Consider the following 136,080-nt stretch of genomic DNA (forward strand, 5'->3'; position numbering starts at 1 on the left):
GATGTCGATTTTATTTTCGAAGGCATGACGTATAAAATATGTATTTCTAATATTTACTCCATGTAGGCATAGATATATCCATATAAAAATGAACATTTATTTTTCAGTCCTTTCAGAGATGTTTCAGAACATAGACATGAATATAACCATAAACATCCTCCAATAACTGTATATTACACCAGGTTTTACCCGTTTTAGGGCAATTGTTCCATAGTAATTGTTATAAGCTAGTCATTGCACGTCAGCGAACGATATTGCGTTATTTACATTTTTTCATTCAAGTTCCATGTCAATTGTCGTCGAACTTTCAAACCAAAGAATTTTATTGTTCCTCAGATCTAGAACTTCATATACGGTACATGTACGCTATGGCGTGATAAACAAATTCCCATTCTTCTCAATTTTCGTCGAATTTTCAGAGCAACGAATTTCGTTTTTTTTTTTAAATCTAGAGATTCATATACTCGTCATAAATTATAATCGAAAACTTGGCAAACACATCCCCATTTACTCCATTTCAGGTTCCATCGCGATTTTCATCAATTTTTTTTAATCATGTATTTTTTTTTTTACTTTTCTCCAAAGTTCGCATTTATATCCTCTATGAGTATGCGACGAAATGGACAACTGATTGTCGTTTCTCGAGTGATTTTCATGATACATTTTATTTGTTCTATGACATTCTCATCGGTTTATTTCTTATCCGTCTAATGTCTATTCGTCCAATTTCCAACTCATCTACTATCATTTGGTCTACCATCAGATCGTCGACTTACCACATGGTCTACTCTCATTTAGTCTAATGCCATTCCGTCTAATAACATGTTGGTCCCTTAGCCATTTAGTCCATATACCATTTGGTCTAATGAAGCTATAGTGTTAATTGTGTAAAATTAATGAAAAAGAAAATGGGTATTAGACCAACTGGTTATTAAATAAAATGGTAAGAGAAGAACTGGTGATTAGACGAAGTGATGATGGGACCACATATTTGTTAGACGAAATGTTGATGGACGGAATGGCATTAGACAAGACGAGTTTGCAGAGGACGAATTGACAATTTACCCTGTCGTCAGATATTAAAGGGGTAAATCACAATTACGATAGCTTTGTTTTAATAGAAGCAGCAAATAAGAGAAAATAGTGAAGGTTTGAGGAATATCCATTAAAGAATACTTTGTGAATTTCTGAAGTTTATGAATGAAGTCGAGAAAATGACAATTTTTTTTAGTGCGCATCACTCGATATGGATAAGCATTTCGTCTGTGACGTCACGAATTCAAAGCTTGAAAGAATTATGCCTTTATTTCATTTATTCATTAAAGAAAAGTCTATTTATCTCATTTTTCGCGCTTTTTTTTATCCGTTTTATTGTCAGGGTGAAATTCTCAAAATATTTGTGAAAATTGAACAATAGTCCTTTGTAATGAAGTTTGTGTAATTCGATGATCTGATAATTCTCAAGAATCTTGCCACTTTTGCTCAAATTATAGTACCAATCACCTACATAGCACTAGACTAGTTTTATTTCGTTTATAATTTTCACCAGTAAAGTACTCCAACCTTTACTGTCAGTAAACATGATAAAAAATACATATACTAAAATCTTGTCAATTATTCATTCACAACCAAAATTACAAAACAACTCTGCAGGAGTCCACAGTATAATCGAGAGACGCCGCATGCCTCGTGGTATACACGCGCATGTACATATGTATTAGGCCTACGTGATAAACACACAGTTCAGTTTTTAAACGAGAATAGCAAAGCCCGTGTAAAAGAAAATGACTACATGATTATGATGAGGGTGTTTGTTTTAGAACCCCCCCCCCCCCCCTTCATTTGTGATAAAACAAATGTGTTGAATTTCCTACATATACAGTATTGTCACTGTTCGTCTATAGGTTTCCTCTTCTTCTCCTCCTCTTCCTTCTTCTTTTTCTTTATTTTTTTTCTTCTTCTTCTTCATCATCATCATCATAATAATAATCATCATCATCTAATCTCTCATCTTTCTTATCTCCGTCACTGTTTCCAGATACGGTAATCTCATTATTTAAATCAAAATTGAAACTGATGGATCTCATCATTCGAAATATCAATTATTGATTGATCAACCAGGGCAGATATTCATAGAGAAGGCATGGCCTATAGAGCTTTGCTCCAACTATGGAAAGCCAAATGTCATTTCAATTCCGTAAATAACAGTAAAACCGTTGTGTAAACTTTTTATACAACGTTGTTTACGATATGAAACTTATAGTATTAATATAAACAGTTTCGACGAGTGTATCAAATCTTTAACAACAACGTTTGACTTCTAATAATTAATTTTCAATACATTGAGAGTGGTAGTTTACACTGTTAAACAACTAATGTAAGGTTAAGCAGTGGTTAATAAAGTTTTAAGCAGCCTTTTTTTACTTTGTAGTATGGTAGATATTCTAATAATTAGTATCACCAGTCTGTTATGCTCTTTCAAAAAAGTGGTATACACTGAACATCCATTGTCATTTACAACATTAATTAATTTGCTGTCAAATGAAAAATAGAAGTTCATCTTCGTCCGTCTGTGAAGTGCTTTAGTAAATGACGAAAATGTTTCATTGTTTCATATATAATTACACAAAGTTTAATTCCATCTCGAAATGCCTATAATTAAATTCGGAGAAATGTGACTCGAATTACTTAAGTATCAAGTAGAGAATACAGAAAATATCCCCAATTGGTGATGCTGAAAAAATGTCTCTGCCGGGAATCGAACCCGGGGCCCCAGCTTTGAACGACAGTGCCTTAACCACTAGACCACAGAGACGGGTTAGTGGCTAGGGCGACCCCGATCAATTTCCTTTGTCGGGTGAAGGTGGGTTTTGAACAATAACAAGCCGCCATGCCTCAGCTGGATCAAAGCTATTGCTTTGATACAGTACACGTATGGGAGAAGGTATACAAAATGTGTGAAGTAATACATGTACTACAGCTATGACAACTCTTTTATTTAAATATTGTGTGAAAGAAATGGATGAAGAGAACAATGGTAGGCGTAGCTTAAATCAAGGTTCCCCAGAGCTATCTACCATTTGGAAAAATTGGTGATGCAGAAAAATGTCTCTGCCGGGATTGAACCCGGGCCTCCAGCTTTGAACGCCGGTGCCTTAACCAGTAGACCACAGAGACCTTGATCAGGGTCGCCCTAGCCACTAACCCGTCTCTGTGGTCTTGTGGTTAAGGCACCGGCGTTCAAAGCTGGGGGCCCTGGTTCGATCCCCGGCAGAGACATTTTTTCGGCATCACCAATTTTTCCACATGGTAGATAGCTCTGGGGAACCTTGATTTAAGCTACGCCTACCATTGTTCTCTTCATCAATTTCTTTCATACTATATAATATATATATATATATATATATATATATATATATATATAACGATTGATCAAACGGGCAGTATTTCTGATGTTTACATAACTATATATAACGATTAAGACGCGTGTTGGATACAGAAGTGTCGAGGAGTACACCTTGACAATGCAAATGCATTGAGTTCCAACAATTTTCAAATTTTCTTAGTAACAACACGTCTTCTTCGTGTATACACGATAAAAGAGCAATGACAAAATATCAAATAAGTGATGCTTTCATAATTATGGAGGCCATGGTTATCTGAAGGCTGCAGGTCTAGACAAAAAATATATGGTAAACGCGATAGCCTGGAAACAAGCTTAAGTGATGTAATTACGACATAATAATTTCTTCTACCAATAGTGACATTTATTATTATCTCATTTACGCTTGTATGTTTTACGGTCCATTACATTTACCATTTATGTCTAGACAACCTGCGTGTTACCATGGCCACCAAAATAATGTAAGTATCAATATTTTGTCATTGCTCGTTTGATCCCGGAAGAAGACGTGGCGTTACGTCGAAAAATTGCAATTGATTGGCATAAACTTCGTTGGAACTTAATGCATATTCGTGTGTGTGTATATATATATATATATATATATATATATATATATATATATATATATACATACATTATATCATCTTTTATTATTGCACTTGGTCACTGTAGGGAAAGCGGGGCACAATTTTAATTTTGTCTGCACTACATGTTCGACATTGATTAAATCTTTTAGATTTACAGAAACACAAAATGCAGACTTTCGGATACAAATTTTTACTTTACGAATGACATACAAACATTTACATTATTTGGAATTAACGGTGAAGTTCTGGTTGCCTTCGACTTTTCTGTGTATAGGGCTGTTGCAAATCTTTCAGTCGAATGTACAAATTAACATTGCATGAATATTTCCAGGAATACCACACACCGTATATGTTGCAATGAAAACAAATTAAATTCAGACTATCAATTATCATGAAATCGAATGGAAAAATATAAACCTATTACGAGACGGTTTCTATGATAATGTGGACGGGTTTGCTCCTTCAATATGTTCAAGGGCATGCGAGCTAAATCGATAAACTAGCAAAATATCGTTTCTTCCTATAGTATTCCAAAATGAATATATTTCCCTTGAAATAATCATGATAGAAGTTTGGCGGTAATAAAGCTGAAATTAAAGTATAAAATTATAAATTTTCATTACACCCCCCATCCCTACTCCGTATGCGTATATGCATTTCCATAAGTGTCCACTCCCCCTTCCAGACTTGAAGGGGGAATATTAATATACTGTTAGAAAATGAATGTTCAACTTTCACCGAAATTACAAGTTCCTTTTATTTTTATAATTTAATGTGTTGATTTTTAGTAGATTTTGGATGTTTTTTATGTCTCCAAATTTGCAGCTTGAGTTGATTTATTTCACGCATTTGCAGTTTCATGTCCTGAAAAATCGACAGAGAATTTCCTTGCTGTGAAAGTGGATAGTTCTCTCTGCGTTTTTACGTTCAGCAAACTCTTGCCAATGAAGCCCAACGACGTGTTGCTGCTTCTGCGTAGCGTTCTTTTGCCGTCAAAGCGGGTTGTCTGTCCGCTGATGTACCGCAGACACGGCGATGAAACAACGTTAAACAGAAAGAAAATAAGTCATTCGGTAAATCACAATCGTTTTGTTCGACCAGGGGCCAGTTGCATTACTATCATGGTTAACATTGTACCGTCCAAACGTATCGTGGTACTTTCGTCCCTGAAATCCTGGATTCTTATTGGCTGTTTGCATTGTAAACATGGCCGTTACTGTTCGACGACAAAGTTACTATGATAGGTAGTTTTCGCAACACTAATCAGACGCTTTCTGGAACGTAGATAATCTATTGTCAAAAGCCCTTTATGACAAAGTAGTCTTTGTCGAAAATCTGTGAATCAAAACAACAGCGTCGTTCGTGACTGAACAAACGGCATATTTGCAATTTTCCGTCAGCTTAGGATTTTATGAAGATCAGCTTTCCCGGATCACGAATTTTTGGCAAAGACCTCTCAGCTATTCATTGTGATTTGACGGGCGTTTTTCAATAGATTTACTATGTTTTGGAATCCGTCCCTTTTGCCATTGCGGAAACTCGCTCCTAGCTTTTAAGCAACGGGGCTCCTGGTACAGGTTTAGATGATGTTAGTGACTGCATCATCAAAATTGATTAATTCTTAACAGTTCCCATCAGGCCCTGCATATCATAATATTATCATCCTTCTCCGTTCCCACACGCCTGACATGAAGGCAGAAGGTCCTATTTTTAAAGTCTTTGGTATGACTCGGCCTGGGATCGAACCCAAAACCTACTACTGTTCATGAGACGTACGTTCGCCCACTGAGCCACTTACCGTGCCCAGTCCATCGCGAATTCTGCTGCTAAAGCAATTCATATTTCTTGAGATTTTCTCTTTGGATAATGTCCTCGCAGTAATGGAAGACTTTCTTGATATTCTCGGTATCCACTGCGCATGTGTAGTGGGGATAACAACACTTCCGGAACTTGATGGCTGTGTTTTGAACCGTACTTAATTCCTGAAAAGGGGGAATGTAGAATAATGATAACAAATTAAAGTGTGGTATAAACACACCTATGTTATTTAGTAAACTTGCATATCATTTTATACAGGAACGTTAAGAGAGTCAGTGGCGTACCGTGGGTCACGGCATTGGGGGGGCACCAGCAAAAAATTTGAGTCACTTCGTAAGCGCGCGAAGCGCGCCCAGTTGCCAGGTATACTGACCTAACAGAGACATTTCAAGGACAGTGCCATTTAACGGATAGGTATCTCACCGGTCAAATAATGCGAGCGCGAAGCGCGAGCTTAAAAGTTTTGATATTCAGACCTAAATAGGGACATTATAATCAGTCTTTTGTAATCATGATACGTACCTGTCTCGCTAAATAATGCGAGCGCGAAGCGCGAGCTGAAATTTTTTAAATATTGACTCTCCAAACAGGAAGATTTTAAGGACTATATTTTAGGAATCCATTAAGAGTATACACATCTCACCATAGTCATCTAATGCGAGTGCCCATAAGCGCTTGCTTATTTTGTTAGAATTACATCTAAACATGCACATAAAGCACTTGTAATCATGATTAACATACCCATCTCACTAATCAAATCTTGCGAGCGCGAAGCGCGAGCTGAAAATTTAGGAAATTCAGACCTGAGAGCATGGAGAGCAGACATATTTCACAAAGCCACTACTGCGAACGTAAGCACGGACAGGAAATGTTTTATATTAAGACCTTAAATGGGGCCATCACTTTTAAGTAGTCATGAAAAAGAAGCATACTATTGTACATAAAACAATAATAACTCGAAGTGCGAGGAAATACATTTGGCAGTTTGGTGTATATTGACTTGAAAACGGGAGGTTTTATAGTATAACAGGATTATATATCTCGGTAAACAGACAATGCGAGCACCAGGAACAATGAAGACATAGGCCCTATGCAAATTATGTTTCATAAAGTTATGAAAAGAAATGTTTCTTATGTAATATAACATAACATAATTATGATATAATATAACATTATAATGAACAATAATGTCTTCTTTTCCACTACGTTTCTCTTCCTTTCTTCCTCCTTTTCTCCTTCCCCCTTTTCTCCTCCCCCCCCCCTTTTTTTGGTCAGCCCATGGGGGGGCACGTGCCCCCCATGCCCCCCGTAGTTACGCCACTGAAAAGAGTAAAAATTTCGAAATTAAAACACTGAAACTCTGATTTATTATCGGTAGACCTGAGAGCCGTCTTACAAAGCGCTGCGATTGTTCTTCTCGCCTTTAAATGGAAATCCATCGTTTTCATATATCATTTTTACAACAGGAAATTTGTACAGTCTCCTTATTAGAGAATCACACTGAATCTTCAAGAGAGCGATGAATGTATGATTATACATCATAATAATTTATCAAAAAAATATTTTGAACAAACATGCATTTTAGATATTGACGTTGCTGGCCATCCATAGTTGTGATTGATCGGATCAATCGTAACTCTTTGTAAGACATGGCCCTGTAGCTCAACTGTGAGAGGGGGATGGATTCCTTTAGAATTCTCACAAAGTTGGTCCACGGAGATATCGCTTCATCGGAATATACATTTTCTTTGTGATAAACTTAAACTTCATGTGTATTCTATTTCATACCAAGGGCGTAGGCTGGTTTGAGCATGGGAAGGTACACATCCTGGAAAGGTGGAACTGAAATGGTATTGAGGGGTGCACATCTTGGGAGGTGGAACTAAAGTTTGGAAAATCAGCTGTCGAAAGCAGAAGAAAGGGTGCAAATGTTCGTTTTGCTTGCCAGTGTGGGAACTCCTCTGCCTCAGCGGGAGAGTGCACGTGAACTCAGTACACCCCCAGCCTACTCCCTTGCATACCTCCATTATATTTGTTCATTTCTTTCATGATTTTTTTATAATTATGATGAACTTAATCCTCAAGTCTGTTCTTCTTCATATCTCTCTAAAATCTAAATATATTCAGCAAATCTAGTGATTTTCCCCAAGAATGAGATATTAGTGTACTTACTGTGAATTTATCTTTAATGAAGCTTTTGGCTTTGAAGAACTCACGACTTTGAATCATGCCTAGTTCAGGAAAAGCTACAAAAAATGAGGAAAAATTAACCATTAATAAGCAAGCAAGCTTTGCCCTGTATTGGCAAACGTGTATTTAGTTCAACCACAGTCCATGGTTCAACGTACTATCTAATTACTTAGGGTTCCAAAATTGTGTTTGTTTATTCTATGTCGTTTCTTTTTAATTCAAACGTTTTTACTCATAATGTTCATTTAAGCTCGGTTGACACTTGCACGCATTGTGGTTCCGGGTGTGGTTCCCGTATAGTTTGCACATGGACACGCACTCATGCGGGCCAATGCGCGAGCTATGCGTGCCAGCAGCGGATAGGTGCGTGGCAGTGCGTGAAAATTTTGGCACGCATTACAAATTAGTGAACTGTTCGTGATGTATGCCCAACCTAGTCGTGCCACTACGTACCACTGCGTGGCATCGAAATAGAAATTTCGTGGCACATAAAATAGTAGGTACACCCCCGGGGTAGTGGCACGCAATTTACGACTAGTTCACGACAGGATCGCGGCATACTTTGCGCATAGGCTAAGCATCAGCATGCATATTTCACGCATAATTCACAAATGATGTGCCCGAAATTGTGAGTGCAGACCACGTGATCAGTTTAAGTCGTCCTAATCAACAAACGTAGAAGTGTCAACACCAGAACGTAGGAATATTTAAATTTGCGCTAGACACATCAGAGAGTAGGGTGTCGAGAACATTTGATGAAAGCGCGTCGGGACAGTGCGTAAACTATGCGCGAACTATGTGCAAACAATGCGTAAACATGTCGTGGACGTGTCGTGACAATACATGAACTGATAGAGCCAAGTCGTGCCATAAAGTGTCCCGCACTGGCACGCATCAATGCGGGGCAATGTGGGCACCACAATGTGTGCAAGTGTCAACCGGGCATATTTTCTGTATAATATATATTTTTTTCACCGACTGCGGGAAGGGTATTAGTGACAATAAGACAATTTGCTGATAAATGGAAAATGGTGAAGTTGCTCTCCACACTTGTCACTAATCGTCATCACATTAATGAATTCATACTTGAGAAAAGCCATAACTGTCTTACATCTTGTCCGATTTCTTTCAAACATTCACCATGATGTATTCCTCATTTTCTCACACATTTAAATCTCATGAATGTGTGATTCCCTCATTTCCCTGTGTAACTGAGGCTGATCCTTGCACGACTTTTGGCCACGATTTTGTCGTGGCAAGTCCTGCCATTTTGGGGCACGAACTGGGAGGCTCCCGCACTTTTTACGACTTGTTCAGGCATAGTTCACGAATGCGTGCCCGTCAGTGTCCACATTGACACGATCTGGGACGACGAGTTCACGCATAGTTTGCGTATAGTTTACGCACTTCCCGCATTGGCACGACGAATTTGCGAAATTCTGACGGTGTCGTGCTGAACTATTCGTGAACACGACGTGAGCTGTTCGTGAACTATTCATGACAGTCGTGGCATGGCGCGCACTGCCACGCATCCTCCCGCATCGTCCCGACGAGTTCACGAAGAGTTTGCGCATAGTTCACGACCCGGTCGCTAAATTTTGTCGAGACCAAATTTTGAACATTGTGAGGAGCATCAAATTCTATTTTGCAAAACGATGTGAAAAGGTCTATAATACTGCAACATCATAAAATTTCTAGTTAAAAATTATATAAAATCTGAAAAGAAATGTAAAGGAACATCAGGGGAAAATATTTTACTGGAAATATCGGCATTATTCAAGGGAGGAATGATAATTATATGTCATGTAGGTGTACTGCTTTATGCATTCAGCATATCTTTATGGAATGTATATGATTGTGTCTTGCTCGTGCGCTGCGCAAAGAATGCTGGGATATGTTTGTGAAGTAAAAAAAAATAATATGTTTATTGTTTAATGTCGCCATATCATGGTAGATCTAGATTTAGTTTGGTTACACGATTGCAATGAAGATCGCCAACAAAGATAAGAGCAAGTAGGAAAGTGTATTATTATTATTGCTTGGAAACAAGTCCCGACATTTGGCTGGAATGTAATGCCGCATTTTACTAATTTGTCAGCAATCTCTTCAAGAATCTTTTGGCGCATTGGTTTGGTTTGGTTTTAGTTACCGTACACAAATCACAACAAACTTGTAAGATTAAATATAAGATACTAAAAAAATGAATAATAAATACGGATGGATCATTCTATTCAGAGCCATTGATAGAATAGCTCTGTTCTTATACATTACAACAACCGGGTAGTCATTTTATAGGATTCTGTATGATCTCAGTTTGAACTGTTTAAAGGTAAACGTTCCAGGGATTTAAGAGGGCGCTGTTGGACGGTTTGTTAGGTGTTGTACTCGCATCCATCTTTATTGCGAAGATCATCGACGTCATTTACATGTAGCTGTCAATCGTCAGCCAGACGCGCGGCACATGCACACATACACAATACATATACGCTGCGCTGATTATGGCTATATACATCGACGCTGGCACAAACATCGGCTGACGTCACTTCCCTCAGCACAAAGAGGCGGAGCCAACCAGCCATGATCTTATGAAGAGCAGCAAAAACATACGGGGACCGAGAATCGTCAGAATTCGGGCATTCGGAACATGGCGTCTGCGTATAAAGTGTCGTACAACGTTGGTATCAATGGGCAGCTGGCGCCATCTGCATGGCATATATTATGTCCGATAGCGCCCTCGTGAAAACCGGGAACGTATACCTTTAATTGGCCTTTATCGTTAAGTACATACCTGATTCTTTTCTCCTCTGTCTCTCCTGCATGGACTGCGTCACAAAACAGCAACACTGCTCTTCTGCGGGCTCGATCGTGGCTATTATGAGACAAAAATACAAAGTGAATGAAAGACATTTCAGTTTTCGTTTACAAGTTTTCTAAGTATGAGTCGATGATTATATTATAATACATGATGATGATGATGAACAGCATTGTTTTGTATAGCGTTATTTATCTGTTGAGGAAAAAACAAATCACAGTCGTCGGCTCCCAAATATGTCACACATTATTTACAAAGTTGATGGAAAAGATGCAATGAATCTTCATTTTAGATTTGAAGGTCTCAATGTTGTTACAATTACGAGGTTGGATTGGTAGATAATTCCTAAGTCGAAGAGCAACCGACGAAAAAGCTTTATCCCTGTACATGGCATGTATGGGCACTTAAAGAATTAGGCAAGCAGAACGAAGTCCTAGCCGCAGCTGACATGTGCTACTAATAATGATGAATATGATGATAATGATAATAATAATACTTAGGATGATGAAGATGACTATGCTGATGATAATAATAACAATAATGTTAATAATTTCCATAATGAATATAGGTGAATAAATAAAAATAAAATTAATATTTCAACATGTCCTGTGGGGGGAAAAATCCATAGACTTACGTGGGGGTGTATATTCGTCATATTCGGGAAAGTAGTGACTCATTTTCGTTCTTCCACTCCGGATCTTGTCTGCTAAGATATCTTGTTTATTCAAGAAGACGATGACAGACGTTTCTTTCAAAAACCTGAAACAAACAATTATAAAAATCAATGAATTAGAAGAACTATTTTAAAATAAACCATGCTTTTACGGCGGGGTATAACAGGTTTGCCTACGACGGCCTAACCAGCAAATTTGGGGTTTCAATATTCGAGTCATAATGAAGCAAATGCTCCATGACTTCAAATTTTCCATTAGCTTTAAACACTGTACGTAAGATCATAGTTCTTTATATAATGTATTCTTAAATTAATTGATGTTGTATTGAATACATAACAAAGCAAATGTTCTCTGTCTGATGAAAAAATTCTCTCAGGGCAATTTACTTTACGACAGTCCTAACGTAAATCTTAAACACTGTATACATTAACATCAGTCTGTGATCTTACTTGGACAAGATTCTGGTCTACTTTTTCATTAACCTTCGGATATGTTAATTCAGACACATTCATGTTTCGATTTCCTCATAAAATCATTTCAATCGAGACTCTTTATTAGTCAATTCATTCGTCTTTTTGTGACAGAGGTACCAAATTATCGGCTTTGTTTATTTTTTTTCAAATTGTCCTCAGTCATTATATCTACCATGGGTACGTTCTTCTAAGGCTTCTTAGGTCATTGGGCTATCATGATGTAATTCAGACGCCATTTTGTATTTAAAAAAGGGGGGGCTAAAAATAAATTATTTTTGGCATGCATTTATTGTGGGATATTCTAAATGCGGAAATACTGTTTTGAGGAAGATCGTCCTCTGATGGCTAATGTTGGAGCCAACGTTACGGAATTTTAGGTCATACACTACTTATTATGTCTCTATATATAGGTTCATGTGTTAAAAATGAGATTTAATAGAATTCGATATAAAACGTGTTAATAATCGTTCATTTCCTGAGAATTTAAGATATTTTATTCAGCGTTTTTCTTGGTAGGGGTCTGAAATCCAGAATACTATGAAACTTTTACGAATTTACTCTTTTAATCAGAGGGACGTGGGTTCGATTTCAAACCATGCTGTTTTTCCTTCAACGAGAAATTTAACCACAGTATACTCCACTGAACCCAGATGGGGTGAATGGGTACCCGGTAGGATGAATTCTTTGAATCCAGCAAGCGCCTTCGGCCGTGAACTTAGCCGAGAAATATAAAGTGCGCCATTGAATAGGCAACTAGATAAATTGGCGCCTCATAAATGCCATTAACTTGGATGCATGCAGCAAGTGGGGATAGGTATTCCTGGGCAACTAATATAGTCCCCATATAAGATACTAAAAAGGATCTAATGACACTGCTTAAAATGGACCTATCTGAAGCGATGATAGTCCCACTTCATGTCAATGTGATAAAAAGTATTCAGATGCGCATCATTGATTTTATGTGAAATTATTTCTTGGCATGATGTCAATATGGGGAACCCCCGAAATGACGGGAACTAATTAGTGATGTGCGGTCATAACTGTCTCTCAAATGGAATATCTAAAATTTCAGTAACATAGGCTTTTTCGGTGATTTTAATATGATAGCTGAGTGACCAAAACATATCTATACGTGTTTGGTGCTTATTTACCTGTTCTTCCATAATCTTTCGTAGAGGGAAAGAGATTCTGCTAGTCTGTTCTTGGAGTCGTCTTCTCGAAGTGAAAGATCAAACCCACTACAGGCAACCACGAAGATTAAGGCAGTTATATCTTAGGGATTAAACAAAAACAACATAATCATGGGAATTACATTGATATACAAAGCTTTTACTCGGTGGTGACAATTGAGTGCTTGGGATGATAATGCTATAACAATTTTTTTATCTTCGATTTAAAAAAATTGAATTTCATAGCCTGATATTCGTCAACCTTTCCCTTTAGAATTTGAAGACTTTGTTGGGGTTTTTTTCTTGGACGTGCCCAAAAGTTAGACAGTAAAGTAATCAAGAGGATTTCTTTAACGAGGAACTTGTTACAAAGTACAATTTAAATTTCGTTATGAATGGAAAAAGGAGTATCATCTTTTCTATAACTACACTGAACGCCCGACAGTGGAGGCAAAGTGTAACTATAGACGAGTTACCTGAAAAACATTGAATCCACTTTTTCCGCTCGTCTCTCTGTCCGCCAACATCTAACATGCTGTCGATAAAAAGAAAATTGATATAATTAAAGCGTGAAATGAGTAGGTAGATTTTTTCACTTAGATTACGATGAATGTGTATAAATATCTCCACAGAAGGTAAATAAGGGGGTTTGTAGTGGGTACAAGGTTATTGAGAAAATTGGTATGCATATTTTATTGTTTGCATGCTTGATAGTCCAGGGGGTCCGTTGCAGAAAGAGTTGTAATCAATCGCAACTCTAATAATCATGCGGAACTTGACTTTCAACCAATCAACAGCGCGCATTTTGGACTTGCGATTGATTTTTTGGCTTAAGTTTAAACGCGACTCTTTCTGCAACGGGCCCCAGTTCACCAAGCCTTAAAACCAAGGTATATCATTGTGGACGTGTAATAATACTACCTGACACTGACTGCCCCCTCCCCCCCCCCCCCCCCCGTGTTAGTGAGAGAGAGAAACAGAGTGAAACAAAGAAAGAGGAAAGACAAGTACAAAAGAAGAGCTTTAGGCGTGTAACTTCCCCCTCCCCCTCCCCCTCCCTCCCCCATCCCATCAGAATACCCTTGCGTCGCCCTTTCTCGTTGTTTTACCAACTTTGGGGCTTGTTGTTAAAAAATGACAATCAATCTCCAGCAACTCTCATAAAAGGAATTGTCTTGGAAAGGCCCTGAAAAAAAAATTCTTACTGAAATGTGACGTTATTGATGTCAAACCACGTTTCCACTACTCCCGTTGTCATCTTTCTTGTCCTGACTATGTCCTTAACAAAAAATGAAACAAAAACAAAACATTGATAATATCGATAAAACATTGCGTGGATTGTTAAAGGTGTTGTTTAACTTTGTGAGCAGCCGATTTAAAAAATTCTCAAACCAAGATGAAACATGTGTACAAGTGCATGTATTAGAACTAATAAACCCTGAAAACAACCATTATTGAGAATGAAAAGCTAAAACTACAAGGCAAACCCCGATTTTGTAAATAGGTGTCTTTTAGACGCCTAAATAGTAAACATAAGTGTATGGGATGAAATTAAGATGGTGTTTCCGGTCACTTTATATTTCAATTTTTGACGCACCATATAATTATTTTCGAATGCAATTTTTTCTGGGCTTCATTTTTGTAACATATCACACACACATAGGTGACAAGTGTGACTTTCTAGCTCAGATTTTTTACAAGTCAAACCAATGTTAACCAATCACTTTATACTCAGGAAGAAAATAACTCACATCTTGCTTACGTTTCATAGTTGTTTTTGGTAAATTTCTATGCGAGTAAACATTTTCCTCCAGAATCCTTTTGCACATACTTTTATTGACACATATAGGCCCGTATTCTGAAGTCAAGTTTAAATTAAACCCTGGTTTAAAGTTGTGGTTTAACTGTGGAGAGCCAATTGGGGCACAAATCCCTAACAGTAACATCTTATTTACTAACTCATATGACACCTAAATTGTTCATAATTGTTTGAGAATGATAAATGAAATATTTGTAAGTATTTTCTTCATTATGAAAGCAAAGTAGTAAACAAAGAAAATATAAAATAGAAGCAATTTTTTTTATTTGTTGGCTCCCCATAATTTAAGCACAGAATTAGGTCTTAGTCATGTTAGTTAAACCCGACTTCAGAGTACGGGCAATAGGCACTGACTTTGTGAGGTCATTTCATCGGATTCTCTACTAATTAATTTTGAAGTTGTTAGCACAACTATCATTTATCCTTAAACCTAGCACTCCATAGAACTGGGGACTAATATTATTATTATTTAGTCTCGAGTAAACCATAGATTTATTATGAGCATAGGAATAACGCATATTGCTGAAAGCTGTGTACTTGTGTCCTTGGTAGTATAGTGGTAAGTATCTCCGCCTGTCACGCGGAAGACCAGGGTTCGATTCCCCGCCAAGGAGCAAAATGTCGGGTGTGAAATGTCGAGACTGACGTCATAAGCGATGATTTCGAAGCGAAATACAAGTTTGGCCAGTGAGGGCGTTGTCAAAGCGTGCTGCTAAAAATTCTGAGTTTGGAGTTGATTTGTTGCCCGACGATGCCATTGATTTTGGTTAAAAATTGCATACAAGCCCAATGATGTGAGTACACGAGCATTTAATCTTGAAGTTAAATAGTTTAATTATCTATAAAACTGATTCAGTTGTAATTTCATGGGATTTAAGTATGATTATTTGAAGTGCCAAATTACTGTATCGTGAGTTTCAATATGTGAATGAAAGTGTATGTGAAAGTGCACGCTATATGTGTTACATAATGGATAGTGAATCGGGTACGTGGGCACTTACATGTACGTTAATGTGTCGTAGGGTGCGCTATTCCTTATTGTATGACAACAACAAGTACATGTAGGGTTTTTTAATTACAAGAAAATGTGACTATGAGTTCTTTGTTTACAGTTAATATACATGTATTCAGGGCTATGACTAAAACAAAGGCCTGTATAAGTTTGGAGTACATTTATGGTAATTAGTGTAGTTCATGTGAGACAAAAGGGGAAATGTCAGACAAGGTTGAGATATTTCAAAGCTGGTAGCTAGAGGCTTATGAGAATGCCTGGAGTATAGGTTGACTTAATCGAAGAAGGTTGTGAGAATACAGCTGATGTAAGCGTAGGCTATATTGAAAGAATGACACTTGATACAACAAAATATTAGTATTTCAAGCAAGATAGATATTTATTGCATGATGATATTTAATTGCATATAAAAGGAAAAGAAATTATTCATGATTCATGTGAGAAAATCTATCTGTTACAAGACATGTTGACTTAACAAGTGTTTATTGTTTATATTAAATTGCAGACTGAACCTGCACAGTTGCACGGTACTGTACATGGACTTGGCTAGTTCTGTCGTCGATGGTGTCAGGGGTTGTACGTCACATTCAAGTTCAGTATCAGCTTGAAGGTTATAGAAGATAACGCAGTCACCATGAGTGAGGTCCAGCCGGATGATTCGGTGAGCCAAGCAGGGCAAGGCTCCGCCACAACTACCAGTAGTTCATCCAAGGTGAAAGCTATGGCAAAGAAAGCAGCCCTTTTGGCTGAAATGGAGGCTCTTAGACTTAGACAAGAGTTGGAACTTGAAGAGCTTAAGCTTAAGCAAAGGAAAGATGACTTGGAAATACAGACAAGGCTTAAGGTGATGGAGGCTGAAGGACGAGTTTACAGTCAGTTCGAGAATGGCTCTAAGATTAGCAGTCATGTGATAGCCTTCAAGACTCAGTCTGCTGATTCGGACAAATGTAAAGCCACTCAGGCTAAGAGTGATGTCGCCAAGGATGTTGGTGGAGATGAAAGCACGTTGCCTTATAAGCTTGAACAGTCTCCTAAGATGATGAATGATCCTGTTGGGATGACAGCTTCTACGCCCAAGGAGACATCTCCATCAAAGAGTCAGCTTGACATGGAGATACTAAGACACTTGCAGATGGGTCAAGCAAGCCAGCAGCAGCTTCTAGCATCCATCAACTCACCCAATGCTGAATTGATGAAGTTTAATGGTGATCCACTGAAGTATTATGAGTTTGTACAGTCATTCGACTGTATGATAGGCGATACCTTGTTGTCGAGCAGCGGTAAGCTAATGAGGCTGTACAGTTGTTGCGAGGGCGCAGCAAGGAAGGTTATACAGTGCTGTATGATGATGGTACCAGACCAAGGTTATGTCCGGGCTAGAGAACTTCTGGATGAGAGGTTTGGAGATAGTTTTAAGATAGGAGAAGCCTGGCTGAGGCGAGTGACAGAAGGCCCAATAATTACAAGTAACTGTAAGCAGTTGAGAGAGTTCGCTGATGAATTGCAGTCGTGCACTGAGACACGAAGAGTGCTAGGTATTATTCAAGAGATGAGTTCTCAGAGAGAGCTGCTGAAGGTAATCGAGAGGCTATCCTATGCCTTGAGGACTAGGTGGGTAAGAGAAGTGAAACATATAAGAGACTTGGGAAGACCACCAAACATTTGTGATGTTGTTGCATATGTTGTTGCATATGTTAAGAATGCTGCAGATGAGATGAGTGATCCTGTCTATGGAACATTGCTTCAAGGATCGAAGGAAGGTCGTAACTTCAAAGCCAAAGAAAAGTCTTCTTCATCCTTTCATCGCCAGCAAGCTCCAAAGTCTAACTTCTCAACTTCTCTCAGCTCATCAAAATGTATGATCTGTGGTGATAATCATGGATTGTTCAGCTGCCCACAGTTTAAGACAATGAATCCTGAGCAACGATTTCAATATGCTCGAGACCAGAGGTTGTGTTTCAACTGTCTTCAGCCAGGGCACATGTCATCCAAGTGCTCATTGAACCGGACCTGTTCTGTCAAGGGCTGTAAGATGAAGCACACCAAGTTTCTTCATACTGGGAAGCAGCTGGTATCTAGTGAAGGAAGGTCTAGAGAAGGCAAGAATTCTTCCAAGAAGACAGAGAAAGATAGTTCTCATTCAGCAACTCAAACAGAAGACTGTGTGCCTGGTGAATCTTTGTCATCACATACAAGCAGTGAAGTCAGAGGGGCCGGAGGATTTCGAGTGGCTCTTCCTATTGTGCCTGTCAAGGTACGAGCTACAGATGGAGACATAATCGTAGAGACATTTGCACTCCTGGACTCTGGCTCGACCACTTCCTTTTGTCTGAAGGAGTTACAAGAGGTGCTTCAAGCTAAAGGCAGAAGTAAGATTCTATCTGTATCTACCCTACAGAACAGAAACAGCCAGATGAGATGTGATGCAGTGAATCTGAAAGTCATGGGATATGCTTCGGATACAGAGTTAGACGTGAGGGTATTTACTCGTCCTGACTTGAACATTAGCATCTCTAATATGGCGACAGAGGCCGACATATCCAATAGTTCACACTTGAAGGATCTTGCCTTTCCAGAGATAAGTAAAAGCCAGGTCACAATGATAATTGGGCAAGATGTACCTCAGGCGTTGATGCCGCTTGAAGTCAGAGCAGGTAAGCCTGGTGAGGTTTACGCAGTTCGAACCATTCTGGGATGGACTCTAAATGGACCGCTCAGAGAGAGAGGAGCTCGAAGTAATGCAAGAATCCATGTATCTTCAAACTATGTCTCTGATCAATTTGGACTGGAACTAGAAGATCAAGTCAAGAGTTTTTGGAAACTTGAGGGAATGGAGTATCTCCACGATGATAGCAGAGGCATGTCTGTGAACGATCAGATGGTACTCGAGCTCTGGAAGGAAGGGATATCCATGGACATGGGTCATTACCAATTGCCTATTCCCTTTCGGGATGAGAATTTGCAGTTGCCTGAGAATCTTTTCTTGGCAGAACGACGCCTTGAGTCACTGAGAAAGAAACTGAAGAGAGACGATTACCTACTCAGCAAGTATAAGGAAGGAATGTCCAGCCTTCTTGAGAAGGGGTATGCTGAGAAGGTGGATACCACTGTAAGAGCTCAGACTGAGGAAAAGCAGAATGTATGGTACCTTCCTCACCATCCTGTGGTCAACCCCAAGAAGCCGGGTAAGGTACGGATTGTCTATGATTGTGCTGCGAAGTCAAACCAGGTATCACTGAATGACGTTGTGCACCAAGGCCCAGATCTGACAAACAAGTTGACAGGGGTACTGTTAAGGTTTAGAAAGGATCCAATTGCCTTAACAGCTGACATTGAGGCAATGTTCCATCAGGTTCGAGTTCCCCCTTCTGAGAGAGACGTTCTACGATTCCTGTGGTGGCCGTCAGGAGATATGTCAGTAGAGCCACCTGTATACCGCATGTGCGTACATTTGTTTGGAGGGACATGGAGTCCTAGTGCCTGCAGTTTTGCCCTTCGTCAGACGGCGATTGATAATCAACAAGACTTTGGGCCCGAAACGATAGAGACTGTTCTTCAACATTTTTATGTTGACGATTGCCTTGTATCGACAGAGACTGAGGAGAGAGCTATTAAGTTAGCAGTTGAACTTCGAGAACTACTTAGCAGAGGGGGATTCAATCTCACTAAGTGGATGAGTAATAGCCCAGCTGTTGTTGAGTCTATACCAGTAGATGAGAGGGCTAAGGAGTTGTGTGGAGTGGATTTAAATTATGATGCTCTCCCAATTGATCGTGCTCTAGGCATAACTTGGAATGTCGAAACAGATTGTTTTGGGTACAAGATCTTACCTAAGTGCAAGCCCTTCACAAGACGAGGATTACTAAGTGTCGTCTCATCAACTTACGATCCATTGGGATTTGCAAGTCCATTTCTAGTAAGAGGAAAACTAATTCTGCAAGAACTTTGTCGGAAAGAGTTAGCCTGGGATGATCCAATTCCTGTAGTCGACAAAGAGAAGTGGCTTATCTGGCTCAATGAATTAGCAGACATAGAACAGTTCACAGTAAACAGGTGCATTAGACCCCATGGATTTGCAGATCCAGTCAAGTATGATTTGCATCATTTCTCTGATGCATCTGAAGGAGCATATGGGGCAGCATCTTATCTGATATCTAAGACTGGAAATAATCAGATGCACAGTGAGCTCTTGATGGCAAAATCTCATCTTGCTCCAATCAAGAAGTCAACAATCCCACGTCTTGAGCTGTCTGCTGCAGCAATAAGTGTGAAGCTAGATGCCTTTCTTAGACGAGAACTTAATGTACCAGTGGATAGTTCTCACTTCTGGACGGACAGTACCATTGTCTTAGGGTACATCGGAAACAAAGAGAAACGATTCCGGACCTTTGTTGCCAATAGAGTAGCAGCAATTAGGAGCTACTCTAATCCAGAGCAATGGCACTTTGTGGACTCCAAATCTAATCCAGCCGATGATGTGTCAAGGGGACTGTCAGCGAAGGATCTTCTAGCTAGTGAGAGATGGGTACATGGTCCTGATTTCTTAGTGCAAGGGAAGGAGAACTGGCCCACAAGTCCAATAGAAGCGGGAAACCTGTTAGACAATGATCCAGAGGTCAAATTGGTCAAAGATGCCAGTACCTTCGGCACAGCAGTAGATGAACGACGACTCATGGATAGAATGATTGCCCACTACTCATCATGGTACAGGCTAAAGAGGGCAGTCTGTTGGGTGATCAAGTTTCTGAAGTGGCTTAAAGCTAAGGGAAAGCTTCCCAAACCTGACAAGGGAGGTGAATCCAGTAGGATAACACTAGATGAGATGAACTATGCAGAGCAGAAAATCCTGCAGTATGAACAGTCACGTTTCTTCGAGGAAGAAATTGATCTACTAACTGCTCAAGATAGTGTAAAGAAATCTAGCAGCATCTACAAGCTAGATCCAAAATTGGTAGGATGCCTGATCCGGGTTGGAGGAAGGTTGAGCAGGTCTGCGTTGCCATTGGAAGCAAAGCATCCTATCGTGCTTCCCAAGGAAAGCCCTGTGTCTCTATTGATATTGAGAGAGATACATGAGAAATGTGGACACAGTGGAAGAAACTACATTCTGTCGACACTACGTGAGAAGTACTGGTTGCCTGGTGCAGGAGCTAAAATCAGAAGGATGATAGGGAAATGTGTGTCTTGCAGACGGCAAAGAGCAAAGGTTCTACAGCAAAAAATGGCTGATCTGCCCAAGGACAGAGTGACGCCTGATGACCCACCATTTTCTAAAGTAGGCATGGACTTCTTTGGGCCTATTGAAGTTAAAAGAGGAAGGAGTATGGTCAAGCGTTACGGAGTGATTTTCACATGCCTAGCCATTCGAGCTGTTCATATTGAAATGGCTTCATCTTTGGACACTGATTCATGTATTGATGCAATACGACGCTTTATAGCTCGAAGAGGCAATGTGAGAGAGATAAGATCAGATAATGGAACCAATCTCGTTGGTGCTGAAAGGGAACTAAGACGAGAGATAGAAGGGTGGAATCAAGCCAAGCTAGATGAAGAGCTACTCCAGAGAAACATTAAGTGGTCATTCAATCCACCTGGAGCGTCACACTTTGGTGGAATCTGGGAGAGACAAATTGGCACAGTGAGGAAATTGATCCTTGCCTTGATGAAGCAGCAAACACTATCAGATGAAAGTTTGAGTACACTACTCTGTGAAGTCGAAAGTATCATCAACAACAGGCCTATTACCAGACTTTCTGATGACGCGAATGATGTAGAAGCCTTGACGCCAAATCACCTGCTTCTGCTCAATAGAAGACCTCAACTTCCTCCAGCATTGACTGATAAGACTGACGTGTATGCGAAAAGAAGGTGGCGTCATGTGCAATACATGGCAGACCTTTTTTGGCGACGCTGGCTGAAGGAGTATTTGCCACAACTGCAGGAGAGGGAAAAATGGGTGTCATCGCATCGCAATGTGAAAGTTGGTGACCTTGTGCTGGTTGTGGACCAGAATCTGCCGCGTAATCTGTGGCTGTTGGGTAGAGTGCTCAAAACCATGCCCGACAGAGAAGGTCTTGTCCGTAGCGCAGAGATCAAAACGAGGAATAGTGTTCTTGTTAGGCCAATCGCAAAGCTGTGTTTAATTTTAGAAGCAGATGTGTGAAATTCTTTGGATAAACAAAACAAAACACAGCTTCATATTTCAGTGCTAGGAAGTTACCAATTATTGTTCTATTCTATTTGTGATAGAATACATACCAAAAAATACCCTTTTTGTGCAAAGCCATTTTGATTATGTTTAGTTTTACAACAAATATTTGTGATAAAATAACATTCAACCCACTTGTGAGACCCTATCGCGTTGTGAGTTACAAAAGCAAAGGGAACAGAGGATGTGTCGCGTTGAGATAAACATAGTCGCGTGCTACAAGATGAACACAATTGCCTTCTAATACAACATGAACATAGTCGCGATTTAAGACAATATGAATATATTCGTGTACGAAGAAGAGACAAGCAAGTTGGACAATTTTGTTAAAGGACTTATCGAATATCGATGCAAGCGATTGAGATAAATTTAATATCCAAGATGGACGCTTTCGAGCCAGTGATGCACTGCATTTGAAGAAGGACATTTAAGAACATTTAATATTTCATATTGAATGAGTATATGTTGGTTGACTATGGTAATGGTTTTGTTTTTATAAGACCTTTATCTCAAAAAAAAATTAATACAGTTTACCAAAATCCCAAGGTTATTGGCAAAAGGATGCCTTTTTGGTTCATGTAGTATCTATTTTGAGTGCATAAGTTTTGGAAAATATTACAATATCCAAAGTTAAACATGTGAAAGAATGTGTAGTGAAGGAAAACTTTTTCAATATTTTTCTGAACTTTGAGTGTTTTCTTTAACATTTTATAAGGCAATTGTTGAAAATGCTTTTTATTTTTCAACTAGAGAAATTAGCAAAATTAAACAGAATTTGCTTGATAAACGATTAAGTACCATTAAAGAATATGGGAAAATTGAAATGGAACAAGTGTAACAAGAGTTGTATGAGGTACTAATAATGGAGTTGTTATCTATATTTTACTTCCTGGTCAATGAGATTATTCATGCATATGGAAATTGCTTGGTTGCCATGGTTAAACTTTGTTAAATTGTTTGACACTGGTTTAATAACAAGGTCATTCGTGAATATAAGTTGTCACATAGAAGTTAAACATTTGGATTTAGGGTTATCATATTTATTGAAGAGTTTGCTATACCATTTTTTAAAATTTGGTGATGTTTTTCTAAAGTGTTAATTGGTGTTTGATGTGTCAAACTGAACAAACTTAAACGAAGTTATTGTGATGTAATATTTCATTATAGATATCTTGAGAGTTTATTACATATTACTACAGAGTAGACGTTCTTACCTGCACTGAGGCTTTATGAACCTTTGTTCCAATTGAAAATGCTTTTATAATTAATAAGACTATATTGAAGGTTTACAGATTGTATGAGAATTTACCATACAGTTCCAGAAGTATTATGCTGAAATGATTATTTTTCTTTATGCAGATGAGATCTGATTTATTTGTAGCAACATTAGTATACAATTCAGCTTAAGTGAACTTAAGGAGTTAATAAGTAGTGGTACATATATGTTTTGTAATTTCGGTTAAATGCTCAGTAAAGCTTCGCATTTAAAGGGGCCGGAATGTCGGGTGTGAAATGTCGAGACTGACGTCATAAGCGATGATTTCGAAGCGAAATACAAGTTTGGCCAGTGAGGGCGTTGTCAAAGCGTGCTGCTAAAAATTCTGAGTTTGGAGTTGATTTGTTGCCCGACGATGCCATTGATTTTGGTTAAAAATTGCATACAAGCCCAATGATGTGAGTACACGAGCATTTAATCTTGAAGTTAAATAGTTTAATTATCTATAAAACTGATTCAGTTGTAATTTCATGGGATTTAAGTATGATTATTTGAAGTGCCAAATTACTGTATCGTGAGTTTCAATATGTGAATGAAAGTGTATGTGAAAGTGCACGCTATATGTGTTACATAATGGATAGTGAATCGGGTACGTGGGCACTTACATGTACGTTAATGTGTCGTAGGGTGCGCTATTCCTTATTGTATGACAACAACAAGTACTTGTAGGGTTTTTTAATTACAAGAAAATGTGACTATGAGTTCTTTGTTTACAGTTAATATACATGTATTCAGGGCTATGACTAAAACAAAGGCCTGTATAAGTTTGGAGTACATTTATGGTAATTAGTGTAGTTCATGTGAGACAAAAGGGGAAATGTCAGACAAGGTTGAGATATTTCAAAGCTGGTAGCTAGAGGCTTATGAGAATGCCTTGAGTATAGGTTGACTTAATCGAAGAAGGTTGTGAGAATACAGCTGATGTATTAAAGCGTAGGCTATATTGAAAGAATGACACTTGATACAACAAAATATTAGTATTTCAAGCAAGATAGATATTTATTGCATGATGATATTTAATTGCATATAAAAGGAAAAGAAATTATTCATGATTCATGTGAGAAAATCTATCTGTTACAAGACATGTTGACTTAACAAGTGTTTATTGTTTATATTAAATTGCAGACTGAACCTGCACAGTTGCACGGTACTGTACATGGACTTGGCTAGTTCTGTCGTCGATGGTGTCAGGGGTTGTACGTCACACTATACAATTGCAAATGAGCTGGTCTGGTCGCTAGTCGCACTCCTCTCAGAGTGAAACGAGAGACCAGTCCTGATGGAATGAGATTTCGGTCTTTTAAAAGTGATGTTTGCCTTTTTGGAGTGAAAGTGTGCATTTTTTTCACAGTATCACTCCAAAAATGGTGAGGGTTCGCTCTTGAAGGATCGTTGTCTCGTTCCATCAGGGTCGTGTGGTCTAGTTGTCAGAGCATTGGACTCATAATCGCAAGGTTGTGAGTTCGAATCCCCCTCTGCCATTGCCTCCACATTGATACAATGGCCCGAGAGTAATAATAATAATATAGGATATTTATATTGCGCACATATCCACCTTGTTAGGTGCTCAAGGCGCTCCTATATTACCCGGCTAAGCTAGGCGTTCATAGCGCACACAGCTTCTTAAGGAATTACTTCCTAGCGGTACCCATTTACCTCACCTGGGTTGAGTGCAGCATAATATCTGTCGTCTTTAAGTTCAGCCACTATAACTGATTAAACTTGAAGTAAAATGTTTCCGAGGTAATTGGTTATAAACCAGCTTGGCGTTTACCAGCAAAGAGCTGACCTGACGAGAGAGTTACCATAAACAGAACAGAACCAGAAAGATCCCTCATCTAACTCTGAGAGGATTTTGATTATGGACAAGATCAGCTCCTTTGCATTTAGAGAGTATATCTTCCAGTCACACTGGAGAGATCGAGTCCAGACCGATCAAAGCTATATTACGTTATTACCAATGACATATACCATCGGTCGGTTTAGAGTCGGTTATGTTGATGAGACTGGAAAACCGGGTCTAGTCACATCCGTGAAACCGACTCAAGATCGATCAAAGCTATTACGTTATTACCAATGACATAACATCGGTCGGTTTAGAGTCGGTTATGTTGGGGTGACCGAAAAAAATTGTGCTGCAGTCACACCGCCGAAGCCGACTCCAGACCGATCAAAGCTATTACGTTATTACCAATGACATACCTTTGGTCGGTTTGGAGTCGGTTATGTTGATGAGACCGGAAAACTGTGCTGCAGTCACATCCGCAATACCGACTCCAGACCGATCAAAGCTATTATGTTATTACCAATGACATACAATCGATCGATTTGGACTCGGTTATGTTGGGGTGACCGAGAAATTGTGCTGCAGTCACACTGCCGAAACCGACTCCATGGCCCATCTTACAGTGGAGGTCCCGTGGCCGAGTGGTCTAAGGCGCCTGGCTATACATGAAAGAGTCCGGGGTTCGATCCCCGGCCGCGGCACCTATGCCCATGAGCAAGGCATTTAATCTACAATGCTCTTTTATCCTGCTTTCAAATAAATGGAAATGATGTATGCATTATTGGTAACTAGGTGTGAAATTGTTTTTTTTTAATCTTACAAAGAGTTACGATCGATCCAATCAATCGCAACTCTATGGAAATCCATTTCTACAGGAAATATGCCAAATGTTCTTTGTAAACAAAGGAGAACACACCAAACTGTCAAGAAATCAATGAAATTATGGATAAACCTTCATATCTAGAAAAAAATGAGCAAACATATAGACTTTGCTGGCTTTCCATAGTTGCGATTGATCAGATCAATCGCAAGTCTTTGTAAGACGGGGCGCAGACCTATCAGAACTATTACGTTATTACTAATGTCATACTATCGGACGGTTTGGAGACGGTTTCGTTGGTAGGACTGTAGCATAACTAGACAACAACTTACCTGATCTGAGGGGATGAAATCCGGTTCCATGATTTCTTCAATTTTGTCTAGAAAACTGAAAAAAAATATATAAAGAATGTGCATTCATGAAGTTACTTCCAGACTGTTATCCATAATAGTAAGTCATAGTTATCGAAATTTTTTATCTACTATTCTTGCCCAAAAATAGTTTTTAATATATAATTTTTATTAAGTTATTGGAAATAATATTATACGAATGAATGCAGAAGAAAACAGTAAAATCAAATCAAAATAGTATACGATGATATTCAAGATTCTATGAACCAAATCAAAACTTTTCACAAGCTTTCATCCATGACAAGAATATATTTTTCAGATTGGTTAAAGCTTCTAAATATTTTATTTGATCATCTCCTACAGATTAAAGTTTTCTGTATGAGTATTATGATAATTCATATTTCATGACTGGATCCTGTATTAAAGCCCGCAATCCACATGCAAATTTATTCTACACTGGATATGAAAATGCTCTTTGAAATTTTAAGCCAGTCACTCCAACAACTATTGTTTAAACTTTTTAAACAACTGTTTAAGCTTGTAAACAACTGTTTAAAAAATTTTAAAAATACCACCAAAAAAGTTTAAACAACTTGTTGTTAGAGTGACAGGCTTAAACAACGTGCTATTTTTTTTTTACTGTGTAATGTGGCAGGAAACTGCAGAGGATATGAAATGATAAACTCAAAGAAATATATTAATTGATTGTTAGCAATTCGTAATCATAATATTTTTACAGAGAATTTTCCTTGTGGTTAGAAATTAAACATCATTCTGCTGTTGCCAATTTCCAGTTATATACATACATATATATATAGGTTTTACACCGACAAAACCACAGACCGAATGAACTGATTGCGTTATTTTGGATCACACAGTATTGACCGGGAGTATTGATCGTGGTGTCTGGAAATAGCACGTCATATATATCCCTCTGAACATCACTCTTGATTGATGACTGGGGTATAGACGTGCAGAAAGTACGCCTTTGGATTAATAAAATATTTCCTCTTTTGGAGGGAGTCAGATTTGACTCGTGTGGATCACACAGTATTGATCGTGGTGTCTGGAAATAGCACGTCATATATATCCCTCTGAACATCACTCTTGATTGATGACTGGGGTATAGACGTGCAGAAAGTACGCCTTTGGATTAATAAAATATTTCCTCTTTTGGAGGGAGTCAGATTTGACTCGTTTGGATCACACAGTATTGATCGCGGTGTCTGGAAATAGCACATTGCATAATATCCCTCTGAACGTCACTTTTGATTGATGACCAGGGTATAGACGTGCAGAAAGTACGCCTTTGGATTAATAAAATATTTCCTTTTTTGGAGGGAGTCAGATTTGACTCGGAGTTGCGCCGGCTAAGAGTTAATTATTTCTTAGTTGAATTGACTCAACTCCGAATGATGTTGACTCTTTTCTGAGTTGAATTGACTCAGATTCCGAATGATTTAGACTCAGAAAGGTGTGGCATCAGACTAGAAATTACTAAATTCCGAGTCAAAGTAACTCGGAAGCGAGTCATTTTGACTTGGAATATAGTTGACTCCTATCTGTTTAAACCAATTGGCCTGCTTTGCAAAGGAGCCTTTTCGAATGTCGTAAACATGACATATACAAAAATAAAACAGTGGTCAATGATGAATAACGACAAAGATATACTTAAAAGAAATCATTGAAAAAAAATCAATGGATTGAAACCAGGCAACATTTTTTTTTAATATTCCATTTAACATGACATTTTCTTTTAAACATTGCGCAGATCGTGCTTGGCAAATCAGTGCAATAGTCAGAGTGACCTGCAATGTTTATTCATCTATTTTTGTGTACGTATACATCACGAAAAGGACTTGTCATTGTTTGTTATAAAATACCTGCTTAGCATAGAAAGCAATAAAGAATACTTCAAAAATAGACCACCTGCGTATAAGAGTCGCACGAGATAGGCAATTATAATGACCTTCCATCCCTCTTTTGTTCAATACTCAACGCGCTGAACGCGAGATCACAACGCGGAACCAGCATCACCAATGTGGGTGCATCATAATGCAATAAAGAACAATAAAGGGTGATAATTTTAGGATACCTTGCCTGGATAAACCGTCACGTGTCATTTACTCGAAAAGCGCTGGCTTTGAAATTAAACAATAGTTTATATAACCTGTAACGAACTGTGGTCATGCTTTTCAGTGTTAAACAAAACGAGAGAGAAAAAAGACATATTGGCGGATAAAGCTGTAGGCCTACTGTGTGTGTTTGGTAAAATATAGACGGTTCTTATACGTAGGCCTTTATCTCAGACTGACCAGAGTAGAATTTATTTGCAAATTAAATAAAGCATGGTGGCGTAATAGGTTTGATCATGAAAATTCATAACGAATTTCAAAGTCCCATACATCTTGTCATCAAATCCTTACAAATTTTATCATTGTACATTTATTGATATTTTCCTAACACGGTTTACACCCTAATGGCGAGTGAAAGGAAACACAAGATGTTTGGGGGTAAATTTGTAACCCATATTTTGAGAAAAAAAAATGTTTCAAATTTTCACGAGCTATTCTATTGATTGTAGTTTTTGCTATCATTTTACCCACTAAACACACATTTACCCCTAACACTGGATAGACAAATTTCAGAGTGATAAATACCGTACTGATTTGAACGAAATGATAATAATAACAGTAATACCAACATGCTTATTTAGAGCGTACCAGTGGCAAAAGCGTCCCTATAATTCGATAATATTACCCTGACTTTGGCCCCGAAGCCTTTTACAGCGCGGATGGATTTAAAGGAATACATTCCTGCCAGGTACCCATTTACCTCACCTGGGTTGAGTGCAGCACAATGTACATAAATTTATTGCCGACGGAAATTACGTCACGGCTGAGATTTGAACCCACGACCTTTGTTTCAATGTCAGAAGACTAATCCACTGGGCCACAACGCCCCACACAAAAATGAACGAAATGTCTATTATATTTTTAAGCCTTTTTCTTTTTACGCGTTTCACTCATTTCAAAGCAGGCTATGAATATTATGCAGGATACACATATTTGATTTTTCAACATATTTAATTCCCACCGTTAATATCCTTACAATGTAATGTATTTAAGGCATTGCTTTACCATTGTATGCTTTTATTCTGGATGTAAATAAAAGGTAATTAGGCCTATTGGTCAATCAATTAAAAAATATATCGTTTCCTTTCATACCCAATAACATCTAATAGAAATGCGCCAATTGCATACAGAAAAATTGTTTTATGATAAATAGTATTCTTAAAATGTTAGCTCACTTTTAAATAATTCAACTGTCAATGTCACTATTACACTCTAAAAATAAATATAAAATCAACATTTGAAAGTAGTTTGGAGTGAAAACCTTTTGTAAATGTTGTATTTACCACTTTAAATGGTTCGAGCCCACACCATTAAAAATGTTGGGTACAACATTTGGTTTTAGAAAAAAAATTACTCCAGCCTTTCGTATCTAACGGAGTGTATGAAATAAGTTTTGACAATGATTCATTTCTAAAATATAAAAGCACAATATCTCAGATTTAATTTGTGATTTTTTTTCAGGAATGGAAAATTCTACATTTTTTGAGAGGAAAAAGCAATGTTGGAAATCAGAATATGAATACTTACTAATTGGCACTGTCTAAGAGTTGGAACTCGTTAGCCCTCGATAAGCAATTCTGTAGCCCGTCATCTTTCCATAACCTTTGTGTATTTCTAAGGAACTCCTGAAAATATGAATAACTTATCGTTAAAAAAAAAAATTCTGATTAGAGTCACTTCTTTATGCAGTCGTACAGAATAATTTAAGGTTATCCACATGTGTGCACAATCTTCTTTGTTTGTAATATATTGTATTCGCAAGTCAGAAATTATTATGGCAGCTACTATTGTTATATAATTACATTGAATGGAATTTTCATAGTGTTTTTAAGAACGAATAAATGAATCAAATTCAAGTTATCAATATAATATTCAGAATACTTACTCTCAAAAAGAACAAATATCGAGATTTTTAAAGCAACCAAAGATTACCTAAAACTACCTCAAATTAACTCAAATTTGCCTTATAAATAGCACGGTGCATTCCCTCTTCAAAAATAGGAAATGGATAACAACGAATAATTTTCTTTAACTGAAAAGATATTCATTTGGATTATAAAATCGTTTAGAATTGATTCTCTTAATTAAGGAAAATCTTTATATGTTCTATCATTGCAATAAAAAGGACTCGCCCTAAAACGCTTAAACATGTTTAAAGTCCAAAAATTTAACATGCGCAAACGGTACCTTGCAAAAAAAAAATGTCTAAAAAGCGTGTAAGGCTGTACTCCACAAGCACCGATTTTTTTAACAGCCTTCTCCATTATCAACCCTGTAATTGTGTGATAATCTTGACTATTATACTGTGCGTAAAATTTGGATATATACGTTTATTATCAAGATGTACGAAACCAAACGTTACATTGTAATCGTTCACTTTAAAAAAAAAGGTTGTTTAAATCCGTCACTCTAACTCTAGCTTTAATGACTGTTAAAAAATATTGTTTAAACTGTTTTAAAGTTTTAAGCTTTTGTGAACAGCTTGTTTAGAAATTGATTTTTTTAAAGTAACCTGCTGAACTTGCTTAAAATTTACACTTTTCTTCTTTCTTTTTTTTTACAGTGTTGGAAATGAAAATAAACGAAATGAAGTGCACTTACAGACGACACTTCACACTGAGGGTCACATGACCGGATGAACTCAAACGACGGTATTACTTCCGGGTCTTTTACCTCCACAGGCGGTTGGAGACGGGGCATGGCTTCGACCAAGCTCTGAAATAGGTAAGGATATAACATATATGATAGATTAGATTAAATGGAATTACATATGATTAATCTCTATCGTTGGACACCTACAAAAACATCATTTTTGCTGATAGGGTGTTCTGTACCGCGATAGGTAAATGATTCCCCCCTTTCCGCATAAGGATGACAATGATAATAATGATGATAATGATACTAATCATATAATAATCATGATAATGATAATAATAATAGTAATTATAATAATAACAAAAAGAAGAAGAAGAGTGGAAATTATAACGCTGATGATAAAAAAATACAATAAAACAATAAAAAAAGTGGGTAAAGGGGACAAGGCCCTTTCGCCCCGCCCTCCCCCCCCCCCCATTCCCCTCCATGGATTCGAGCCTTTTAAAGGTTATGATGTACATGTACAAAGATGTGCAAGAGTCCATTTTTACATATGTGTGACAAAGATATTAACTTTATATTAGCGGTTTATTAGATTAAACCAGTCTTTAAAAATAAAAAAATAATAATAACTTTCAATATTTAATCGTGAATAAACAACGTTGTATGAAATTATAAACAATGCTTTTACTGAGTATATCTTTCAAGTCCACATCTACTACTGATAACCGAACGATATTAAGGTCCAATCACTGAATATGAATAACGGACGGATCCAGGATTTTCCAAAAGGGGGGCACGTTTTTCTCGATGAAAATTTGACAAGCAAAAAAAAGGTTCTCACTTTTAAAAGGGGGACACACTTGAATAAAAACGGTATATTTACATTACGATTTTTTATTATGTCTCTCAAGGGGGGCACGGGCCGGTTGTGCCCCCCCCCCCCCTGGATCCGCCACTGTGCATATCTTACAAACACTTGCAGTAGATTCGAATCAATCCTTAATCTAGATTGATCTCAAACTTCGTTGTTAAGACATCGGAATCGATCATCAATCTCAATTAGTAGAGGTGCCGTAGCCGAGTGTTCTAAGGCGCCTGGCTGTACATGGAAAGTCCGGGGTTCGATCCCCGGCCGCGGTACCTATGCCAGTGAGCAAAGCATTTAATCTACAAAGCTCTTTTATCTTGCTTTCAAATAAATGGAAATGCTATATGCATCATTGGTAACTAGGTGTGCACTTGTTTAAAAAAAAATTTGAGTTCAATTTGAATTTATCCCTATTCTTCGTAAGACCGCGGGCCCCGGGTAAACATGGTTGAAATTTGTCAGAGTTAAGCTCTTTACTCCTTGCAGTGTAATTACGGACCAAACTGAGATTGAAAATAATATACAAGGGAATCAATCTAAATGATTACGATTGTTAATTTAATTTTGTTTTTGGGGTTTTGATGTCTCTCAAGGGGGATATGTAATCTATTGTAATATATTCAGAGTGAGGGTATTGATGGGATTTCATTTTAAATGAAATTCAATATCAATAGGTATGTGATTTGTGGGTTGTATGACTACGACAAAAATACGAGATACGCATCATTAATAATGTTCAGGTGTGGTTCTAACCGGTTTTGACTAGCATAAAGATCGAGAGTCATTATACAGAGTTGTGTGTCATTTTCAATGTATCCAAACACATCGCTTTGGACAGGCAGTAGGCTCAGCTTGGTATTCGCACGCGAGGCCATTAAACAGCATACCCTTAAGTATAATTCGCTTATAGGGATGCTGAGCTATTAATAGCACCTGGGGTTTTTGCGCTTCCTTCCTGCCGCTATTTTCAGCACCCTGTCTCGGCATTAAAGAATGAGAAAATTCTCAAATCGGTATTGTGCCGATTTAGTGGTTGTCATGGCAACGTCTCGATGCCATCTATCAACCTGTTATAGTCAGTTCCTCTTTCTCTTTTCCTTGCCCAAAACTCTCTAGCTCATATACCCTCCCCCCCTCCCGCTCAATGTTGTATACCACATCTGTATCTCTCGAGGATTATATATATATATATATATGCCAACATTAAAAAAAAACAATAATTCGCACTCTCTCTCTTTTTTACCCTTTTCACCGCCCTCCCATTGTCTCTCTCTCTCTCTCTCTATTTATCTTATCGAATTTCCTCTTTTTTCTCTCCGTGTCCTTCCTAAAGAGTGTAGTAAAAAAAACTACACGGTTCGCTTTTTCTTTATTTTTATTTTCCCTGTCTGTTTCTCTAATAATAGCAATAACATAATAATCATAAAAAGCAACTATTAAAAATCAATAGGAATGTATGACTTTGAATATAAAATAATTAAAATGTTTCCATATCTGATACTTTGCGCTATAGCATTATCAAAATAGGTGTTTACTCGGTAAGTTTTACTGCTTTTTATTAATTCATGTGATGTGCATTTCTTAGAATTCCAAGACTGGCAAGCATCCGGCGAATATGAGGCCGTTTTAAGGTGCAATATGATTTCTAATTACTGTCATTGCTATGTAATCATATTCAAGCCATCTTTAAGATTTTGTAGCCTTATTTTTCAGAGCGAATATTCTGAAAGAAATCTTTTAAGTTTATGAATGTTAATGACCTGGCGGTGTTTCACAAAGATTTAAGTATGACTTAGATCGCACTTAAATGTCGACGCGTACAAGATATGCAACGCGCAATCTTATTGATCAATACGCAGTAGTGCGCGTCCTCATGGCATGATCTGACCAATGCTGCCATGCCTTTCATATTGCGCGCAACTAGGCATTTAAGTGCGACTCTAAGTCATACTTAAATCTTTGTGAAACACCCCCCTGTTGTGGTTTATAAAGGCAAATTCGTCTTTTTATTATTCCAACAAATTATACACACTGGCAACACGAAGATTGATACTTTAATATAATGATTTATCAAACAAATGAACAATAAAGTTTACTCCCCTCTTATAATTGATTACTATGCAGTGCACACATGTGGGGGTATTTTAAATGGTTCGATGAAACATTTACCAGCAGTTACCATCATAATATGTATTTGTCATTTCATTGATGTTTCTTGAAGAAGAAAAAAAATGCTGGTATATATAGATGACAATCTAAATTTGGTTTAAATGTGGCTTGACATAAAAACAAATTAAAACACAAGTATCACACAATCACATGTTTAGAACGTGAGGACATGATAATAAAGAACTAAACCATCGTAAGCAAGCGTGAATAACTGATATAAAACTTGGAGAACCCCAAAGCTGGCCCCTAGATTTATCCCCCCCCTTCTTTTAAATCAACGTCCAGTTTTATTCAATTCCATGACATCATGATAAGCTTTTTCTAATATCATTTTGGCAGAGTCATACATTTTCGTTAAATTGACAAATCAATATCATCATAAATTTTCCTGCTGAAAAAGAGAGAGAAATAATTTTATGATGATATCTTTGACATTATGTCAAGAGCAAATGCAAACCTAGATTTTCAATCTAAAAAGATAAATGATGTGTGATTTTGGAGGGGTAGCGTGGCTCATTATGTCAATTGTACAGTATAACATACCCAAGCACCTATTCAAGTTCAGAGTTCCTTGGTAGTTGCCAAAATACCTAGATAGTTAATTAATGTAAGCATATATTAAGACTGGTAACTTACCATAATAGATTCTCGGACATTTTCCAAGATGATTTGGATGAATTCCCGTCTTTCACTGTATAATTTAAAGGAAAAAGCCAATGATTATTATCGATGATTTGTGAAATCTAATTTCTCAATAATCATAACTTTGACTGAAAATGTAGGAATAAAGTCGACCGTCTGGTTAGAGTTTCGGATAATAGTTGTGTAATAGATTGATATTAACTCTTAGACCTTATCTCTTGGATCTGGTATCTCGTTTCTTGGATCTTGGCTCTTGTGTATTCTTTTGGATCTTGTCTCTTCGATATTTGCTCTTAGATTTTGGCTCTTGGATCTTGGTTCTGGGATATTCCTCTTGACTATTGGATCTTGGATGTTGACGCTTGGACATTAGTTTTGGCTCTGTGATCTTGCATCTTGGCTTTTCACTCTTGTCTCTTGGATCTTACTTGGATCGTTGATCTGTGCCCTTGTGTCGTCACCATTTGATCTTTTCCCCTGAAACTTGGCTCTTGGCTCTTGGGTCTTAGACTTTGGATTTTGGCTCTTGGATCTTCGATCTTGAATTTTCTCCGGCCCTTGACCCTTTGATCTTAAATCTTAACTCTTGGATCTTGGCTCTTGGCTCTTGGATATCCATGTTTTGTCTCTTGGTTCTGGGTTCTTGGCTCTTGACCCTTGGATCTTGAATGTTATCTCTTTGATCTTGGATATTCGCTCTTGGATCTTGTCACTTAGCTCTAGGATCTTGGTTTTTGGCTGTTGGCTATTGGATCTTTCTCTTAGAACGTATCGGTTGGATCTTCAATCTTTTCTCCTGGATCTTGGCTGTCGGGTATTCTCTTGGACTTTGTCTAATGGATCCTATCTTATGAATCTAGAATCTCTCTCTTGGATCTTAGCTTTATGGTATTTATTCTTGGATATTTTCTCCTGGATCTTTGGCGAGGACCTGGTCTCTTGGCTGAAGGATCTTGGATCTTTTCTACTATATCGTGGATTTAGGCTCTTGAATCATGGCTCTTGGGTGTTGTATCTTATCTTTTGGATGTCATGTCTTGGGTCATATCTTTTGGATCTAATTTCTTGGATCTTGAATCTTGTCTCATGGATCTTCACTCTTGAATCTTGTCTAATGGATCTTGGATCTTCGGTATTCGCTCTCGGATCTGGTCTCTTTGCTCTTGGATCGTGGATCTTAGGTCTTGGGTATTTGCTCTTGGTAGGTGTCTAATGTCTCTCGGATCGTGGATCTTGGCTCTTGGCTTTTGTACCTTGAATCTCAAATCTTAAATCGTGAATCTTAGATAATATCGAATAAAGAATCAGCTTCTATCAGATCTGAACAAATGATAGATTTGCAATAAGTGAGAAAATTACCTTTCGATATATCCTCCTTTGTGAAGGATCTTCATCTGTTTGACAATAGTGCTTTTACCAGATTCGCCGGCACCTAGAAAGATGAGATAAAGGGTTTGATATCAATTCATTAGGCTCACAATAATGAACGAAAATAACAAGTATATGAATATATAAACGTTTGAAAGATTATGATAATTAAGGATCATGATGAATTAATTTCAGTGAAGAATATGAGACATATTTAAGAATTCGTCAGAGAGTTTTATTTTGCATATTCTTTCTAAGTACGAAGTTATGAGCGTTTGAAGAACCATCAAACTTTGAACGCGATTATCTCGAAACCATATTTTGGAGACCAACCAAGGTTTGCATGGTTCGAGCCGGTTCGTAAAATCGCTGACAAATTGTTAGGACAGAGTTTTAAATTATCTGTAATCAAAACTGTATGGGGAAACGCAAACCAAAAAAAATATTCGCTTTATCATATGGTCCGTATTGTGAAGTGAGGTTTAACTTAGACCACGGTCTAACTCTGTGCGGAAGTTATGGGGAGCAAAAAGTTCAAAATTTTGTTTATATTGTATATTTATTATGTTTACTATTTTGTTTCATTTTGCTTTTATAATGAAGACAAATATTTCAGTTATCATTCCCGGACTCTTATGAACAATTTGGATGTCATTATGAGTTATTATACTTCCAGGGACTTGTGCACCGATCGGGTCTCTATACTCGGAGTACTGATTTGTCTAGTTCAAATTTGAACGAGAAAAATCTGCACTCCGAAGTGCAGTCACTATACACGCTCTTTAAGAGCTAAATTAGCTCTTCGTACATGTAGCTCTTTTTGTTTTGGAGTATAGTTAAACCACTAATTTAAACCAGGGTTTAATTTATACCCGAGTTCAGAAAACGGCCCTATGAGTCTACAAGATCATGCTTCCAGGGATTTTTTTTTCTAATCAGGTTGCTGTTCGGGACAAATTTGATCTTAAACTCGTAATAAGGGGAATATCTAACCTAAACTCGTATTAAGGGGGCAAATAAACTTTAATTCCTAATAATGAGAACAAGTAACCTAAGCTCGTAATTAGGAGAGCAAATTAACTTTAACTCGTAATAATGGGAACAAGTAACCTGAACTCGTAAAGGGGAGCAAATAAACGTTAATTCGTAATAATGGTAACGAGTAACCTAAATTCGTAATGAAGGTAGCAAATAAATTTTAATTCGTAATAATGAGAGCAAGTAACCTAACTCTTAACGAGGGGAACAAGTAAACTTTAACTCGTAATAAGGAGAACAAGTAAACTTTAACTCGTAATAATGGGAACAAGTAACCTAAACTTGTAATAAGAGGAGCAAACAAACTTTAATTCGTAATAATGGGAACAAGTAAACTTTAACTGCAATAAGGAGAACAAGTAGCATTTAACTCGTAATAAGGAGAACAAGTAACACTTAACTCGTAATATGGGGAACAAGTAACCTTTGACTCGTAATAAGGAGAACAGGTAGGGGAAGCGGATACAATCAACCCTTTATCATGTTTATACTACTAAGTATTTTTTGCCAAAATTACATATCATTTTAGCCTCATGTTATGGATACAAAGGTCCTGAGAACTCAAGCATGACTTCCGTTAAACAAAAATGAAACAATAGGGAAAAAACGTGAAAAATAAAGATCTCTATCCAGGAGGTGGATGAAAATATTAATAACGTGTTAGGTTAATCTCATTATTTGCAGAGGGTAATCTCAGCAATGTTATTTTGTTGAATTTTCTATTCTATTCTTTGTTGTATTCGAATTGGTTTATATGATTCTGTTTATTATACTTGTATTATTGTATTTATATGCTGTCTGTGAACTTTCAAGGAGAGTGAAACCCTTTGATCGAGTTAGCTTGTAAATATTTTTTTAATCAAAGAAGAAGATCAATTAAAGTTCGAGAACAAGTGGACAAACAATAATAAATTTGTGAGCATTGGAATATCGAAATCACATCTGTTATGGAGATCCTCTCATTGCCAATCCGACCAAGATTTGCGATGTTACAGAAGTATAACACTTCCCTTTGTACAATGAAATGAAAAACATGTACTCCCATTAAAAAAAACACACCTGGGGAGCATTCCATGAAAGGACATATCAGACGTTTTATCCGACAAGTCCCATTTTATCAGACAGTTACCATAGTTAAAGCGCTTCTCAGCCAATCAAAATCAAGGAAAGGTGTCAGATCTGACAACTTGTCGGACAAAAATGTTGATGAAACGCCCCCAAGATCTATTCTCACACGGAAAAATTTGCAATTTAAGTTTGAAAAAAATATATGTAGAAAAATAACCGGGGAGTTGTAAAACTGCGGCACAACACATTTTGTAGCATTGCCAGTAAGATAATGCCCAAATCATTATAGTGAAGTCAATATTCAAATTCGCATAACTCACTTATCATTTGTTCATTCTTTCTCAAAACTTCATCGATTTTTTTTCTTTGATTTTCCGGTTTCCACACAAGCTAACTTGATCGCATACTTTCATTTCTCTTTCAATGACAGCAACTTACAATCCATAGAGGAGACGTCTTTATGGAAAACAAGTGGAATGCCTCTGGCCGTCTCACCTGCATCACGCGATTCAACATAGCAGCAGTGCTGACTTTGAAAACTACTATAACTCGCACAAGATGTTCAGTGATACTTGGTTACTCTTATTTCCACGATTTATGAACTAGACCAATACACTTACAGAGATAGGATGGTAATTCAACAAATACCCCCAATGTGGCCAAAATTCAGTGACCTCACATGACCTTTGACCTTGATCATGTGTCCTGAAACTTGCACAGGATATTCAGTGATACTTGATTACTCCTATGTCCAAGTTTCAAAAGTCAGATCTATAAACTTGCAAAGTTATGATGGTAATTCAACAGATACCCCATTATGGCCAAAGTTCATTGACCTTTGACCTTGGTCATGTGACCTAAAATGCGCACAGGATGTTCAGTGATACTTGATTACTCTTATGTCCAAGTTTTATGAACTAGACCAACATACTTTCAAAGTTATGATGGTAATTCAACAAATACCCCCAATTCGGCCAAAGTTTATTGACCTTTGACCTTGATCATGTGATCTGAAACTTGCACAGGATGTTCAGTGATACTTGATTACTATTATCATGATTATGTCCAAGTTTCATGAATCAGATCCAAAAACTTTTAAAGTTTTGATTGTAATTCAATAGATACCCCCAAATCGGCCAAAGTTCATTGACCCCAAATTACCTTTGACCTTGGTCATGTGACGTGAAACTCATGCAGGATGTTTGGTGATACTTGATTAACCTTATGTCCAAGTTTAATGACCTAGGTCCATATATTTCCTAAATTATGATGACATTTCAAAAACTTAACCTCAGGTTAAGATTTTGATGTTGATTCCCCCAACATGGTCTAAGTTCATTGACCCTAAATGACCTTTGACCTTGGTCATGTGACATGAAACTCTACTAGGATGTTCAGTAATACTTGATTAACCTTATGGCCAAGTTTCATGAACTAGGTCCATATACTTTCTAAGTTATGATGTCATTTCAAAAACTTAACCTCAGGTTAAGATTTGATGTTGACGCCGCCGCCACCGTCGCCGTCGGAAAAGCGGCGCCTATAGTCTCACTCTGCTATGCAGGTGAGACAAAAACTGAGACTGTACTCCAATCCCAAGAGTTCAGAAAAAAGGTATTGAGAAATCGTTTTTGTTCCGGAGTGTCATTACTAAGTAAACAGAAGATGAAACTTCGAAAATGTGTTTTGTATTATACCTATATAAATTCAAAATGAATTTGTCAAAGTATCGACATTTACATAATTTTCATGTACTCGTGTGTAAGAAAAGCTATGGCCGAATGGGAGTTATCATCATGGGGAATGGAAATAATCACATTCTTTGACAAAAACATCGACTAGGAAATGTCACATTAGTATGAAGATTTATCAAAGTCATTAAATAATCATGGGGACATTTCGGATCAGCTGCGGGGAAATAGATAAGGTGATGAAGCGGGTGTCAACTATTAAATATACTGGTTAACGAAGTACCGAGTATCTATTATCGAGAAGGGGTAGTCCCCTTTTCGTAGTGCTCTCATAAACCCGCTTTCTTAGACCTACTTTTTTATGAGTTACTACCTGAAGATCTTTTAAATGAGTTCCGAAGTTGCTGTTACGTGAAGAAACCTTCAAATATGGGGGAGCAGTACATGGCCGCGTGGTAAAGAAAATGAGATATATAGGGGAATGCTCCTTATTTTTGTTGAATGGGATTTGGGTTATTAGTATCAGGGAAAAACGGCGCGGTGCTTGTCAATGTGTAGGCCTATAATTGCTTTGCGGAACACAGCACCGACACAATTCAGACGTAGCCTTTACACAAGACCCTGTGTCTGATGCGATGTTTCTTTAGATGCCGAGTAAATTGGGAGGAGGCTAGTCACAGATTCCGGGTTTTTTTTAATTAAGGTAGTTTTCTCAACCACTCTGGAAAAACGATATATTAGCACTTTTTTCGTCAGCTCAGAATTTTAAGACGATCAGCAGTTCTGTTTTCACCAATATTCGACAGAGGCCTATCAACTGTTCAATGTGATTATTCGTTTTCGTCTAAGCGCTCTGCGATTAGTGCAGCATATTTATTCTGGTTTTAGCAGAGGTAAATTACGCGCTCATCTTTTCAATTAGTACATTTCTACCAGGTACCCATTTACCTCACTTGGGTTGGGTGCAGCACATTGTGGATCAATTTCTTGCTTAGGGAAATGACGTCATGGATGGGATTCGAACTCACGACCCTCTGTTTCAAAATTCAGAGACTATCGTTTGAGTAAAAAAAATGACACCTCACAAATCCCCAATCTAAAGAAAAAATAATTCATGAACAGATGATTGTTATATATGGCCTGAAAGAGTATGTTATTACGAATAATTCTGAAACCATATTTATGTGGTATGTGTTAACGCTTAGATGACCAGGATGCATTCTTTGCAGTGATGTAAATTTTGATTTGCGCCAAATGAAGGCATGGCTACAATGAATGAATCCAGATGCCAATAATCATATATGAGTTAGTAACATAATCTGCTAATCCTTTTGCAATTGAAATTAATATGAGAATTGATATAAAATGTGTTTATTAAACAATTATAATGTAAATTACTAATATTGTGTTTTGAAATGGATTTTAATGCAATCCTTGTAGGACTATGACATCATTGACATCTGGATTCATTCATTGCAGCAATACCTTAATGACATCACTACAAAGAATGCCTCCTGGTCATCCAAGCGTCGACACATACCACATAAATATGGTATCAAATTATTTGGGAGAACACACTCTTTCACGGCATATATAATTACTTTGTGTTCATGGCATATTTTCTCTTAGAATTGGGGATTTGTGAGGCGTCAATTTTTTTTTAACTCACACGGTATAATCTCAGTGGGCCACAAAGTTCCCTTAACCCGAACAAATTTCAATCAATGGCATGCAATAATTGTCACATTTCAGCTTGTGCTTTTGACAAAGAAAAAAATACTAATACTTGCCGGAATACTTGCTATCTCTCTTACAGTCATATACAGTATATATTTCTCGCTTTAAAAGATAGGATGAGAGTTATATATAGATGACAGCAAACAACCATATCACTATTGTCAATATATCTAAATATACCAAAGTACGTGACATATTCTAAGGTCATCATACGCTTATCGGCTCCTGGAAGATGATCAACCTATATACTTCACTAGCAATTTTATAAATCATTTTTATTATTATATGAATGATACCATGTATTTCGGCAGCCCTCTTCTCTTCCAAAAGTGTCTATATAAACATGTCTTATATTATAGTTATGAAAATAATATTAATTAAAATGATACACTGCACTAACTCAAGGTGTTGATTTAACACCAGCCCGGAATCTATATATGTCCACACCAGAGAAGTATTGAAACAACACCAGTTTGGAATCAAACCGATGCTGTTTGTGTTGTATAAACACCTTTCTAGTGTTAGACCAAAACGAAACTGGTGTTGTTTAACACTTCTCTGGTGTGGACATATATACAGAATAAGGGCTAGTGTTAAATCAACACCGGAGTTTTTGCAGTGTGGAAATTATCATATTAATTATTATTATCATTATTGTTGTTGTTGTTTTGTCGTTGTTATTTTTTTTTTTGCTTCTGCTGCGGTATATTAATGAATAATAACACTTTTTTATAATGTAAATCAAACTTCGTCTTACCTACAAGCAGGAGCCTCATAGTTTTCCTCATGTAATGTTTGAAGCGGGTGTTCTCCCTCTTAAGATAGCGGTCAATCTGCTTGCTGCGTTCCCGGGCGCAAAGGGTGTCGCACGTGCCCTCCCCTGCCGAGTGAGGGTCGGCCATCCTCGGCAGGTTTTCGTCCGTCGTGCTAGGCGTGATCAAACGGTAGTTCGTCGACACGGGCATGACGAAACGCTATCGTTCCCTGACCTTGGTAATGTCAATATCTTCAAGAATGTCTTGTCTTTGGCTGCGATGTAAGTCCTGCCGCAACGTGATTCGTGTATGAAAGTCTCGAGTGATCTTTCGACAGCATATGTCATGACATCGCACTGATTCCACGAAGGTTCACAGTGAATTTTACACGCCCTCTTAGCTTTTCCATTGTATCTCCTTCAATATAAATTATGCATTGATCAGCCTTGCTTGGTTATCTGTCACTTTCTTATAGCATCGATGTATTCATTCCTGCTATGTCCAGTTATGTAGTTGATTCCCTGCCAAAGGATAACGGAGCATTAGTAAACATCGGTCGAAAGGTGAGAAAAGCCGAACCATGGAGCACGAAACGTCAGGAGCCAATAACTTTAAATTGTTGCATCATTTAGGAGGGGCATCAAAGGCTCCATACCTGTACAAAAATAAAACAAGCCAATAAAATTATAAATAACCACACGATGATAACATGATTATGTAATACACATGGCATTAGAATACGCAACATATCAAACCAAAGAATTTCAAACGCTGATTCTGCATGACCGAGGTCAATCATGGCAAATGTCAATGATCAGACTTGCCAACGTACGTCGTTTGGATTCGAACCATGTACCTCTGGCATACAGGAAGAGAGGTTACCACGAGACCATCACAAATGAAAAAGTTTATAGGGGACATTTTGGCGAATGAGTATGTAAGATTTTTAGCTGTCAGGTTCTCAAGAAAATTAAAAGTTCGTGTGTTCATAATGCATGTGGACATTGGTTTTTATGTATAATGATAATGATAAGATGAAGAAGGGAAATGATATTAATAATAATAATAATTCATATAGCGCTTCATACGTTGAGTTTCTAGACCTTTGCCTTTACATTATAATAAATATTACCGCGGTCACAGGATCCATCACTGTTCCACACATAATGTGCACCATTTCCCCTCCCTGGGGAGTACCCTGGCCAGGCAACCGTTTATGTATCGTGCACGCATACCAATCTCATCACATTGACGTAAGCATCCTACCGAGTACCCATTTAGCACCTGGGTGGAGAGTGACAAACGTGGATAAGCGCCCTGCCAAAGGACATTAGCGCAGGGTGGGATTCGAACCCTCAATCCTTGGTTTAAGTGTAAAGCAACTGAACCACTACACAACGTTTTTTTTACAACTTTTTCGTTTTCTACCAAAGCTGGACGATTCATCCCTGGAGCTTACCAACGATACACCGTTTTAAAATTTTCACCTCAAAAATAAACAGATTCATGCAGCAGAGTCTCGAAAACACATGCAATCTTACTGCACTGTTTAATCTTACAGCATTGTGCAAAATTGCAGAAAATTTGTATTTGTGATTTCCATGTATGGAACCTTATAAATTTCCTGTAATAAAACTTTTCCCCTTCTTAAAAATAGACGGGAAATTTCCCGTATCAATGATTTACATAATGACTCTGCTATTTTTCTGTAAAATCTTCTGTGTTTTAATTCTTACACTCTGAAAAAAGTCTACTCAATATTGGGTTAGCAGGGAGCGTGAACGTTTGTTGAGCAACATGAAACCAAATATTTTGAAGATTTTATCCAATTTTCCGTCGAAATTTACCCATAAAACGAGCATTTTGCATAATATGAGGAAAAATCTTACCTAACAAACGTGCACGATCCCACATTACTACACAATACTGGGCAATTTTTTTACTCAATCTTTTTTAAAGTGTGTAGACTCTAATCTCTCTCCTTCCACACCCTCCTCCTCATGCACACTCACACAGCAAACCGGTGTTAACCGGTGTACATATAGGACCATACCAGTTATTTTACACCGGTGTTAAATTGACAGTGACAGTTAAACACATACAGGTGTTATTACAACACCTTTGGTTGTTACATATACACTCTTTGGTGTTATGTTCAATCTCTCGGGTGTAATTTCAACACCTCGGGATGTGGTCCTCTAGTAACACCAACTGGTGTCAGATTTAACACCACAATTTTTACAGTGCACACCGGCGAACCCGTCTCCAGACCGACCTCAGTTTTCATATTATTTCCAATGGCATAACATCTGTCGATTTTTAAATCGGTTCCGCCGGTGAGACTGCAGCAGTACATATTCTCCGAATGACAGCCTAGACTTGATTTTTTTTCGGGCAACCGCGGCCCAACCTCAGCACGCAAAAGTCGAACGTACTTTCCCTGATTAAAACAAATGGGGGTTTCACAAGACAGTGCTGGTAGTCGACAACAACATAAATCACAGAGTGCATGATAAGCTTAACCCGTTGGTTGCCGACTTCTTTGAGTTTCACAAGATTTAGGCAAGGAGCACAAGGTGGTTGTAGGCAACGGCTTGATCATTGTTCAAGGTGGTGTTCCATTTTAATATGATCCGATCGAATACTGACTGCGAATTGTATGCAGTTCATTTATGTACAGAAGATGTATCTGTATGAGGTAAACATCGCAAGGAAAATAATGCAGGATCCTATACGAGTGCATTGCCGTGGAAACGGTATTATCTGAGGCATCTTATGCCGTATCGATATGTGATTGGCAGTAGCAAGAACACGGGCACAGACACGGACGACAAAGGGGACCCCCATCTCAGATTTTGTAAAGTCGTCTAGTTATTGAAAGTCAAGTCATCGAACATTCCGGCGAACATTAAAACAAAAAATAATGTAACTAACATATATTTTACTATGGTAGGGTAAGGATGAGACCTTGACTAATTCATTCGGCTCATGTACCCGGCATAGGAAAGCTTTGAGAATTAATGTATGATTCTAACTGAAATTGTTTGTATTTATGCATTACTAATACGGACATCATACACCCACATATGATCTTTAGTTTAACTCTGCTGGTGTTTTAATACATGATGTTGATCAGGTACACCTTCATGATAAATCAGGAAGGAACAAAAACCCTTCGATACTCTCGACCACCAAATTTTACTTTAAAAATTTAATAGTATGGAGTTAGAGGAATTAGATTATCATGGTTTGAGAGTTATTTGTCGGATAGAAAAACAATGTGTAATTCACAATAATATTTCTTCTAGCCTTCAATCAATAAAATATTTGTTTAGTATGACTTTATTTAGTTCGTTTTTTCTTAATGATTCATACCAAACAAGAAAAAATATATTTGTAATGTAATAAAAAAAATGTATTATATTCGAATTTTATGAATGCAGAAGAATCCAATAAATCAAATCAAGTAAATTAAAGATGCAGGAGCGTAATCTTGTCCCCCTCTCATCATCAAAGGGAAATGAAAATATACGGATAAATAATTTGTTCTACACTGTAAAAAAAATGTGGTGTTAAAACTGACACCAATTAGTGTTAATAGAGGACCACACCCTGAGGTGTTAAAATAACACCCTAGGCTTGAACATAACACCAAAGAGTGTAAATTTAACAACCATAGGTGTTGTAATTACACCTATAGGTGTAAAACTAACACCACCAATTCAACACCGGTGTGAAATAACTGGTGTGGTCCTCTATGTACACCGGTTAACACCACAGTTTTTGCTGGTTACGGATAAATAAATTGTTCTAATGTATGGAAATTTTCCTTAAAAATGAAGGATAGAATTCGTAAGAAGAAGCATTCCCGTTCAAGTGTGCGTGTGTGTGGGTGTGTTTGTTTGTGTCCACATATATTTATCTTAATATGAAGGATGTCAAATGATGAGGACTCCTCTCGTCACTGTATGTGTGAATCGAAAAAAATCTTTAGGAAGAATACTCAATTGTCTGAATTTGGCGCACTCGACCGAAGTGCGATAAAAAAACAATCTTCCCCTTAACCTCGTGTGAAATAAACACGATACAAATTACTTTCCGTTAAAAAAAGTTGCATTTATAGAGGTATTCAGCTAAATGGCGTGATTAGTGTATATGGGGTTGTTAAACTTTTCGGAGGGTACATTATTCTCTATGTGAAAAGGTTTTTTTTCAGTCTCAAACAAACTTACAGGTGAAACAACAATGTATGTTCATTTTATAAAGCTCTGGTCAAAGCACGGTTGACATGAAATAAATTCTTGAAGCTTAAATGAGTACCGTTTTCGTAAAATTTTATTTATCACCGATGGAAAGAACAGTGTCAACATTGTGATCACAGTGTGTTCACAGTGTGGACTACATGAAAATATTATTCACACTGTTAAAATGATCACAAGTCAACAGTGTGAAGATATTTTCACTCTGTGGACACCTCGACAGTGTGACTGTTCACAGTGTGTTCACATGGTCGACTGTGTGAATTTGTGATTCACATGGTTAAAAATAGTCCTGGTTAAAATGCTCAAATTTAATAGTGTGAAGTTGATTTCACATCGTGTTCGACACTGTGAAGACACCGTAGGACACTGTTCATTCCAGTAGGGGCCGTTCAAACTTCAAAGCGTGTTCACATGGTCGACTATGTGAATAATGTGATTCACACTGTTGAAATGCTCCAATTTAACAGTGTAAAGGTGATTTCACATTGTGTTCCACACTGTGAACACACCGTGGGACACTGTTCATTCCAGTAGGGGCTATTCAAACTTCACAGTGTGTTCACATGGTCGACTACGTGAATATGTGATATGTGAATATGTGTGTTGAAATGCACAAATTTCACAGTGTGAAGGTGATTTCACATTGTGTTCCACACTGTGAACACACTGTGGTGCAGACTGTGGGACACTGCCTTCTTTCCAGTAGGGATTGACTCGATGAAATTGGAGATTCAGTCCCAAATGTCGCCAACTTCTCTTCTCTTTCTATCATATACAGTACACACACCCACAGTTCTTCAATCACGCATGCGCACACACTCCCTAGTTCCCTCCCCTCGATCGTTCTCCCCCCCCCCCCCTCCTCTTCTCACTCTCCCCCTCCCTCTCTCTCTCTCACTGTCGTTCTCCACATCCTCTCTTTTCTCTCCTCACCCACACCCTCCGATTCACTTTCTCATCTATAACCACATTAGGTCTACCCTAAGCCTATTGGGTTACAATAATATTGCAAATACGTTCTCGTCGAATCTACAGTCATTCATATTTATTCATTCCTCATATATCTCCCTCGCCTGTCTAGAAACGCACACTGGCGATATTTACCCAAATGTCATAATGATTATGATAATGGCCGAAGGTTATCGAATTGTGGGGGAATAATCTGTAGGAAGAATATCATCTATAAATACCCCCCTTCCCCGGTAACGGTGTCTGTGGGCAAGGTATATGTTACGTAGCAACCAATGCACAGTGTCCATATAGTAGCGTATATTAATGACCTTGCGATTTATGCTGAAGGGAACGATCGATTAGGGTATGTTAAACTTCAATGCAGGGCAAAAAAGTGGGTTACCTCATATATCATGATTATAGGGCTTATCAATATCAGTTTGATTTTGAATAATATATATATATATGTATATAAAATTAACATACACACATACACTCCATCATCATCGTATCACCGTCATTTATCATGGACTTCATATTTTTTAAAATTTTATTTGCAGATGATTTCAAGTGATGATGATTAAAAGAATTCTGATTTACATAATCTCGATTTAACCTTTAAAAAGATGGCGTTTTTCAAGGATTCTTCATACCACCCTGCCTGTGTGTGAGTGGGGGTGGATGGATGAGGGTGTGTGTGTGTGTGTGTTTGTTAAAGATACTTCTTTAGATTATTCCTTCGATTAAAATTTTATACACAAATAATGCCACCCTTTCACAAATTGAAATTTTGAAAGGGATTGTCTCGTGTGAATATATCTGCTCGTATTTTTTTTTCATTAATGCATTTTCCATAATTTTTCATTGATTATAAAAAAAATAACTGAATATTACCATTATTATGTCAAATAAATGTAGCCTAGAACTTCTATATTAAGTATCTGATCAATAAACGAGTAATAACGCTACAAAAAAAAACATGTTTCAATCATAACGCGATATGATCATGATGATATTGACGTTTCTTGCTAGAAATGTTCACGGATTGGGTTATTGATTATACGTAAGCATTTGTTCATTCACGTCGCTGTTTTAATGATTGATTTTTGTTTTCAGTGGAGGGACAAGATGTTTTCAAGTAGAGGCAATCCAGAAAAAAATCATTTAAAAACATGTTTTGCTAGAAAAAAATAACATATCATAAGTTTTGCTCGCTTGGCGATAAATGCAACTAGCAAATCAACTACAAAGCAATGATAGGTCATAACATCATTCATGATTTTTAACTTTTCAATCGATTGCTTTCTTCCTTTGCAAATCAAATTATAGATTTATCTGCCGTAGTAAACATTGATAACTCAATTGCAAATTTATAATAAACATTTTCAATGGAATAATTCTTGCAATGTCCCTATCGATCTTATGCACTTTCATGTTGATAATGATACTAAAGGATATTTGCCAGATATAGGAATATAAATGTATAAGGGGATATCGAACATCCTTTGGGAACGCCACTGGGTATTCTTGTTTATTGTTCTCATATGGGAAATCAACACATGCCGATTGATATAAGGTGATGAATAAGTTGTCATCGACATTCTAAATTGAATATACCAATATTTCGATATCGAAAGGTTTTGTAGAGATTGTAATGTTACTTGCAGTTTTACGAATCACTTAGATGCCCATTAAACGTTGCCGTTGTTTTTTCCACTGTTTTGTTGTGTTTCGTTTAGAAAAATGGCAGGTATAAAATATATATCACAGACACAAAACAATAATCACAATGGGTGCACAATAGGTTAATTGGTAAGGATAATAGAGCAAGTAAAACATACGGCTGGTAATCCATAATCAGTTATCACTGCTGGTTTTTCTTGGAGCCAGGAGAGTAGGATAAAAGCATTTATGACCTTACATTAAGGCATTAAAGCAGTTGACCATCGATAAGAACATATGGAGTTTCCTACACCTACTCCCACCGCGTCCCAACCCAGGTAAAAAAATCAGTGATTTGTTTTCAAATGGCATGAACATATTTCATTAAGCTAATCTTTAATGGATAAATTGAAAATGTCGGCAATCCCAATTTTATAAACTCATAATGAATATGATTTGACCACTGTCATTTGCGTTGGTGTTGTTAAATTCATAGAAAGCGATAAAAGAATCCAACTCTAGTTTTTTGGCCACCATATTTGGGAGGCTTCCAATGACAGACAGAATTAAAGGTCAAGTCCACCTCAAAAAAATGTTGATTTGAATCAATATAGAAAAATCAGACAAGCACAATGCTGAAAATTTCATCAAAATCGGATGTAAAATAAGAAAGTTATGTCATTTTAAAGTTTCGCTTATTTTCAACAAAATAGTTATATGAACGAGCCAGTTACATCCAAATGAGAGAGTCGATGATGTCACTCACTCACTATTTCTTTTGTTTTTTATTGTTTGAATTATACAATATTTCAATTTTTACGAATTTGACGATTAGGACCTCCTTGCCTGAAGCACAAAATGTTAAAATAATGGAATTCCATGTGTTCAGTGAGGAATGAAACTTCATTTTACATGACAATGACGAGAAAATAAAAATATTTCATATTTCATATAATAAATTACAAAAGAAATAGTGAGTGAGTGATGTCATCAACTCTCTCATTTGGATGTAACTGGCTCGTTCATATAACTATTTTGTTGAAAATGAGCGAAACTTTAAAATGCCATAACTTTCTTATTTTACATCCGATTTTGATGAAATTTTCAGTGTTATGCTTGTTGATTTTTTCTCTTTTTATTCAAATCAAGTTTTTGTTGGGGTGGACTTGTCCTTTAAGCGAATTAAGAGTGAACGCACTTTCAAATCGGTTAAGCAATGGACAATGAAATCCATTGCATGTCCTTGCATACACTTTTATCCTTATTCATACTTGAACCTCCCAAGTTTGAATTTTCCATAAAATAGCACCCAAACTTTCTGGTTCCATTGTTTAAGAAATGGTAGACATGCATGGTTTGTAATTATGGATAGCTAAATGTAATGGTATCGTTTGTTACTGGGTTTAAATGTAGAGGACTCTGTGTTAGTGGCCACCTCTCTATAGCACCGATCAGCCTACACTGTTAAAAAATGATTTTAGAGAAAAAAAAGATTTTGCAGGAAACAATAACAGAATCATTCTGTAAATTCACAAAGCAGGAATTTTTATACAATTTAACAGAACAGGTCTGTTTAAAAAGGAGAAAATTGTGTTTTATTTAAGGAAATTTGTAAGGTTCCATACACCAAATACCAATTTCCTGCAATTTTGCATGACTTAATGTAAGATTACGCAATCTGGTTAAAGATTACAGGTGTTCTCTCGACTCTTCCGCAGGAACTTCTTTCATTTTAAGGATTAATTTTCTAATAGTGTAAAGTGACCTACTACCGTCGATTCCCATTATAAAGATTATAAGGACATGCCTATAACGGTCACCTGACTTTAAAGGTCACATTTTTGGTTTTCCTTGAGCGTTCACTGGAGACAGGTTTCTCTGTAGTTTCAATTTCATTATACTCTTTTTTATGAATGTCTCCAAAATGTACACTGTAAAAACTGAGGTGTTAAAACTGACACCAATTGGTGTTAAAAGAGGACCACACCCTAAAGATTGAACATAACACCAAGGGTGTAAATGTAACAACAAAAGGTGTTGTAATAACACCTATAGGTGTAAAACTAACACCACCAATTTAACACCGGTGTAAAATAAATGGTGTGGTCCTCTATGTACACCGGTTATCACCACAGTTTTTGCTGTGAAGGCTCCACACTTTTTTTCTTGGTGGCCCTAAAACAAGAGAAACAAACAGAATTTATCAAAACTTTGGTAGCCCATGCAACCGGGCCACCAAGTGTTGACTTTTACAGAATTTTTGTGGCCAGACTCTCATTTTTGGCTGCCCCAGGCCACCGGGTCGCTGCTAGTGTCGAACGATTGCCTGCCGTATACCATTGTCCTACCAACAAATACTTAAAAGACCATTAAATTTGATATAATAACTCATCACCTGAAATAAATGTAAGGGCCTTTAGTTTTACTTTCATGACGAAAGCATAATTCTTGCTTATGAATGTCCACACAAACGATCGCCTGCACATCTGTTTACCAAAACATAGCGATTCGTTTTAACCCCAAAATAGATTGAACGGGCCTTCAGTTACAAAATATGAAAGACATGCATCCATAGAAAACATTATACCAACAAATTACTATCAGAAAGACAAATAAATTTGTTACACCTAATGACCTCCAAGTAAATGAATTGGCCTTACGTTACAAAATTTAACTTGAATGGAAAACTTACCATAGATCTTGCCCAGGAGTCTGATAGGTTATTATCCAGATTCTAGAAATCGACTGTGGCGGATCGCCCATGCAGTGTGTCGTCGGTTATGGTACAAGAGAGGGAGGGGGCTTCGTGTAGCGAAGGAAAACATATATATACCGATGGTTCGAAAAATAGAAAGTAGCACTTCTCCCACCGACATCGAAAACGGGTAGAATCGGCAGGCACAAAATCACTGCAGATCCGTCAGTTCAGCCAGCTTTGCAATCGATTATATTTTCCCAGGATCCGAAAATAGACCTTATACCTTCCTACTTGATCTATGAAGGGGCAACGCCAACAGCTATATGCCCAGGCACTGCGCTGGGATATGTTTCTTTTTATAGCCGGTGCTCGACAGCTCGGACAACTTTAACGGGGACTGCCGTGGCGGATTCCACCACCACACTCCTTGCGCATTTTCCTATAAAGCATGGGCTGAAAATAGCTGGAGATGAACTTGTGGAGAGAGACTGAGAGAGGAAGGGCGTGTGAAGACAGAGAAGGGGAAGCGTGCTTATATAAAGCAATGGAATATGAGAAGAGAATAGGCGCAATGAATGACTGTGAGAGAGAGAGGGGGAGAGAGAGCTTGCCAAAATATGGCTTACATAAAAAAGATAATAATATTTTATCACTGGTTTGTATAAAGCAAGGTCTATTGATCTTCGATAAGAAAGGGTAATTGCATGTATGGAAATTCTTCAGCGCGTGTATAATACCGTGCAGCTATTTATAGCTCTGTCAAACAATAGCGAACGAACGCGAGCCATGTGTAAAAGACGGGTATTAAAATGCCAGAACTGAATAATAAATGGCTGAAGGGATAATTTCCTACCTTCTCATTTTAACGGGTCCTCTAGCGGATTGCACTATTAATAAGAGTGTGTGGGTGTGTGTGTGTGTGTGCATGGGTAGATTTCTTTTGTGTGTGTTATTCAAAACAAGTGTGTGTGTGTGGTGTACTTTCATGTGGGTGATTAGTGTAAAGTGTTCTTATAATATGAGATGTTTTAGTTGGTAAAATAAACGTTAATGTAGATAATTATACAAAATCATGCTTAACCATTGTTAACCTTCAATACCAAAATGATTAAACTCATAAATTTGTCAAAAAGGGAAACAATCATGCACATTTTGAGATTTACTTTTATTGATGAGTATAAAGTGATCTCGGTAAGTTCATACAAGAAAAGAAGAAATAAAGAAACAGATGTGTTGAAATCAGGACTATTGGAAATGGCTTTATTTGGGCTTAGATTTGAAGTGTGGGCTCATTGTTCTGTGGATTGAATATATTAAATGTGAGTTCATTGTTCTGGGGTGTATTTTTTTTTCAATTCAATATTAAGAGTGAGTGCGCAGTAGTGTGCAGTAAAACCAATAGATGTGCGCGAATCAAATTTAAAGTACGAGTTCTTGGATTCCAAACTCAAATACGGTATCCCCTCAAATTGCGTTGGCGTACACATTCGGTTGTCGGAAAGTGGTGTGAAAATATGGCACAAATTTGTTATGATTCGACCTATCATCTTCCCCTCGTGGGCGCCAGAGATTTCTTGTCCCATTCATCATCACCACATTCTGTTAGCACCCAAGAGCTCCTGTTACCATAGCAACCCTTCCGATACTTGAAAGCATCCGGGGAAAAGGATGCATGGATTTTATGGGTGAAGGGGGAAGGAACGCCACCAAGTTGGTACTTTCTTCCGATATTATTAGACTTGCCTACTATCTACGGAAACCTTGAATTTGAAATAAATCTTCGGTTAAACATAAAAGTATGTCATCTTTTTGGAATCACCTGTGAAGTTTCCGTGACCATTTGCTTCATGGTTGCATACGTGCAGCTGACTATACAGTTACCTTATTAACGTAGCCTTACACATAATTCATGGAATATACATGAATATCTTAAATATGTTTCTTTTAAAAAGTAATTAATCATAAAATGCAAAGTTTGTTTTTTTTACACAAAATCAGATAAAAGGCTGACATGAATGTTTGAACGAAATTGGACAAACTATGAAAAGTCATATTTTTGTTTAAGTTCTACCAAATTGCTATCACTAAGTCTATTGGAAATTAAAATGAAACAAAATCTTTACCAGACTATTACTCAAAATGATATACTTATTTTAAGGACCACTCTGGTATGTATGGTAAATTTCCTTATCATCTTGGGGGAATTTGCCTCCACAAACTCCTTAATATTATCAAGAACAAGACAATTGACTCACAGTCCCAAAATATGAAATATTGCAAATTTGACATTTACGTCTCAATGACCTCAACTTTCTTATTCTTTGTCTAATTTCTTTCAAACTTTAAATATTTTACAGTTCCTAGCTGTCTTTTCTCTTTCATTCACTTCTCTATTGTAAACCAAGAGGATTGCGTATTAACAATGCCAACGAATACTGGTAGCTAGTGGCGCCCTATCGCTTTCCACTTTATCTATTGATTTGTTTGTTTGATTTTATTTTTCCTTTACCAGTTTCTTCGATATGGATTTGGATACTGTCACACCAACGAAGCAGACTCCAAGCTGACAAAAAGTTTGCAACTGATAATAATCATGGTAATGCAAATATCTTTTGTCGCTTTTTAGTCGGTATCGTAAAGTAGCATTTGGTCGAGTCGTATCTCGATATACCATTTCAACAATGTCATTTTACAAATAGTATGTTTAAAATACCATCAAGTTTTTCGCACCGTTATACGTATTACTCAACATCTTACAGATACTTTTCCAAGATAGTTTTATTATTCGTTTTTAAAGGTTTTCATGGTCGACTTTCTCCGTTACAGACCTTGATAAAATGCTGGTCCCAAAATGGGATATCGGTTTAAAGGGATAAGTCGTAAAAACAACTTTTATAAAAGTCATTTAAAAAAATCCTTAAAATGAGGCTGCAGTATACATTCACAAACAAATGAAGATGTTCAACATTTCTTTGGGACAAGAAATGATTTTTAGAATGATGGAAAAATTAACAAACTTCCTTGCAACATTTCACGAAACTTTTGCAACCTTACAAATTCCAATCTCAAATTCGCTACCTTTGCAATCATTCGCCTCCCAGTCAGATTCCCCTTTTATACTCCAAAGTACATTCACCGTGTTCATGAGCAAACAGGCTGTTTCTGAAAAAATGAATATATGTTTTAATGTTCTCCATGTATTATGATCTAGTCATAATTTGTCTGGAATGTTTTTCTTTGAATTCAACTATTTAACAAATTTTTCTTTAGATTGCTCCAAGAAATCGATGTACCTGCAAGTCTCGTTTCTTAAATAGTACAGGACTTAACCCTTGTGGACATTAGTGTAATGTTGACCACTGGTATACATTTTTAACCACTTTTTAAAGACTCTTTTTATTGAATTTTTTATTCCCCTTTTCATTTTCAGTTTACTCTGATAACAACGTAAACAGAAGTCACAATAGTTGCCTTGAGATAAAATTACAATATGGCAAATGTATTTAGAATAATGCAAGCAAAAAGCAAAAGGTTCTATATGGCAGAGTCAGTTTTATACAATATTTTCCATAGCAACAATGCTCCTAGGTCACTCTATCGCGGAAAGCTGTCAGATCTGATAACTTGTCCGACAACGGTGTTGGTGATGATTATGCATCCCTGGTTCTTGATGTAAAAAGAAAAATTATAATATTTAAGATTGCATCAAATTATATCCTGAATAATGTTGTAGTGTGTGTGTGTGTGTGAGTGCATGTTACATGATCATAAAAAAATATTACATATAATCATTATAAATAAAAGGATAAGCCAACTGGATGTAGTGTGGAGAGAGAGAAAGTTTGCAAGGATCTGTAATGTTTTCATTAAAAAATATAACCCGATGATACTAATTTATTGCGCATCTTGGTAACGAAAATGATTAGAATAAATATATATGTACAGCGCAATGACTTATCATGATAAAAAGTTTCATCGGAGCTTGCGTGTTAAATCCTAAGTTCTTTAAATCTAAAAAAAGAAATTCTGCTAATCGCTTCTTCCTTCGTTGTTGTTATCATCATTTGTCATTATCAATATTTATTTTTACTATCACCATTGCTATTTCCTCATTATTGTAAATTCGGCTATCATCGTTCATCATTGTGACGATTGTTATTTTTTGTTTGTTTTTGTTATCATTAGTATTGCTATCATTATCACAGCATTGTCCTTGTTATCATAATTATCGTAACCATAAATATCATTATGATTAATATAGAATGTTTCTGTTTGATATTCATACGCTTATTATCATTTTCATTATTATGTATAACATCATCATAAATATCGCTATTTTGAAGAATAAATACCAAAAACCTTAGACCTTTACATATATTTCCGATTTAGGAATAATTTAGAAATAAATTATCTTGCCATGGAGAATACACAGCGACGCTATTTTTTTCTCACAAAGTAAACGTCTCAGATATCGGAGAGTATTTAAAAGCAGTATTCTTCAGCAATTTGACTTCGCCTGCAAACCTACAGCCAAGACGGGAAAGATTTTCTTTATATCAATATTTGAGTATGATGAATAAATAATAAATGTTACTGCTGTCGTCAATCTTAAACATTACCTCGGGATAAATAAAAGTGGAATTATTTTTAGACAGAGGTATGTTTATCCTAAATGTTTTCAGTGGTTCATCTCCTGTCTTTGTTTTTTTTTCTTTATTTCTTTCTTTCTATTTTATCACAGACACAGGCAGCTAAGCTACATGGTTCTGTTTTCATTCATATATTGTTAAATCATTATTGTATATATTGTAATTATCGAATTGATTATAAATAAATCGTAATAACGGATATGATTATAAATAAATCGTAATAACGGATAATTATTCGGGACGTATTCTGTATCTAATAAACTAGGAGTATATGAAACCCTATCCTATATACAGAATGGGGTTTCTGCACAATTTTCCGACCAGTCCCCAAATCAAAATTGAAAATTAATTTTAAAAAATCTCTTCGAAAAGGGAAAATCTGACATGCGTGAAGGGGAAAGGTTATCGCTCTACTAAAAGGGAAACTTTTTCAGTAATATTTGAGAAAATTTACGGGCAAATTCGAGAAGGTACGTGCAAGCTTTATATCTGCCCTGTAGGCCTACATATGCCTATATACAGTCACTTTTATTATAATTATAATTATAGAAGGATGTCCAACGACCTTCATAGATATGAAGCAATTATCATGCTCATTTCATTTTGTTTACGGTAACTTGAGATCTGTTAAGAGTTACTTCCATTTACAAAATAAAATAGAGTTTATTTGAAAATTATCGTCCGACGTTATTAATGACTTCCTTTGCACAGTGCTTTAAATTAAAAAGTTTTATTCTCAAACAATAACAATTCCTAGAAATCTTGATATTTTCATTAGTTTCTTTTTATACTTACAGCTTTGCATATAAAGATCTAATTTTATATAACATAGATTTGCAGAATTCTTCTCACGTTCTGGTATTCACTTAGTTATTCAAGGCCTTTCGCATGATGAACTAATTTATGCCAATTTCTTTAACATTCCTCAACATTATAGCTTCTTCATATGCGTACCACAAGGTTCAATCCTTGGCCCATTTATATTTTCAATTTACGGTAACAAACTACCTGAATGTATTCCTGAAGGTAATATGATAGCTATATATGCTGACAGTACGCGCATATACCGTCAGTGCAAATGATGCAACGGCATTGGAAGAACAGGATGCTTTGGACAGAGTCATGGCATGAAATAATAAATTCGTCTCCTTATTGAACACAAAATTTTGGTATAACATTGGTGCGAGGTATAGGGCATGAAACAAGAAGAGAATGGGAGGCATAAGATTACTTGTCAGAAAAAGCTGGTTGACGTGTAGTAAATGACGTGTGGAAGTAAAATTGAAATGTTTCATGACTTACCAGTGTGGGGATTCCTAAGGCAATTGTTCCACAGCACATGGTCTTGATAAAACAAAAAAAATATTTGGAAAGTTCAGTGCGAAGCAAAGGGGGTGCTGTTTCGTGTTTTATAATAACGTATTTATCAACTTTATTTACCACCCTTTTTCGGATTGTTGTATGTAAAGAAAAAAGGCCTATCCTACATGTACGTCTACAGTTGACTTTTTTTCGGCTACTTTCTTTACATTTATGGAATCCTGTATCAGCCGTTGATATGCAGCAGGAGTAGATCTGGGGTTTTTTAATATATACTTTTACTTCTTCAATTTTCATAATTCTTTCATTATTTCAAATATATCTACATATTCACTATTTCATTTTCTTTTCTGTTTATTCATTATTTTTCCCTATTTCTCCCCGTTTTGACTGATCTCATTCACAATCTTTATTTGTACGTGCTACACTGTAAAAACTGTGGTGTTAAAACTGACACCAATTGGTGTTAATAGAGGACCACACCCTGAGGTGTTAAAATAACACCCTAGAGATTGAACATAACATCAAAGAGTGTAAATGTAACAACCATATGTGTTGTAATAACACCTATAGGTGTAAAACTAACACCACCAGTTAAACACCGATGTAAAATAACTGGTGTGGTCTTCTATGTACACCGGTTAACACCACAGTTTTTGCTGTGTATCTGTCTTTGTTTTACAATTTTACATTCAGCATTAGTCTCTATATTTATTTCGTTTTATCGTAATAGGGGGTCTCTTCTCAGCCACCTTATTCATTGACACCACTGAAGATAAACCTTATCAAAACCCCAGCCAAGATCAGTGATAAAGGGCAGTTATAGCGATACAAAAGTCAATATTTTCTATCATTTAATATGCCATATTGTCCACTTATGATAGAGCAAATCTATTTTTAGACTGGTATGATTTCTATAAGTATCTGCTAAATCGAGAAACACGTGTACTTTGAACCGCCATATAGATTTTATTGCTATATTTGCTCGGGGCTTGGGAATTATGCATGCAGTGTGCTGGTATGTAGTGCTTCTCACGCATAGAGTCGTCTCGTTGTCTAAAGGTGAATGAATAGTTCCCTCTGGCGTCCAGGGGGTGGTGCTATGCCGGGGAGAGGGCAAAGGAGGGGTCGCCCCCCCCCCATGGAAAAATAGTAAATAATATTAATAATAATAGCTGGATTTATAAAGCGCTTTTTTTACAAAGCGCTGCTATTACCTCGGCTTTTGCTCGAGCTGCCACTACTGGCGCTCAGTGCATGCAAGGAATTACTCCCGTCGTGTACCCATTCACCTCACCTGGGTCAAGTGCAGCACGGTGCGGAAAAATTCTTGCTGAAGGAAAACACGCCATGGCTAGGATTCGAACCCACAACCCTCTGTGTCAAAGGCGAGAGACAGAACCACTAGACCACGACGCACCCACAAAACATGGAGAAATAAGAAAACGAGGTTCAGGGAACGTGATTGAGGAGTAAAATAATGATAATAATATCGTCATATTTACCCATGGCTGCCGCTTCAGTTCCGAAAACTGTGCTCTTAGCGGGCACTGCTTAACATGATATTATTATCACGAATTTAGACACTACCGGGTGCCTATTTACTGCACCTGGGTGGAGATCGAGTAGCAAAATGTAGATAAACGTCTTGCCAACGGATCCGATATGTAAAACGACAGGACAACTTTTTTTTTAACTCACGTTGGCTGTGAATTAATTTGTAAGTGAACTTGCCTCTTCCCCCCCCCCTATCTGAGTGACTTGTCTTCTCTCATTAAAAGGGTTCAAATTGTGCCAAATGAAATTGACACATTTTTATGACTATAATTATGTTGAACAAGGGCCTGTGATCTTTACATTAATTCATTTTTGCTTTCACGCAATTTTCCATTTTAAGGGCATACGAACCATACAACAGCCGAATTGCCCACCCTCAAGTCCCGAACTCCCCATATCTGGCCAGGTTCGTTACCCATGATGCAACATTCTCAGCAGCGTCGTCCAATAATATAGGCCCGCTTGAATAATAACACACTAATTCACTATTAAAATACATTCATATCGCAATAATGATAGTTATCGCAAAAATGATAATCATGGAACTTTCTACTAAGAAAATATCAGTTTCTCTAAACATATGAAATTATTGACTCATTTATTTTCTATACAACTGGTAATTAACTCAATGGTTTACTTTTAGACGAGTCATTATAACACTATATAGTGTTAGTCAGTTCCCCCCCCCCCCCTTTGAAATAAAAGGCAGGATCTCGCTAGAATAGATACTACGCATGTAAATTGGCAAAATTCCAGTTTATTGACTGTGAGCTTAGGAATATCGGTTCATACAATCTCAATATCAAAATGCATACAAAGTCTGTAATGAAATGACCAAAGTTTATTCTCATAGGCACACTACAGGAAGTTTCACAACTGCAACGGAGACGGATTCAAGAACAGTGTAAATATATTGAAAATGCCGCTCAAATGACAAAGAATAGCCGGGAGGTCTTTGTCGAAAGTAATTGGTAAACCGGAGCAGCAGTTTCGTTGTAAGTTTCGGAGCTGACGAAACAATACAAATAATGTAGATTTTTCCAGAGTCCGGGACGAAACTGCTGTGTTCAAGTCTCGACAAAGACCGCTTGGTCGTCGAAGCGAAAACTCCTTATTAAAGGGGAACTAAGATTTCGCATAGTGTGATTCTCCGTAGACGTATAGGCCTATATAATTATGATAATAATAACAACAATATGGACCATTTACATAGCGCAGCTATTTTAGAAATATATTCTACTGCGCTTTACATTTTGGTATCATGATATTATTACCACAGCTGTAGCCGAGCCACCATAGAGGTGCTCAAGCATTCGAGGAATTTCTTTATACCAGGTACCCATTCACCTCACCTCATGGGTTGAGTGCAGCATAAAATGTGGGTATATTTCTTGCTGAAGGATAACACGCCATGACTGGGAATCAAACCTACGTCCCTCAGATTGAAAGACGAGAGTCGTAGCCTCTGGGCACGACTCCCCTGTATATAGCCTGATATTATTTTATGCAAAGGTGAGCAATACTTGCCAACATTATTTCCCCTCTAATGAAGCAATAATTATTGTCCATGAATAGCATCCTCAAGCATATCATTATCCTCGATGATATATCCTCTTCAATTTCGATTGCTAACATTGGGAATCCCTTGTAATTCAGAATGAATTTTAAAAAAGATCAATGTATGTGCAATGGTAGATTTTTTGCTTTTATCCCCGATTATTAAAAAAATATCACCTAGTTCGTCCATTTAACGCTGCTATCAGGCTCTACTATGGTGCAAAACGTATTTATTGAAACCATCCTATTTTCTGAGTCAAAAGTATGAAGTTATTTGTTTTTTCGCGAAATTCTTTAAAGTTTTATGCATAAAAAAGGTGATAGCAATATTCAAGATCACTACCTACTAACCAGTGATCTAGGGGTCCTTCTTTTAAGGGGCACACATTTTAGTGGTCCGTTGTGTTTCTGTTTTATCTTTCATTATAGTGTCTCAAACAATAGAGGGCGTGAGCCAATCTTCATGAGCAGTATTGAAATCCGTCAGGTGTTTTAAGTTCAGTGTTGACCTTTTGGTGTTGGTGTTAGGCCAAGTTTTACACGAGTACAACCCCAAACATAAAACGAAGATAGTCATGCAGAGCGGCTCTAGGATCTCTGTGCTGAGCTGTCAATATAGCGTTAGTCCAAATTGAGCGCTCAGGACCCAACCTCTCTCTTTCTTTCTTTCTTTCTTCCTTTCTTTCTTTCTTTCTTTCTTTCTTTCTTTTTCTTCTTTCCTCTTTGTCCTTCCATTTCATCTGCCATCACCCTTATTTTTCCCCCTTTCTTTCTCTTTCATCCACACAGGTGCACCAGTCTTTCTTCTCAGTTACATTTCTTTTCGCTTTCATCCATCATTTCCGTACTCCATCCTCACAATAGCATTTTTAGGATATTTTTCTCGTTCTTGCATTTATACTTATACCTACAAACCTGTCTTTTAATTTATTCTTTGAGGAATCCACACTCGACATGCCCTGCCTTTTAGTGGATCCCTCCCTTTCATCAACATTAATTTAAATAGTAGAGATGAATAAAAGAAATTATATGCAAAATTCTTTATCATGAAAAGTCTACAGTTATTATTATGATTATCTAGTTCATTGTAAATATCATTATTAATATACTGATATTGTTTCGTGTCTATTGTAAGTATTTATTTATCTATGTCATATTGTCATACTGTATATACGTGCATATTCATTTACATGTATATCTTTGTAATGATTTATTTTGCTGTTAAACTGACTTGAGTTGAAATGAAAACAAACCAAACTGAAACTCACTATTATGATGAGGTGTGGTTTCATAAAGGACTTATAACTGTTGTGACTTTGCCCAAATGGCAACTACCATGGTAACATGACTCAAAAGTCAATCGTGATCAAGGTTTCCATGATAGTTACCATAATGGTGAAGCTAGAAAAATGGCAAGTCCTTTATGAAACGGAATCCTAGACTATTTTATGTAAATTTACAATATCAAGCACTGTAGTGTTTAGAACAAGAGATGGCGTGACATAGGTACTCTACTCTCGACCGATCAAATCCAATCCAATTAAATCCGAAGAAATTTAAGTACAGTAATATCGGACATTTAAAGGACAAGTCCACCCCAACAAAAACTTGATTTGAATATAAAGAGAAAAATTCAACAAGCATAATACTGAAAATTTCATCAAAATCGGATGTAAAATAAGAAAGTTATGACATTTTAAAGTTTCGCTGAACATTTCACAAAACAGTTACATGAACGAGCCAGTTACATCCAAATGAGAGAGTTCATGATGTCACTCACTCACTATTTCTTTTGTTTTTTAGTGTTTGAAATATGAAATATTTTAATTTTCTCATCATTGTCATGTGAAATTAAGTTTCATTCCTCCCTGAACACGTGGAATTCCATTATTTCAACATTTTGTGCTTCAGGCAAGGGGGTCCTAATCATCAAATTCGTAAAAATTGAAATATTGTATAATTCAAACAATAAAAACAAAAGAAACAGTGAGAGAGTGACATCATTGACTTTCTCATTTGGATGTAACTGGCTCGTTCATGTAACTATTTTTGTTAAAAATAAGCGAAACTTTGAAATGCCATAACTTTCTTATTTTATATCCGATTTTGATGAAATCTTCAGCATTGTGCTTGTCTGTTTTTTCTCTATTGATTCAAATCAACATTTTTCTGAGGTGAACTTGACCTTTAAAATGAGTTACAAACCAAATAATTATTGGAAAAGAATAAGTTCTCCCGTCAAATTTATTTTTACAGGTTTCGAGCACGTAGTTTTGACTAGTAGCATTGGTATATTTGCCATATTATTTTTTAGATAACGCTCCAAATAATACTTAAAATGATCGTGTTTAAGGAACAAACCTCGTTAATTTACTAAAAGAAAAATTACTAAACAACCTGACTCACGACACAGAAGGATCATGGAATCATGTCAAAGAACATATTTTTTTAAGAATGATAATTTAAAAAATATATTTCAACAAAAATAAACTACTGTTTGAAATGCAAAAAAGAATGCGTGATATTAATGCTCGTACACCATGGATTGCAAGATCCATGTTGATATCAAAATACAAAAACATGATTGGTGTAAACAGATTGAAATAAAATTTCTAAAAAAAATAAAAACACACACGCATCAAAGGAGCATGTATGATTTATTCTTAGTTTAAGGTACATCGCAGTAAATTATATGTTCTTATACTTTCATCACGGAATATAGTATGCATCCGCTGCTAAACTTCAATGTGCATTCTGCAATATATACATGTAAATCATACAAGTTAAAATATAACCAGACAAGATTAAAGACAACAATAATTTTTAATTAATAAGCGATCAGAAATGTGTTTTTTTTTCCTCAGAAATATTCATTTCGTGATGTCAGTTTCAATATGATGCATTACCCATTTTTCCAAGATTCTTTATTCAGATTCTTTATTTATTTACATGAAACAAAATACTATCTTATCATTTTTACAATGATAGATATACATACATACTAGTGAGGAAAAAACACACTTTTGTTTTGCAATACACGTATTTTCTCTCTAAGTCAAATACATCAATACCTATCGGATTAGTTATGATTTTTGTCTCGCCCACCAGTGAAGGAGAGACTTAAAAGGGATCCAAATGTCGTCCATCGTCCGTCCGTCCGTCCGTCACAAACCTGTAATGAAACTCCACAACCATAAGTCGCCTCTCAACCTAACTTGGATGGTGGATGGACTTGGGGGACCTGCATGTTATGCTGCAGTCTGAGGTCACATGGTAAGGTCAAAGGTCATTTTCAGGTCAACGTTAAAGTTTACATGCAAGACTCTCTTATGACACCTAACTCCGCAACCGTAAGTCGCTTTTCAACCAAACTTGGATGGTAGATGGACTTGGAGGATCTGCATCTTATGCTGCAGTCTGAGGTCATATGGTAAGGTCAAAGGTCATTTTCAGGTCAACGTTAAAGTTTACATGCAAGACTCTCAACTCCGCAACCGTATGTCACTTTTCAACCAAACTTGGATGGTAGATGGACTTGGGGGACCTGCATGTTATGCTGCAGTCGGAGGTCACATGGTAAAGCCAAAGGTCATTTTCAGGTCAACGTTAAAGTTTACATGCAAGACTCTCAACTCCGCAACCGTAAGTTTCTTTTCAACCAAACTTGGATGGTAGATGGACTTGGGGGACCTGCATGTTATGCTGCAGTTGGAGGTCACATGATAAGGTCAAAGGTCATTTTCAGGTCAACGTTAAAGTTTACATGCAAGACTCTCTTATGACACCTAACTCCGCAACCGTAACTCACTTTTCAACCAAACTTGGATGGTAGATGGACTTGGGGGACGTGCATGTTATGCTGCAGTCGGAGGTCATATGGTAAGGTCAAAGGTCATTTTTAGGTCTACATGAAAGTTTACGTGCAAGGCTCTTATGACAAGTGTTATTCCATCCCAGTCATTTCACAATGAAGTTTCGATATAATCCTCTTGCGTGCCCTCGCAAATCATGATATTTCTGGTTATTTTCATAAGTGGGCGAGACGCAAAATTGCTTTTGCCTTGTATTTCATATTATTCTCACGTTGAATTTATGGCAACTATTGCAATATTATATTGTTTAAAGTAAAACTATTGCAATATTATAAAAACGCATAAGCACAACAAACCTATGATATCTATTTGAAAAAGGGAAAAGGAAAAGGTTACATACATCTTCGATCACAATTTCGACTTAAATTGATTTAGGAACTTTGTGGAGCTTCGCAAATCTGAGCTGTGTGGGGACCAACATGCTGTCAGTGCGTGTAAATGTGTAAAGAAGAAATCCTGAAGAATTTATTGGCTTAAAAATCCCAGGTAATTCATGTCTGTACCTAAATGTTTGCAACCATGATTACAGCATTAGTTGCAAGAGGAAAAATTAGCTCTTGATTTAAGTGGTGAGTCGTAGAAGGGCTATAATGCTCGGTCGCAAATTCTACTCCAGACATTTCTGTAAGATCTTCTCAAGCAGGCCGTATACGAAAACAGCATTAGCAAACCGCTCGTAGACCGTTTGTAAGTTCGCAGCTTGGTCGATGGTCTTGCCCAATATTTTTCAAACGTCATGTGAAACCACTTCTTCGTAAGGCAGTCGTATGAACAGCGTAATTACATCGTAAGAACCACGCAAGGTTTCATAGAGTCCGGGAGACAATTCTAGAAGCCTTCAATTATAATGATGATCGGATATTTTTCATAAAGGGCTTCTACTACACGGCATTCGTATGAACGACTCCTGGTGTTGTTATGCTGTCGTAATTAAACTTGCTTAATTTCTACATATACAACGGATCGTTAAAAAAATCGCATATTCACAAGCTAATTGATTACTTTGACCAATTCTTTTGAAGAGTGTGGAATGCATGCATAGGCATTTGTATGAATCTCAAATGTCCTTTTACCTTCCTATTGTGCTCATACTTACTTTATAAGAAGTCCCAAAGCGTTCTACAATAATGTAACAATCTGCCTCCGGCATGACATTACTCTTTATTCTAACTTTCCTTGGCAAACTGTCACCAACGTCCAGAATCTTTCCAGAAAAGCAGAGCGGAAAGATCTATCTCGGAAGCAATAGACGAACGGATTGATTGCAGATGAGAAAGATATCATAACGAAAGATGCGTCAAGAATTATCATATAGGCCAGCTTTGGCAAATCTAAATTGACCACGAGGAAATGCGTGAAACTTGAAGGTAACCAACAGATACAGAAGACACCGACGATGACCAGCGTAGTCTTGACCGCCTTGACCTTGCCAGGCGTGCCATCTCTTGGTCCGAAGAGAATTTGGACATCGGCGATGCGGCGTGATTGCTGAATGGCGATCTGAAGGATTCTCAGGTTCAAGGCTAGGAGAGTGATGCAGAACAACACAACCACAACGGCCACAAAGTACAGAATGCTTTGCTGCGTGTGGTCCGTGTAGTGCTGTCCACTGCACCTTATAGATGTGGTTTCTACCGACGCGGCAGCGAACACACAAAAGAGAATCCCAATGATGCCGACAGCAGTCGCCCATGAAAGTCCTATAAAGGTGACAACTCTTTGGGTGGTGATCAGTGCAGAGTACCGAAGGGGTCGGGTGACTGCTATGTAACGATCGGTGGTGACAGCGATGAAGTGGAGACCAGCGATTAGTCCTAGGTTGTAGGAGAGCAAAGACAGGACAGTGGTGAACAGGAAGGAACAGCTGGCGCCTACCCGACGGTTGTACAACTCGAGTGGAATGGACACTAACCCTGAGAGCAAGTCAGTTGCTGCTAGGCTTGCAAAGATGAAGTTGGTGGGCGTCTGCAAGATAGGGTTCTTGTAGACTGCCCAAATTGCCAGGCCGTTACCGAAAAGAATGGTGATATCGGTCAGTATCATGACAACAAGAAGAGTTACATATCGGAGGGGTGGATCGTCGTCCGTTCCTGTTGTATTATCCATATTGATTTATGGAATTCTATACTAAAACGAAACAAGCAATATGTTTCATTTAAGCTTACAAGAATACTGAGTCTCTCCAATCAGCAGACTATTAAGATGATACAAACTGTCGATGACGTAATGGGTCAAATCTAATGATTCTTTTGCACCTGGTCTTATTTCATAGTTATGCGACCTCCTCTTTATGCCATTATAATCAGGGGTGCTGTAACACCGTTAGATATGAGTTAATGCTTTTGTCGTCGTTTGTATTGATTTTTTCACATTCCGATGGCTCCCTTTTCCGTGATGATATCGGGATCTTGCATACACTAGAAAAGAGAATGTTTCAAAACTATAAATACAAGGTTTTAAAGCTACAGTCACCCATCGGGTCTTGCCACGGCAGCAATTGACGTAACTTCGTTAATTATCTCCACCCCAAAAATGAAATTCATTGTTTGATCCAGTCAGCATCCACGAATTAACAAGCGTCAATAACCAATTTTAGATATTAACGTAAAAGGAAAATATGACGGTATCACAAACGTTGGAATCTTTCGAAGGCTCATTTCATCTTCCTCATCCTTTTGTGGAAGCGCAGCAGATGAGGTCACTATCATGGCTGTCAGACTTAGCTGGGACTTACGAATATGGCATTGGCATCCTTTGCAACAGAAGATTCTCCTGGAGAAACTTTTGTTGCAAAGGATGGCCATTGCCGTATTAGTAAGACTTTTTTCTCCATGTGTATTCATTCTACGTATACCATATCATTTTTCCATGTTGATTCTCCGTGACGGGACATACGTAACTTAATTTTCTTTGGATGCATGCATGCATAAGTTCAAGTATAATTGACCATCTAAACAACGACCTTGTGTTAGTAGGGTCACGTGGTAAGAGTTTGCGAACGTCAGATCTATAGGCCTGTTGACTTAACATACTTGGAGATGGTGGTCGTCGAAAATTTTGAACGTGTACATCACTTTCTCGAGTGTTTTCTCATCACCGAACCATGTGTCTCTTCCGTCATATTTTTTTTTTAATGGTAAATCTTCGCTTACTTAAATCCAAGCAAGTGGTATTGACATAAATCATATCTCACTCATCCTGCGAAAGCGACTGAACATCGAATGAATAGATTCTTGGTCTTTCCGGCCTTAATCTGATAATGCGGTTGTATTTTTGTGGAGTGTGTGTGGGTTGGTGTGAGGGTGTGTGTATGTGTGTGTGCTTAATCTGAGCTGGAAAGCGTTTCCCAGGAGCGTTTCATGAAATGATTTTATCCGACAGATCATGTTTTATTACCTTACCTTTGGTACTGTGCTTTAAGCCAAACAAAATCAAGGAAGGTGTCAGATCTGAAAACGTGTTTGACACGCTTGCCTGACCTGTACGTCTGGTCAAGGGAAGAGTTGACATCGGTCAAGACCAATCTCTACAGATCCACTGTTGGTCTGTCAAGGGTCACACGACATTTGCTCCTGCGAAATTTGCTCTGGGGACCGTTGCAGAAAGAGTTGCAATCAATCGCAACTCTAAAAATCATGCGCAACTTGATTTTCAACCAATCAACAGCGCGCATTTGGGACTTGCGATTGATTTTTTGACTTGCGTTTAAACGCAACTCTTTCTGCAACAGGCCCCTGGTCATGATGTCTCGAAGGACACAGTGTTAGAATTAGGATTGTAATAGAGATTTTTTATTTTGTTACAGAACAATGTAAAGATTAGGTTTAGAGTTTTTTTAGTTTTAGAGATTAGGTTCGATGTCTGGGTTAATGTGCATATTTTCCATCGGAGCAATCGTTGCCGGAGCAGATGTCATGGAACCCGCGAAGAATGTGGATTATCATTAAAAAAAAATGTTTAGACTATTCTGGAAAGCCCGGTACGTTAATCTGTTGATTTCTTTTTTTATTAAACAAAATAAATTCAAAAGAATAATCGTAATCATGTAATATAGCAGCGCCTTGAGCACCTTACAGGTTGTTTGCGTGCGCTATACAAATCATATGTTATACATTGATTTAATGAGTGAAGCTAAATGTATTGGAAAAATTATAAGATCAAATCAATTGTAGAGAGACGGTGAGACGGATCCAATATTTTTAATGCAACTGGGGAGTGTCTTGCTAGGTACCCAAGTAAAGTACTTCAGCAATCCCTTCCCATCCCCTACCCCCAGCACTGTCGGTTATATGCATACATCCTTTCAAACAATATGCATACGATTATATCATTGCTTCGGTTGAAGTTTCAGTTTTATTTTTAGCCAAACATTATAATTATAGTTATCAATGTTTTTACCCTGCGTGTTGTTCAAGATAACGCGAATACCGGACTTTAGAAAGCAAGTTTTGTCGATGCGATGGAAATGATTCAATTATTCTGTTTTCCCTTCTATTACGCCTACAGGGTTCGAAAACGATCTTCTAAGTAATTGCGGGGAAAGTGGAAACTAAATCACAAGTGGAGCAGTGGCACGGTGCGATTGTTTACTCATTCTCTCATTCAAAATATGAATATTTTATTCCATTTTTGGAAGAAGGTCAGGGTAGTGATATACATGTATTATAACGTAGAGAGAGAGTGTTCTTCTGGGTTTTCTGAAGTCGGGTTAAAAATAAATCAAAGGCGAGGCACGTCATGGACTAACTAATAAAAAAAATTGTGTGTTTTTTATAAGAAGATCAAGATGAGAGTTGTCAAAACACGCAAAATGCAGACACCACGGGCAAGAACCCGGTGCGAATTATTTGCACAATTTGAAGGGCGCCAGCATGTCAACTCCCACTCTCTCTCTGTTGCTATCTCTCTTACTATTCCGTTAGTTTCTTCGAATCTTGTTACGACAACCGATTATAATAAGTGAATAAAACTATACTTTTGAAGTTCTGCAATGTTGCCGCATCCATGTGATCAGTAGCTCTTGAAGCAATGACTAGGTTTCAGTTGTTTTCTATCATTTTGTGCATATCTTTTTGCCACATTTTTATATTAAATGACCAAAATAAGTTGTTGATATGTTTTGTAAAACAATTCATCCGTTGTACTATGTATGACGTGAACACCCTTGTTCATAAACTCATTTGAAATCTACTGGAAAGGGCTGACCGAAGTTCTTAGTTAGCAAGATCTCTATTCAAAATTTTCTTATTCTTAATTGTGTGTATTAACAAAAAGACAACCATCCCTGATTTTACATGGTTCATAATATGTAGGTCAAGGGAGAAGTAGCATAGGATTTTAAAATGCTCAAAGAGGTACGGCTTGCTCTTAAAATGTGAAGTCCGCATACATTGTAACGCTGTGCCAAGTTTTTCAAGTCATACAGAGAACACATACATCTACCAACCACTCTTCTGCTTCTCTATACTAACATAATTATAGATATTATCACAAATACATCATGTCTGGGCCTTAGTAGACCGGAAAAAGGTATAGTCTCTGTAATTTTCAAGGTCTGTAGCAGCAGGAAAATAACAATAATTTCCATACAAGAAGTTCGAGTGCTTTCAGAAGCATCCGTACGTGTCCATAAATAAGTAGGTATAACTAACGAATAATTTATGAAAACTGAACGGCCATGTCTTTTCGACCCAAACATTCATACATACCTAACTGATGATAGGGATGTGTAAAAACATTTCGAGAATGCGATAAACACCTTTTCTTAACCGCTTGAAACAATAGAAGTACCTTCTTTGTTTGAAACAAAATTATTTTTCTCCCATGAGATATCAATCCGATCTTGCGATGTAATCAACATGATTATAATTATTTTGGTGAATATCGGCGTCCTGATGGTACAGTCCATCCAACGAAACTGATCCAAAACGACCGATATTATGCCATTGTAAATAACGTACTAGCTTTGATCGGTTAGGATCCGGTTGTACACGTGTGACTGGGCAATTTTGATGGAATTTTATCTGGTTGCACGCAACGCAGACCAAGTAGAAACGGTGAGCACGTCAGTTTCCTTTTGAACTATGTAACCGCAATTATGCTTTTATAATTTATAAAGGAATAAAACCTGTTGACAAGCGGGGCAATCTCATTATTGTGATCGCGCAGTGATACAACAATAACTTCTTTTTTTTGCTGTAGGATAGTGAATGTCATCAGAGTTGTATAGACTCCCTTCCCCGAATTGCCCCCTACCCACGCTTAACATGTTGGGAAACATACTTTCCTCTGTGTTGGGTAATGTGTGTTGGTAAAACTATGTTTATATATTCTGGGTAATTATTATCCAATTGAGCAAATTCATTACCCAATTCGGGCAGATTTTAACCAATGGCTGTGTGGATTTGCCCAGGGTTGGTTAAAAGTTGGGCATTTTTGCCCATCAAGACTGCCCCCTTCCCCCTTCGAATTGGACGATGGTACATTTCTTTTAATTTGCTTAAAAGCAAGGTCATATAATTTTCAATTTGAATATTGTAGAAGAAATTTGTGTTACTCTCACATTTTTATGTGGTTGATGAAGTTATAGTCGAATGTATGCCAGCCAGTGTTCCGTTTCTTAAAGCTTTAGAACGACTGACGATCCATTCTTACGCGCTAAACCATAGCCAATGAATATACCATTCACAAGACGGGATCACCAGTCGTTCTTAAAGTCGGTCTTCACTTACTAACAGATTTATGAAACAACCACCTGGGCTCCGTAACACAAAGATTAGCGATCAATCGCTAAATGAACTGACCAATCAATATCAATGTTACATGCGTATTTGGTTTAAAATACTGACCAGGGACCAATCAGTGCGCTTCTTTCATATTTGCAATCCATCGCAAACCTTTGTGTTACGGAGCCCATTAGAGCCATTTAGTGATTTGTTTTAATTTCCTCCCTACGAATATCGTAATCTGCATATAATATCCTCCAACTTTTGTCGCCAAAACTGAAAAACAGACATCCTTGCACAACAATATTTTTATCATGGACTCTACCACTCCCCTCTTTATATTTCTTTGTTACATGTCTGTTCAGTTTTTGGCGTTCTTATCTTATCATTATCATTATTATATCTGATAACTGATACGGTAAGGTGGTATGAATCATGAATCACTTACGTTATAAGAACCATTTTTTTCAACATTCAAATCTATCCTTACTTATATTTGATTTCAAGCCATTAAACGAATTTGGGATATGGAAATAATAGATTTGACAAAAATAGTTAAATAATTTAACGTTGAGAAGGGCACATTTTTCCGACCTGCACTTTGAAAAAAATGCCAAACAAAAAAGCGTAAATTGTATTTTAAAGATATTAGTGACATATGCTATGGGATTCAAATGAATGGAACATAATAGTTATAATGACTGTCGTCTTCCAGACTTGTTATATCTTATTTAATAATGTATATACCATTTGAATTGAAGTTAAAAACAATAAAGTGATACAAAACGATTCCTTTATGCTCTCTCGCTCTCTCTCTGTATATTACACAATGCTTTCTATATCCTAGGCCCACAGCAAAAAGGTCCACGCCACACCACTTTTATACACCACCGCCCTACCAAAATCACTTTTCTTTTTTATCATTCAAGTTGCCATTTACAATTGTTCCTCTATCTCTGTCCCCATTCCCAAGAAATAAACATTTTTTTCAATCACAAAAACGGCTAAAGCTCAATCATGCACTCTCCTTGCTTGGCCGGTTATCTTGTAAAGAGGTCTGCAAGACAACTGAGCTTTGAAAGCCCTATGTTTTTATGGCGTATTTAACGCTCCCGCAGTTCAGATTTGGTATGTATTTATCAAGCGCAAAATCCGTCGCGAGCATTTGCTTTTTGACTCGGGTCTGCAGAGTACACACAACACAGTTTTATTTCAATAGATGAGTTTGGTTTGTGTGTACATGCATTGGAAGTGCAGGTGATATGGGATTTTATATCATGTCAGTGCTTGTATTTTATTGGATTTAACTGCATAACAGTGAGGTAAGTTACTTTAATCCAGTAATGGAGTATGATTTCTTCGTCAACTTATGTGTAGAGTTTCTGTTCGAGGCCGAGTCGTCTGTTCTTGATGACGAGTTGACAATGGGTTCATAACCTCTCTTCATGTTTTGTTGTTGTTGTTGTTGTTGATGTTAGGTTTCTCCTGCTTTTTTTTCTTCGTCTCTTCTTTTCTTCATTATACTTCATCTTTATTTCTTCTATTACTTGATTCTCATTTTCAATTCTTATATATGCTGTTGGTTCATTTTATTTTCTTCATTCTTTTGTTAATAAGATGATGCCGGTGGTGATGATGCATGATGACTCGGATGACGATGGTGGTGGTGGTGATAATAGTGATGTCGACTTTTTATTGTAATCAGGGAGGTATATTATGACAAAAAATAATAATGATGGTCCAGACTTTTTTTTAATTCAGTCTTATATTTTATCTCTTAAGTGTAGACCTATTTGATGCCAAATATTTCTTTTTAGGTTGTAGATGGTGTTGTGCTTTTTGACAAAATGTGAGATTTCGAAAGTGCTTATTCGATTTGTTTACAAACAGATGTAAAAAACATCATTACACTCGCTGCCTGGCGTGGCCGCAGTGATTCGATGTTCAAAATTGATTTTCCATTTGGATATGTGCCGCTATACACCACCCCTCCACTCGTTTCGTGTTCGAGTTTTTTCACCCCGCCCCTCTCTGTCCCCCCCATGTCTCTCTCCTTCTCACACCACCCCCCCCCCTCCCCCTCTCTCTCTCCTTCACACACACAAACACACACTCTCCCCCTCCCCTCTCTCTCTCTCTCCTTCTCTCTCCCATACACTCCCTAACGCTTTTTGCAACCCCTTCCACTTTGATTAGGACGGGCCCCCATTCCGATAAATGTCAGTAGCTAATGGGTTTCATGGCCTCTGTCTTCACGTTTGGTGAAGGTATGCACTACATCATGCATATGGCATTGATCACCTGTTCTGTGTCTTCCATACCACCAGCAAAATAGATATGTAATAACAACAATCATAATTAATCAAAACAATAAAAAACATAAATTTGCGAATAGCAAATGAGATAAAATTATAACGAAAATGACAAATATATCTAATCATGATTATAATAAATTCAGTTGTTTTATTAGAATGAATTATTTTGACATTCCTCCTAATAGATCATACATTTTTTTGTTTGCATACCAGAAATGGATCATAAATTACTTTATAACATTCCGGAATGTTGCCCGTTTTTAGTTCAGGAAAAAATGCCCTTTCCTTTATAGCATTCAACTCCTTCTCACCTAATGTGTGTAGTACTTATGGGCCTATAATCAGTAGCATAATAACTCAAAACAAACGTTGAGGGGGCGGGAAATGACATACAGATACAGGGGAAGATGTCTAAACAGTCATTAGAGAGTGAATCAAGCGAGATAAAAATTAGTAATTTGAATGTAAAAATTTGATATGACAGATTTCAACACAGTATCCAGAAAATTATATTACATCGTTCTACTTTCATTCATTTTTTTTGTCCATTTTCTTCTTTTTTCTTGTTGTTATACTCGGTCGTGGAACCTTCGGGCAAAAACCCAAAGCGCCTCCCCCCCCCCTCCCTCCATCTGTATTACACTATATCATAATAGAGAAGCAAGTTCACTAGTATCGTTATGGGTAAACTTCCCCAACATGATCATGATTCAGAGCATGATCTGTATATGAATTCGACATTAATGCATTATTGGTCTACCAGTGTCATTTCGCCAAATAATATAATCAAAATTCATGTTTAGCGGACCATATGATCTTTCTGGCAGATTTTGTAATAACTGCACATTCCAATAAATAGTGGGAGTGTACTCAGAGCCTTAAGGTAAACTAAACTCAAACTTTCGTTTTCATTATTTCGCCTTTTTTTGACATAATTATAAATGTACGTCTGTATAGAAGATATAAGAGAAGGAAGACATGGATGATGCCCGCCCCCTTTCATGTTGATTTTTAATTTCGGTAAATAAATTTCCAAGCGTAATCCATTCAATTCAATTTCATCTTTATTTCACAATTAAAAAGGCTCTTTTAAAAACAGCATAAACAGTATAAATAGTTCAAAGATAACAATGTAGTGCAGCTCTTCACTAAATATGTATACATGTTCCATAATGCATTGGGGTAAAATAAAATACATGTTAACTAATCATTACAGTGAAAAGGAAAAATAAAAGGATGCGTTCAAGTTATCAAATAGGGATGACTTAAATACGAACCGCTTAAAGGGATAATTTCTGGCTACGATTTTGGCCAGAAATTATCTTACTCAAAAGAAATAACTGATATTGCTATTGGCTTATGAAAATATATATTTTATTACAATTTTTTTGTAAATTGATTTTTTTCTTTAAACTACTTGGGAATGGCCACACAAAGGGATTCGCATTTTGTTACATTGTTATGCAAGCCATCCGATACGTTTTGGTAATATTCCAAATCTTTCATGAATTCATTATTAGTGTTGATTCTTTGGAGACGAATAAACGAATAACCCCCCCCCCCTCCTCCCTTTGCACACATGCACATACATTTCAAGTCGTTAAAAATGAAGTGACACTTGTTAAAAACTTTATTTCTATAGGCCCTGCATAATCTACGAGCTTGTCACTTCTGTTTATTTTCGAGGGACACTCTGCCCAAACATTAATGCCAGTCGTTTTAACAATGTTCTTTTTATGGTCCATTGTATTATATCTGCATTTATACAATTGATAATAAAAAGAACATTATTGCATGCAAGGCTGGGAATTGTATGACATAATCACTGCAAACATTATAGCATGGATCTATTATAGGTTCTCAAAAAGTTTAAAACACTATAGAATCGATACACATGTGTTCAACGTCTTAAATGTCTGATCGCTCAAGATAATTTATACGACTGCATTAAAAGTTTCTTCTGATGTAGGCCTATATTACATCACCGATTCCCCGGTGATATACGACGCTCGCCGTGTCTTCCTTGTCGCATTGGTGTCAAAATTTACGGAGCGCGCCATTTTTACCGAACCCTGGCATATACATCTCTTCATAAACATGTATGCTATAGGAAAGACTTATGGATTTGAGTTCAAACTATGCTCTGAAAGGGGAGAAGTTCATATTTTCTTTTCGATTACTGGCCCATGCCTGGCCGATAATGTTACAGCTCAGCGGTGCAAAGGAGGTTTTTCGTTACGACTGACACCATCTTTCACCCGCGCCACGGGATTTGCACCCTTTATAATCTTGTTTGGGACTTATTCTTAGCATTACAATAGGACTAGATCCCCACAACAGTACTCGATGAATACAGGAATAAAAAAACTATCATTGTGTGACCTGGCTTTGTAGAGATTCCGATATACCAAAAATTTAAGCATTGTGGTGTACGCACAGATTTTTTTTTTCCAGAAAAAAAATGGCCTTTATTGTTAAACAGAGCGATGGAATGCCAAAGTCGCATAATAAGTGCGAATGTATAATAAATACCTTTATATGCAAATCAAAGCCCCGTGCTTATCTTTCTCAGAGTTACGCGTACCAAACGTGTATTTGCTAGGCAAATATTGGATCTATAAACCACCTAATGGAAATATCACCGAATGTATAAGTGTTGGTATTGTGTGGTGGTATTTAAGTAGTTTGGTAGGCATACATAATATTAGTTCATTGATTTCACATGTTTCGGAAGGAGCTTGGTCTGACTCGGAAGGGGTCAATCCCCCGGTGACCTGCACCCCTCTCTCGACACGATCGGGGTAAACTTACACCCCATCGTATCACCTTTTACCCATCTTCGCATCTTCCGTTGCTGGAGCTACGCGTATGTCACGTGACGTAAAGTGGGTGAAAGTTTAAATTTCGCACATGATCTTTGGATTAGGAAGTAGATATCTGGCTCATGACAAAATATTGTCATGTTAGATTCGTTTAAAGTTGAATTCTTAGTAAGGAAAACCGGTGTGATGTTGTATTAGTCTGTTAACCACGAGCATTGTCTTCTTGGACTCAGTAAATATGAATTTGTTGTTTCTGATCACCTTTTTTTCTCTGTTATGAATATAGAATTGTGGCATAATGGAGAAGAAGAATCAATACGATCGCAAGCCATACAGATTATTTTCAACACTTCAAGTGTTGCTATCAACACATTAAATTCTAACACTTTAAGAGGAACTTTAACAATCGAATACTTATAAAGACAGAGCCACTTCCCCTAAATTGGCAAATGAACATTTTTTTCTTGTGGATTCTGATTATCAAAACATGTTTAGTAAGTCATATAATATAGCAAGCATTTTGCCAATAAAAAAATCAAAAATAAATCTACATGACGAATAATTTTAAGAAATAGTAGAAAGCTCCACAAACGGCACATCTCCATTATGCATGTTAAGTGTTATACATTTCATCTCCTTCTATATACTGTAATTCTCTAGTTTATCTTTTAATGAAATGAAGTAAATACATACATTTCCTACTTTTGTTGGCATCGCGTAGAATGTTATCAAAATATGTTGCGTCATTATCGCTTTTGTTTGCTCCCTTTTTAAGCACACTCCCATGTCTTACCAATGTTCCTCAATTGCTTTCTGAAGCAACATTCATCGAATCCCAACATTTCCGCATCTAACCAATAGTGGCTTAACGGATACTGACTGGATAAAGTCACCGGATCATGTGCACTTTTACACATGTATTTTATGCAAGTCTATATGTAATAATATCGCCTATATGAATTCCATAATACGCTTCGAATGTAATCTGGTATTAGGAATCGAAGTAGAAATACAATGGAAATGAAAACGAAAGCTAAGTTAATAAATTATTGGCACCAAGGCACTTTTGTCATAGGCCTGTAGGCCGAAATTTCAAAGATTTATCAAAATAATGAATGCTAAAGGTATGCATGTTATACGTAACCGACATCCCCCCCCCTCCTAAAAAATGAGGAGGGGTAAAACTGAATCAGAAGTTTGGCGCATTGTAACATACGCGTTTTCTACATCTTCTAACATAAACTCGATCTTCACATGTTATGCTTAGAGGATATCAACCAAGGTTTTGATTATGTTAGCCTTTCAAAAAGAGTATAAACTCTTCAATTCATGCATTATTATGGACAAAATCTAACAATAAGTACTGAAATTTGCATTTTTGATGTTCATTAATTATGATTTTTCTGTCTTTGAACTGAATATAATATGACACAAATTCTTCAACCACACATCGTCCATCGTTTAGCTTATACTCCCCAGTCCCGTTCGTGTGCTTTCTTGTGACCTTATTTTCTTGACTATTGGTAACATGGTAACTTAATCGTTAAGTGAATTCAGCTTGTTGATTTGCTTCAACCTTGTTAGAAAATAAACCAAATATATTCAGTATAATGCGATTGATTAATATAACTTCTGAAACCATCCATGAGAAATCTATTTCGCAGCGCATCAACTGATCATCAAAAAGGCATGTCGTTTGAATGGGAGCGGCAAATATCCTTCATTTTTGTCGGGTGTCAACCCTTGCCTTGGTGCCAATAAAATAATTTATAGTACTTATTAGTTGACTCACAAAGATGGTCTTAGTAACGGGATTAGGAATAATTAATTTTAACTTGTGATTGTGTGGGGACCTTGACGTGTAAGTGCCATAATAAAGATGGCGGCCGAGATCAATGATTTACAGATATAATGTGATTATCTCGTGAAGATGTTAGCATGGTTAGTCAAGGAATCGGTGCTCTGTTTTTGGATGATGGCATGCATACAGGGGTGGGAGGGAGGTGGAAAAGGGAAGGAGAGAGAAAGAGAGAGACAGCAAAAGACAAGGGGATAGAAAGAGAGAGAGAGGGAGAGATGGAGGTGGTCACAGAAAAACAAAAAGAATTAAGAAGGAAGAAGGCAAAAAGAATGGGTGTAGTCATCTGTATACACCCCAATTTTCAAAAAGTTTGTACACGTAAAGATATTTAAGAATATCAGCATCTCGATCTCATATAGGGTTCTATGAACAACACAGAAACCAATCAAATTTGCAGATAAAATTGTGAAGAATTCACCAAATCACTTCTAAATCTTTTGATTTCTGGAAATACGACAAGTTGAAAGTTTCACAATGAAATTGAATATATTGATACTGCGTTATTTATACCTGCGATACATGTTATCTGGATATTAGCATTATTTTCATTTATGAAATAATAACTCAGAACAAAGATAAGTATGGTTTATATTTCTGATAACTGAGTCAACTTTTTATTAGTATTATTATTGATATATTTACTGAAAATGTAAAAGAAATGATTAATACCGGGTTCACACACTGCATCTAGCTTCATTTAATTAAAGGACAAGTCCACCCCAACAAAAACTTGACTGAATTAAAAAGAGAAAAATTCAACAAGCATAACACTGAAAATTTCATCAAAATCGGATGTAAAATAAGAAAGTTATGGCATTTTAAAGTTTCGCTTATTTTCAACAAAATAGTTATATGAACGAGCCAGTTACATCCAAATGAGAGAGTTGATGACATCACTCACTCACTATTTCTTTTGTATTTTATTATATGAAATATTTGTATTTTCTCGTCATTGTCATGTGAAATGAAGTTTCATTTCTCCCTGAACACGTGGAATTCCACTATTTTAACATTTTGTGCTTCAGGCAATGAGGTCCTAATCGTCAAATTCATAAAAATTGAAATATTGTATAATTCAAACAATAAAAAACAAAAGAAATAGTGAGTGAGTGACATCATCGACTCTCTCATTTGGATGTAACTGGCTCGTTCATGCAACTTTTTTGTTGAAAATAAGCGAAACTTTAAAAATGTCATAACTTTCTTATTTTACATCCGATTTTGATGAAATTTTCAGCATTGTGCTTGTCTGATTTTTCTCTATTGATTCAAATCAATATTTTTCTGTGGTGGACTTGACCTTTAAACAGTAATTAACAAAAATTAAAAACAACAGTAATGGCCTAACTGAGATGAATCAAATATTTCTCCGTCCTTTTTCAAAGTCCATGTTAACTCACTTCAAACTAAGTAAATACGAATAATGATCATTTATCGTATTAAATATTAACATCACTTGACACAATCATTTGTGGATGGAGACGCGGTGTCGGAAACGACTCTACTTAACATTCTTCGGCATAATTCATCTCCTTCTTTTTTTCTGGCTCTTATTAAAGTCAATCCAATCCAATGTTTTCTAATCATATGCCTTGTAAATTGAATAACAAAAATAGTACTTTATATTCAACGCTTCCAGCATAATAAAAACAATTTATGCAATGAATATCCATTTCTTACTTAAACATTCAAAAGTGTCAAACGATACATTTTCTGCATTGAAAAGAAATCCACCAAAGGAAATTAAATAAACATCCTGCAGTAAATATCAACAAAAAAATTAAAAAAATATTATTTTAAAGTAGGCTGAAACTATTAAAGAAGATTGACTTTACTTTGTAAGGACGATCGTGATTCGACCCAAGATCCTTTATACGTCACGTGTTATATAGGGAAGCCCGGAAACCACAGGTACAAGTCATAATGTCTTTCTTCATATTTCTTATGTGATCCCAAATCCATATTTACTGTCCCATTTTAAACAAAGAATAAAAATAGAAGTGTTTAAAAAGTGGGCTGAAACTATTGTATGAGAATGTCTCCCATTGGACGATCGTGATTCGAACCCATGATCCTATACGTCACGTGTTTTATGGGGAAGCCTGGAAACCACAGGACCAAGTCATAATGTCCTTCCTCGTATCTCATATGATCTCAGATCCATATTTACTTTCCTATTTTGGTGGTCCACATGAGTAATTTTGGTGAATGACTCCACGAAGTGAGCAATTTTTAACCAAGCGGAATGCGATACATTTAAGGAAGGAAGCTGCTCGAAGGTATTCTAGGCAAACATGTTGAAAATATTCTGGGGGCAGATTTAGATGGGCGACCACCCCAATATGCCCACCCCCTTGTAATTATGATGATAATTACATTTATACACCATACCAGACTAATCATTCCATATTTATGTACTGGACTGGAGAAATCAAAGCCGATTGTTATACTCTTTGATCATTGTAACGTGACCACCATCTTATCCCCCCCTTCTCCGCCTCCCTGCCCCTCTCTCACAAAACACCGAAATCGCCCGTGCAGTGAGGACGTAGTACATACACATGACTTTTGCGGAGGACGTGTTAAAAGTTCAACATATTTCTGGATGTAACAGCTTACACGGACAATTTGGAAACACAACAAACTGTCAACGAAAATATTTAGAGTGTGGGTGTTTTAGGAAATCGATTTTCCTCACAACACCAAGTCAGTCACATCAACAAAAATTATTCGGTACCGATCACTGCTTAAAGTGTCTGGTGTATTTGTATCCTTCACGGTTGGACTGCTGCTCATAACGTTGGTGGGACCGATCCCGAGTGGACTTCGAATGCGGGGGGGGCGGATAGCAATAACTGGTTTACATGGGTTTACATGCTCTGTTCGGGATCATTTTGATCACATCTTATTATTGTACAATTACTCCACTCGCTTTTTGCAACTCAACTGATATTCACGGGCAGATCAAAACGATTATTGCTATGATTTCATTTGCATGACTACCAATACCACTAGACAAAATAATGCATTGTGCCAGCATTGTGCTTCCATTTGATGTTGACGAAGTTTGGTGATTTCAAAGGAATTCCTGCGCATGGATGTTTTATTAATGAGGACAGTGCGTGACGGACCTACAATGATGACACTTGCTTTGAACTTTTGTGATTTATAGTTAATAATTCTTGAGGAACATTTTACTGTCTCGGTAAGTGATACCAATTTTTCATCCTTTTCACAAACTGACTTTCGGCAACCTATGAGCCCAAAGAAGGCAAATGGGGCTTGGATTTACATTTCTGTCTTTTAAAGCGCCACTTATCTTACTTTAACAGGAGTCGAATCTGTCATGTCATATCACTCTAATTTTCAAACTTTCAAAAGATTTAAGATATTGGAATTTTTCTTCTTCTTCTTCTAAAAAAGTACAGTCCACCAACTGGTGTATTGTCTTACTATATTTGGCAGGTCTGGTGTGGAGTTTGTACAGTGCCATTTAAAAATATACTAAAATATACTTTTTAAAAATGGTGTAAATGTTGTCCAGACTCGGCAGAGTGATGCCATTTTAAAATATACTAAAATTTTGATGTAAATGTTGTACAGACTCGGCAGGGTGATGGTTTGATCCATAGTGTACTACAGTAGGTCCATGATACTGCTGCAGTGTATTTTTGATATGTATAGCCTATGTACATTCTTTTCTGAGGAAAACAACATACTGCTCAAAACAAGCCTTTGTGATAACATAAGATGTTCTCTAAATAACTACTAAGTGCATGAAGTGGTTGCTTATGTTTGACCAGCCTATGGGAGAGAATATGGGGCGTTGTTTTAACTTGGACCCAGGGGAGGGTAAAAGGGTTTTTTTAATGTGAAAAAGGGGGAGGTATGTTAGAAAGGGAGGCGGGGAAGAATGTCTTCAGGAGAATGCATACCAGTAATTTACTTACTTAGGTTGAATTTCACATAGTGAAAATCGTTTTACGTGAGAGAAGTTTACACTTCCAAGGCGGATTCATAGAGAGTGCGGCGAGGACGGTGTAAATGCCATCGAGGCGAAAAAGAGTCCTTTCAGGCATGACACTTCAGAAAGCAGCCACCCATTATATGTTTTCTTTTTATAGAATCACTGAAACCCCCATTCACCCCCTCTTAAGCTTCTGAGAAAGCGTTGTTAACGTCGTTAACAGGTCTTCAAGAGTCTACTCCTGAAAGGGGGGCATTGATGCACCCTTTGTTGTCCCATATACCAGAGTTTGTTACCCCCCTTCACCACGTGAACTTAACGCACTACCCAATCGATATGGTTTGTTCTTGAAAGAGCTTTTTAAGGGACCTCCCACAATACAATAATTGCTGTCGATGTCCTGTACGTTCTTTCTTTCATCAATCCACACTTACTCCTTTCCAGGTCTTATACTATCAAAGCTGGACAAAAAGAAGAACACCATAACAAAGAAAAAAATAGCCACACTAGATCTTGGTTCGGCATGCCAGGCTTGTATAATACGAAACGTATAATTATAAGATATTAATTGCACATTATACCTTCAAATCAGATTATATGGACATTACGTAGCTTTCATTAGCTTTCACTATTCATTAAGAAAATCGAATAACAAATGAAATGTTACCCTAACTAGGAAATTTGAATACGAGTTCTAAATAAAATGCATTGCAATAACGCAAATGTATAGTGAAGCGCTATATAAATAGTGTTGTCAAGCGTCCATGCTAGGCTACGAGACAGCATCCACATGTCTCTACTGCGATTTGAATCTCATTTTGCTTATTAACCAAAATCAAAATGCTGATCGACGTAAATCCTTCCCTATACAGATGTGTCTTCAATAAATGATTTAAACGTAGGAATAGACATGATAGACTGGCTATTTCATTGTAACACTTGGCGTATCTCGTCAGTGTATAACTGTTTTACCTATACGGTCGTTTTTTACTAATGCTCTCTTTTAACAGACCACTCCTGTAAACACTGCATGTTGGCTACACCTTAGAACTTTTGTAATGTAATCGTACCATGCACTTTTAACAATCAAGTATTCTTTCTCATAAATTACACAATACAATACAATATATCACCACCCCATGACATTACTTCAAGTCGAACAATTACAGTACATTTTAAGTGCTCTTCATATGGTGTCGTATAACATGTATAATGAGTGATCACTTTTGACAATGTGTTTCGTAAGTGGTTAGAATACAAATACGTCACTGTCAAATCAGAGCTATTTCTAACAAAATAAAACGTGCGGAATACTCGAAATGTAATGGCACCATCATTTCTTGCAACAGAATATTAATGCCATATTCATAAAACAAAATGTCACCTTTTTTACTGCTATTAAAGTTTACCCAATATGGGTTAAATGGAAACATGCATGTTTTGGGGATAAAAAGATCCCAAATATTTTAAAAATTTTACGCAATGTCGCATTGAAATTTACCCTTCAAACATGCATTTTGCCCAATATGGGGGGGGGGGTAATTACCGAGCAAATATGTATGTTACCTTTCTACCCAACAATGGGTAAATTTTTACTCTCTGTTTTAGAGTCTACAAACAGTATAAAATGTCAACCCCCCCCCAATTAAAGTTAAGTCATATCAATTCTTTTTTAAAAGCTGAATGATTGTGACTTCCGATGATACGGAATCGTATCATCGTTTTCGAGAAACCATTACAATTGTCAAATTAATCATCAAAAATCTATTTCAAAATGAATGGTTTATGGAGACTGTCCTAAATTGAAGTTACTTCCATTAACTGTGTTAATACACCGGCCATAGAAAATCACAAAAATAGTGGAATGTTTTTTTGTCCACACGCCTATTTTTCGGGCTATGCTTGAGCTGATTTGAAATAAAATCGCATACCTGCCGAAGTAGACAATTGTGATTATACAGCATTGAATACAGCAAATGCTTTGTTGCTAGCCGTGTTTTGATTCTGTGATTTATAGGGGCACGGTGAGAAACGCAGAAATGGGGGGAGAGGTGGCATCACGGGAGGGGGGCAACCATTATTTTTTTGGCAGGACTTTGTGCGCATTTATTGTATAGTCGAAATAAATTTACATTGATCACAATCATAATATGACTTGATAAAGTAAATTACCATTATGATAGAGGAGCGATTGCAGAATTTGCACGTCATTATTGTAAGCACAAGATAAAGTTATTTTGCAATGTAACTACAAGAATATTTATTAAGAGTCTGCACTATACAAGCTCCGCTTTTTAGCAGCCTCCTCCATTGCCGGCCGGATATGTAACAATCTTGAATATATTTTTTTGTACAGGGATACCTGAAATATATTTTGTTATATGCATGTCAAAATGTACAAAATAAACTGTAATTGTTGATAATGGAAATCAATGAAAGGAAAGTTATTAACAAAATGCAAATCCAATTATTGAAAATAAGAAAAAAAAAGTGATTGCTGGAATTATAGCAACCAAAATGGACTACAAGGAAACCAAAGAAATTACTTTGGTCTGTGAAAAAATAAGAAAAATTGTAACGTCGCATATTTTCAGTGAATGGAAAAGAGTAGAAATTGCGAAATGAAGTGTGTGTGCGTATGCAGGCGAAATATCTATATGAAATCCTGGATAAAGGATACATTTTCATTTCTGCTGATATTAATGTCCATCTACATGATAGAGAACGGAACTGTTAGAAATTATCGGTCGAAATGGTCAAATTACTGTTAGTCAGTATGCCTATACTAGAAAAGAAATAAACGAGATCAACCCAAATCCTGGAACAGCTTAACCAACATGACCAACAATTTGGTAACGATAAGAATCTACCTTGTCTATCTTTAACTAAAATTAATTTGCATTGGTCTCAGTCATATTCATCAATACATTGGCTTTTCTACCAACATGAAAAATGCTTTTTAATGATGATCGAAGTTTGTGGAATAGAACAACGATTCACTCTTTCCCGGGTATTGATCACCAGGTCCCACTAGCGTCTGAATCGGTCTAAGAAAATTTAATTCTTTAAAGAGAAATTCCAGTAGTTGCAGTAAACACTGATTTCATGAGAAAGTCTGTAAAACAAGGCTTAATTGTCAGTATATCATCGAGGATCTAGATCTGGTACAGTTACATTAACTAAACTTTGTGAAATCTTGAAATCTACGCTGAAAAATGTTCACACCGAAGATCCCCAACACAGATAAGCGCACGTGGGACAATGTATAATTATTGCTTAGAGCGTCGGGCCCGACGCCCTACCCGAATCCTGTGCTTATTTGCTGATTTCTCAGCATTTACACAATTTCTTCCAGAATCCTTTGGCACATGCGTTTTATTTATACAAACAGACACTTTGGTGGTCATTTCATTGGATTCTGTACGAACTCATTTTGATATCGTTACCAAAACTAGCATTTACCTTTAAATATGAAAAAAAATACAGGAAAATTGACACCGTGTTATTCCTATTTCGATTATGATAAGTTGATTTATTTTTAACTATGTATGTTGACATTTCCACAGTTGAATATTGCCATAGCATATTTTACGATCAACTATGTGACTAATGTTTGTTTTAGATTCTCATTCAATTTTACCTGCTATCATCTCTACATGTCTCTATGTGATATGGTGTGTACAGGTAAACACTCTAAAATCAGTTTACCAACATTGGGTAAAATGGGAACATGCATGCTTGCTGGGTAAAATGATACCAAATATTTTGTAAATTTTACGCAATGTTGCGTTGAAAGTTACTCTTTAAACTTGCCCATTTTATCAAATATGAGGGAAAAATACGCTGCAAATTATGCTTGTTTCCTTTCTACCCAATATTGGGTAAAAAATTGCTCAATCTTTTGTTAGAGTGAAGTTTTGATGAAAGTGGTCTCCTTTTCTCTCTCCTTCTTCTGCTTTTGCCTCCATCTTTTCTCTCCTTTTATTTACATCATCTCCCTTTAATGCCTTACGATTATATAACTTCCAGTTTAGTTTCCTTTATTTTCCCTCGCTTACTGCCATTTTCCTCTACCGGCCCAATATTTCCAAAGATCACATTAATTACATGTTATTAGGCTTTTGTTTCACTTCGGATGTCACGATATTGTGCATGCATGAAAACGTAACTTATGCATATCTGTATAATTGATCACCATTCGGCCATTGGCTGAAATTATCTTTATTAAACCATAATTATCATCTACATGTATTTATCTATCTACATAAAGTGTTCACTCATGAATAGATCTGGGCCCCGTCTTACAAAGAGATGCGATTGATCCAATCAACCACAACTATGGAAAGCCCGCAACGCCCACATCTAAAATACGTGTTTATTCAAATTATTTTCTAGATATGATATATATATATTCATACATTTATCGTGTTCTCGACAATTCACTGTGCTTCTCTTCGTTCACAAAGTACAGTGTGCAAATTTTCTGAAGATAAATTATGACACCGATGGATTTCCATAAATTTGACGTTGATTGGATCAATCGTAACTCTTTGTTAAGACGCGGCCCTGGAGTGTGACACAGTGTGTTGTCCACATTGTGTTCAGTGTGTGTTCATACACACTAATACTCAAATACGATAACGTGATGATAATTTCACACTGTGGATACCTGGATGTACAGTAATGACAGTGTTAGTGCTCATATAGTGTTCACATAGATGACTGGACAGCAAAAACTGTGGTGTTAACCGGTGTACATAGAGGACCTCACCAGTTATTTTACACTGGTGTTAAATTGGTGGTGTTAGTTTTACACCTATAGGTGTTATTACAACACCTTTTGTTACATTTACACTCTTTGGTGTTATGTTCAATCACTAGGGTGTTATTTTAACACCTCAGGGTGTGGTCCTCTATAGCACCAATTGGTGTCAGTTTTAACACCACAGTTTTTACAGTGTGCGTGAAGACACTGTGAACACACTGATCACACTCTGAACAAAGTTTGAACACACAATGGCCCGTATTCGGAAGTCAGGTTTAACCAGCGACGTGAGAGGGAGTATGGTCTAACTCTGAGCTAAAATTATGGGAAGCCAAAAGTGTCAGAACTTTTATTAAGTTGTATGTTTCTTATGTTTACTGTGCTCTTTCCTGATTCGCCGATGGTGAAGACAATCATCTATTTATACTTCCTTCACAATTATAAATGATTTGAGAACCAAATGAGCTGAAAGTATGATATCTCTACCGTTAGTGATTTATGTAACGATTGGCTTTCCATACTTAAACCACAACTTTAAACCGGGGTTTAAGTTAAACCCGACTTCAGAATACGGGTTTATGAGTACACTGTTCTTTTATACAAGAAAATACCAATGTTTTAAGGAGAAAAATAAAAATTAAGGTACATGTATATATTCTGCGAAACTGTGATGTAAACACAAAGATTCGCTACAAGTCTCGCTGCGGTTATTATCATCAAAAGTTGAAATCCATATCGTATTCTACAACATGAAATAAACGCAACCACAAAGCGCAAACTTATTATATTGACGATGTTGATTCATGTTCAAGCTAAGCATTGCTAATGCGCTGTTGGAAAGCAGCACCCGTATGTCAACATGAGCTTGATGAGTATCAATGTCAAGCTATTTACCGAATCACATAATGCCAACTGCAGGGCATAATCATAATAACCATTAAGGTAAATAACTGACAATTCGACAAAAAAGACCCACCACTGTGTTATTATGAGATTCTGTTCAGATTAATGTTAGAATACCTGCTATGATTGCAGTATTGTTAGAAATGTGTTTATCCCCGGGCCAAAAATACCATGGCTGCTGAAAGAAGAATGTGTGCAAAATGGCTTATGGTTATTGATTATTATTCTTTTCGAAATATGTTTTTCGAAAATGTTCTTAGGAAGTTACACAAAATTTTTTTTTTGTTGGCTGACTCTTCTAAATGGGCCGATATGTTATATATATATTTTTAAGGAATTAAACGCGATTGGAGATGAATTGTTGAATATTAGGAGGAGCGTATAGATTTAAAAGGGAGTGAAGAAATAAAAAAGTGGTTCATATCATAAATAGTTCTTTTTATGTTATTGCATATTTACATGTATGTACATGTATTTCAATGAAATTAAAGATTCATTAATTCCCAACTCGCGGTTTGTATGAAGTCGCTTTTATTCATTACTACTTCCCTCTCTTTGTTTTGCATTTTCATACAAGACAATGTTTATTTTTGATAATGATAATATAATTTATTCGGAAAAGGCCCCACTTTGAACCATTTAAATGGTTTCTGTGTCACTGTCTTAATTTTATGCCAGATTCTCGGAGTCAAAATATTCATGACAACGTCAAGTTGACATTTTTCTTTAACGCTTTTACGCCCTCTCAGTTCATTTATCTTCAGGATAAACGAAAACTTTCACTTCTGTGCACCGTTTCAAAACAGGGAAGTTCGACCGATTCTTCTCCACACAGTAAAAGTAAAACCATGTTAACTGTATGTACCTTACAATAGTTGTCTAACAGTTAAAACAAGCATGGTTAATGTATTCAAGATTAAATTGAACAAAAACAAACTTTGTTGTTTAAGATATTTAACACTTGTTTGAAACAGTTACACAACCACTTTAAGGTTTATATAGTAAACAGCGTTGTAAAGAAATTGACATTTATGAAAACAAAATCCTAACAAGTTTAGAATATTTCAAAACGCAAAGGAATCTGAAGAGGTCATAATTATGGGATGAAATTCGCAAATTTTTAAGCATTTTCTTTTTGTGATGAATTTTGTTGATGAATATGCCTATAGAGTATCATAAATTGTTTTCATTGTTTAATCATCTGAACTGTTTAAGAAGACGAATTAAGGTTTATTCGTCGACTAACCAAACAGGAAGATCATTTGCCCCAATCTGGTTAGATCAAGGAGATTTCAATTGAGAACAAGAAAGAAAATCATGAAACATATAAACTTATCCTACTGTAGTTCGTTGCGGAAAGACACTAAAGGCTTGTTTTCAAATGAAACGGGGTAAATCAAACGCAAATCATGAAATGCACGCTTCTGATTGGCTGAAAATCGAGTTGGGTTTAATTCTTAGAGTTAAGTTTAATTGCATATCTTTCTGCAACATGCTCTATATAGAGACCAAAGGAATTTCACACTTACTTATCACACTCCAAACACATACCTCTTTCGAAGGAGGTTGGTGCTGTTATTTTACTACATTATATCGTCTTTTTCAGCGTGCATTGTGGATTGTAAAAGATATTGTTTTCGTGTGATTCGTTTTATAAGAACAAGTCACGCCGAATATCTTTCTCAGTGATCGATAGTTGATCGTTCACAGCTTGATATGGCTTTGTCTGCTATCATCTTTTTGGGTGTGACTGATGAATGTTGAACGAATGAGATTTTTATCAGAAGTTGATCACCATTACTCACAATTGTCCACATTGTTCATCTTCTTAAAACTGACGTCATAGCATTTGTCATCTACAAAATTGCGCGTAACGTTTGTTTGAGGTTTGAACATGTTGAACTTCGCAGATCAAATCTTTCCAATGCACGATTTAGGTGAAAGAATTTTACATACAGTGGAAGTGATTAGTAATCACAAATCATTTCATTTTCTCTCCAATTTGATGATTTAGTCGAGTAATTTCACGATTCCTCAGAACGGAAACCTTTAACAATTACCTGTGATACAATGGGCATAAAATTTCGGAAGTTGTATCAATTGAGCATGTTGAATTCAATTCAATTTCAATTCAAAAATGGTCTTTATTGATAATCAAACATGTTAACAATCATACATAAAAAATAGCAAAAGCTGAAAAAATCATGCTTACAAGTTGGTTTTGGCACATTATTAAATACATAGTAAAATGCATTAAAAACGGTTATACATTTAAAAGTTAATACAATTTAAATAAGGCATAAACGACAATGAACATGATGAATGAGTGAATGTAATATGATAATGGCAGACTTGAAGGAAAGGAGACTTACACTTATTTAAATGACAAAAATAATTGTATAATGGGGTGGGGATGACCATTTGCACACTGTAAAAAATATTGGGCAAAATTTTAACCAGCACGAGGGTAGTTATGTATCCAACCAATTTTGGGCGGTATTTTACCCAATGCCGGAAGCATATTGTCCAGTAAGGTTAAAAAATAAGCAGAAATTACTTAAGAATGAGCTAAATTTCATCACACTGGATAAATAATAATGCCCAAAGAAATGCCCAATGTTGGTTGGATACATAATTACCATCATGGAGCATTTTTACCCAATATTTTTAATAGTGCATTGCCTTTCTTAGAATACACACTCATCTTTTGTGAGTATGTCTACCAAAAAAGGCAATGGACTGTTTTTAAATCTTGTTGAACTTCGCAGTTCGAATCTTTTCAAACCACTGTTTTGGTGAAGAGTTAGTTTATTCTACATAATTGTGTCTATGAAAGTCTACAGGAGTAGATCCCTCTTTTTCTGTCTTTGATTTATGTTTAATAATTTGCCTTTCTTAGAATACACACTCATCTTTTGTGAGTATGTCTACCAAAAAAGGCAATGGACTGTTTTTAAATCTTGTTGAACTTCGCAGTTCGAATCTTTTCAAACCACTGTTTTGGTGAAGAGTTAGTTTATTCTACATAGTTGTATCTATGAAAGTCTACAGGAGTAGATCCCTCTTTTTCTGTCTTTGATTTATGTTTAATAATTGTAAATAAATAATTAATCGTCCATTCTAATTTTCTAGGCGCCTTTTCACACAATAATCTTGAATCACAACTGTAATCAGATTAGCCCCCCCCCCTATTTCCTCGCAGAATTGTGTCCACTACATTGTTAGAATCAAATATTGAAAAAAAATATTGAAATGATTACACATTCATGAGCTTTCCAAGCCACAATCGTTGATAATCTGCAACTGACAGTGTTTTGGTCTATTGATACGGCAACTCTTTAACAAATTAAGTTAATCATATTTGATCCATAAAGTGCGCTAAGGAGATCATTTAATCAAAAGTTTTTTCTTTCTCCAAGGTTTGAAGGTGAAAATTCTCAGAAGCGTTGATAAAATACTGTAGCCTGCATTCCATGAAAAATGAAGTGTGTGATATATTTGGCATCATATCATATAATTGTTTTAGAGAAATCGTTGGATCTATACGTGTTTCATCTTGTGAAGCACATTGTTTAAACAATCATGATAATGTCAATGATTGATGTTTGCAATTGCCACGATCGTTTTTTTTTTCATTTCCTGCAAAGCAAACAGCGCATGGTGGTTTCTTCGCTGAAATGGGTGCTTTTGTTTTTTCATTCCCCTTCTTTCTATGTCTTTCATTTTAAGTTGTTTCTCTACCAATTAATTGATTTAGTTTTAAATATATTTCAATCCCCTTTTTCATATTTATTCACTTGCGTACCTACAGGGGGGCAGTCTGTCCCCCTGACGAGCCACAACCCATACAAAATACATTTCCTCCCCCCCCCCTGACGAGCTTGAAAGACCTTTTTTGCCCCCCCCGACGAGCTTGAAGACCTTTATTGCCCCCCCCCCCGACGAACTTGAAGACCTTTATTACCCCCCCCCCCCGACGAGTTTGAAGACCTTCCTTTGTTTCTCTCTTTTTTTTGCTTGTCAATTTTTTTTCTGGTACAAAAAAATATATTTTTGATTGATGACCTTTTTTTTTGCTTATCAATTTTTTTTCTGGTACAAACAATTTTTTTTGATTGATGACCTTTTTTCTTGCGTGTCAGTTTTTTTTCTGGTTTCAAAAACTTTATTTTTTATTTTTTGCTTGTCAAATTTTGGGGCGGGCGATTTTGACCCCCCCCCCCCCCCCTGTGGAAAATCCTAGGTACGCCACTGGCCACAGAATGTATTCAGTTGAATTCTATCTTACATGTATGTAGCGTGGAGACATGGTTAACATTTATTTCAGTTTTGTCATTCCCCGGTCACTTCAAGATAAACATTCTACATGCATTAATGTTACCTTATGACCATAGAATGTGTTAAAGTGTAATTTTGTGTACACATTCCTCCACAAGGAACACATTAATTTGCCCACAAAACGCGTATTCAAGGATTTTCCAGAAAATGTGACAAACATGACAAATGTGAATTCTTACTTCACCATGTTTAGATTACGTAACATGCGAATTCATTTATTCCAGTGTTCGAAAGTTGCGACAAAAGGGCTACATACCTACATACTTGTGTTGAAAGTTTTTTTCTTTACACTTTATTTTCCCCAATTCACCTTTAACGGAATAGCTTTGTAATATGTCGAAATAAAGAAAAAAGTAAAATAATGCTGAGAAAGCACGATCACAATATTCGATTTTTGTAATTTTTTTTTTTTTTACTTTATTTTTCTTTTCTTCGTTTTATCATTTATTCTCTACGAATCTTGTTGTTTTTTTGCTATTATAACACTCGCACGTTGGCACTTCCGTATGAGTGGCTTGTGCAATGACTTTTAATGTCATATCATTTTGGCGACAGAGATCTCATCTATTCAATTGTAATTTATTTTATTGGAATATATTTTTTATTGTCTCCTCCAAAAAAGGAAAGCAATTGAAAAAATACGCACATATGTACATTCATACCACAAGTATTAATTTCGGGGTTACTGTTACCATTTCAGAATGGTTATACACATTGTCACAGGTAATTGTTAGAGTTACCGTTCTAAGAACTCGTGAAATCACTCCACGAAATTATCAAAATGGTGGGGAGTGAGATGATTAAGAATCACTTCCGATTATTAAAACGGATTATTAAAACGGAATGCAAAGAGTGACGAAACGATCACATTAGTCATATTGGTCAGAGCATGCAATCAAAAGGATTCACCAAGATACGACACTGATCAGAATTAATCTCTAATCCTCTAATCAATTACAAGTGTGCAATCTTTTATCTCCTGTATACATTACTTGTGATTGATAACAATCATAAATAAGTTTCGATTATTTCCAAACGTTTGTTGGACGGGATCCAAGATAGATAGATAGATAGATAGATAGATAGATAGATAGAACGAACCAAGTATATAATAACCAATGAATAATTAAATTATATATTTTTTTGATACATATAAATATTGAGATGACTTCCTGGAATCACCTCTACTATCGAAAAGTCCACTGAGTGGGATCCACGATTGCACCATGGACCCTCTTCATCAAATCGCAGCAACCACAAGGGAAATAATACAAAACCAGTCATTAAAACCAACAATTAGAGAAGATTAAAGAAACCGAAAAGGAAACAATTATTTCTTTCAGATACGGTAGAGTCATCGCTCCCATGATTTTTCGAATAGCTGTGTTGCTATTGAACTCTCAGATACTCAGTTTTTATAGCCATTGAGTCAATGTCTGCAGATATCGTCTTATATAGTTTACCGGAAGTAAATAGGGTCAAAAGGTCACCTGAATATCGATTTGTTATTTTTGTTTTAACTTATTTGTATTTGTTTATGCTAATTTTCACGTTATGATTTGGTATAACTATTTGGTCAAAATGTTTTGCCGAGGGGATGTTATTACCCTATACATTCGTAATTCCGAAGCTTCGTTATTCCGAAGGTTCGTTAATCCGAAAGCGAAATAAGGTTCGTTGTTCCGAAGGTTCGACAATCCGAAAACGAAATGAGGTTCGTTGATCTGAAAGCGAAATAAGGTTCGTTGTTCCGAAGGTTCGACAATCCGAAAACGAAATGAGGTTCGTTGATCCGAAAGCGAAATAAGGTTCGTTGTTCCGAAGGTTTGTTTATCCGAAAACGAAATGACGTTCGTTGTTCATTAACGAACCTTCGGAATTACGCCACAAATGTTCGGATTAACGAACCCTTTTCGTTTTCGGATTAACGAACGTCGAGGTATAGGCAATTTACGTGTTTCGGAATAAAGAACCTTCGGAATTACGAAGTGTAACCGTTATTGTGCATGTCAGTGGTGTATCTATTGGAAGTAAGGGCAAGTGGCTCGTTTCCCTGGCGCCATTTTAAGGAGGAGAGAAAAGGGGGAAGTGGGGGGGGGGTGGAGAAGGAAAAAGGTAGAGAAAAACGAAAAGTGAGTCAAATAACAACATGCTCACGGGCTAAGAATGAAGTTGTAAGCGCCAAATACTAGAAATGAGGCATTTCATCACTTCGTACCCCGACTTAATCAGATGCTGGAACAGGAAAAGGGCGCAATTTCAGCACTTGCCCAGGCGCTATCAACAAAAAAAAAACGAAGCTCCTCTTCTCTATCACACGACCCTCCCCCATCCTTTATGACGGCAATGACTAACAGACTAATGTAAATGTTCATCATTATTCTAAGGATATGACTTCTCCCAAATAAACCCAATAAACCTTGTTTATAATCCTTCCTCTTCGTTATTTTGATGGAAACGTCATTATTTCGACACAATCTACATGATCTATGTTTCCGATAAATGTTTATACCGATACTTCTGAATTGACAGAGGGATAACAAGGTCCATCCATCCCCACCCTTAATAATAGTAGTAGTAGAAGTAGTAGTAGTAGTTGTAGTAGTAGTAGTAGTAGTAGTAGTAGTAGTAGTAGTAGTAGTAGTAGTAGTAGTAGTAGTAGTAGTAGTAGTAGTAGTAGTAGTAGTAGTAGTAGTAGTAGTAGTAGGAGTAGAAGTAGTAGGAGTAGTAGTAGTAGTAGTAGTAGTAGTAGTAGTAGGAGTAGTAGTAATAATAGTAGTAGTACTAGTTCTATATAAGTAGTAGTATATGTAGTAGTAGTAGTAGTAGTAGTAGTAGTAGTAGGAGTAGAAGTAGTAGGAGTAGTAGTAGTAGTAGTAGTAGTAGTAGTAGTAGTAGTAGTAGTAGTAATAAAAGTAGTATACTAGTTCTATATAAGTAGTAGTATATGTAGTAGTAGTAGTAGTAGTAGTAGTAGTAGTAGTAGTAGTAGTAGTAGTAGTAAAAATAGTAGAAGTAGTAGTAGTTCTAGGTTCTAGAAGTAGAATAAGTAGTACAGTATTATTTTTAATTTTTTGCCGCCATAACATTCTCATTTTTACCATAGAAATGACTTCTAAAACACCCAGCCACCCCCCCCCCCCTTTCGTAATAATTGAAAACACGAAAAACATATATAGTGACAGAAGGGATGAATTCAAAACAGACAATAACAGGAAAATATTAATAAAGATGAGAGGTGCAATTATTACGTAACATGTCAGTTTGATTAGGTATCAATGAGTAGAAACACCTTCTTTGCTGATGCGTTTAAAGTGAACTGTTTCTCAAAATTAATCTCATCTTACACACGATGCATGCATATCCACACATTTATTTAATTAGTCATTATCATAATTATTACAACAGCTATTTTGAATCTCGATGGTTCCGCATTAATAAGCAATTAGTAGTAAAAAAAGGATCAAAGAAAGTTTACCAATATCGTATTTGTTTAGTTCTCGACCAACATGACCAATGCATGATCTGAAATGTAAATTGGTGGATTAAAAAGATAAGGGTTTTGGTGTAAAATGTTACTTTTAATGGGGAATTAATCAACAATATAATATTCGCAATAAATGACTAAATCAATAATGATTATGAATTGTCATTTTTTACAAACAAATTTCGTTGACAACACATATTTACTAGCTAGCTTTAAAGAAAAGCACCTTGGCATAGTTCAGTAAAAATGTTTTGATGCTGTTTATTTGGTGGATCAGGTTTGGAGTAAATGGAACGATTTCGAATAAAAAGCAAAATGAGAATGTATCAGACAAAAAACTTTGTATGAGGGAATTTCACACTAAAATGGTTATTTTATCTTCCAGTCCGGCAGTATTTCAATTTCCATTATTTGTAATTTACATCAGCATTCAAAATTGTGAAATTTATTTCCGTTTCATTTTCTGATATCACCATCTTATATCGTATTCAGTCCAACATACCTTAGCCTATTTATTGTATTTCTTCATTGTCATGGGAATCAGACCGTTAAATTGTAGTTTAATCAAAACTCGTCAAAAAAAGATTTAATCCATATACAGGTGATCTGAAGAAATGACATGGGTAAGTAAGAGAATAAAAAATGACAAATAATAGGAAGTCAATAATCATGACTATGGATTTGTGTCCTTCGGGGGAGACATTGTAAAGTGCAATAGGATCAAAATCGTATCAAAATTGAAATTTTCATGATTATGAGAAGAAATTGCTCAGGGTTTTTTTTCAGTCGATCTGTCACCATGACTGTGTCTGAGATGACAGTCTTCATAATTGTTCCTGGGGGAGGGGGACAAGACGCATAAACAATTTTGAAAAAAAAATATAAAAAAACGAGGAACGAAGCCACCAGCTGGTCTTTGGAAGCACTTTTGCATGTTGTAAAGTGAAATTGAGGGCTTTCGTGCACACTTTTTTGGTGAATTTTATGAAAATTTTCAATAAAACAAATGTATTTTTTGAAAATTCTGGGGCAACTACCCCCTGTCCCTAAGATTTTTTTTTAAATGATAATTATACGGCCACGATTGTCTTCATTGTATCAGCCATCTTTCCGAGCGGGGACTAAATATAGCGATTTCTTCTGTAATTCCAGTTTGTATAAATACCAGAATGAATTATTGCCAAAGAGGGATCTTTTGTCAATTCATTCGTCAATTCGATCATTAACATGATTAAATTGATCATTATCTGCAATAAGAGATGCATAAATATCTTTGATAGGAGAAAAAATTATGTCTTTATATGATGCCACTTTTCATGATTCCCTTTTCAAAGAAATTGTATAGACTTCCAGATGAAAAGGAATTCCTGATGCAAAGTTTAAGGAAAGAATTGCATTGTTGTCATTCCATAGACGTGCAGTACTAACTTTCGAAGTTAAATTTAATGTTAAATCGTTATGCGTGAGTGGTTTAGTGTTTAGAGGTTATAACAGTTTTTGTATTGATTTATTTGGAAAATCTGTTTTACTTGATCATAAAAAGAACACATAAGTCATGGCCTTGTTGGTCGTGTTTACTCTCTAAATGATCAATTTCAGGAAAGGATGGATGAAAAATATTTTAAGAAAACATCAATAGTAGCCTACGTAGAATTTGGATTCATCTTCATAATATAGCTCGATGATTAATTTGTTATGAATTACATATTCAGCTATGCCGATATTAGTCACAACGATAAATAATACCCAGATTTCCTATTATTTCTAACCTGAGGAAATACTGGTTGTCTCTTAAGTTTTATTTTATTTTTTCCCCTTGCCGTAAAGTGAACTTTTTTCCTTGCGAGAGGCACAGGGAATGTAGGTAGCGAACGAGGGAGCGAAGCCCCAGGGTTTTTAAGCGTTTTTAGGTCCTTCTACTGACAATGTAGTGGGATAATATATGTCATTGTATATGGCCCTACGCAGCTGGGGACAGGGAGCAGTTGCCCCCCCCCCCCCCGAAATTTTGTAAACTGACATTTTTCGACTGAAAATTTTCAGAAAGCTCATCGTCCAAATGACAAGACTCGGTCGCTTTGCTCCATCGCTTTTGAGTTAAAAAAAACAATTTGTGCGTCCCCCCCCCCGCAAAAATATTCTGCTAACCGCCATTTCATTGTATTATATATATTTACACTTTACATGTTTCCTATATTACTGTGCAACTGTATTTTGACGATGTTTGCGCAGGCCCGTAATAAATCGTTTCTAAAATCAGGTATCTTTATAAGAAAATAGTACAATACATTTTCTAGAATATGAAATATCCTCCATGAATAGCTGTCAAACAATATGAGCTACATATGGCATACTTCTCGTAATAAATTATTTTCATGAGCGGTGCCGATGGAATTTGAGCTTGAATCGGGGCTCTAATGAAAAATGTAAATAAAGCAATTTACCGATGATCGTCTGATCTGTAAATATTTGAAGTTGCCTTGCGTGACCCCGTCTATTCAACACGTTACACTTATTGTGGATGTAACTTTGATTTATACACTCCGCCTTTTGTTGGATATTGATTTCTTGACGAAAAGACGACATTCTTGCGATTCGTAACAAAAGGAGAGAGAGAAATGGCGGCCAAGTGAGAGATAAAGGAGAAAATGGCGTATAGAAAGGACATAAGAGAAGGGTGTAAGAAGAGGGGTAGTATTAGATATCAAATAGAAATAAATATCGATATGAGAAAAACACATGTCATGTACAGTTCATGTAGAAAGAGAAATGTAATAGATTGATATAAGATTGGGAGAGAGAGAGGGAGAGAAATGGGAAGAGAGAGGTGGAGGGGGGAAAAACAGAAAATAGGAAAAGTGATTTGCAAAAAAAAGGTGATGAATGTCTTCGGTAGATAAGAAAGGAGAAAGTTTGGAAAGTGGGGGGGGGGGGCTGAGCCGTCAGTAGGGGCGGGGGCTAATTTGTACAACGTTTTGGAAAAAAAATTGGGGTCAAGGCCCGCCCCAACCCCCGGTTCTGCGGCCTCTGGTGACATAACAGACGATCTCCTAAAATTCTACCCAGTAATTTGTGGATGCCAGCTCTTATTGCACATCGAGTATAAAAAGTAGTTTCATGAACATGGATATTCTGTCAATACACTCGAATTATGAACAAAAGTGATGTATTTTGGTGCCGTTTTTTTTTCTTTCATTCTATATTTATCCCTCGGGTATTTAAATCAGCTCCATGGCCCCCTCATATTAGCAATGACAGTCAATTAATATAAACCGGAATTAATCTATTTTTCTGTGATTGATTGACTACTTAAAGAAAATCTATTTCTATTCCTAGATGCAGCGTAAACGACCTTCTAACCAGCTGTATATTTTATTTGCGAGTTGAACCTCTGGGCTTAAAAACTTTCTTATCTTAGAAAGTAACGATTTGGGGGAGAAGGGCTCGTTTCCGACCTGGTCGGATTTGGGGGTCTATTTTTAGCAACATGAGGATTTCTTGGCTTCTCCTTTTGACGTACAGTCATCACGATATGACGTCATCTTTCTATGATGGGATGTTTTGATATTTTTGGGACAAAACTCGATATTTTTAGCCTCTTTGTGGAAAGGGCCAGTAAATCATTTCCGATGCCACTCGCAGACCGGTAGTTCGAAATTTCTTGACTTGGGCTAACTTCTTGCGTTGGACGAATTGTTTTTCCACCTTATACCGATCATAATATTTGCCTTCTATCTATGAATGAAATATTGTACCTTTCTATCTTCTTGTCTACCTACCTTTTTATCTATCTTTCTATCTATCTATTTATCTATTAATCAATCTATCAACCTATCCATATACACCTATATATCTATTTATTTGTTTATGTGTTTATATCCATCCGTCTATCTCTTTTACCATATTTTCAGTTCTGACCCTCTCCACTTTTCTTCTTTTGTGTTACTGTTGTTATTGTTATAGTTGCTTTCTTCAACTGCACCCTCTGTATAAGAATAGAAAGGGTTGTGTTTTAATTCTTCTTCATTGTACTAGTTGTAGAAGAAAACACTCGGCAACTCCCATTGAAAATTCAAAATGGGAAAAATAAAGACATGTGTTAGGCGAATTATCTTATACCATCAGCTTAGTTTGCTAATTTCTCAGCAATTACACATTTTTTTCCAGAGCCATTTGGCACATTCTTTTTTTTATTCATACATACAAACACTTCTGTGGTCATTTAGTGGATTCTATTCGAACTCATTTTGAGATCGTTACCAAAACTAGTATTTATTAGTATATAAGTATTATTTATTGTCCATAATTGGAAATTCTTTTTGTTTACATGCCGTGCAAAAATGATAAGACAACAAATCATATACATTTAACACGAACAGTGCAATCTACATTGGAACATGACAATAAACATAATTTATCTTACATAATAATCCATAAAAGAGTATTTAAATGACATAAGAGGCATTATATGAGTTCATTGAAATTTTCTGCAATTTGGGAAATATCAAGAAAAGACGATTATTGGATTGATTAAATTGTAATAATAGGGTGAAAAACTTGATTAGATTATAATTTACATAATTATATTCAAATAAACACGGATTCAACTAATATTTAATATTTCCTCCAACGTACATGGTTTATAACTAAGTAAATAAAAAAATGAAATCATTCTTAGACATCACGTCTTCTTAACCACTTCCCTCGAAATAAGAAGGATTCCACGAAGAAATTGCAATGTAATTGACCTTGCTAGCAATTTGCAGATTAATTTGCGGTAGTTTCAGGCCCATAGAAACTTCCCATTCCCTTGGCATTCGGGTTAATGGAAAAATTAATATCTCTGATAGTGGGACTTTGTAAACAATATCCCGATCTGGCCAGAGAATTTACAGATTTGGAGCCTGTTTTACAAATAGTTGCGATCGATCCAACCAATCGTAACTCTATAGAAAACCATCCATGTCATTTTTTTCTACAGGAAATTTGCAAAATGTCCTTTGTAAACAAAGGAGAACACACCAAATTCTCAAGAAATCAATGAGTTTATGTATAGACATTCATATCTAGAATTCTTTGTGTACACACATGCATTTTATCTGTTGACTTTGCTGGCTTTCCATAGTTGTGATTGATTGGATCAATCGCAACTCTTTGTAAGACGGGGCCCTGGTTTTGAGGTGTGGTGTACATTCTTACTGATACATTTTAAACACGTTTATTTAAAAATAATTGATTGGTTTAAAAGGAATTATTGGTGGAAACTGTCGAATCATCATCTAATCTCTTAAAAATTCCAGTTTCTAAGAAATCATGGGGGACGTGCCTTCGCTCATGCAGGGCCTTACCTGTGGAATTCTCTTCCACAGAGTTTGAAAACCCAGACTTCGGTAACCACCTTCCAAGACAACATAGCTGAGTGTTTTTTTGACAGACATTGACTTATTTTACACATTTAAACGTTATTCAATGATTCCTAATCTTTATTGTTCCTGAATCTATTACTATTTGTACCTTTTTCCCTTTCGTTCTTTCTTTCATTGCACCCTGTGCACTCTGCCGAGTGGATTTGGCGCATTACAAATCACATATATCATTGTTATTATTTTCATTGGGGGTTGTTGTTCTACTCTGAAGCGCCTTGAGCATCTGATCAAGATGGAAAGCTCACTATACTAGTGTCATGTATTATTTATTTATTATTATTTGTAAACAAAAGATGTGCAACTATCTAAAATAAGTAACCGCCAAGTCCACAAACTCCCCCATCCCGTTTCGCGCGTTAAAATGGCTGTTTAAAATCGATATAGTCTTTTTTTTCTCTTCTTTTTTTTCAATTCTGTTCATTTTATCGTAATCCACATTAATTTTTCTAATTTCTTGATGATTTTAACAGTGAGCCTTCAATCACCGCCATGGAAAGTCTGCATTGAAGTTGTGTAATGATATTCCAAAGTCTGGTTGAATTATTTTGTTCATGTTCTATCAGAAAAGGGAAGGTTATTACCATTATCATCGTATGAAATTATGTTGTGTAGACCGTAAGAGGAAATAATGTATTCAATCGATATATTGGACCCTAACGGTTTTTTACTTTGTAGTATATTTTGTTGTTTGTTCTTTCAATATTGTTGTAAATTTTGTCAATATTGAAAATTGTTGAATCCATAGATGAAATAAAACGATTTAAATGAAATTATGTAAATAGCCATATCAATTTATTATTCAAATTAATTAAATTTCCATTCCTATTTTTTCATACACAGATTCTGGATGCAATTTCAAGCTTCTCCTGGGTCATGTTCGCGATGAAATAAGGAAAGGGACAGTCAAACAATACCAACAAACTGTAAAGGACTAATTTATCATAATTAGACTTCAAACATGGCGGATATAGATATCGAAGAACTTCACACCCCAACGCGAGAGTGGAAGGGGTGGATCCGAAACCGGATGACGCACGAATTGGAGTGGTGCATCATCACCGCGGGGTTGATGGGCGTCTTCCGCGACCCCGAAGCCGATCGCGCCCGCATCGTCCTCAACCTCGCCGACTTCGACATCAAACCTCTATGCGAGGGAGCGAAGCGAGGCTCGCACGTCTTCACCTACGTCGACGACTGCTACAGCATCAAGTTCGTGTCGCGCCGATACGCGCGGATGATATACACGTTCGGCACCGAAACGGAGGACGATTTTCGGACGTGGTATCGCGCGCTGACCGGAAGTGACGTGGAGGCGTCAGGCTTGGATTTGACCCTTGACCTGCTATCGAGTTCAAGTCCCGGTGAGGTCAAGAGAGAACACAATGACGCACGTCGGATGGACAGTGGCTTGGGAGAGGAATTGTCGCCGGGCGCGAGCCAAGACGCACAAGGGACAAGCAGTGGAGCAAGAAAGTTTGATACTATTCAAGAGACAGAGGATGTTAGAGGTAGTCTTGGAAGCAGTGGCAAGGCAGGAAACGTCACACCGGAGAGTAATAGTGGGAAGTCAGGGTCTAGCGACTCGCTGTCTGACTCGGGGCAGAGTAATGCCACAACGCCTGATTCCGAACTAGGGGATGAGTTGCCAAAACTCCGCACTAACGCTCATAAACTTCGAGTATCTCGCACCGAGCAGTCTCGCTTTAGCGCTCCAGTTGGGGACTTCTCGCTTTGGGAGGAAGTTATGGGGGAGGACGGAGCGCTCACTAAGACTTATTCATTACCCATGAAATCACCGCATCATGTACGGGCCTCATCCGACGGCGAGGAGGGGGATGCCTTCGAATATGAACCCTCCTCGACGAAATCAACACCTGGTCAACAACCTAGTCGATCGGCGACGACGACACCGACGTATCGACGACCAGGGCCGGTGACGAGTTACAGCGACCCCTCGAGAAAGAAGCTGGGGTCGAGGATGACCGTGAAGGCATCGAAACTCGTAGGCCGAATGACCCATCTTCGATCACAACGACACAAGGCGCCGCTCCCGCAGTCATCCTTGGTCAACATCACGGTCGAAGGCGACCTCCTCAGGAAACACAAAAGCAGTCTGGTGCCATGTTTCTGTATACTCAGTGGAAATGTCATTTACTGTTACAAATCAAAAGACTCGGATGAATTATCGGATTTGACCATCGACGTTTACAAATACCGACTCTCCAAGCTGACGGCGGCGAAGACGGAATCGAAGGAACTCGATTGCGCCTTCGTCCTCACGCCCCACAGCGGCTCGAAAGAATACGTCTTCATCGCGAAGGATTTGGATGTTGCTCGAAAATGGTACGGACATTTAGAGGATTTATTAAAGGAGTTGGAGACGAGACAGATACGAGCCATGCAAAACTCGGCACCCGATTTAAGAGGGTCCTTGCCGTTGTTAAATCAAGGTGGAAAATACGCGGTTAGCCAGCAGAGCAAGTACACCAAGTCGAAGACGAGGGGTAGTACCTTCAAACGACTTGCCATTGCCGAGGAGGAGAAAAGGAACTCGATAGCGGCCCGGATGTCGAGGGCTAGCTTCGAAGATGGGTACGGGTTCACGGAGGAAATGAGCAGGCATCGAGCTTCGATGGACGACATCATCGAGAAAGGTAGCACCGGCGTCCAAGCCGACGATTACGAGGAAGATGCTTTCATTGAAATCACCATGGATGACGTCTTAATGTCAAAGGTAAATAATGACTCTGATTACATTATTCTTATGATTCGGTACTAGTCTTAGAAGTAGTAGTAGTAGTAGTAGTAGTAGTAGTAGTAGTAGTAGTAGTAGTAGTAGTAGTGGTAGTAGTGGTAGAAGAAGAAAAAGAAGCCAGAAACAAGGCCTGGTAAGGATGTGCTAGTAGAGGAAGAGGCACTACAAGCAGAGTTGTTGTATATGAGTATAGTTGTAGCAGTAAAAAGAAATTGGACTGCATATTCCATATCGAAAGAAACTACAGTAAATGTTATTTTCAGCATTCTCAGTAGAAACTTCTTCAGTCGAAGTAGAAGGCTAAAGTTGATAAGATCAACCCATACTACGAATGACAACGAACATCTGTTACGTCACCATGGTAACGATTCCTCGGGAAATTGTACATTTCTCGAAATGAAACAAATCCAACCTGCATGTCTTAGAAGACAGATATCACGTATTTACTTCATAATCATCTTGATACGAAATACAGCAAAACATTAATCTCAAGTTGAAGCCCCCATCAAATTCCAAAATTTTCTATTAAAAGAAAATGCGATTTTCGTGACATTATACATTTCCGCAAACAAATTTAGCCCCATCAAACTCAGCATGTTTTTCTGATTAATCGCTCGGGGTTTTTTTCTCTTGTGCATGGACAAGAAAATCGTAGTCTATATTTATTTCTTTTGACCAGATCGTCTGCCAAGAAATCACTTGAAATGTCTTTCCTGTTATTTTTCATTTCATAAGGTCGTGATAAGAACCAATTTAGAGCGATTTACTGAAGTATTCGTCATCAACGATAAGGCGGAATACTCGCTGGTTTTTAATCAGTTTACAACTCAATAAATTGCACCATCGTCAAGGGGCTGCTAATTGCGGCTCTGCACGACGAGTCATTGCCGGTTCCAAAGCTAGCATATAGCAGAACCTATAATCTTGTTTAAGATCTTGAGAAAATCGAAATACTTGTATGCTAAGATTCGTCATCAGTGACTTACAAACTAATACAAAGTAAATGAATGAGAATGTGTATTGGAATATATCGAAGCCCAAACTTTTAACGAGGGTATATAAAAAGCGCGGTAATTACTCACGCCTCTATAAACTATTTTCAGGGAGTTTCCCCGGTGATCTTTTCCATTCATAATTGTCTGACATTACTATGAGAAAACACTTTTTGATAAATCATTTGTAATAGCTAAAAGAATTTCGTCCTCTTTTAAAGGTTATCTGATGATCAAAATCTAAATCAAACAGAAGTTCTTGTTTCATACTTTCATTTGGTCATTTCACACAGTTTGGGATTTTTTTTACTGCAAGCTTTCTGACCTGCTAGAAATACGTCAGATATTATTTTCTTTATTAATTTATGTTTATAAATTCATGAAGAGGATACGTGATTTAACTATTCAAATAATGCAAGCGCGAAGCGCGAGCTGAAATTTGTTCAGATACAGAACCGATAAGGAAAGTTTAAGCTCTATTCGACATGTACAGGAAAATCATGAAAAGGATTTGTAATGTTGTTTAATGAGTAATATGACCGCGAAGCGCGGGCTGAAATGACTCGAAAACAAGATATTCTAAGTATTTTTGACACGAAAATGATGAATATATCACTAAACAAAATAAAGAAAGCTCGAATTTGTCACCTCTTAATATCGGGTAATATGGCTTCCCTCAAAAATCAATATTGCGTCCCAGATTTTAAGAAAAATTTGGCTCCCCCTAGGTTTAAGATGAAATTTGGTGCCCGACCCTAATTTAAGACCAGGTTCCCCCACCCCCCCCCCCTCAGTTTAAATAAGTTCCAATACATGAAATCATTGAAGAAAATTATATCGGATCCAATATTGTTTCCCTTTCTAAATTAAAGGACATGTCCACCCCAACAATTAGATTTTTTTAAAGAAAAATCCAACAAGCATAACACTAAAATTTCATCAAAAACAGATGTAAAATAAGAAAGTTATGACGTTTTTAAGTTTCGCTTAATTTCACAAAACAATTATATGCACATCTTGGTCGGTATGCAAATGAGGAAACTGATGACGTCATCCACTCACTATTTTTTTGTATTTTATTATATGAAATATGAAATATTCTAATTTTCTCTTCATTGTCAAGTAAAAAAATCAATTTCTTCCCGAACAAGTGGAATTAGCATTGTTTAATATGGCTCAGTCAAGTTGGTCCTTATTGTCAAATCGTAAAAAAATGAAATATTGTATAATTCAAACATTCAGAAACAATAAGAAACAAAAGAAATAGTGAGTGATGGACACCATCGACTGCCTCATTCGCATGTCACTGAACTGTGCATATCAAATTATAATGAAAAATAAGCGAAACTTTAAAATGTCATAAACTTTCTTATTTTACATCCGATTTTAATGAAATTTTCAGCATTATGCTAGTTTCATTTTTCTCGATTTATTCAAATCTTTTCTGGAGTGGACTTGACCTTTAAGATGAGGTTTAGTTAATACGGCAGGGTCCGGTTGATCCACTTTTTAACCTGTTGGAATTAATTGATTTAGCAATCGAGGAGTTGAAAAGGAAGATTCGTGCTGCGAAAATTCAAAACAAGCCGAGATTGGAGAACATGAGGAAAGAATCTCGGTAAGATGGGGAAAACGTCAATTTGGATGAAAACATCTTTTAAGGAATGGGAAAGCGTCAATTAATTTAATGCCCCGCACGTGTTGCGCATTTCCCAGCTTAATAAATGACAGACTAATTGAGACACACTGATTTTTATCATTTAATCGCTCACTACCCCCCCCCCCCATTCATTGATTGTCTTTCACCAAACGCTTAACAGTATGTCTTAAGGCCTGGTCACACCGCCCGAGCGTTGTTGGAGCGGTCGTGGAGCGGAGAGAAAAATCATCACCGCTCGCTACCGTTCACCATTTTCGATTCCGATTGTTTTTTTTTTGTTTTCGATTTTTTCCCCAATTTTGTGAGCGAAATTCGATCCTCTTTCCCTACCGCTCCACGACCGCTCCAACAACGCCCAGGCGGTGTGACCAGGCCTTTATTTCAATCTCTATCATGTCTATGGTCGTATGAAGGATATCTAGAGAATCTGAAATGCAAGGGAGTGAAGCGACCGAGCCTGGGTGCGTTAGTGTTTTTGAAACCAATTGAACAGTCTTGTGCACACTTTCGGTGGATTTTTTTTTTATTATTTTCAATTAAAAGGGTGTGTTTCGATAGCTGGGGGCCAAGGGCCGCTCTAAGCTGTGTAAGGCCATATGTGAGTCTTTTTTAACTTTAGGTATATCAGCGCTGACGGGCCATAAGTCTTAACTTCATGTATTGCATCACGACAACTTCACTGTCCAAACTTTTAGTTACACGTACATATGCATCTCACAATATTGCTAATTATTCAATATGACTTTATTGAGAGTTATTTCTGTGATAGTGTCCACCAAGAGGAACTTGAAGGTTTCAATAATTCTTATATTTCAATTGTATTTTGGAGATCTCGATCTTTCCATGCTGGAAAGTATCCCCCTTGTTCTTCGCAAGGTGGTCTCCTGTACTCGTTCAAACTAACGGCTAATGACATCAAGTTGTAAACAAGATAAGTCATCGACGGGCTCAACTAGGAAACACCAATTAGGAGAGTGTTTTAGCTCATTAATAAATCTTGTCAGAGGGATCCATCCAGCGTATCAGAGCTTTATCTTAATCCTTGAAGATTAAGTCATAAAAGCATTTTTTTTTTAGAAAAGCAAAACATGCAGGATTGTGACAAAATAACTCCAAGATGTCTTGGCATTTGACTGATGTGTATAATTTGAGAAAACCTGTCTCTACTATGTCCATTAACTACATCCTATTGAATTCATTCAAATGATTTATTTTCCTTTTCGAATTATTTCATTTAATTGTTTTTTTATTATTGATTAATTAATCATTCCAATAACAAGAGTTTTACTTTGTTTACTCTGTTTATATTTTTCTTTCAATTAACATTATTCATACTTTCTAGTTTGTGTTATAGGAATATTATATTTCATAATTCATGTAGCTCAATAGTTGAAAGGGGGTTAGGCCGTTAGTGTTTTCACCCCCTATCATAGGCCTACATAATTTCCGTTGTCCGACATTGTACTTGGACAATTTTAATATAGAAAAAAAATCCGAAAGTGAGGGAGCTGTCCAAAACTCCAACGGTAGATCATAAGTAAAATATTACTTATTTTAGACCATGTAAATTTGAATGATTATTGTGGACGGTGCCCCACATTTCCTTATCATGCATATATTTTTCTCCTTCCGATGCGGCTTTTTCTCGTATAAACTGTTACAGTAAACCATTCGAGAGGAGGGGACATGCCCCTCACCCCTCCCCTGATCGCCGCCCATGCCCATTGCATAACAATAAACAACTCAAAATAACCCAAAGTCAACCAATTCCCTTCCTATATGTATGTTCATTGCCAGAAATCAATTTTCAACCAACGGAACATACGCGACGGTCACATCGAGAACATCTTCTCGAGACCGACAAGGGCTATTGCATTATTTTCAATGACACAACTTTCGGTCGACTTGGAAACGGTTTCGTTGGTATGACTGTAACGATGCCTTGGAGTCGAGGCAAGCTCCATCGCTTCTCAGTTTCCACCAATTAAAGTTCAATCAACCCAAATCAACACGATCAATCGGAAATCGCCGATTACACACTATCAGTATCGCTTTGCATCTTCGGGTTTATCTCCGCGCGCAGTCTTGCGTTGCCAATTTACATGTCGTGCATGTCTTCAAGACACGGGTCGACGGAAATTATATTAACACAGTTTTATGGAGTTTTAACCCATGTTAAAGTTCAGAGCCGAGAATTAAGAATTATGTTCAGAAGTTCAAGTGCAACATATAGGCCTCCCATCTTGCAGATATACCTTGTCAACAGCTCTTACAGTTTAGTAGGACTTGAATGTACGTGGGACAAAAAAGCGGCCCGCTCCCTTTGTAAAATATTTCTGTCGAGCCATTAAAACCCAACCCAATCACATGCCCCTTGAACATGTAGAATCTTGGGAAGTGTGTTTGATTTTTTTTTCAATTTCAGGGGCGGTTTCCATCCTCGATCCCCCACCGATCGAATATGAACCTTTCTAATCCGAATTGGCCTGTCCTTCGTGAACATTGCTATTCTCATGAACCTACACTGTAAAAACTGTGGTGTTAAAACTGACACCAATTGGTGTTAATAGAGGACCCTACACTGAGGTGTTAAAATTACACCCTAAAGATTGAACATCACACCAAAGAGTGTAAATGTAACAACCAAAGGTGTTGTAATAACACCTACAGGTGTAAAACTAACACCACCAATTTAACACCGGTGTAAAATAACGGGTGTGGTCCTCTATGTTCACCGGTTAACACCACAGTTTTTGCTGTGTATTATTCTACACCCAATTTCAGGTGCCAAATCACCTGCGTGTTTGACTCTTTCGATATCAGCATTGAATCCATTGCCATCTATCTGCACATGGGGAATAACAAGATTATATTATTTTGAAAAATTAAATGTTATCTTCCGATCTCCGTTATGTTGCCAGATCGTTGATGACCGCGAGACCCACGTCTTTCATCTTCGGTCGGTTGAACGGATATCGGATCACAGTTGTGTTTCCGTTCTATCCGTTATAACGGTAGGGCCTACCCGAAACCGTTGCCAATCGACATCGTTATTGTTCCATTAATTAGCTTTGGACCGTGACAAGGAAAGGGATCGTTGTGTATAACCTAGATTGATTAATCATTTATTAAGATGACCTACTTTTATTTGTGCAGTCATACCAACATAACCGACTCCAAACCGATCGATTTAATGTCATTGGTAACAACGTAATAGTTTTCTTCTGCGTGGATTAGTCTTCGGACTTTGAAACAGAGGGTCGTGGGTTCGAATCCCAGCCATGGCGTAATTTCCTTCAGCAAGAAACTGATCCACAGTGTGCTGCACTCAACCTAGGTGAGGCAAATGGGTACCGGTAGGAAGTAATTCCTTAAAAAAATATGTGTGCGCTATGAACGCCTAGCTTAGCCGGGTAATATTGGAGCGCCTTGAGCACCTAACAAGGTGGATATGTGCGCAATGTAAATTACCCTATATTATTATTATTATTTTCCTTGGTGTAATTGTAACCTTTAAACTGATAATACAGACACACTAATGGAACTAAATCGAAAACAAACAGATAATATGCCATTTGAAATAACCGTAATAGCTTTGACCGGTCTGGAGTCGGTTCCGTTGGTGTAACTGCTCCTTTATCAACCACCTTTGTTCCAGGCTCTTAAAACAAATCAGTCAAATTGACTAGACCAATTAGTCAGCTGGGTGCAACTGATATGTCTTGTCACATTTCTGACATGTTGTAGTAAGAAATAACTATGTTCCAGTTAAATACGACTAGAAAATAGTCATATAATCATGACTAGAAAACAGTTGCAACCAGCTGACCCTATTAACTAGTCATGTTTGACTGATTTGTTTTTAGAGTGCGAGCGAGCATGGCGAGTGTGTACCGAGATGTTACATTGACTACAATGTGCAATATCAAGTGTATGATTAATCGCTAACATTTGTGTTACGGGGGCCCTAGCTGATGTATGTTTTCCATTTAACTAGTATTGGGCGTTTAATTTACTTTAATAACCTAATTGGGTACATTAAGATGAGTAATATGGTTTTCCCCTCCCGAGTATTGGTGTTCCAACTGTTTGAAAAGAGTCAAGGTTGTTTCGTTTGATGGGGACGAGAAATTCACAACTCGGTCACTTTCACTAGTTACTACCTGATTGCTAGAATAAATTGACCCCATTCACCTCCCCAGAATATCCCATAATTAAATTCATTACATTCATGAAAATGTCCATAATAATAGAGACCTATGGAGATAACGGCAAATTGCAAATAAGACCAGCAATTAATTCAGTATGAGAAAGTGAGTGATTAAGCATTCACGATATCTTTCCCTCTCTCTCTACCGGTAAATTACCAATTTGTCAACTGCCAACTCGTCCATTCACCATATGGTCTACCTTATTTTATTATAATGCCATTCCGTCCATCAACATTTCGTCTAACACTTCAGGTCCCATCATCACTTCATCTAATCACCAGTTCGTCTATTACCATTTCGTCTAATAACCAGTTGGTCTAATACCCATTTTGTTTTCATTCCTTTTTTGCACAATAAATACTTTAGTTTGATTAGGCCAAATGGTATGTGGACTAAATGGCTATTGGACCAACTGGTTATTAGACAAAATGTCATTCGACTAAACGAAAGTAGACCATGTGGTGAGGGGGATAAGCCCGTCAGTCATAAGGACCATAAGTCATAATACTAACTGGTCATAAGGACCGCTAGTCATAACGTGTAAAATCCTATACCCAAAAGCTCGCTAGTCATAATAGGCAAAAGGGGTCGCTAGTCATAAGGTCATAAGGACCATGGGTCATAAGGTCCGATTTTCATAATGCAAGATAAGGGTTGCTATTCATAATGGACCATAAGGGTAATTGATCATAAGGATCGCCAGTCATAATCAACAATGAGGGTCGGAATTCATAATACTAGATGAGGGTCGCTAGTCATAAAAAGGAAGAGGCTACATTGATCATAAGGGTCGCCAGTCATAATAGGGGATGAGGGTCGCCAGTCATAATGGTAGAAGGGGTTCGCCAGTCATAATAATGGATGAGGGTCGCCAGTCATATTAATGGATGAGGGTCGCCAGTCATAATAGGAGAAGGGGTTCGCCAGTCATAATGATAGATGAGGGTCGCCAGTCATAATAGTAGAAGGGGTTCGCCAGTCATAATGGTAGATAAGGGTCGCTATTCATAATAGTAGAAAGGGTTCGCCAGTCATAATGATAGATGAGGGTCGCCAGTCATAATAGTGGATGAGGGTCGCTATTCATAATAGTAGAAGGGGTTCGCCAGTCATAATAATGGGTGAGGGTCGCTAGTCATAATAATAGATGAGGTTCGCCAGTCATAATAGTGGATGAGGGTCGCTATTCATAATAGTAGCAGGGGTTCGCCAGTCATAATGATAGATGAGGGTCGCCAGTCATAATAGTAGAAGGGGTTCGCCAGTCATAATGGTAGATGAGGGTCCCTATTCATAATAGTAGAAAGGGTTCGCCAGTCATAATGATAGATGAGGGTCGCCAGTCATAATACTAGAAGGGGTTCGCCAGTCATAATAATGGATGAGGGTCGCCAGTCATAATAGTAGATGGGGTTCGCCAGTCATAATACTGGATGAGGGTCGCCAGTCATAATAGTAGAAGGGGTTCGCCAGTCATAATAATGGGTGAGGGTCTGTTACACCCACAAATGTAATAATCGCCCACAAATGTAATAACGCCCACAAATGTAATAACACTTTACCCACAAATGTAATAACGCCCACAAATGTAATAACACTTTACCCACAAATGTAATAATTTCACCCACAAATGTAATAATGCACTTTACCCACAAATGTAATAATTTTTGATCGCCCACAAATGTAATAATGACTTTACCCACAAATGTAATAAATTTGAAGGGATTTTTGGCAAATCCGTTCTAAGCTAAAATCGTATAGTAATGCGTTCATTTAGCACAAACGTGCAAAGTCTCATTTCCTGACCCGGTTAATTAACAAATTATAAGTCCAAAGTCTTTATTCCAAACCCGGTTTTTTCAAAAATTATAATATAAATCCAAAGTCTTTATTCCAGACCCGGTTGTTTAAAAAATAATATGAGCCCAAAGTCTTTATTCCAGACCCGGTTGTTTCAAAATTATAATATGAATCCAAAGTCTTTATTCCAGACCCGGTTGTTTCGAAAATAATAATATGAGCCAAAAGTCTTTATTCCAGACCCGGTTGTTTCGAAAATAATAATATGAGCCCAAAGTCTTTATTCCAGACCCGGTTGTTTCGAAAATAATAATATGAGCCCAAAGTCTTTATTCCAGACCCGGTTGTTTAAAAAATAATAATATAAGCCCAAAGTCTTTATTCCAGACCCGGTTGTTACAAAAATTATAATATAAATCCAAAGTCTTTTTCCAGACCCTGTTGTTTCAAAAATTATAATATAAATCAATAGTCTTTATTCCAGACCCGGTTGTTTAGAAAATAATAATATAAGTCCAAAGTCTTTATTCCAAACCCGGTTTTTTCAAAAATTATAATATAAATCCAAAGTCTTTATTCCAGACCCAGTTGTTTCAAAAATAATAATATGAGCCCAAAGTCTTTATTCCAGACCCGGTTGTTTCAAAATTATAATATAAATCCAAAGTCTTTATTCCAGACCCGGTTGTTTCAAAAATAATATGAGCCCAAAGTCTTTATTCCAGACCCGGTTGTTTCGAAAATAATATGAGCCCAAAGTCTTTATTCCAGACCCGGTTGATTAAAAAATTATAATATAAATCCAAAGTCTTTATTCCAGACCCGGTTGTTTCAAAAATAATAATATGAGCCCAAAGTCTTTATTCCAGACCCGGTTGTTTCAAAAATAATCATATGATCCAAAAGTCTTTCTTCTAGACCCGATTGTTTCAAAAATGATTATATAAGTCCAAAGTCTTTTCTCCAGACCCGGTTGTTTCAAAAATTATAATATGAATCCAAAGTCTTTTACAAACCTTGTTGTTTCAAAAATTATAATATAAATCAAAAGTCTTTATTCCAGACCCGGTTGTTTAAAAAATAATCATATGAGCCAAAAGTCTTTATTCCAGACCCGATTGTTTCAAAAATGATTATATAAGTCCAAAGTCTTTATTCCAGACCCGATTGTTTCAAAAATCATGATATAAATCCAAAGTCTTTTTTCCAGACCCGGTTATTTCAAAAATTATAATTTTAGTCCCAAATGAGATACATTAATGATATTCCAGTGGAATAAAAATGAGAATCGAGCTTAGTCTTTTCTCCAGACGCTAATGGTAAATTGAAAATCAAGCATAGTCTTTGCTCCAGACCCGGTAACTAAAAGCTGAAACTTTATAGTAATGTGTTTTTTTGGCACAAAAATGCGAAATCTTTTTTCCAGACCCGGTTAACTAAAAAATTATAATATAAGTCCAAAGTCTTTTTTCCAGACCCATTTATTTCAAAAATTATAACAATTATAAAAAAAAAACAAAGACCCACGATCCTATTTATGTTGAATAACATGGAAATGTAGCGTAGTCTTTCTGTCAGACCCAGTTATAAAAGTCATTAAAAACACAACAACAACAACAAAACAAAGACCTATTCAGAAAAATGTTGATTTGAATCAATAGAGAAAAATCAGACAAGCACAATGCTGAAGATTTCATCAAAATCGGATGTAAAATAAGAATGTTATGACATTTCAAAGTTTTGTTTATTTTTAACAAAATAGTTATATGAACGAGCCAGCTACATCCAAATGAGAGAGTCGATGATGTCACTCACTCACTCTTTCTTTTGGTTTTTATTGTTTGAATTATACATTATTTCAATTTTTACGAATTTGACGATTAGGACCTCCTTGCCTAAAGCACAAAATGTTAAAATAAATTTCCACGTGTTGCAGGGAGGAATGAAACTTCATTTCACATGACAATGACGAGAAAATAAAAATATTTCATATTTCATTTAAGAAAATACAAAAGAAATAGTGAGTGAGTGATGTCATCAGTTCCTTATTTGCATACCGACCGAGATGTGCATATAACTGTTTTGTGAAATGAAGCGAAACATTAAAATGCCATAACTTTCTTATTTTACATCCGATTTTGATGAAATTTTCAGTATTATGCTTGTTGAATTTTTCTCTTTTTATTCATATCAAGTTTTTGTTGGGGTGGACTTGTCCTTAAAAAAAATAATTTCTTATACATGTATATTCCTTCCTTTTTTCTATGAAAACACCTAAATAACAAAACATTAAAATACATATGAAAAAAACTGAGAAATAAGATATCAGTAAACAATAGGGGGATTACTTCCCGAAAACGATAAAGTTGTTGATTGACGATCTATGATATATTATATAAAAGAAAAACATTCTAACAAGAGGGGATAACCATTCCATTCCATGTTTTTATTTGGCAATAAGTCATGATTGGCTATTTTTGCCACCCACTGTATGAGAAGTAGGGTAACAATTTTATTTAGTATTATTTTTATTACTTCTTTTTGTCTCACCTGCATAGCAGAGTGAGACTATAGGCGCTGCTTTTCCGACGGCGACGGCGGCGGCGGCGTCAACATCAAATCTTAACCTAAGGTTAAGTTTTTGAAATGACATCATAACTTAGAAAGTATAAGAACCTAGTTCATGAAACTTGGCCATAAGGTTAATCAAGTATTACTTAACATCCTATTAAAGTTTCACGTCACATGACCAAGGTCAAAAGTCATTTAGGGTCAATGAACCTAGACCATGTTGGGGGAATCAACATCAAAATCTTAACCTGAGGTTAAGATTTTGAAATATCATCATAACTTAAAAAATATATAAATGTAGACCTAGTTCATTAAACCTGGACATAAGGTTAATCAAGTATCACCAAACATCCTGCATGAGTTTTACGTCACATGACCAAGGTCAAAGGTCATTTAGGGTCAATGAACTTTGGCCGATTTGGGGGTATCTGATGAATTACAATCAAAACTTAAAAAGGTTTTGGATCTGATTCATGAAACTTGGACATAATAGTAATCATGTATCACTGAACATCCTGGGCAAGTTTCAGGTCACATGGTCAAGGTCAAAGGTCATTTAGGGTCAATGAACTTTGGCCGAATTTGGATTTTTTTTTTTGGATCTGATTCATGAAACTTGGACATAAGAGTAATCAAGTATCACTGAACATCCTGTGTGCATTTTAGGTCACATGACCAAGGTCAAAGGTCAATGAACTTTGGCCATAATGAGGTATCTGTTGAATTACCATCATAACTTTGCAAGTTTATTGATCTGACTTTTGAAACTTGGACATAAGAGTAATAAAATATCACTGAATATCCTGTGCAAGTTTCAGGTCACATGATCAAGGTCAAAGGTCATGTGAGGTCAATGAATTTTGGCCACATTGGGGGTATTTGTTGAATTACCATCCTATCTCTGTAAGTGTATTGGTCTAGTTCATAAAACGTGGAAATAAGAGTAACCAAGTATCACTTAATATCTTGTGCGAGTTATAGTAGTTTTCAAAGTCAGCACTGCTGCTATGTTGAATCGCGTGATGCAGGTCAGAGGCATTCCACTTGTTTATTATTATTATTTCTCGTATATTCATTCCTTTTTTATGAAAAAAACACAAAACCTTTAAATACATATAAAACAAAAAACTGAGGAATAAGATATCAGCACACAATATGGGGATTACTTCCCGTAAACGATAAGGTTGTTGATCGACGATCTATGAGATATTATATAAAAGAAAATCATTCTAGCAAGAGGGGATAAAGTTTTAACAAGTTCTTCGGTACTTTAAATTTTCAGTGTACCAAGCACCATTTGTAATATATTCAGCATTTTTTTTTATTAGTTACAATTCCAACAATCTCAGTGGCCTAAGATATATTTTCTGGGGTTATATTGACCCGTTAAGTAAAGAGAGAGAGAGAGAGGATTTATGTGATCAAGAAGTGATAAGATAGGAAAAAAAATGATTTGAAATGACTGAAAGAGAGACAGGCAAAGAAAGAAGAGCCCCGTACCAGAGTTACGGAGTTAGGCTGTCCCGTCGGTGGATTCAGGTTCATCAACATCTTGAGGTTTAATCTTTCCAGGGGGCAAACGTGTGTGGGTGTGTGTGTGTTTGAGTTTTGTCAGACGTGTCTCAATCAGATATGATTATTTACGTCTGGGACCGACCTTTAACGTCACCATCCGAAAGACGTGACCAGGGCTCGAACCTCGAACCTCTGCATCAATTTGTAACTTCCCCACATAGCTTGGATTACAGGCGCACAACGCCCAGTCTTTAAATATGGTGTAGTCTTTGCTCTAGACCCATGCAGTTATTTCAAAATAGGAAATTATTAGAAACGATAAAAACAGACAAACTATATTAACAAAGACGCCACAATATCATTGATGTAGAATAACGTTGTTGTTGTTGTTATTTTGGGTTTTAAGGCGCGTACCATTCAGATCTGAATATTTAAACCTTTTATTAATTTGACGTTTTTGTGGTATTCAATTCAATTCAATTTTATTTATTTCACTTCCATCAAACAAAAACAAGTTGTATACCAACTTACGGTATGCCTTATCACAGGTTTTTTTTAGTTTGGGAGATGCTGGTGTCTAAGTTTTTAGATTAATCTTTTGCTTAATTTGTATTTTAAGAGAACTGGATGTGGGGTAAAGACAACTCTCTAAACCCAAGCATTTTAACTGGGTTTAATTTTAAAGATTGGTCTCAGCTTTGATTTTTTTAAATATTTGTTTATCTTATAAATAGCTAGGTCTAGACGAAGGTCTAAGCATAATAATAATGTTATTCAACAGGAATAAGAATATGACAAAGTATTATGTTTTTAAGATTGTTTGAATTAATTTGTAAATGACTGGGTCTGGAATAGAGGCAACGCTCTAAACATGTGCTTTTGTACTTGGTCTTAATTTGGAGGATTGTTGGTTCTCAGATTCGTTGTTGGGGGTTGGGTTTTATTGTTTTTTTTATTCTTGAAATAATTGTGTCTGGAGGAAAGTCTACAATCGATCTCCATGTTATTCCACAGTAGTTAGATTATTGGGTATTTGTTTTAGACAATTTTATTTTTAAATAATAACCAAGTCTGGAAAATGGACGTTTTCTTTGCAATTGCATAATTACAATGTTTTGTAGGGGTCTTAGTATTATTATACAAAAGAATCTGGGTGTGGGGTACAGACATATTTTTTACTGGGTGTAAATTTTAAAAATTGGTTTTAGATTTGATTTTCTTTTTTAATTCATTTCTTAGATAACCTGGTGTGAAGGAAAGAGTACGTTTTACAACTCATGTTATTCCAAGAGAATATGATAGGGTCGTATGTTAGAAGATTTTTTTTCGTAATTTTTGTAATGATTAGGTCTGGAATAAAGACCACATTCTAAACCTCTTTTTAAAAACATGTTCTTAGGTTCAAGGATTGCTTGGTATTAGATTTGGAGTTATTTATATTTTTACTCTTAGCCTTATTTTGAAAAACAAATGACTGGGTCTGGCTGAAAGACTACGCAATATGTCCATGTTATCCAGCATTAATAAGATTATGGGGTCTTTATACGGTTTTTGTTTTTGTTGTATTGTTATTTACAATTTTTGAACAGGGTTTGGAGAAAAGGCTAAGCTCGATTTTCTTTTTTCCACTGGAATATCATTATGGTATCTTCGTTTGGACTTATATTATAATTTTTGAAATGACTTGGTCTGGAAAAAAGACTTTGGACTTACATTATAATTTTTGAAACTACTGCGTCTGGAAAAAGACTGGACTTTTGTGCTATATGAAGGCATTACTATAGGGTTTTAGTTTTTAGTTTTAAATAACCGGGTCTGGAGAAAAGACTATGCTTGATTCTCAATTTACTCATAGCGCGTATATTCACAATAAGTTCAGTACAATTTAAAACAACAACAAAGACCTTGATTCCACCAGTTTTAATTAACTGGTTCTGGAGAGAAGACTAGGCTCGATTCTCATTTTTATTCCACCGGAACATCATTATCGTATCTTAGTTTGGACTTCATAATATTTGAAACAATCGGGTCTGGAATAAAGACTTTGGACTTATATTATTATTTTTAAAACAACCGGGTCTGGAATAAAAACTTTGGATTTATATTATAATTTTTGAAACAACAGGGTCTGGAAAAAGACTTTGGATTTATATTATAATTTTTGAAACAACCGGGTCTGGTGAAAAGACTTTGGACTTATATTATCATTTTTGAAACAATCGGGTCTGGATTAAAGACTTTGTACTTATATTATCATTTTTGAAACAATTGGGTCTGGAATAAAGACTTTGGACTTATATTATTATTTTTAAAACAACCGGGTCTGGAATAAAGACTTTGGATTTATATTATAATTTTTAAACAACCGGGTCTGGAGAAAAGACTTTGGACTTATATTATAATTTTTGAAACAACCGGGTCTGGAATAAAGACTTTTGGCTCATATTATTATTTTTTAAACAACCGGGTCTGGAATAAAGACTTTGGATTTATATTATAATTTTTGAAACAATCGGGTCTGGAATAAATACTTTAGGCTCATATGATTATTTTTTAAACAACCGGGTCTGGAATAAAGACTTTGTACTTATATTATAATTTTTGAAACAACCAGGTCTGGAATAAAGACTTTGGGCTCATATTATTATTTTTGAAACAACCGGGTCTGGAATAAAGACTTTGGATTTATATTATAATTTTTGAAAACGACCGGGTCTGGAAAAAGACTTTGGATTTATATTATCATTTTTGAAACAATCGGGTCTGGAGAAAAGACTTTAGGCTCATATGATTATTTTCTAAAAACCGGGTCTGGATTAAAGACTTTGTACTTATATTATCATTTTTGAAACAATCGGGTCTGGAATAAAGACTTTGGACTTATATTATTATTTTTAAAACAACCGGGTCTGGAATAAAGACTTTGGATTTATATTATAATTTTTGAAACGACCGGGTCTGGAAAAAGACTTTGGATTTATATTATAATTTTTGAAACAACCGGGTCTGGATTAAAGACTTTGTACTTATATTATCATTTTTGAAACAATCGGGTCTGGAATAAAGACTTTGGACTTATATTATTATTTTTAAAACAACCGGGTCTGGAATAAAGACTTTGGATTTATATCATAATTTTTTAAACGACCGGGTCTGGAAAAAGACTTTGGATTTATATTATAATTTTTGAAACAACCGGGTCTGGAGAAAAGACTTTGGACTTATATTATCAGTTTTGAAACAATCGGGTCTGGAATAAAGACTTTGGATTTATATTATATTTTTGAAACAACAGGGTCTGGAAAAAGACTTTGGATTTATATTATAATTTTTAAACAACCGGGTCTGGAGAAAAGACTTTGGACTTATATTATAATTTTTGAAACAACTGGGTCTGGAATAAAGACTTTTGGCTCATATTATTATTTTTTAAACAACCGGGTCTGGAATAAAGACTTTGGATTTATATTATAATTTTTTAAACAATCGGGTCTGGAATAAAGACTTTAGGCTCATATGATTATTTTTTAAACAACCGGGTCTGGAATAAAGACTTTGTACTTATATTATAATATTATACTGGGCGTTGTGGCGTGCGCCTGTAATCCAAGCTGTGGGGAAGTTACAAATTGATGCAGAGGTTCGAGGTTCGAGCCCTGGTCACGTCTTTCGGATGGTGACGTTAAAGGTCGGTCCCAGACGTAAATAATCATATCTGATTGATACACGTCTGACAAAACTAAAATACACACACACACACACAATTTTTTAAACAACCGGGTCTGGAAAAAAGACTTTTGGCTCATATTATTATTTTTGAAACAACCGGGTCTGGAATAAAGACTTTGGATTTATATTATAATTTTTGAAACAACCGGGTCTGGAATAAAGACTTTGGATTTATATTATAATTTGTTAATTAACCGGGTCAGGAAAAAAGACTTTGCACTTTTGTGCTATATGAACGCATTACTATACGATTTTAGTTCAGAACGGATTTGCCAAAAATCCCTTCAAATTTATTACATTTGTGGGTAAAGTCATTATTACATTTGTGGGCGATCAAAAATTATTACATTTGTGGGTAAAGTGCATTATTACATTTGTGGGTGAAATTATTACATTTGTGGGTAAAGTGTTATTACATTTGTGGGCGTTATTACATTTGTGGGTAAAGTGTTATTACATTTGTGGGCGTTATTACATTTGTGGGCGTTATTACATTTGTGGGTGCAACAGGGTCGCTATTCATAATAATGGATGAGGGTCGCCAGTCATAATAGTGGAAGAGGGTCGCCAGTCATAATAGTAGAAGGGGTTCGCCAGTCATAATAATGGATGAGGGTCGTCAGTCATAATAATGGATGAGGGTCGCCAGTCATAATGGTAGAAGGGGTTCGCCAGTCATAATAGTGGATGAAGGTCGCTATTCATAATAGAACAAAGGGTTCGCCAGTCATAATAATGGATGAGGGTCGCCAGTCATAATAGTAGAAGGGGTTCGCCAGTCATAATGGTAGATAAGGGTCGCTATTCATAATAGTAGAAAGGGTTCGCCAGTCATAATGATAGATGAGGGTCGCCAGTCATAATAGCAGAAGGGGTTCGCCAGTCATAATGGTAGATGAGGGTCGCTATTCATAATAGTAGAAAGGGTTCGCCAGTCATAATATGGATGAGGGTCGCCAGTCATAATAGTAGAAGGGGTTCGCCAGTCATAATAATGGATGAGGGTCGCTAGTCATAATAATAGATGAGGTTCGCCAGTCATAATAGTGGATGAGGGTCGCTATTCATAATAGTAGCAGGGGTTCGCCAGTCATAATGATAGATGAGGGTCGCCAGTCATAATAGTAGAAGGGGTTCGCCAGTCATAATGGTAGATGAGGGTCGCTAGTCATAATAATGGATAAGGTTCGCCAGTCATAATAGTGGATGAGGGTCGCTAGTCATAATAGTAGATAGGGTTCGCCAGCCATAATAATGGATGAGGGTCGCTATTCATAATGATGGATGAGGGTCGCCAGTCATAATAGTGGAAGAGGGTCGCCAGTCATAATAGTAGAAGGGGTTCGCCAGTCATAATGATAGATGAGGGTCGCCAGTCATAATAGTGGATGAGGGTCGCTATTCATAATAGTAGAAGGGGTTCGCCAGTCATAATAATGGATGAGGGTCGCTAGTCATAATAATAGATGAGGTTCGCCAGTCATAATAGCGGATGAGGGTCGCTATTCATAATAGTAGCAGGGGTTCGCCAGTCATAATGATAGATGAGGGTCGCCAGTCATAATAGTAGAAGGGGTTCGCCAGTCATAATGGTAGATGAGGGTCCCTATTCATAATAGTAGAAAGGGTTCGCCAGTCATAATGATAGATGAGGGTCGCCAGTCATAATAGTAGAAGGGGTTCGCCAGTCATAATAATGGATGAGGGTCGCCAGTCATAATAGTAGATGGGGTTCGCCAGTCATAATACTGGATGAGGGTCGCCAGTCATAATAGTAGAAGGGGTTCGCCAGTCATAATAATGGGTGAGGGTCGCTATTCATAATAATGGATGAGGGTCGCCAGTCATAATAGTGGTAGAGGGTCGCCAGTCATAATAGTAGAAGGGGTTCGCCAGTCATAATAATGGATGAGGGTCGTCAGTCATAATAATGGATAAGGGTCGCCAGTCATAACAATGGATGAGGGTCGCCAGTCATAATGGTAGAAGGGGTTCGCCAGTCATAATAGTGGATGAAGGTCGCTATTCATAATAGAACAAAGGGTTCGCCAGTCATAATAATGGATGAGGGTCGCCAGTCATAATAGTAGAAGGGGTTCGCCAGTCATAATGGTAGATAAGGGTCGCTATTCATAATAGTAGAAAGGGTTCGCCAGTCATAATGATAGATGAGGGTCGCCAGTCATAATAGCAGAAGGGGTTCGCCAGTCATAATGGTAGATGAGGGTCGCTATTCATAATAGTAGAAAGGGTTCGCCAGTCATAATATGGATGAGGGTCGCCAGTCATAATAGTAGAAGGGGTTCGCCAGTCATAATAATGGATGAGGGTCGCTAGTCATAATAATAGATGAGGTTCGCCAGTCATAATAGTGGATGAGGGTCGCTATTCATAATAGTAGCAGGGGTTCGCCAGTCATAATGGTAGATAAGGGTCGCGATTCATAATAGTAGAAAGGGTTCGCCAGTCATAATGATAGATGAGGGTCGCCAGTCATAATAGCAGAAGGGGTTCGCCAGTCATAATGGTAGATAAGGGTCGCTATTCATAATAGTAGAAAGGGTTCGCCAGTCATAATGATAGATGAGGGTCGCCAGTCATAATAGCAGAAGGGGTTCGCCAGTCATAATGGTAGATGAGGGTCGCTTTTCATAATAGTAGAAAGGGTTCGCCAGTCATAATAATGGATGAGGGTCGCCAGTCATAATAGTAGAAGGGGTTCGCCAGTCATAATAATGGATGAGGGTCGCCAGTCATAATAGTGGATGAGGGTCGCTATTCATAATAGTAGAAGGGGTTCGCCAGTCATAATAATGGATGAGGGTCGCTAGTCATAATAATAGATGAGGTTCGCCAGTCATAATAGTGGATGAGGGTCGCTATTCATAATAGTAGCAGGGGTTCGCCAGTCATAATGATAGATGAGGGTCGCCAGTCATAATAGTAGAAGGGGTTCGCCAGTCATAATGGTAGATGAGGGTCCCTATTCATAATAGTAGAAAGGGTTCGCCAGTCATAATGATAGATGAGGGTCGCCAGTCATAATACTAGAAGGGGTTCGCCAGTCATAATAATGGATGAGGGTCGCCAGTCATAATAGTAGATGGGGTTCGCCAGTCATAATACTGGATGAGGGTCGCCAGTCATAATAGTAGAAGGGGTTCGCCAGTCATAATAATGGGTGAGGGTCGCTATTCATAATAATGGATGAGGGTCGCCAGTCATAATAGTGGAAGAGGGTCGCCAGTCATAATAGTAGAAGGGGTTCGCCAGTCATAATAATGGATGAGGGTCGTCAGTCATAATAATGGATGAGGGTCGCCAGTCATAATGGTAGAAGGGGTTCGCCAGTCATAATAGTGGATGAAGGTCGCTATTCATAATAGAACAAAGGGTTCGCCAGTCATAATAATGGATGAGGGTCGCCAGTCATAATAGTAGAAGGGGTTCGCCAGTCATAATGGTAGATAAGGGTCGCTATTCATAATAGTAGAAAGGGTTCGCCAGTCATAATGATAGATGAGGGTCGCCAGTCATAATAGCAGAAGGGGTTCGCCAGTCATAATGGTAGATGAGGGTCGCTATTCATAATAGTAGAAAGGGTTCGCCAGTCATAATATGGATGAGGGTCGCCAGTCATAATAGTAGAAGGGGTTCGCCAGTCATAATAATGGATGAGGGTCGCTAGTCATAATAATAGATGAGGTTCGCCAGTCATAATAGTGGATGAGGGTCGCTATTCATAATAGTAGCAGGGGTTCGCCAGTCATAATGATAGATGAGGGTCGCCAGTCATAATAGTAGAAGGGGTTCGCCAGTCATAATGGTAGATGAGGGTCGCTAGTCATAATAATGGATAAAGTTCGCCAGTCATAATAGTGGATGAGGGTCGCTAGTCATAATAGTAGATAGGGTTCGCCAGCCATAATAATGGATGAGGGTCGCTATTCATAATGATGGATGAGGGTCGCCAGTCATAATAGTGGAAGAGGGTCGCCAGTCATAATAGTAGAAGGGGTTCGCCAGTCATAATGATAGATGAGGGTCGCCAGTCATAATAGTGGATGAGGGTCGCTATTCATAATAGTAGAAAGGGTTCGCCAGTCATAACAATGGATGAGGGTCGCTAGTCATAATAATAGATGAGGTTCGCCAGTCATAATAGTGGATGAGGGTCGCTATTCATAATAGTAGCAGGGGTTCGCCAGTCATAATGATAGATGAGGGTCGCCAGTCATAATAGTAGAAGGGGTTCGCCAGTCATAATGGTAGATGAGGGTCCCTATTCATAATAGTAGAAAGGGTTCGCCAGTCATAATGATAGATGAGGGTCGCCAGTCATAATAGTAGAAGGGGTTCGCCAGTAATAATAATGGATGAGGGTCGCCAGTCATAATAGTAGATGGGGTTCGCCAGTCATAATACTGGATGAGGGTCGCCAGTCATAATAGTAGAAGGGGTTCGCCAGTCATAATAATGGGTGAGGGTCGCTATTCATAATAATGGATGAGGGTCGCCAGTCATAATAGTGGAAGAGGGTCGCCAGTCATAATAGTAGAAGGGGTTCGCCAGTCATAATAATGGATGAGGGTCGTCAGTCATAATAATGGATAAGGGTCGCCAGTCATAACAATGGATGAGGGTCGCCAGTCATAATGGTAGAAGGGGTTCGCCAGTCATAATAGTGGATGAAGGTCGCTATTCATAATAGAACAAAGGGTTCGCCAGTCATAATAATGGATGAGGGTCGCCAGTCATAATAGTAGAAGGGGTTCGCCAGTCATAATGGTAGATAAGGGTCGCTATTCATAATAGTAGAAAGGGTTCGCCAGTCATAATGATAGATGAGGGTCGCCAGTCATAATAGCAGAAGGGTTCGCCAGTCATAATGGTAGATGAGGGTCGCTATTCATAATAGTAGAAAGGGTTCGCCAGTCATAATATGGATGAGGGTCGCCAGTCATAATAGTAGAAGGGGTTCGCCAGTCATAATAATGGATGAGGGTCGCTAGTCATAATAATAGATGAGGTTCGCCAGTCATAATAGTGGATGAGGGTCGCTATTCATAATAGTAGCAGGGGTTCGCCAGTCATAATGGTAGATAAGGGTCGCTATTCATAATAGTAGAAAGGGTTCGCCAGTCATAATGATAGATGAGGGTCGCCAGTCATAATAGCAGAAGGGGTTCGCCAGTCATAATGGTAGATAAGGGTCGCTATTCATAATAGTAGAAAGGGTTCGCCAGTCATAATGATAGATGAGGGTCGCCAGTCATAATAGCAGAAGGGGTTCGCCAGTCATAATGGTAGATGAGGGTCGCTTTTCATAATAGTAGAAAGGGTTCGCCAGTCATAATAATGGATGAGGGTCGCCAGTCATAATAGTAGAAGGGGTTCGCCAGTCATAATAATGGAGGAGGGTCGCTAGTCATAATAGTAGATGGGGTTCGCCAGTCATAATAGTGGATGAGGGTCGCTAGTCATAATAATGGATAAAGTTCGCCAGTCATAATAGTGGATGAGGGTCGCTAGTCATAATAGTAGATAGGGTTCGCCAGCCATAATAATGGATGAGGGTCGCTATTCATAATGATGGATGAGGGTCGCCAGTCATAATAGTGGAAGAGGGTCGCCAGTCATAATAGTAGAAGGGGTTCGCCAGTCATAATAATGGATGAGGGTCGCCAGTCATAATAATGGATGAGGGTCGCCAGTCATAATAGTAGCAGGGGTTCGCCAGTCATAATGATAGATGAGGGTCGCCAGTCATAATAGTAGAAGGGGTTCGCCAGTCATAATAATGGATGAGGGTCGCCAGTCATAATAGTGGATGAGGGTCGCCAGTCATAATAATGGATGAGGTTCGCCAGTCATAATAGTGGATGAGGGTCGCTATTCATAATATAAGAAAGGGTTCACCAGTCATAATAATGGATGAGGGTCGCCAGATATAATAGGATTTATTTATTGGAAACATTTCTTAATAACTTTGGCGCAATCTATCAAAATGTATCACTGCAAGGAAAAGACTCCCTGCAGATTATTCAAATCCAAACGTTAACATATATACATGTATATCTCAATTAATCATGATATCAAATTATTTGGGATAAGATTAGATAGGCCTATCCAGCCATAATGATTATGCATTCTCCTTTGGCGACTTGCTGTTTTGAAATTGACTGCGGTATGGTTTCGAATTGGGAGGGGGGGACTCGGGTTAGGTAAGTTCGAAATGTTTGTGTGTGTTTGTGGGGGGGGGGGTTAACATTGTACTGGTTTATTGAAAAGGACGGCAAGGGGAGGGATTGAGCCTCTCATGGTCCCGGTTTCCTGGGCCAGTCAGAATATCAAGGAAAAGTAATATTACATTTCAAGATATTGAAGGTCAAGTCGCAAGAAAAATGTTGACTTAACGTTAAAAATTTCTTATAGATTTATTTATTTAATCATTTATTAAAACATCTTTATACAGGATAAAATGTTTAAATAAAACACTGTTTTTCAACACGGTCCTGTTATATCAAGAATATGAAATAACAATAAAAATGCATACAAACTTAATTAAGTTAAAATACTGAATATGCTTAATTTAGAATGAAAGTTGCAAAAAAATAGAGAGAGCAGGAAGAGAAATAGTGTGGTTTAGTATATGGCAGAAGTAGAGAGAGAGAGAGAAAGAGAGAGAGAGGGGGGAAAGAAAGGAGTACAACAGCATAATACAGAATTAACTAGACAGTTAAGTATACAATAAAATATGGATAAAAGGTCAGTCTACTGTTAATTTAAAAATACTTGTTTTTGTACGACCTCTTGAAATGTAGGAGGTTAGAAATATTCTGGAGTTCATTTGACAAGGAGTACCATGTCTTTATTGCACTAAATTTAAAGGATTGCTTGAAACTTTCAATATTTGGCTTATAGGTAATACAGCATTCAGTGAATCAGCATTACGTGTAACCATGTCTATCAGTAAATAGTTCAATATCATTACAGAGTCTAATAGGGGCAAGTCCATATATACATTGGTAGAAGCTAGAATACATAAAAAAATCCCTCCTTGTATCAAAAGATTGTCATAATTTCAGTTAAATCTGTACAACTAATAGAAAATCATATTCTTTCATTACAATACGTGCCGCTCGCCTTTGCAGTCTATTAAGTTCCCTGTTTTTCAATGAACAATTACCCCAAACGGAACGAGCATGATCTATACATGACTGATTATTTTTTTCAATAAAGTATTATGTAAGTCTGGTTTAAGAGTTTTACTTAAATGTCGTAAAGCATTTAACTTATTGATCTACATAGATGTTTGACATGAACATTTCATATGAGATTATTATTAACTTCAACACCTAAATATCTTACAGAATTAACTTGTTTGAGTTGCCATTAAGCTTTATATAAAATTTTCCTTTGTTTTTTGAATAACGAGTTGAAATAAGCATAATACTTATTCTAGTAACATTGATCTTTAAACAATTGTTTATATACCACTTATCAATTTCATGTAAACATACCTGTAAATCGCATTGAATTGTTATGTAGTATTTTATGTAGTATATATTTAAGTTCCTGTTATCCTTTCAGTCATTCACATTCACTTGTTTACAAACTCCCCCAATGTCATCTAAGAATCCAAAAACCCCAATGCCATTTAAATCCTAAACCTTGACCATTAATGACCAACCTCCAGTGATGTCAGCTAACTTCAAGGAAGAAGTAGGACTCACACTTCCAGCCCGAGTCACTTGCACAGAGCATCACCACACCCCTTATACCAGAGAAAGTTTGATAGACAGTTACCTATAGACCAATCAGAACAAGTTAACATCCCCCACCTTGAATTGTTACACCCCAAAACTAATGATATAAATAAGACTGCTTGATTATTGAAGAATAGAATACAGAAGAATACTAGACCCACGCTCATCCAGATAGAGAATCGGAAATGTACACAATTACATAATCAGCAAAAATATTACAAACATGCAGCAGCACTGGCGTAAATCCCGGGGGATGGGGATATACCCCCCCTTCAAGGAGGGGGAGATGGCCCGAACAAACACCCCCCACACACACACACACACACACATACACACACTTTCTACGAAAGAAATGAAAAAAGTATCACAAGAGATAATTGTTCTATTGGTGAAAATTCTTCCTAAAATACCGCTAAACAAATAAAACAATATTATTTAATCATAAAATGCAAATAAAGAGCCAGTTCACCATTTCCAAACGAAATACTTATGTCATTGAAGAGAAACCCCGGTTTCTTCAAATTCATCAATGTTGGGTCTTTGGGAAGGGATTAAGATGGAATGTCAAAAAAATTGAAACATATAATAAATCCATTAAACCATCATCATGATGGGATATAAAAAGATAATATTGGAGGGGTTGCCGTATGGACACACAGTGGCGTAACTAAGGGAGGCATGGGGGGCAGCCCCCCCCCCCCCTCCAATCAGCTGAACAAAAAACAAACGGGGAAAATAAGAAAAGAGGGAGAATGGAAGAGAAACGTAGCGGGGAAGAGGAAAATATTATTCATTATAATGTTATATTATATGATAATTGTTACATAACATAAGAAACATTGTAATCATACCTTTATGAAACATCATTTGCCAAGGGCCTACGTCTTCATTGTTCCTGGTGCTCGCATTGTCTGTTTCACGAGATATATAATCCTGTTGTACTAAAACATCCCGTTTTCAAGTCAATATAAACCAAATATGTTTCCTAGCACTTGAGTTATCACTGTTTTATTTAGTGACAAAGCTTCTTTTTCATGACTCAAAAAGTGATTGCCCCATGTTAAGGTCTTCGTATCTATGAAACATTTCCTTCCATTATTACGTTCGCTTTAGTGGATTGGTGAGATATGACAGCTCTTCATGAATTTCTAAAATCTGTCTTTAAAATATCCCTTCTTCTAATCTGAATAACAAAAATTTCTGCTCTCGCTCGCATGATTTGGTTAATGAAATACGTATATGGTCCTAGTTAATTCCTACAAAGAAACCTTAGAATGCCCCAATATAGGTCTATATTATTTAAATTTTCAGCTCGCGCTTCGCGCTCGCAATATTTGTCAGATGCGTTTGATAATCAAAATTGCAATGACTGCAAAAAGTGTTTCATGTGTCCAGATGTAATTCTAATAAAATCAGCAAGCGCTTAGCACTTGCATAAGATGACTATGGTGAGATATGCATACTCTAAGTGGATTCCTAAAATATATTTCTTAAAATCTCGCTGTTTGTGGTCTAATTGTGGTCAGTATAACCATGATAACTGGCAATCACTCAGTGATTCAAAGATTTTGCTGGCGCCCCCTCCCCCATGCCGTGACCCACGGTACGCCACTGTGAAAGTTATCAAACCATTGTCCTCATCCACTATTATGACTGGCGACCCTCATCCATTATTATGACTGGCGAACCCTTTCTACTATTATGACTGGCGACCCTCATCCATTACTATGAATAGCGACCCTCATCCATTATTATGACTGGCGAACCCCTTCTACTATTATGACTGGCGACCCTCATCCATTATTATGACTGGCGAACCCCTTCTACTATTATGACTGGCGACCCTCATCCACTATTATGACTGGCGATCCCCATCCATTATTATGAATAGCGACCCTCATCCATTATTATGACTGGCGACCCTCATCCATTATTATGAATAGCGACCCTCATCCATTATTATGACTGGCGAACCCCTTCTACTATTATGACTGGCGACCCTCATCCACTATTATGACTGGCGATCCCCATCCATTATTATGAATAGCGACCCTCATCCATTATTATGACTGGCGACCCTCATCCATTATTATGAATAGCGACCCTCATCCACTATTATGAATGGCGACCCTTATGATCAACGAACCTTTTTCCTCCTTATGACTGGCGACCCTCTTCCTTTATTATGACTAGCGACCCTCATGTTTGATTATGAATGGCGACCCCCATCGTTGATTATGACTAGCGACCTCTATGAACAAAGCCCCTTATGAATAGCGACCCTTATGACTATTATGACTAGCGGTCCTTATAACTAGCGGGTATTATGACCAGTGGTCCTTATGACTGGCGGGTGGACCCCATGTACGAACTGATGGTAGACCAAATGATAGTAGATGAGTTGACAATTGGACGAATTGGCCTCAGACGAATTCTTGTTCGTATCTTGTCAGTCTTTCCCGCCCTTTTTTCATGTTTTCAAAGAGATAAATGCGCATTCGATACATCATTCCTGTATTTGCCCATAAGAAGATAAGCTACTGTATTTTCTTAATTGTTTTTCAGATAAAATTGGACTCAGAACATCCCGTCCAGGAAGACTCCCCAAATTATTTACTATATATAATATGATAAAATGATGCAATAAATGTTACATCTATATTTCCATTTGACCTAATATTGAACGAAAATCTATATTTGATCATTGTTAAAATAATAAATCGATGAAGAAAATATAAATCAGAATCATTTTTGTGACAATAAGGGGCTACGTACTCACACAAGAGGCCCACCAAACGCACAGAAAGATCAAACACAGAGACATGAAACAATCGTTTTTAAATATTCAATACATTCTACAATCATTTTGCTGCGAAGAACGCAACGTGTAATGAGATAATTATCAAATTAGCGCCCTCACTGTGGGACATCCGTGTTGTCAAACGAAATCTTTTTAACCTCCATCGTGTCCATTCTGAATATTCTGTTTAGCTATCCTTAATTGACATTATGAAGCCCACCTGAATGTAACATGCACCTAGAAAAAGCACTACTGTTACAGTTATTGGTGTATTGATGGGGGATCGGGAGCCACCCCCCCCCCCCCCCATGTACAAGGTCCACTACCAGAAAAAAAATAGAAATGAAAGGATAAGTGTGTGTACTTGATATATTGTCCAAAAGTTATCACCCAAAATAGCTTTAGCTTAATAAGCTAAAGCTATTTTTTGCGATAATTTTTTGACAATATTGCTTGCTCGCAACTTCTAATGAAATTACCTACTATATGCCATGAAGGTCCCCTCATTTTTTGGGGGGAGGGGGCTCAAATCACCCTCAACAAAAAGCTGAGTTGAATATTCATTATATTTTTTTCCAATGATAGAGATCTATGTAAGTCATTGCTCATCAAAAATCCGATGTAGTGATACTTGTTCATGTTTTCATTTTTGTTTATTCAAAAAAAATAGTGATATGCATTTCATTATTCTGCTTATTTAGCTTCCTCTGTTTATTCAAATCCACCTGTTGTTTTGGTAGGCTCGGCCTTACATGTATGCCTATGTTTTTTTTCCAAATCTGCAAATTCATAATGAAATACGATTGATGGCTGATGAAATGATTTTCCTTATACACCACGGATCAGAGCATCGAAGAACGACATTGCAAGGAGCTTCAAATGGGATATTCAGCCGTCCCACCCCTCACCCCCCCACCCCCCACCCCTACATCACATGCCCCCTATATCATACTTGAAGGAAATACGCATTCATTCACGAGACATGAAAATATCGTCAATGACATTGTGTGTCAAACTTAGTCATTTATTAAAGCATTATTAGATCTGAGACCACACATTCACCTATTCACCCCGAGCGTTCACAATCTTGCATATTTCTTATCTTTTTTTGTTTGAATATTTTGAGTCATGCCCTTGAACATAATTTGTCAAAATTTGCTCATTTTCACCAGAGACATTTTACTTATATGTTTCCTTTCACCAAATCGGCACCGCCCCACATTTAACCTTCACTCACAGCTGCTCCTGGGGTTATTGTTATCCATCAGTTATGGACTGACTGAAAGATAATGACTCGTTGTAATCTATTCATCTGACGCAATGCTGCGTCAACGATGCTTAAAAACGCTGTTTAAAATTTCAAGCACGTTTTAATGCCTGCCATACTAACAAATATTATTTAAACTTTTAAACATTTTTAAACTTATTTTACTTAAAAAATTGTAACAACTTGTTTAAAAGCTTAAACGGCGTTTCTCTGTTGGCTCAGTCGGTAACGCGTCTGCCCGTCGAACCAAAGATCGTGGGTTCGAGTCCACCCCGGGCGGATGACTGAAGCCAGTGCGTTGTGTGTAAACGTCTCTCCCATGTTTCATAGATGCAGGCTATGTTACAATGGAAAACACTCCGTCCCTCGGATAGGACGTAAAATGGAGGCCCCGTGTAGAGGAGAGCCACCACCTTTGCACGTTAAGAACCCACTGCACTATTCGTATAAGAGTAGGGGGTAACCCCGGTGTAGTGGTCCACCTGCATTCCCCCAAATAATTATATCGGGAGGAGAGACCTGCGGGTCACAGTGATTCAGTTCGCTTTTCGCCTCCCAGGCACAGGTGACGCCAAACAAATAATAATAATAATAATGTAGGCCTATTGTCTGACGCAACATGTAAAGGCATGATCACACCGCCCGAGCGTTGTTGGGCCGAATTTCGCTCACAAAATTGGGAAAAAATCGAAAACATAAATCGAAATCGAAAATGGTGAACGGTAGCGAGCGGTGATGATTTTTTTTTCTCTCCGCTCCTTGACCGCTCCAGCAACGCTCGGGCGGTGTGACCATGCCTTAAGGCGGCCTTAAGGACATTAAACACACGAATACATATAATGCTGGGTGCAGTCATTATAAGGACGCATATGAAAATTATATCTCGATTTCACCTACTCAGAGATAAATGACAATAGATGACACGCAAATGTACATGAATGGCAAATTTTGGACGAAAATGAGTGTTTTGTCCTCGAGTGGATTCCAAGTTTATAATACGAAATAAACAAAATTAAGAAGGAAATTTGTATGCATGGTACTCTCGTGATCATCATTGTAGCATTGCCTGACGATCAATATTTGAAATAATACTATACAAGGTCGTATGCTAATGTTTCGTAGGGTAGGAATGTGACATTTTTTCGAAAATAAAGTTAATGTGGGGCAATGCGACCTAGCGTTTTGCAGTTCAAGGCCTTCATGGTCTTCGTTGTTTGTTTGACCATTCACCTTTGAAATATTTGTTGTTGTTTTTTCTGTAGGTAACTGCCCCCCCCATCCCGTAGGGGAAATGCCATAATATAGCTTTATATTATTTTTAATGGTTTCTAAATTAAGTTTTTTTTAATCATTTCATTTTAATACCGAGAATATTACCTTCTTGGTTTTCGTCTTGTCACGAACCTTTCCAATCGTTTATTCAACTCTTTGCCCACTTATTTCTCTTCTGGTACAATCTAGTGAAATCTCGGTGTTGTTTTTAAAGGATGTATGAAATTTTATCTTGCTGTTTATGACGGATATCCTTCATTTGTTTATAAAAAAATAATAAGGAAGCTTTGCGTCACAAAAGTCAAACTTTAAATCTACATTGTTACCGAAATGTATTTTCCAATAGCTATATACCAATGTCAAAAATATTGATTATGATATTTTTTTCAAATAATATAGCGCCAATTCCAATATGTAGAGTGCTTAAGGCGCCATTCAAGAATTATGAAGAATTGACAAATGTTTTGAGGTGTTTTTTTTTTAAGTTTCAGAAGTTGAATCTCGTAATCCAATATACATCATCGGTTGCGTTCTCGCAGAACCTCGTCAGGAGAGGGGGGGGGTGACATTTTCTGACTAACAAAAAAAAAGAAGAGAAGGGTCATCAATATTCTGACCGGGGGCACTCTGCTTCCCTGCACCCCCCCCCCCACACACACACACACACCCTTACACACACAGGCACGATAATGCTACATGTTCCTTACACCTTTCGGAAATGAATTCGAGGAGCAGTTGTGTAATTGTAAACTTGGAATTATGTCCTCGTGCATTCTGATCGAGAATGTTTTTTCACTCATATTTGTAGGCCTCATTACTCTTGTTTGAGATACTAAACGTGCCTTTATCACCAAATCAGATCGAAAATATATGTATGATGTGAAGCTACTGCAAAACAGTGAATCCAATCGCGTGTTGCCATCACGATTGACATTTTTAATAACATTTATTTGGATTGTTTGTCAGACGAACCTTCGAAACTATAAAGGTAAGTTGATATTTCATTCCATTTCGCCTCCAATTGATCAGGTGTCAACGAATCATTTCTAGTAATTGATTCTCTGTTTGTTCTTCTGGTTGATTTAATCTTTCCATTTTCCTTGAGATATGGGAGACAATGTGCAGCCGGAACGTAAGAACTAAACTTACAAAAGCAAAGTCCGTGTTTTGATGTCTGGGATGTATTTTGTGGTCTAGGAGCGTCAATTTGTTTACATCTTGCTTGAACTTCTAAAATTGAAGCATTTTTGTGTTCTTTCATGTTGATTTACAAAATGTGTTTTGATTGACTGCAATTTCAGAAATCAAGTGGATGTTTGCAAATGTCATCTTTTCAGTATTTTTCAAGAATATATCTTATAAATTTTATTGTCTAGTCTCATTTGAACATTTCAATCCTCCAGCATATTCTTATATTATGTGTGATTCCAAAGATAGTAAAGGTTTAGTGAGGGTATAACTCGTATCATACATTCGTAATTCCGAAGGTTCGTATTTCCGAATGTTCGGATATTCCGAAGGTTCGTATTTATGAAGGTTCGTAATTCCGAAGGTTCGTTAGTCCGAAAACGAAGGTAGGCTCGTAATTCCGAAGGTTCATCAGTAATCCGAAAACAAGATGAGGTTCATAATTCCGAAGGTTCATTAGTCCGAAAACGAAATGATTAACGAACCTTTTATTTCGTTTTCGGACTAACGGACCTTCGGAACAACGAACCTTATTTCGTTTTCGGATTATCGAATCTTCGGAATAACGCCACAAATGTTCAGATTAACGAACCCTTTACGTTTTCGGATTAACGAACATCGAGGTATAGGCAATTTACGTGTTTTGGAATTACGAAGTGTAACCATAACTCATTAGCTTTGTTCTCGATATTTCCGCAGACTTGATTGCAACTACCCCATCCCCACGAAATTATATTTTGAAATGGGATAATTTTCTTTGCACCCCCCCCCCCCCAATATATTAAGATTTCGCACAAGATCCTTCATTTATTTTTCATTAATTTTTATAACTCTGTACTCTGTATACTCGGTCGCTTTTAGCTCTCGATCGTTTATATGTGTTCTCGAAATTTGTTCTAATTTTTTTCTCCCCCAGCTCCTTGTAATCATTGTGAAATTTAATTAAAT

The 136,080-nt window shown here is 37.0% G+C and overlaps 3 protein-coding genes and 1 non-coding gene across 5 annotated transcripts; 2 read left to right on the forward strand and 2 right to left on the reverse strand.

The window, feature by feature from the left end:
* Window positions 1-4,697: 4,697 nt before the first annotated feature.
* LOC121427482 (guanine nucleotide-binding protein G(s) subunit alpha-like) lies at window positions 4,698-52,614 on the reverse strand. Its single transcript, XM_041623900.1, has 14 exons — window positions 52,034-52,614; window positions 42,469-43,121; window positions 36,169-36,241; window positions 34,804-34,858; window positions 31,134-31,247; window positions 30,060-30,157; window positions 26,380-26,434; window positions 14,332-14,405; window positions 13,603-13,661; window positions 13,109-13,229; window positions 11,445-11,569; window positions 10,787-10,867; window positions 7,981-8,054; window positions 4,698-5,972 (listed from the first exon to the last, which is right to left on the reverse strand). The coding sequence occupies exons 2-14, from the start codon at window positions 42,674-42,676 to the stop codon at window positions 5,817-5,819; spliced, it is 1,293 nt and encodes a 430-aa protein (XP_041479834.1). The 5' UTR covers window positions 42,677-43,121; window positions 52,034-52,614; the 3' UTR covers window positions 4,698-5,816.
* On the forward strand, window positions 15,488-15,559 carry TRNAD-GUC. The gene has a single exon. It is a non-coding gene; the product is annotated as a tRNA-Asp (tRNA).
* A 13,541-nt stretch (window positions 52,615-66,155) lies between the features above and the next one.
* LOC121427274 (adenosine receptor A2a-like) lies at window positions 66,156-67,100 on the reverse strand. Its single transcript, XM_041623611.1, has one exon. It carries the CDS (start codon window positions 67,098-67,100, stop codon window positions 66,156-66,158), a length of 945 nt encoding a protein of 314 aa, XP_041479545.1.
* Window positions 67,101-72,868: 5,768 nt separating this feature from the next.
* On the forward strand, window positions 72,869-104,830 carry LOC121427471. 2 transcript variants are annotated; one of them, XM_041623873.1, is made up of 2 exons: window positions 72,869-73,041; window positions 102,444-104,830. In XM_041623873.1, the coding sequence occupies exon 2, from the start codon at window positions 102,562-102,564 to the stop codon at window positions 104,380-104,382; it is 1,821 nt and encodes a 606-aa protein (XP_041479807.1). In that variant the 5' UTR covers window positions 72,869-73,041; window positions 102,444-102,561; the 3' UTR covers window positions 104,383-104,830. The 2 variants fall into 2 exon arrangements, with proteins under 2 accessions (XP_041479807.1, XP_041479806.1); XM_041623872.1 differs by lacking the exon at window positions 72,869-73,041 and adding an exon at window positions 81,225-81,922.
* The last annotated feature ends 31,250 nt before the right edge of the window (window positions 104,831-136,080 follow it).

This window comes from Lytechinus variegatus, chromosome 14, assembly GCF_018143015.1.
Source record: "Lytechinus variegatus isolate NC3 chromosome 14, Lvar_3.0, whole genome shotgun sequence".
Taxonomy (NCBI): domain Eukaryota; kingdom Metazoa; phylum Echinodermata; class Echinoidea; order Temnopleuroida; family Toxopneustidae; genus Lytechinus; species Lytechinus variegatus.

What these genes read in the sequence shown, in the direction of transcription:
- LOC121427274 (XM_041623611.1), bottom strand. Translation starts at nt 67,100, where the DNA reads ATGGATAATACAACAGGAACGGACGACGATCCACCCCTCCGATATGTA.
- LOC121427471 (XM_041623873.1), top strand. Translation starts at nt 102,562, where the DNA reads ATGGCGGATATAGATATCGAAGAACTTCACACCCCAACGCGAGAGTGG.
- LOC121427482 (XM_041623900.1), bottom strand. Translation starts at nt 42,676, where the DNA reads ATGCCCGTGTCGACGAACTACCGTTTGATCACGCCTAGCACGACGGAC. An exon ending in CTCTTAGACAGTGCCAATTA is followed by an intron (nt 26,435 to 30,059) that starts GTAAGTATTCAT and finishes ATTTTTTTTCAG; the next exon opens with TTTTCTAGACAAAATTGAAG. An exon ending in ACAGAGGAGAAAAGAATCAG is followed by an intron (nt 8,055 to 10,786) that starts GTATGTACTTAA and finishes CATTTTTTGTAG; the next exon opens with CTTTTCCTGAACTAGGCATG.